At 35.4% G+C, this 135,105-nt stretch overlaps 4 protein-coding genes and 2 long non-coding RNA genes across 9 annotated transcripts in view; 3 read left to right on the forward strand and 3 right to left on the reverse strand.

Moving 5' to 3' along the window:
- The window catches only part of slc12a5a (solute carrier family 12 member 5a), a 165,517-nt gene extending 155,669 nt beyond the window's left edge, over positions 1–9,848 (reverse strand). For 2 of the 3 annotated variants that reach the window (XM_051897686.1, XM_051897685.1), the window contains exon 1: positions 9,461–9,847. In XM_051897686.1, coding sequence (XP_051753646.1) covers positions 9,461–9,581 — 121 coding nt within the window. In that variant the 5' untranslated portion in view covers positions 9,582–9,847. Of the gene's footprint in view, positions 1–9,460 lie in introns of all 3 variants that reach the window. The other variant, XM_051897684.1, reaches the window with a different exon arrangement.
- Positions 9,849–11,257: 1,409 nt separating this feature from the next.
- On the forward strand, positions 11,258–14,252 carry nat8l2 (N-acetyltransferase 8-like 2). The gene is made up of 2 exons (XM_051898159.1): positions 11,258–11,582; positions 13,392–14,252. Coding segments are annotated over exons 1-2 (687 nt in total). The 5' UTR covers positions 11,258–11,581; the 3' UTR covers positions 14,078–14,252.
- Positions 14,253–20,600: 6,348 nt separating this feature from the next.
- Positions 20,601–29,175, reverse strand: LOC127514698 (1,25-dihydroxyvitamin D(3) 24-hydroxylase, mitochondrial). The gene is made up of 12 exons (XM_051897786.1): positions 28,795–29,175; positions 27,990–28,180; positions 27,817–27,910; positions 27,640–27,733; positions 27,454–27,545; positions 27,190–27,301; positions 25,657–25,802; positions 25,215–25,381; positions 23,286–23,364; positions 21,529–21,726; positions 21,301–21,412; positions 20,601–21,175 (listed from the first exon to the last, which is right to left on the reverse strand). Exons 1-11 carry the CDS (start codon positions 29,032–29,034, stop codon positions 21,302–21,304), a joined length of 1,524 nt encoding a protein of 507 aa, XP_051753746.1. The 5' UTR covers positions 29,035–29,175; the 3' UTR covers positions 20,601–21,175; position 21,301.
- Positions 29,176–32,056: 2,881 nt separating this feature from the next.
- On the forward strand, positions 32,057–33,730 carry LOC127514480 (uncharacterized). Its single transcript, XR_007930648.1, has 3 exons — positions 32,057–32,078; positions 32,347–32,485; positions 32,715–33,730. It is a non-coding gene; the product is annotated as an uncharacterized LOC127514480 (long non-coding RNA).
- Positions 33,731–56,294: 22,564 nt separating this feature from the next.
- On the reverse strand, positions 56,295–98,428 carry eya2 (EYA transcriptional coactivator and phosphatase 2). Of its 2 annotated transcripts, none has more exons than XM_051897782.1 (16): positions 98,386–98,428; positions 80,637–80,690; positions 80,487–80,527; positions 78,427–78,551; positions 78,230–78,346; positions 74,535–74,611; positions 72,599–72,779; positions 71,477–71,616; positions 70,673–70,756; positions 67,244–67,333; positions 64,386–64,444; positions 62,470–62,630; positions 61,242–61,356; positions 59,396–59,517; positions 59,212–59,312; positions 56,295–57,303 (listed from the first exon to the last, which is right to left on the reverse strand). In XM_051897782.1, exons 4-16 carry the CDS (start codon positions 78,527–78,529, stop codon positions 57,223–57,225), a joined length of 1,431 nt encoding a protein of 476 aa, XP_051753742.1. In that variant the 5' UTR covers positions 78,530–78,551; positions 80,487–80,527; positions 80,637–80,690; positions 98,386–98,428; the 3' UTR covers positions 56,295–57,222. The 2 variants fall into 2 exon arrangements, with proteins under 2 accessions (XP_051753742.1, XP_051753741.1); XM_051897781.1 differs by lacking the exon at positions 98,386–98,428 and adding an exon at positions 98,106–98,372.
- On the forward strand, positions 74,619–78,342 carry LOC127514694 (uncharacterized). The gene is made up of 3 exons (XR_007930686.1): positions 74,619–74,830; positions 76,798–77,147; positions 78,206–78,342. It is a non-coding gene; the product is annotated as an uncharacterized LOC127514694 (long non-coding RNA).
- Positions 98,429–135,105: the final 36,677 nt, after the last annotated feature.

Here is a 135,105-nt window from a genome sequence, read left to right on the forward strand (position 1 = left end):
TTATTTGTCATAAAAATTGCCTTCATTTTATTTATACAAAATATTATTTATTTATTTATTTATTTTTTAAACATACAGGTACTGAAACAGTCACCAGTATTTTGACAGCTTCAGTCTCACTTTTCTTTAATTGAAAATGATGACTGAGAACCATAACAAACTTCTCTGCAGCACAAGGTAACATTATTACCCTAAAAATCATTAACAAACACACAGGACACAGTGGAGTGTCAGGCAGACATAAGAAAAAATGTATTATCTTTATAACTGGTGTGCAATCTAGTGGTGCAGTAATGTAATTGCATCCTTTTAAATTACACTGCAGATTTATTTATCCTTGAACAGATATTGTGTATGAGGAATATAATTCAGTCAACACTGATATCTAACCATGACCATGAGGAAAGGCCTGTCGAGATGTTGATAAGCAACATTTATCTCAAGAAGACTAGATGAGATTAAAATCAATGTGAAGAAATGCACTCATTTAATAACATTACAGCACAGACGAGTGATCTGACAGCAATATCAATAACTACCAGACGTATAGTGTTCATGTGCAGACGCAAACCCCTGTCTGTGTGTCTCTTCATACGGGAGATCCAAACCAATTCATTGAACTGTTCTTTCAGGAAAAGGGTAATTCAGTTATTATTTGATGACTTGAACGCTAAAACAAAAATGACTGCAGTCAAAAAAAAAAAAAATCTAATCATAAATAATTATAGAACGCAAGACATTATGAGGTTAAGATGTGATTGAAGGAGCAAATATGTTTGATTTATGGGAAGAGAAAATATGTTTACACACACACACACACACACACACACAAACAGGCAATAAATATATCGTAAATATACATTCATATAGTAGTATACATATAAAGGTATATCAGTTTATTTTAGGCTCATTAGGACTGTTTTCACTTCATATTGAACAACTTAAAGCATTAACAGAGAGAAACTGGACCTTTACAAACAGAAGAAGAGAGGGATAGAGGATTGACATTCCACATCAAGTGAATCCTGACCTTCTGTAAATCCCATAGACCCACTGAGCTCGTGATCAACACGTTATTACCTGACGGCGGCTGGTGGGACTGCAACACTGACTGTTTACACAGACAGACAAACAATAGACTAATAGACACGAAAAACCTGCGCCACCAGACCACCATTATGCTAAAATAGCGAGAATGGTTCCACGTCTGTCTCGCCAGCGACGGATTGAATGGAAACATACAGACTGATGTGCCATTATGAAGAAAGGACGGATGCCTCATTGAGAGCTAAACAATCTACATATCCCAATAGGCTAATGGCCTCCACCGTATTTGGACAGCAATTGACTCGGAAGCATTATGCAAATTAAACCAGGCTGAGCGGCCAATGACAACAATGGAGACAAACACAACATCAGCTAAAACAACAGAAGCTGCTCTGGCTGCATTTACTGGAGGATATTTTACGATGATATTGTGTTATAACATGGAAAATGAGAACCAGCGTGATCTGAAAATTGGACAAAACACAGCAAAAATATCATTATTGTCAAATCTGCAGGATGGATCTTCAAAAACTATTCATTTAACTGTTTACAGATGGGAATATTTATTGTGCATAGTAATACTATATGTGGATATGGTAACGACATGTTGTTTTCGTGCATTTTTAGTGCACAAAAACAAGGGTTGCATTGCCAGAGCTTTGGTTCCCATGCACAAGATACAAAGTCCTCCTTTACTTTTGCCAAAACTACAAAAGAAACATAAGCCGGCATGGTACAAAGTGACACACTTTCCCAAACAACTTTTCAAACGCTGTGCGTGGGCTGTTCTTGATGACTGAGTACTCTTTGTCTTTGTGCAAATGATCACTAACTGGAGACGAATTTGTCCATCGTGGTGGGCTTCCAGTAGACGCTCACTGCGGAGCAGCCAAAACTCCCACGCTGCACGTCTGCGATGGATGACACAGCTATTGTGCACCAGTGTAATATGTACTGAGTTATTATTGACATGGTTAAAAGCGGCTTATGGCGCTACTTCTGTCTGGTGTGTAGACTACGCCAAATATAGCAAAAATTGCATGACAAAATACTGTATTTGGCACTTTGGATACTATTCCTGGCTGCTTGATAGAAAATAGTAAGTGTAATTAGTCAGGGAACTCATCCACACAACAGTCATTAATGATTCCTCAAATCATGTGTCCTGTTAAGGAGAGTGTGCTGTTTATTTACTTAGTGTCCAGACTTACGATTTTCACCTGGTGGATGATAAAACAATCCAAAAACAACACCCTGTCAACCATCAAGAACAATCTAGCATCATGTACTGTAGTAACCACACAAAACACCACTCAACAACCAAACCTACAGTCCTTTCTTAGCATTTACAACCATAAAGACAAAAAAAAAAAAAACTAATATTCTTAGTGGGTTACACATCATGAAAATGCAGAAATAAACAAAAGCATGTCATCTTATAAGTATTACACCAAAGAAGAGTCTAACAATCAATTGAACTGTTAGAGTTCTTTGACCGTTAAATGTCAGATGCTTGGCGTGCTTATTTTATTGCCTTTTTTTCCCCATTAGATGTAATCATCATAAATTAGTGTCATTTGAAAGCTTAAGCACTCAAAATTCATCCTGTGTTTTGAAACTGGACATTGCATTACCATTGAAACAGTACCTTTTAGCGGGCTCAATTTTTGTGATATCAACTTCAAATTTGGAACACAACTTGGTTAGGCATATATGGCTTTGATTTTCTAGCAATTTTAGAGTCCAATTTGTTTTGTAAAATATATATTTTGCCAAAAATAAAAAGTATTTAGTTCAGTACATAACTTTTTTACATTTTTTATTTTTTGAAGTGCTTTCACTTTTGCAATAATCTGCTAATTGCCTTTTATAAAAAGATTTCTGAATTGCAAAGCATGAAGTAAAGCCATTTAAGTTCATATCTATGACAGATAAAAAAGAAGGTATTTTCTTTGAAAATGTACATTTGTAAAATATTGCGAGGAATTGTAATAAAATTGGTCCCACTTTAAATTAGGTGGCCTTAACTACTATGTACTTACATCAAAAAATAAGTACAATGCACTTATTGTGTTCATATTTTTTTGCAAAACACTTTTGCTGATATTGAGGTGGGATATGGGTAAGGTTAGGGACAGGTTTGGTGGTATGGATAGGTTTAAAGGGTTAGTTCACCCAAAAATGAAAATTCCGTCATTAATTACTCGCCCTCATGTCGTTTCACACCCGTAAGACCTTCGTTCATCTTCAGAACACAAATTAAGATATTTTTGATAAAATCCATTGGCTCATAGAGGCCTCCATTGTCAGCAATGTCACTGAACCTCTCAAGATCCAGAAAGGTACTAAAGACATTGTTAAAACAGTCGACGTGACTACAGTGGTTCTACAATAATTTTATGAAGCGACGAGAATACTTTTTATGCGCAAAAAAAATAAAAATAACGACTTTGTTCAACAAGTTTTTCTGTTCCGTCTGGGCCTCTGATGTGTGCTCACAAAAGCACCACGACGCAGGTGCAGGAAGATGACGTAGAAGCCGACATTCTGTCATATTTACGAAGACTGTTTCATTAAAAAAAAAAAAAAACCAAGACTGTTTTATAAACAGAGCATGTCTTCCTCTGCACAGTGCCGCGCTTCCGGGTCATATGTCAGAATGCCGGCCTCTACATCATATTCCTGCGCATGTGTCGTGGTGCTTTTGTGAGCGCATGTCAGAGGCCCAGACGGAAGAGAAGAACTTGTTGAACAAAGTCGTTATTTTTAGTTTTTTTGCACACAAAAAGTATTCTCGTCGTTTCATAAAATGATTGTAGAACCACTGTAATTCTAATAAACAATTCCAAAATAAGTGGATAATTGTTTCTTCAAAATGATGACAAAAGGAGCAGCTGGGTAAAATACTGTTATTAAACTTTGCAAGTTTATGCATAACAATTGTGAAAAATTTTAAAAGAAACTTCAACGGCTTTGTTGGGCAGAAAAAACTTGATGAAGAATCCAGAATTCTTTTTTCCATTCTATGTCATTGAATGTATTATTCTAAAAGAACTTATACCGGCAGTTAAAAAGATTTGAGTTCTATTAAGAATAGAGCGCAACAGTTGGGTTCCGTAAGTAAAAGCTCCAGTCATTTTCTCTATTAGGAGACAGATTTTAGCGATAACTTATAAACCTTAAAAAAGATAGACAGAACTACTGTGAGCTACGAGGTTGTTGATTGATGGTATTTGCTTCTGTTGAAGCCGTCAGTCTGCATTATGTCAACTTATTTTTTAAAATAATCGTGTTTAACAGTGGGATTCCTGGTGAAAAACTCATGCTGTACAGAAAATTACACCAATCAGAGAGTCGAAAAAGCAACACGCTGCAAAAGAGCTCTTTAGCTCCTACATTTTCAATGAACAGATTAGAGTGCAACTAGCATTGCACCAGTGACTTCTGCACCACAGGCATCTCCACTGACCTCAGAAAATATAAAAATGTAGTTACTATTGTTTACTTTTGTTCTTATTTGAACTATTCCATGTTAACTGCATGTTATATTCTTGACTATTATTGTAACATATTGGCTGGCCTACCACTAAAAAGAATCTACTACGTGAGAGAGTCACATTGAATCAGATATTTAATAATTTAAACATGAAATCCAGGACGTCTTAATTACCCTATTAGCTTCATACAGCGGTCAGAGTCGGGCTAGATCTTACAGACTGTCTGGAGACCTTCAAGGTCAGGCAAACCTCTTCCTGGGTGGCATCTCACTGTCTCCTCAGATCGATAAAAACAACATCAGCAATAAAATACCAGTGATGCTTCATCCTTGTAAAGGGCTTTCTCACCAAACATCCATGTGATACTCATGTACGTGTATGGACTACAAAAATCTTTGCTATTTTCTTGTTTATGCATGCATACAGACACTTTCACACATATACACCCATGCACTCTTAAAAAACAAGCTCAGAGTGGGAAAATGGCCATTGCCTTTGCATTTCACCCAATTCATGGTTCATTTAGGGCCTCAGGAGGTACTGTAACAGAGCAGCATTATACCATAATTTGACAGTGCGTGCATGTGAGCAGTCGTTGTCATTTTACTATTATCATTTCAACCCCTCACGTTCAGCTCTCCCTTCGCGCACACCAATCACCGCACAAAGAGGCTGCAGTTGTCATGGAAACATTGTGGCGACTTGAACCGGAGACAAGAGCTCCAAGGCTGTACCGTCTCTAGGCGACTACAGGTGTGCATCTCCATTTCTATGGATGGAAACCCCAAAGATGATGGACGTACACCACTTTGAACACAGTTGTGACTTCACTAAAAGGATTCCGCACATGTTTGGTGGTGAAGTCATCAGAAGAGATGTCTCAAGCTTTATTGTGAGCAACCTAGTGTACCTTCTAAGGGAGCATCCTAACTAGACTGTTCCTCATAAGTGACTAAACATTCTTCATTAGCATTCTTTTGGAATGGCCTCTGCATCAAAGGCTATATTTAGTTAGTAATTCTTAACTTACAATTAGGGATGAACCAATATGAAATTTTAGCCGATACCGATAATTCTTTATATTTTAAAGTTGATAACTAATACATAGGCTGATAAATCTAAATAAATATTTCTATATAATTTTTAAGAGCCTGATTACAAAAACAAAAGTCTCACCATTAAAAGCCATGTCCCAAGCACACAATTATAATGTTCTCATTATAATATTGTGTAGCCTATATGACAGACTTGCGCTGTACTTAACTGTATTTTCCTTTTTGAAGTGATTTCAATCATATTTCAAGCAATTCAAAACCATAATGGAGGACAGTGCTCATCTGAAGTGTCTCAGCTGAAGGAAAAAATAATAATATATTTATCGGTCAAATTTTCTTCTCAGGTCAATAACGATAACATTAAAAATGAACATATATTGGCCAATACCAATATGATGACCAATATATCGTGCATCCCTACTTACAATTGTTTTATTATTAATTTGTAATTATTTTAAAAAGAACTTAATAAAAATGCACCTATAACTCAGATATTCAAAGTCTGTAAATGTATTAATAAGAAAGAAAAAAAAAAGTAGGCTGTGTCCGAAATCGCCCCTATACCCTTAAATAGGGCACTATTTGAGGGGACAGCCATTTGTAGTGGTGTCCGAAACTATAGTGGACATTATTGAGTGCACTCTTTCAATCCCACAATGCACTGCAATAATGAGTGTACAACCGATGTACGCTCAAAAGCTAGAGAATACCCATAATGCACTGTGAGAGTCGCATGCTAGACGAATTCCAGAGTCTCTCCAGAAGATGGCGAACGCAGCTGAATCATCCACATCTACAGTGTAATATCATACAGGTATAAATTCCTTTTCAATTGATGACTAAATTGTTTGATTAAGGTTTATACAGTTTCAATGACAGAGTTCAAGATAAATCTTTTCATTACTGGAGCTGCCAGTTTGCTAACTTTTCAAATGATTATTAAACAGCAAGGCACACAAACTATGCAATAGCAGTGATTCGCTCACTAATTTTCATCCACTCCTTCAAGTGAACTACATTAGTGGACTAATGTAGGGAATAGTGAATGAGGGAACAGGAGGCGATTTCGGACACAGCCATAGATCGTTTTAGAATTCGTCCAGAATCTGAACGTGATGTGCCGGGTGAATGATTATGATTTGACTTTTTTAACTTTAGTTAGTGTGTAATGTTGCTGTTTGAGCATAAACAACATCTGCAAAGTTACAACACTCAAACTTCAATGCAAAGGGAGATATTTTCTTTTAAAGAATTCGCTGTTTAAGGACTACAACAAACGGCTGATAGGGACTACAACAAGCTTCTTCCCAGGTTAGTGACATCACTAACTCTAAAATTTACATAAACCCCGCCCCCCGAGAACACACGACAAAGGGGGTGAGGCCATGTTGGGCTGAGAAGAGGAAGAGTTGTTGTAGTAGAGTGTTGTTACCATGCCGTCATTTTATGCCGGACTGCTTCACAAACGAGGGTCAATTCAACGCTGGATTTGCACAAAACATTAACATGACGGCACATGCTAGTGGATGAGTTGAATCAACTCCACATCAACCACATAAATTTATCCACTAACCATTCAGAAACGTCCAGTTTCATTCTAAAAGTTGTAACTTCTTCCTGAGTCTCTCCATCAGTGTCGACTCCGGTTTGAACAATGTAAGGCTGAACACCGTTACTGACAATCCTCATTTTGGCTGCGTGAGATTCTCCAGCTTTGTTGTTGTTGAGCGACCGAAGCGTGAGCTGTTAAAGCTCCGCCCACTTCTGGAAAGGGGGCCGGGAGCAGCAGCTCATTTACATTTAAAGGGACACACACAAAAACTGCGTATTTTTGCTCACACCCAAATAGGGGCAAATTTGACAAGCTATAATCAATGATCTGTGGGGTATTTTGAGCTGAAACTTCACAGACACATTCTGTGGACACCAGAGACTTACTGTATATTACATCTAAGGAAAGGGGCATAATATGTCCCCTTTAAATGCTGTCTAGGTAGGCAGCTCACTAGGTTTTAAAGCAGAGCTTCCCATCGTGCGACTATTCAGAGAAATGTGGGACAAGAAGACAGGCATCCATAACAAAACTTCACTGAACATATGGAGTTTATTCAAATTATGGCACTGCATATTGCTCCAAAGCAGTTTTCCAAAAATAGTAGTGCCTTTTAACCCTTATTTAGCAAGCAAACTTTGGCAAGAAACACCAACACTAGTTCTTCTAGCACACCTAGTATTTAGTGGGTCACTTTCTATTTCTGTCATGTCACATTAAAAATTCCCATCCACAGTGAAATCTCACTGCTTCAAAATCCGCTCCACAAAACTAACATCAAATATGTTCTGGTGCATCGCACTGAGTTTTCACTTTCAGTGTGCATATATACTGCACAGACAATTTACTTGTTGTAATATTAAAGTGATCTGTCCATCAAATGAGATAATTGCTTAACATTGGGGAAAAAAGCAAAACTCGCCACAGAAAACATCAAGAGGCTAATGAATACAGCTGAATAATACCGCCTGACTTGTATTTAATAGACCTCCTGTATGTCATACAGCCTAGTGTGCCTAAAACACATTTCGCCTCATTAAATATTCAAAGGCTTCATCAAGTATAATAGACTGTCAGAAGTACCATTATGTGAAGACAACCGTGCCCACTTAAGGCTAACGGACATGGCAAGACAGGGTAACCATTTCAACAAGCTTCTGAAGTGCAGTGAAAAGCATCTACATGCATCGTCATACTGCATCTTTTCTCTTTTATCACAAGGAGATTTGGCATTGCAGTACTGATGAAGAGATGTGAAACGAGCAGATTCTCTTTCCTGAAGGGTCAAATCTCAAAGTTCACACAATATATGTCAGTTTGAGCTTAGGGAAGGAAAATGTACACTTGCACTAGACATACAAAAAGCTTCAAGTCTGCTGTAGACAAATAAAACCCAATGGTTCAGTGCATTTAATGCCATATATCCTGAAGAACTGCTACAGTACATCAATGGCATATGGAATTAATGCAAATATAATCAATATAGTCTATATATAAGATATAGACTATATTATCATATGAAATACATAATTTATTTAATATATAAAACAATATAGTCTAGTCTATGAGCTACATATGCACTTGAAATAAATAAAAAAAATGCAAGCTATAGACAAACAAAATGGTTTGCAAGACTGATTTTGTATTGGTTTTTTTTTTTTTAAATCTAGCAGCAATTTCATGCAAAATCTGATACTTGGGTATTTGGTCTAAAAACAAAATTTCCTCGATAATGTATGACATATGAATCAGTATGCTTTATATGAAATATTATAATATATATATGTGTGTGTGTGTGTGTGTGTGTGTGTGTCCAAGAGATCATAAGATGTTATATGGATTTGTAACTATGATATTCTATATTCTATTCATATTATCAAATTATATGTTCATATTGTAACCTATATATGAAACAATACATTAATTGCGATATTAAATAATATTAATAAATTTTGATATATATTAGCATGCATTGGACATTATAAAAGCATTAAGTATGATGTTGACAATTAAAACTAAAATGTTTTGTACATTTAATGCCATACCGGACCACTGGGTTACAGATTTTAAAAATCTCTGATGAAAATTTGATAAGTTTATATGGATTGTTCTTAATATTTTAAAAAATATATATCATCTGAACCAATATAATCTAGACTGTAGGCTATTGAAGATCGTCCATCAAATAGTCACAGTCTCATTTGATGGTTGAGGGTGGCGTGTTGAATATTAATTTCCCAGTCTCATATTTCCAGCTGTTGGCTGAGTTTATCCTTCACAGGTGTCAGAACGTCATAAACATCTCTCACCTCTCCCGGAGCCTTCAGCAGCCGCGGCGTCGGACGCGCTCGGTGTCGCCTCGTCGCCCTCGAACAGCTGGTTCACTTCCCCCTGGATGTCACCGGCCGTCACCGTGAACCTCTGGCTCATGCTGTCGCCGGTGGCCTGAAGCGGACTGACGGGGAATGAATGAAGGCGGCTTCGCTCTCTTCACCGGCTCCCGCTGGAGGAATTCGCCGGTGATGCAGATGTGCGCCGGTCCGCAGTGATCAGCCCAGTCTCTGTTAGAGGAGTATGAGGACTAATGTTAACGCAAAAGCATAAACGTGTGTAACGTGTCCGGTTGAGACGTGCGTTTTATTGTTCTTTGTTAAAAGACACTGAATGAGTGAGTCGCGAGCGGATCATCAACCGGTGTCTGGACTAACCGAGCATCCGGGTCCTAAAGCCCGCGACCAATTATCAATCAGAAACATTGATCAAGCCATTGAATGATCGAACAGTGTGTAGCTACACAATATGAGCTGAATTTATCAGTAAAACTAGACTTTCTACACTAACATGCATAGTAGGCTATGATAGGCTATAAACCAGGGGTTTTCAATCTTTTAAATGCATGGACCCCCATCCTACATTTTTAATAGCCTAACTATATATTTTCATGTATAAAGACCCAATTAATAGACCTACTACGAAAAATATTATAAATATGTAAAATATTCTGTTTCGATTACATTAAGCTACATCATTGTGTATTTTTCCTATTCACTGAACTGTTAGATGTACATTAGGCTAGATGTTTTCATTTATTTATTTTATCTAATTATTTTAAACAAATGTAGCCTATTAACTTATGGAGGGCCAAACCTGCAAAAACAATAAATAAATAAATACATAAATAATTATATGAAGAAAAAAATACATAAATATATAGGCCTACATAAATAAATATACAAGGAAATGTGAAAAAATAAAAAATGAGTATTTATACTTTTATTTCCTTATGTATAATTGTATTTTTTTTCCACATTTATTTATGCATTTATTTATTTCCACTTTTATTTATTTCCATATTTATTTATTTTATTTATTTATTTATTTATACTATTGTTTTGTCCTCCATATTAACTTAGCCTATTATTTATTAATTTAATGCAAATTTCATTTATTTACCTTAATCAATTTAAGTTAATAATTTATTTAGTTTTCTCATTTTTATTTATTTAAATTAAGTTTTTTTTTATTTAAATCAAGTATTTAGTTTTGTCAAACATGTATTTTATTTAAATCAAATTTTTAATCAAATGCATTAATTTATTATTTATTTAAATCAAATTTTAATTATTTAGTTTTATCAAATATTTATTTTATTTATCTCAATTTTATTTATTTTAATACATTTATTTTAATCAAATGCATTACTTTATTAGTTATTTATTTAAATAATTTTATTTACTTATTTTAATTAATTTTTTATCAAATTTATTTAGTTCAACCTTATTTTTTGTTTATTTATTTATTTTTACATTTTTTACTCTGCACCAAGAAGCCTAAGTTCAATATTTATATTTATCAGTTCATTTCTACTGAGACACTAAATTGAAAATGCATTGCATTTCTGCAATGTGGTTTTGCTGGGGTCAAACTGAATGAATACCATTGACATCTCTGTGCTTTATGACACCACAGAAGATTAAAGTCTCAGTCTAAGTTTTCATTGGATCATATTAACATATTAAAACAATTAAGGGAAAAAAGAGGCTACTGTCAAAATTATTATTATTATTCAGCAGAACGGGTCAGTAACGCTAGAGGGCGATGACAGCAGAACAGCGCGGCTGACCCTCCTCAGAAGAACAGATGAGAGAAGGATGGAATTTCTGCACTCATATTTATACATATCTTTATCTATGTTCATGACATTTCTATGTATGTTCATGAAACTATAAACTCCAAATGAAAGTAGTAATATCCGATCTAAACCGAGCATGTCTGATACTGAACACGTGTGGTGTGGACGTTGAACTGATAAAACCGCTGATGCATACTTTCGAGTTTGACACGCGTATCATGTGATCGACAGTGCATTACATGTTCTGTCAGACAGGAACCGACCACTGATTGGAAATAAAAGGAAAACCAAATTAAACAGTAAGTAGCGAACAGTTCTGTCTATCCTTGCAGTCTTGCACTGACACCTGCACTAGTGTTGCCAACTTAGGGATTTTGTCAGTTAGTGACTTCACCGCCCCTTTTGAGACTTTTTTCTAAAGTTTAGGGACAAATCTAGCAACTTCTTGGACAAACCTTATCTAGATTCTTATTTTGCCCACTGATCTATATTCATATTTATATAGATCAATGAATTTGCCATTATTATGTCATCTCGTGAAATTTAGCTACCAGTTTTAGCTACTTTCAATTGAAAGCAGTTGGCAACACTGCTGCACTATTATGAAGAAACGTTTTTTAATTGCATTTATGCTTGTAGTGTTACCAAACAGTGAAAATTCTGCTATCATTTACTCACCTGCATGTTATTCTTACGCTGCTCTATAGGGAATATGCATGTAATATCCATTTGTGTGTGTGTGTGTGTGTGTGTGTGTGTGTACATACAGTATAGAAGTTTTTTGAAGGAAAAAAACGTCCTTTGAATTAATCACATTATACTAAGGTCAAATAATTATTTTAAATCTACCTTAAGCCACGTATATCTGTAAAGATTACAGATAATAAGATAAAAAAAAAAAAAAGTTGTCGTTTCAAATTGTGTTGTTATATTCCATATTAAGAATACTGAGAGAAACGCAAGCCTGTTCGCGAAACGCGATATACCAGGACGCACGCGTTCATCATTATACACGGTAACCAATGAGGTAGTTTCTCTCCGCATTTTTGTCCTTATATGGTGTTGCTCGCTCCGCCTGTTTTCATGCGACGTTCCCGCGTGAATCATGATTTGAGTGGACGGAAGCCGATGAGCTCTGGGCTGCGTGATTCTTATTTGGTAGTTATGTGGTTAAATATTGTTGTGTAAAACTTTATAATTAAAGGGATATTCCAACCAAAAATTAAAATTTTATTATCTGTATTCACCTTCATGCCGTCCTGAAGGTATATGACTTTCTTCAGATGAATGATTTTTAGAAAAATAATCAATTTTTGCTAATCCATCTGGACCTCTAATGTTGACGCTTCAAAAACCACGCAACACGATTGCTGGCGTTTACTCATGAACCCGCGTATGACAGTTGCCCAGAAGCAATGGTTTATAGTTTTAAAAATGTTTTGATTTATTAGTATTTTTCTTACATGTGACACCTAATCGTTTTGCTTCAGAAGTCATTGAGGGTGCTTTTACACGATAATGATGTACTAAAAACGCAAAAGTTTTTCCTTTGTGTTTTTCTCATACAGACAACGCCTATAGACTGAACACGTAATACGCATGCGCATGAAGTCGCGTTTTTGTAGTTTACATGGTATTGTTTTCAAAAAACTTGCACTTTGAAACCTGTTTTCAAAAGTTTGCGTTTTCAGGCCCCCAAAACGCTGTTGTCATGTAAATGAATGGCCAAAACGCATAAAAAGTTTTTCTATTTATTTGAAAATGGTGTCGTGTAAACGGCCCCGATTCATCAACTGGGATCGTATGGATTATTGTTTGCGGGTTTGCTGGCAATTGCTGGTGTTTATGTGAACGTGCAAGTTTTTGAAAATTATACTGTTATTGTCTCCATGTACACAACAAAAATAAGAAATTTGTGAAAATGATGATATCATGCGCGTGTAATGCTTTTACAAAGTGACATCGCCATCTACTGGCCTGGCAGCAGAATACAGCATTTTTAGTTGTTTTTGCGGTATTTCATCTATCAGTGCATTTTCAAAATCCTTTTCTGTATTTTAATTATTTCTACTTCTTCCTTTCCATTTCTATTTGAATTGCTCCACCAGTGCAGATTGTGATCCGGCGGTATCAGCCCTCTGACCGGGAGGCTGTCGAAAGAGTTTTCAGAGAAGGAATAGAGGAGCACATCAATCCTGCATTCATGTACGCCATGACCCGACCTCTGCACATCACTGTTAGCCTGTTCATGTACATCGGCGCTTATGTGATGGGTGGACAGTCAGTGGTTCTGGCCCTGATGTCTGGAGGAGCCTGGATAGGCCTTGTGTACTTCTGCTGCCATGAGTTCTATGCCGGCTACGTCCGGGCGAGACTGAACACGGATATGCAAGATATTCCGGGTTACTACCTCAGTAATCCAGACAACTGCTTCTGGGTTGCCGAAGCTGAGATGAACGGCCGGCCTCAGATTTTGGGTATGGTGGCTGTGGAAGGTAAAAATGACCCAGGAAGCGATGGGAAAAAGTATGGCGAGGTTTACCGAATGATTGTTTCGTCCTCCTGTCGCCGTGCTGGTCTTGGTAAACGGTTGGCTAAAACTGCAGAAGACTTCTGTAGGGAACGCGGCTTCTCAAAGATTGAACTTTCGACCTCTTCTACACAGACAGCAGCCGTGGCGCTGTACTTTAAGCTTGGCTTTAAACTCATCCTGGTTCATACGCGCTCTGAGACCCTGCAGTGGATAGTCTGGATGACTAGAGCCACAATTCTGACCATGGAGAAGAACATCTGATCATTAACTTTTCATCTAAACGCTGAAAATTACTTTTGTAGTTCTGATTTATGCATGTTTTTCTTTAATAATCATAGCTGCTTAGTTATATTGCACTTTTTACACAAGTTTAATAGCACTGTTTTATATCACACAAATGTAATTAAAATATGATTAAAGATTTTTCACTTTTGAATTTGATTCCTTATTTATTTCTTGCTTGCAATACATATCTTTGCATTATTACTAATTTCATCATTTCAAATTATTTCTGTGCATCACACGTGTAAATTTCATTACACAGGGACGTCATACATGTGATTTACATTGGAAATAAATGGACATACAAATAAAGTTATCCATTGTAAAATGACACAGTTACAGTTACAGCCAGATTATCCTACCAGGGCTTACTGGGTATGCGCACATCAATATTATTGCATATTATTGTCACGCTGAACAACAATTAATTACTATATTTGCATTATTGTAAGGACAAGTTTATGGTTGGGATAGGTGTAAACGATAATAAACAATCTGAAAGTAGCAAATTTAAAGGGGTTGTTGATTATGATTTCACTTTTTTAACTTTTTTAATGTTGCTGTTTGAGCATAAACAACATCTGAAAAGTTACGACAATCAAAGTTCAATGCAAATGGAGATATTTTCTTTTAAAGAATTCTGTGTTTAAGGACAACAACAAACGGCTGGTAGGGACTACAACAAGCTTCTTCCCGAGTAAGTGACATCACTAACCCTAAAATTTACATAAACCCCGCCCCCGAGAACACGCAACAAAGGGGGTGAGGCCATGTTGGGCTGCTTTAGAGAAGAGGAAGAGTTGTTGTAGTAGAGTGTTGTTACCATGCCGTCATTTTACACCGGACTGCTTCACAAATGAGGGTCAATTCAACGCTGGATTTGCACAAAAGATTAACATGACGACACATGCTAGTCGATGAGTTGAATCAACTCCACAGCAACTACATAAATTTATCCACTAACCATTCAGAAACGTCCAGTTTCATTCTAAAAGTTGTAACTTCTTCCTGAGTCTCTCCATCAGTGTCGACTCCGGTTTGAACAATGTAAGGCTGAACACCGTTACTGACAATCCTCATTTTGGCTGCGTGAGATTCTCCAGCTTTGTTGTTGTTGAGCAACCGAAGCGTGAGCTGTTAAAGCTCCGCCCTCTTCTGGAAAGGGGGCCAGGAGCAGCAGATAATTTGCATTTAAAGGGACACACAAACAGCAAATTTGACAAGCTATAATAAATGATCTGTGGGGTATTTTGAGCTGACACATTCTGGGGACACCAGAGACTTATATTACATCTTGTAAAAGGGGCATTATAGGTACCCTTTAATTTATTTTTATTTTATGGCGAGATTTTGCATCACTTCCGGCCGTAGCTGTATCCCTTCAACGCCTCCCTCAACAATCACCAAGTATTGAAATATCCAGGTAAGAAGACATTTATCAAAACTTCCTGGAGCTCATTCTGAACTTGACTTGTTTTTTAAAATGATTTATAGGGTGATTACAATTAAGTTAACGTGTGCTTTAGCAAAAGTAATGCTACAATAAACACAAACAAGGGGTGGGGAAAGTTTATTCCTGTAGGGCCATTCTCCTGCAGAGTTTAGCTCCAGCCCTGAAAGAAACACTCACCTGCCTGTTACTTTAGTAATCCTGAAGACCTTGATTAGCTTTAGGTGTGTTTAATTAGGGTTGGAGCTAAACTCTCCAGGATCAACGTTCCCCACTCCTGACTTAAAGTGATAAAAAAACAAACAAAACAAATCTCTACTGCTGTACTACTTCTAAACAGACACTAGAGGGAGGCAGCAACCTTAGAATGTTCATTCTTTCTCTATTGGATAAAAGTCCTCAGGTGGATCAGATATTTTCTATCCAAACTGCATGCAAGATCATTTGGTACTTGTGAAAGTTGGCAGTTATGTAATGTATTTACTGGGTTTACTTGTGATTTTGTGAAATATATTACAACTCTCAGTTTTGAATACAATATAAGCAATTTTCTTTTTACTATTTAATATTTTGTTCCTCAGAATATTATAGGTATTTTGTCGCATTTCCACAATGGTGTCCAGACCATGTTGCATCAGAAAAACAAAACTCACAGTAACTTTCGTTTTTTACAGTGTCACAGTGATTATGGTTTAGAAAATCTATCAGGAAGTAAAAGAAAATATTACAGGAAATATACAATAGTTTTGAATTGTCCTTCTACTAGATGTGGTAATTGCTGACTCATAGAGAGATTAAACTTCACATACCTTGGAGTAAGTGAATGACCTTTTAAAGATTACAAAAACGTCCACATTGCTGTTGTACAGTAAAGCAGTGTGAATGATAAGGAGAAAGCTGATAATACATAGATATAAAGCATGGATAGGTTGGTTTGTGTGTAGGGTTTCTACAGGTTAAACCAATTTCATTCAGTCCATCTGTGTGTAAACATTTATGCTTTCCTGGTTCCTTTTATGATAATTTTTAGAATGATTTGTAAAGAAGTCTCTTCTGCTCACCAAGGCTGCATTTATTTGATCATAAATAAAGGAAAAAATGTGAAATTGTGAAATATTATTACAATTTAAAGGCACAAATCAGCAGACCGTGTCATTTCGTCACCTGTGAATGATGTCACCCTCGATTTCCAGTAGAAACCATGGAATCACCAAATACATTTTAATATATTATGTTTTATTAAAACATTTATCAACAGAAAACGAATCTTTGTTGTGTGAATCGCTTATTTTCTTGATTTACCACTGGTACCATGTTTTTACCATGCCTCCAGAGGTGTAAAGTCCAGTTTCAGAAAGTAAAAGTCCTCCTCAGTATTTTGTTCTAATCACCTGGATTTGCTAATTAGCACAGCCAGGAGGTAGAACTAATTAGTGAAATGAGTGAAATGAGTTCATGCATGAGTGGAATAAACATATAACAGGACTTTTACTTTCTGACCTCTGAACTTTACACCTCTGCATACCTCAGAGACAACACTATTTTGTCAAGTGGCTAACATAGCATAATCAGAGAGAGCTTTTTCCATCATACAATAATTTTTTTTATTAATTGCATGTCATTTAGCAACACAAGTCATTCAGTGACATTGTAATATCGATGTAGATTACTGCAAAGTGCAACAAGTCTCTTATAGCAGCCACCGAGCGAACGCACAGAGTAATGTTATAACTTAACTTTTAATAACTCACATGTATTTAGTATGATTGCTTTAACCATGTAAAACAACGCTGCGTTACCCCACATAGCTCTGCTGGACTCCCACAGCCCTCGGCCCGTCTTGCTTCATACCACAGTAACGTTAATAAAACTCATCCATGAATATGATTTCTGCCCGAGTCCGTCGGATTGCTTTCCATCGGCTGTGGAGGTGAAGACGACAACTCCCATGATTCCACACTCATTCACGGCATCATCAAGCTACGCTTTTGTTTTGAACAAGCGACCTCTAGTGGTGAAAATTGCATATTGTGCCTTTAATATAACTGATTTCCTTTTTGAATATGTAAATTATTCCTGTGATCAAAGCATCATTACTCCAGTCTTCAGTGTCACATGATCCTTCAGAAATTCTAATATGTTGATTTGCTGCTCAAGAAACATTTCTGGTCATTATCAATGTTGAAAACTGCTTAAACAACTGCTGAAAACAATGTTGTGCTGCTTCATATTTCTGTAGAAACCGTGATGCATTTTTTCAGGATACTTTGATGAATGGAAAGTTTAAAAGAACTAGAAATAGAATCTTTTGTAATATTATAAATGTCTTTACTGTCACTTTTGATTAATTTAATGTGTTTTTGCATCCCTGTTAAATTAAATATTAGATTAATTTGCTTTAATTTAACAAGAGTTGTATTTTTTTACTGGTTATTTTTGTTGCTTCATAATAAACAACCTTATAGAATGTCTTCTTTCTGTAGAAACCTTTAGTTCTGTATGGACTGTTGCCCATTTCTTAACTCGGGATAAAGGGCTTCCAGCAGGTGAATGGCCCCATTAGTAATTTAGTTTGCAATGTGAGAAACATTAGAATTGTTTTTATTCTCATGTTGTTCATAGTTTAATAAATCAATGTCACTTCATGTGAAATTATGGAGTCTTGATGCTAAACTCAGGATCTTAATAGTCCCGATGTTGAGCTTGTTGTTCTAGTTTGGCTTTGATGAAGTAGGAATCAAGTCTTACGTCAGCTCTGCTATAAGATAAACACATGCCATAATTCAGGAAAACTAATAAGGCAAGAACATGACAATTTAATTACAGGAACGCCATTCCATTACAATTGAAAGTAAAGCAAGCATAAAGATAAAAACATTAATTTTGGATGATTTATTCACTGCTCGACTTAAGTGCTATCAACATGGGTGGCAATCAGATATTTGACTCTATTGCATTGCTCTATTGGCGTAGTGAGTTTGTTTTTGCTCTGAGCCCACACAACATGAGGTGAACGACACTGGCATCAGGCCAAAGCAAAGGGACGTTGAGAAACTGGGGTTAAAGTTACAGTAGCTGCTGTTATATCACTTGGCAGTGTTTTTGTGTGCCTTTCTGTCAAAACATCAGGTTCATAGCTTGTGAAATACCAGAACATGATGACATTGTTGAATCTGTGTCAGTCCAGTGTCAGCTGACAGGCTCAGAGTGGCCAATTAACCCAAACACCCCCATCCACCCCATAAGCCCCCTGAGAACAGGTCGATACTTCATACTGGAGTACGGCCAACAGGGGGGAAAAATAAATAAATAATAAAAAATACTTAAGGGAAAAACAACAATAATAGTAATAATAATAATAATAAAAATAATAAGATATTTTTAATATTACTAATTGTATTAATATTTTTATTTTATATTGTATAATTTATTTTGATTATATTTTACCTTATTATATTTTAAGAATGCTTGACATCAGGAAATAAAAATATGAAAGAAAAATAGACAATTTTCATATATATATATATATATAGTATGTCTATGTGTGTAATATTAAAACAATATATTTCTTTTTATTTTATTTTTAATAGTTATTTTTATCACTTTCTTATATATATATATATATTATTTAATATTATTTTCATTTATATATATATATATATATATATATATACACGTATATATAAAATATAAATATTATATATTTAATATAATATAATTTATATTTATTTAATTAAATATATAAAATATATTTAAAATATATTTTATTTTTATTATATTTTACCTTTCATACTAAAAATGCTTGACATATCAGAAAATTAAAATATATTAAATATATTAAATATTATAAAAATATTATATAAATATTATATTTATTTTCTATAATTATTTTTATCACACACACACACACACACACACACACTTTTATTTTCTGATGTCCAGTAAATCCAAATTTATTTATATAGTGTTTTTCACAAAACAAAGCAGAAAATCATGATGTTAATGTTTATAATATCTTAATATCTTCATGCCTTATAGTTGCATTTATCAGATTGGAGCTGGGTGATAATATATTTCACACACACAGAAAAAAAAGGGTTTAAAATTGTACCTTTAGGGGTACAACAGCTTGTTGCCGGGGCAGTACCCTTAAAAGGACATTTTTGTACATTTTTTACTCCAAAAAGGTACATATTAGTACCTTAGAGAACAAATACATACCTTAAGGTACTCTAGTATGAAGTATCGACCTGTTCTCAGGGGGCTTATGGATGTGGATGGGTCGTATTTGTTCTCTAAGGTACTAATATGTACCTTTTTGGAGTAAAAAATGTAAAAATGTCCTTTTAAGGGTACTGCCCCAGTGACAAGCTGTTGTACACCTAAACCATTTTTTTTCATTTTGTGATGATACAATCAATCACGCAGTTGAGATTTGCTATATAGTATATATTACTTTACGTGAGTGTACTGTATACGTGTGCGGTGTACTTATATATCCAACTTAATATAGAGAACTGGGTGATAATTTTACATTGTATATTACTAATTTAAAATGAATATATTTCCCCCTTTATTTAATCCACTTCAGCCTCTGTTTTTGCAGAGAAATAATTATCATAGTCCTGATATATTGCCCTGATATAAAAGCTTTTTTATATAGATCTGATCAGTGATGGTATCAGATAGTATAACCATGGTACACCATGGTATGGAATGATTTAGGGTGCTTCAAAGTACTTCAAAGAATACACCACAGTGGATGTCCAGAAAAACATACACTGCAAAAAATTATTTTCATGATTTGTTATCATAACATTTTTTTATTTTGTCCAAGCAACTTAGATAATTAATGTAGTTCAGATAACATCATATTTTGAGTTTCTGTTGATTAAACCAATCGCCTTCATTGTATTAACTCACATTTTTAATGTCAATAAACTCAATAATTTCAGTAAACCAACAATTATTTTTTACAGTGTAGTAATACCGTGGTACTTGTCTGTAAGTGAGTGCAAAGTATTTTTAATGTGGAACACACAATGAATTCAGTTTATTTCAGACCACAGCATGACATCTGCACTTTTTATTAACAACAAAAGTGGTTTGCGGTGAACAATATCCAGTGATTTTCTAGATTGTCTTGATTTGCACATTTTTTTCTCACCACTCATACTGACATACATTAAACATAAATATATGTTATTGAGTATATAAATAGAATGTTACATTTATGTTTTATATGTACATTTCTACACAGCATTAAAAAAAGAATTTTACATAATACTGTACATGGAATGATTTCAGTACAAAACAATATTGCATAGAAAATTTACCATCTCTACATAATAATTTTAACATTTTAGTAAAATATATTTACTGTAGTAATATAGTAGGTAGCAGCAATTATGAGAAAACCTTAAATATTTAATTTAGCCTGTCATTTCCATAAAGTAAATAAATAGAATAATCATATTTACTACTGTATGAATACTAATAGTTTGAGGTATTTTTGAAACGTGAGACTGATACATTCTGTATAGGTTAGCAGCAATATAAAGGTCTTGTCATATGTCTGATCCATTGTTATGGAGTCATCCGTTCAGGTTAGTACTGGTACATGGTATCTGCAAATACAAAAAAAAAAAAAAAAAACAGGTTTTAAAATACAAGAGAAGATCCTCTCCATTCTTCAAACCTCTGCTAATATCTTTCTGATCTTTAATTAAAATGTTCGAACTCATTTCAGTACCTCATCGGGGGACAAACGCCACTGGAAGCTCTCGACTGGGAACCAGAGTTCCTGAATGCAGCGCTTCCACTGGCTCATAGTCTGTGGCCACAATCTCATAGTCGCGTAGTATCTGTGATAAAGAGCATACGAAACATTTGAACTAGGTGAAGATAATACATTAATGTATAGTAAGACCAACTAGAAGTACTGGTAATCATTTAATGTACAGCTACACTGAAAACTTACCCAACAAAGACTCAGTTGGATCTGTAACTCAGCGAGACGTCGGCCGATGCACATCCTCTTTCCTATCCCAAAGGGCACATGGGCAAAAGGGTTGATGGAGCTTTTATCTTGAAGCCAGCGTTCTGGTCTGAACTGCTTCCCGTTGTCAAAATACTCCTCGTTCGAACCGATAGCCTGACTGTTGATCATCAGGATGGTCTGAGAACAAAAAGAAATAGGGTTAAATAAATATAATGCACTCAAATTTCATTTCATGAACTGCTAAACATGAATTCAATCATGTGCAATGCATAAAATGTCTATAAAACTTCACATTTAACATGGATAATATGATAAACTAATGAATGGGACACAAGTTACAGCAAAATCTACACTCTAAAATTGATTAAATTTAAACAGTAAAATACCGTTTCCATTAAAACAGTAATACAGTGTAAAAACCAATGTCCTCTAACCAATACGCCCATATAGGTCGTTTGTCACTTCCCTGAAATACTACCCATATAAACGTTTACTAAAGTTGCGCCCCTATCGACAACAGGACACTTTCATTTTAATGGATTGTACCCTTTTTTTCTGCGTCATATTTCGGGTCGCGTATCTCCATTGGTAGAGCATTGCAATATACAGCAAAATGAATTCATGTGATCATGCGATCGTGGGTTCGATCCCAGGGAACGCATGTACTCATAATGTGTATATGCACTATAAATCACGAAGGGTAGGTTTAGGGTTGGGGTAGGTGTAGTCGTTAATAAAAAAATTAGTTTTGCTAAATAGAAATAGGACAAATGGTGGGTAAGGGACCGTGTAAAAAAAGTCCACACATTGCATTTAAATGAACACGCGTTTTGATTGGTAACAACGGTCAACGGTCATTTCATGACGACAGAAGTAACATGACATTGTCATTATTTTTACAGCAGCTAGAGGGCGCATGACTTTAAAACGTATATATTAGTCGTAATAAGGTGCTTGATAAAACAACCTATAGGGTCGTTTTTTGGAGGAGGACAGTCTCGTAAAAACAATGCATTCTGGGTAATTTTATTTGTCGTTAAATGATAAATATTACCCAGAATGCATTTTTAAGGTATATTACTTTTGTATATTACAATGCATTCTGTATATTACAATGCATTCTGGGTAATATTATTTGTCGTTTTCAACAAAGTAGCCTATTTCAAGTTTTTTTTATTGAAACAGTAATATACCGTAAAAACAATGCATTCTGGGTAATTTTATTTGTCGTTCTCGAAAATGACAAATATTACCCAGAATGCATTGTTTTTACAGTATATTACTGTTTCGACGGAAAATGGTATTTTACCATGTAAATTTGTTTAATTTTTTTACAGCTATTTTTTAGAATGGTAAAATACCGTTTTCCATTATAATAAAGCGTAGAAACAATGCATTCTGGGTCATTTTTTTTCATTAAACGACAAATATTACCCAGAATACATTATTTTTACGCTATTACCCATATATATATAAATATATATCAATGATTAACATCAAACTCTATTGCGATCAATTGTCAATTCTTTCGTGCTTTATGAAAGGAGCGTTTTTTGCTGGTAATGTAGAGCTTTCCAAACCAGCCGCTTATGAACTCTTATTTCAGTTAAGATGCTGTTTTAGAAGGTAGCTGCCTGCGAGTTAGATGGTAGACATCAGGACCACTCACTAGGTTTTGGATCAGAGTTCATATAGGGGGCAGTAGTGAGCAGGTCTGCTAATAATAAAATACTCACTCCTTTAGGCAGAGTATATTCGCCCAGCACAGTGTCCTTGTCTAAGGTACGGCTGGTGAACGGCACAGATGGTGAAACTCTGTAGAAATAAAAAACAACAAAGAACTTCTTACTGTTGAGAATTCCAGAGAATTCCATTTTTTGCATGCGTGAGTGTGTAAGCTGAAAGGTATGAGGCACGTTATGGCGCTAATGCAGGTCAAGGCTAGATAATCCCACAAATACACCATCAACATTCTCGGCACATGCTTCAGCATTATCCTTCTTTAATGTCCAAAGACATGTCTTCCTGTAACGCATGACTGACGCCTGGAACATGAAAGTGTGAGGGCATAAACATGACTTCCATGTGCTTTCGGATTCCAGTTGGGACTATTATGTCACCTGACTGGACCAGGCTAATCTGCCAGTCTATTAGAAATGATCATGCATCACCTCATATGAACCTTTTACAGCTGATACTACAAATTTATCAGAAGAGTGCTGGGATTGCTCTTAAAAATAAAGAGGGTTTTTACAGTGATGCCATAGAAGAGCTATATTTTCAGTAAACTGTTCTTAAAAGAATCATTTTTTAGTGTAAAGAACCTTGTAATAAACTAAAGAACATTTTGTGCAATGGAAGGATACCATGAACGTTGAAGGTTCTTCACGGGACCATCAATGCCAATATAGAACTTTTATTTTTAAAGGTGTAAGAAATATTTTGATTCCCCAAAAGAGCTTTTCAGTGAACAGTTCTTAAATGAAGCATTTTGTCTGAGTTTGAAGAACATTTTAATAATCTAAAGAACCCTTTTTCCACTAAAGAACTGTTTGTGCAATGGAAAGATTATACACTCTTTTAAAAAAAGGTTCCAAAAGGGTGTTTTTGCAGTGATGCAATAGATAGAAGAACCATTTTGGGTTCCTCAAAGAACCTTTTAGTGATCAGTTCTTAAAAGAACCATGTTTTCTTAGTGTGAAAAACATTTTAAAAATCTAAAGAACCTTTTTCCAGTATAAAAGCCTTTTGTTTAATGAAAAGTTTCCATGGATGTTAAAGGTTCAATACCAAAAAAGAACCTTAATTTTTAGGGGTGTAAGAACAATTTTGGGTTCCCCAAAGAATTTTTCAGTAAACATTTCCTAAATGAACCATTTTTTCTTAGTTTGAAGAACATTTTAATAATCTAAAGAACCTTTTTCCACAAAAGAACTTCTTGTGCAATGGAAAGATTCCATGAATTTGAATGGTTCTTCATGGAACCATAAAGAACCTTTATTTTTGGGTTCCCTAAAGTGAGCAGTGAGCAGTTCTTAAAATAATCTTTTTTTTTTTTTTTTTTTTAGAGTGAAGAACAATTCAACAATCTACAGAACCCTTTTCCACTATAAAGAACATTTTGTGGAATAGGAAGGATCCAAGGTTCTTGATGGAACCACTGATGCCAATAAAGAACCAGAATTTTAAGGGTGTAAGAACCATTTTGGGTTCCCCAAAGAACTTTCCAGAAACTTTTGTGCAATGGAAAGATTCCACACTCTTTATTTGGCATTGATGGTTGCATCAAGAATCATAAAACGTCCATGGAACCTTTCCATTCCACAAAAGGGTCTTTATAGTGGAAAAGGGTTCTTTCGATTTAAAAAATGGTTCTTTTAAGAACTGTTCACTGAAAGGTTCCTTGGGGAACCAAAAGCGGTTCTTCTATGGCAAGCTTTTGGAATCTATTAAGAGTGCATGAATTTTAAAGGTTCTTCATGGAACCTTTGATGCCAGTACAGAACCTTTATTATTAAGAGTGTAAAGTGGATTATCTTAACCGGTATTAAGGCAAGACCTTTCAAGAAAATCAAAAGGAAGACATGAGGAATGATATACTAACTAAAATCAATTTTAGGAGCAATTTTAAAGTATATTTTGGGGTGAAATGTGCGCATGCTCACCTCATGGACTCCTTCAGACAGGCTTTGAGGTAGGGCATGTTCTTGATGTGCTCGGCACGAGGCGTCTGCCCAGCAGGCACCACGTCTTGGATCTCCTTCAGAAGTTTTCCTTGGGCGCAGGGGTTACGGGAGAGGTTGAAAATAGCCCACAACATGCTATTAGCAGTCTGCAAGAGGAAAACAAGAAGGATTTGCTTGGTCAATCAGGGCCACACTGTACAATGTTCCTCCAGCGGAACAATTAACGGAGCGCTACGCCCGCCTTGCCTCATTCTTCTGACTTATGTGCTTGAGTGAACTAAGCCTGGATAAGAGCAGAACAAAGACGAGTTAAATCAACTGTTTTTTTAGCTCGCTCGCGTGTGACTCGAAAACAAGCTTGCTGAAAAACAAGTTTGTTTGTCTTGGGTTGTGAAAGTGCATCTTTGTTATGAAAGCGTACCGTCTCCACTCCTCCGACCTGAAGTTCTGTTGTGGCGGCGTACAGCTCCTTCTTGGTGAGGTGGCTCTGGTGGTAGATGTCGCAGAGGAAGTCGTCCGCTTTGCCATTTGAGTGCCTCTTCAGATTCTTGTCAATGTAAAGTTTAGCTGTAAAGATGATAGATTGCTTAATTAATTGGTGATATTTCTGATGAAACATTTTTATAAAAGTGTGTGCATTCTTAAATAGTATTTCATGAAAATGTAAGAAAATAAAACATGCTATTTGCTCAATAATATTTACAGTAAATGCATGATTTAACGATGTCCTTTATTGATAGTTATGTTCACTAAAGCTGCATTTTTTATACAGTAAAAATAGAAATATTGTGAAATATTATTACAGAACTTTTTTCTATGTGAATATATAGTAAAATATAATTTATTCCTGTGATCAAAGCTGAATTTTCAGCATCATTACTCCAGTCTTAAGTGTCACATGATCCTTCAGAAATCATTCTAATATGATGATTTGCTGCTCAAAAAAACCCTATTTCAACTTAAAAGCTTAAGTTCAGTTTCAGTCAATTCATCGTAAATTATATTAAACTGTGCAAAAATAAATAAAATCAATTACTTTGTTGAGTTAAAGTAATGTCAAACATTAGTTGCCTTGACTTCCTGATCATATCATTTTTTACAGTGTTCATTTTATTATGAATGTTGAAAACAGTTCTTTGAAATATAAATCTTTTTGTAAAAATCACTTTAATGCATATTTGCTGAATAAATCTGACTTATACTACATAAAACATACACGCATATCCATTTTTAAATAGACTTTTATTGTTATAGTATGTAATTATTTATTATTTCTTCTATATATTCATATTAGTCCATTTTAAATTAACTTATAACAGTGATTTAAACTGTTTTTCTTTCTTTATGCCTATGCAAAGCACTTTGAATCATCATAGTGAAATTGTTAATTTAAATAAACCTTGCATTCATATTTCAGTTGTATTTAATATTCAGAGGAATATGTATGTATACTTAGATTTAAATAACTAATTGTTCATTAAAACTGGTATGAAACTGGTATTAGCATTTTTGTCTTAATGGCAGGCCTACATGTGTCGGACAGCCCTACTTGAACTTGTCCAGCACTTGCTGCTGTTGTTTTGCTGCAGGAAAGACGAAATATTTCTTAATGTGTGACAGGTGTCTGTCAGTGAGCAGCCGCTAATGGAGCAACAGCAGCACAACAAACTGTGAGTAATTCAGCCTCGCGTCAACATTCCTACCCGCCTCTCCCTCCCTCCCTGCTGCTAGTACAAATATTTGGCTGGATTCTCTTGCACTTAGGTCACAGCGTTTACTACCATGGTTTACTCTCTCTCTCTCTTTCTTTCTCTCTCTCTCCTGCTGTGTGCACGGATCTGCTTTGGAGGGTTGAGGCAGAAAGCCGTAAGTTCATGTGTCATCACCTGACTGGAAATGTGCTTTGAACGCCTTTATGGGTCACACGTCATCTGATAAAGGAACTCTTTAGTACCTGTGCTAAAAATACGGTCCCATGCCGCTGTGTGGTCTTTCCATGTTTTCGTATTCAGGTTCCTGTGAAGCTCCACGGGCGTCACCATCATTGTTCCAAAGGTGCTCATCATCTGAAAGTGAGAAAACACCATCTGTTTTTCAACTGCATCTTTGCATTGCTAACGCCTCAAATGCAGCTAAGGAGAAGTAGATAAAGCTTATCAACTTTCGCAGGTTTATCAGAGACCCTCACTGTATTGGGTCAAAGAGATGGTCAATTTACCGTTTTGATCGCGGTGATGAAATCCATGGCCTCCTCGCTGACACGGTCTTGCAAGAGCCCAAAACGTTTGTCATAAAGTACATAGCAAATGGCTATAAGAACAAAAGAGAAAGAAACATTAAATGCATTTCATTAAAGCAATGCAGAATGGTGCAAGTTTGTGGCAAGTGTTGCATGAAAACTCACTTTCAAAGGACCACTTGTTCAGTTCAAAATACAAATCATTCATCTTCCCATTGACATGGGCTCTTCCGATCCTCTTTATCAAATCAGCTGAAACCTTTCCATAAAGACAACAAGCAGTCACTCCTATATTCGTGAATGATACAGTACGTGAACTGATGTTTATGAAGCAGAACTCACTTCATTGATTTTCCTGTCCAGTTTCATGACTTCGGTTGGTTTCATGAGTTTCTGCTGGAAAGCGCTGCGCACCCGCTGCCAGTCCTTCCCCTCCCTGAAAATGCATGAGTTTAAAATACCAGAAATGTCATGGAATAACCAATAAAATCTTGTAACGGGAGCAGAATATTTACAGTATGAGCAGCCCATAAGCCTCGTCCCTCATGTCTCTGTAGGCTTTCCATGGTTTGATCTCCAGTCTCTGAGGGTAGCTGCCCTCTTTCCTGTAAAGAGCCTCCAATAAACACGGAGAACCAATGTGAACTGACTCAAAAGAGCCCAGCTTCATCCGGAAGATCTTCCCAAACTTCTTATGGTAATCGATCTGAGGTTAAAAAGATAAAAGAACAGAGAAGAGAAACTTAAAACAGAGGAAATGTACAGGTACACATGACTTGATATATATATTGGTGCTGTCAAACGATTAATCACTTTTTTTTTGGGTGCAATTAATCGCAATATATATATATATACTTTGGACAGGTTTATTTATATACTGTAGCACGTTTTATATGCAGATGTAGAGATTCAAAGTGCTCTGAATAACCATAAATAAAGACATAAAAATATGAATTAAGTTAAATTAAGTTAAAGTTAATTTATAGTGTATATATAAATAAGAAAAATATAAATGAAAAGCCCACATGAATTTAAATAAAATCTTATTTAAATAATAAAAATAATAATATTAATAATTATTATTACTATTAATAAAGTAAAAGCTTTTTATAGTCATTTCATAAACATTTTGATTCAAATGACTTTAAATAGGCATAAACAGATATATATAAACAAATTTTTTCTTAAATTTGACTAAAAATAATAAAAGAAAATAAATATGGCATTTAAAAACTTTATTTAAAATCATTAAAATAAATAAGTACATAAATGAAAATAAAATAATAGTTTTATAATGCATATTTATAAAGAGGTTCATACCAGCGCCTCGTGTTGTCTTTTTAAACCTCCTTTCCGGAGCACCTCGATGAGGCTGCCGAACAGCGGCCAGTTGGTTGGTCCAGGAATGGAGTCGAGACTGTGCGCGCAGGGCGCGCTCCCGGCAGCATCCTTCGAGTCCAGCACGCACACGGAGGATGTGGGCTTGCAGTGCTGAATCCCTACAGACTTCTTCTTCAGCATCTCCAGAATCTGAGGACCTTTTTGGATATGCGCTCTCATCTTGACGCGTGCGTAAAACAACGTGCGTAAAAGTGTCAGTGGAGTTTCTCTTAAATGCCACTATATATATACTTGCGGCTGTGTTTATCTCGGTCGGACGCGGCGACCAATCAGGAATCGTGTGTGGAAGTCGAGCCCAACATTCATTTATGGATCTACGTTGGTGAGTGCATGACCCCACATAGACCGAGGAAGTGCCCTCAAACGCGCTTAATAAATAAACATAACGGAGGTGAGGCGGTTCGCTTTGAGCTGCCCTTAACTCCTCTCTCTGAGTCAACACTGAGACCACGCGACGCCACTTTGCGCAAATATTTACTCAGTAGCTCCTGTGCGCGCGCTCGTGGCCAAAGGCGATCTGGTTGTTTGTACAGTATGTGCGATGGTGCCTTAGAACATTTCGACGTGGAATTTCATTGATGACATCTCACATTTAATCATCGTTGAGCATCATTATGCATGCGTGCGTTTTGCATTGAGATACGGTTTTAAAGTATTAGCTATATCAGGATAGTTGATAAATAACATGGATGTATGTCCATGAACATCACGATTTTAGATGAACAAGTCGCATTATGTGTATGAGAGGAAGTGCATATTCATATAAATTACACATATTCAACAAGTATTCAATGAATGTGATGTCATGAAGACGGCATGCATAATAATTATAGAATAATAAAACAATAAGAATTATAGCATTTTAACCATTATTAGGACAAATAGCACGTTTTATGCAACTGTAGAGATTCAAAGTGATCTAAATAACCATAAATAATGAAAAAAGTCAAAAAAAAAATCACTCATTTAAAAAGTTTATTTATAGCATAGGCCTATATATAAATAAGAAAAAATATAAATTTAAAGAGCACACAAATTGAAATAAAATCAAGCAATTATATTATTAATGCCATACTATTTTTTATTCTTTTTATCATATTACTTTAATAAACAGATATATAAAATTACCTTTAAAATAAAAATAAAAGTTAACAGGGTTTTTTTAAATGTCAAAAAATAATACAACAAAATAAAAAGGAATAAATAAGTTAAATTAAAATCATTCAAATAAATAAGGACATAAATGAAAATAAAATAATTGTTTTATAATGCATAATAACAGAGGTTCATATATGCATATGTCCATGAACTCCAAGATTTTACATTGAAAAGTAGTAGAGGAAGTGCATATCCATATAAAGTACAAATATTAAGTATTCAATGAATATGTTGTCATGAAGACGGCATGCATAATAATCATAGACAGATAAAAAAGTGAATTATAGCATCTTCCACCACAGGACACAGCTGAAATAAACTGCACTTTAACTATAGCGTATTTGGCTACAAAGTTTGTTTAGCATTGTAGATTCTGTAAGGGTCGTGTAGCCGGGCCATGTTGTTAATGTGTGTATCGTATGACCTGTGAGCATGAGGTTTGAGTATAAAATTAGCCGAGGGAAGCGTGTTGCCCAGTACCCAGTGTACATGATGCAAAAACATCATCTTACATCTGAACTCAAGCCTCTCTGGTAATCCCACGCTCATGATAGTTTAGTATAGTTTTACAAAAGTACAGATATGCGGTACAGTAAACATGTTGACTCATAGCACACACAGATCTTGTTTAAATAACCTTGAACCCTCTGCAGTGCTTGCTGTGCTGCCGTAACATTTAACAAGATCGAGTCCACAAAACACACAGAGAACAGATTCATCAGGATTGTGTTTGGAAGTGCCTTGAGCCGAAGCGGCCATGTCTGTTGGCTAATGATCTCAAAATGGCCAAATGTTGGCTGATATATACACATATACATTTTTATATATATATATATATATAGACAGTGCCCTCCACGATTATTGGCACCCTTAGTAAATATGAGCAAAGGCGGCTATGAAAATAAATCTGCATTGTTTATCCTTTTGATCTTTCATTCAAAAAATTCACAAAATTCTAACCTATCATTGAAGTAAAACAATTGAAAATGGGGGGAAAAGCTCATTATGAAATAAATGTTTTTCTCTAGTTCACGTTGGCCACAATTATTGCAACGTCTTTTTCCCAAGATAACAGCTCTGAGTGTTCTTCTAAAATACCTGATGAGTTTGAAGAACACCTGAGGAGAGATCAGAGACCATTCCTTCATGCAGAATCTCTCCAGATCCTTCAGATTCCAGCTCCATGTTGGTGCTTCTTCTCTTCAGTTCACTCCACTCATTTTCTTTAGGGTTCAGATCAGGGGAATGGGATGGCCATGGCAGAAGCTTCATTTTGTGCTCAATGACACATTTCTGTGTTGGTTTTGATGTTTGTTTTGGATCATTGTCCCAATGGAAGATCCAATCACGGCCCATTATTGGATTTCTAGCAGAAGTGGTCAGGTTTTGATTTTTATCTGTTAGTATTTGATAGAATCCATGATACCATGTATCTGAAGAAGTTGTCCAGGACCTCCAGCAGAAAAATAGGCCCATAACATTAAAGATCTAGCAATATATTTAACAGTGGGCATGGGGTACTTTTGTGTGTGTAAAACATTTTCAGCTGGTTAAACTTAGAAATGTAAGTTCACCTGCTGCCTTAAAAATGTGAGTTAACTCAACTTGAAGATAAGCTTTGTTTCAACTCACAAATAGTCAAGACAATGCATTACTTTAAGTTTAAGTAATGCATTGTCTTGACTATTTGTGAGTTGAAACAAAGCTTATCTTCAAGTTGAGTTAACTCACATTTTTAAGGCAGCAGGTGAACTTACATTTCTAAGTTTAACCAGCTGAAAATGTTTTACAGTGTAACAGATGTTATATCAATTTATTAATTTCACACAAAATCTCTCCCTTTATCAATTATTTTATATTTACATAATTATTTTGTATTCTGGCAATTCTTTTAATATTAATTTCTGTTATTTGAGCTGTTTTCTATTATTGTATTTTCATTTCTTCAGTGTTTGTTGTAATTGTTAAATAATGGTACGTGGCCCCTTTAAGAAATAAGTTCCGGTTGCTTTCCTTCAGTTCGCGATAAGCGCGGCTGGGGAAAGGTGAGTTCTGCTGGAGCTCTCACTAAAAAGCTTAAAATGAGTTAGTTTCTTGTGATTTAATATATATATATATTTTGTGTAACATGAAGTATGTTTGTTTTGAGTGTTTGTTATGAGTGTTAAAGATCCGTGGCTAAAATGATCTGTTTTGACTGGCAGGTCAATGCCAAAACTGTGAAGGCCATGGATTGACTTTTTTTTATTAATTTTCCTTTTTATTTATCCATGTAATAATAATAATAATTAATAATTCCTTACATTTATATAGCGCCTTTCTGGGTACTCAAAGCGCTTTACATACAGAAGGGGGAATCTCCTCAACCACCACCAATGTGCAGCATCCACCTGGATGATACGACGGCAGCCATATTGCGCCAGAACACCCACCACACACCAGCTTACACCAGGTATGTTTTCTATCCATGTTTCTGTTAATATTGTTGTTTTGAGTTCATGTAAAATGTTTTCTATTGAGAAAAGTGTTAAATATTGTTGATCTAATCACATGCAGTTTATTTGAAAATTGTAATATGAAGTCAGTTCGCGGTAAGCGCGGCTGGGGAAAGGTCAATGCCAAAACTGTGAAGGTCACGGATTGACTTTCTTTTTCATTAATTTTCCTTTTTATTCATCCAGAATAAAAAGTGGTCTAAGGAATCTCTGTTGTCCGGTCTCCTTAAATTGCCAACACAACGCAGAGCGAAGGTGCAGACCGGTCACATGTGCACCAAACCCATCTGGTGGGTTTGCTGCCAAAGAGCTCTTTTTTTAGTTTCATCTGACCATAGAACCAGGTCCCTTTTGAATTTCCAGTCGTGTCTGACAACTGAATATGCTGGAGATTGTTTCTGGATGAGAGCAGAGGATTTTTCTTGAAACCCTCCCGAACAACTTGTGGGGATGTAGGTGCTGTTTGATAATTTTTTTTTAGGCTTTCTGAGACTCAAGACTCAACTAATCTCTGCAATTCTCCAGCTGTGATCCTTGGAGAGTCTTTGTCCACTCAAACTCTCCTCCTCACCGCGCATTAGGACGATTTAGACACACGTCCTCTTCCAGACAGATTTGTAACATCTTTAGTTGATTGGAACTTCTTAATTATTGCCTTGATGGTGGAAATGGGGATTTTCAATGTGTTAGCTTTTTTCTTATAGCCATTTTCTATTTTGTGAAGCTCAACAATCTTTTGCTGCACATCAGAACTATATTCTTTGGTTTTTCTCATTGTGTTGAATGATTAAGGGAATTTGGCCTTTGTGTTTACACATATTTGTACTCCTGTGGAACAGGAAGTCATGGCTGGACAATTTCATGCTCCTAGTCACCCTGGTGTGCTAAAAAAAATGTAAATATGAATGGGAATATACTTCAGAGATATTTTACTCATAAGAATTTCTAGGGGTGCTAATAATTGTGGCCAACATGTATTGGAGAAAAACATTTATTTCATAATGTGAGTTTCCCCCCACTTTCAATCATTTTACTTTGATAAAATGTTAGAATTTTGTGAATTTTTTTGAATGAAAGAGCAGAAGGATAAACAATGCAGATTTATTTTCACAGCCGTCTTTGCTCATATTTACTAAAGGTGCCAATAATTGTGGAGGGCACTAATATTATATAATATATATATATATACATACACACACACCGATCGGGCATAACATTATGACCACCTTCCTAATATTGTGTTGGTCCCCTAAGTCCATCAAGGCATGGACTCCACTAGACCCCTGAAGGTGTGCTGTGATATCTAGCACCAAGATGTTAGCAGCAGATCCTTTAAGTCCTGTAAGTTGCGAGGTGGAGCCTCCATGGATTGGACTTGTTTGCTCAGCACATCCCACAGATGCTGGATTGAGATCTGGGGAATTTGGAGGCCTAGTAAACACCTCAAACTCGTTGTTGTGCTCCTTAAACCATTCCTGAACCATTTTTGCTTTGAGGAAGGGCGCATTATCCTGCTGAAAGAGGCCACAGCCACCAGAGAATACCGTTTCCATGAAAGGGAGTACATGGTCTGCAACAATGCTTAGGTAGGTGGTACGTGTCAAAGTAACATCCACATGGATGGCAGGACCCAAGGTTTCCCACCATCACACACTGCCTCCGCAGGCATGCCTTCTTCCCATAGTGCATCCTGGTGCCATGTGTTTCCCATGCAGGTAAGCGATGCACACGCACCCGGCCATCCACGTGATGTAAAAGAAAACATGATTCATCAAGCCACCTTCTTCCATTGCTCCGTGGTCCAGTTCTGATGCTCACGTGCCCATTGTTGGTTCTTTCGGAGGTGGACACACGGGCCAGCCATCAATGAGCCTTGGCCGCCCATGACCCTGTCGCCGGTTCACCACTGTTCCTTCCTTGGAGCACTTTTGATAGATACTGACCACTGCAGACCGGGAACACCCCACAAGAGCTGCAGTTTTGGAGATGCTCTGGCTCAGTCATCTAGCCATCACAATTTGGCCCTTGTCAAACTCACTCAAATCCTTACGCTTGCCCGTTTTTCCTGCTTCTAACACATCAACTTTGAGGACAAAATGTTCACTTCCTGCCTAATATATGCATCCACTAACAGGTGCCGTGATGAAGAGATGACTGATCATCTTTTCATCATGGCAGCAGAATGCGCCCTTTACATAATATATGTATGTATAATTATGTATATATAAATACACACACATGCATGTATATATTTAACAAAAAAAAAAAAAAAAAATATATATATATATATATATTTTTTTTGTTAAATATATACATGCATGTGTGTGTATTTATATATACAAAATTATACATACATATATTATGTAAACAAACTTTTATTTTGGATGTGATTAATTGCAATTAATCATTTGACAGCACTATATATATATATATATATATATATATATATACATTTTTATATTTTTTTTTATATAATTTATATATAATAATATACATTTTTTCCTTCTCAAATCGAAACGTTCCAAACAAAACATGTTTTCATGGGAATAGAGTTTCAATAGATTATCATTTCATAGTTTTTTTTACTGTCCCCAATGTCACTTTCCATTCTATTAGTATTTTGTAAAGCCCCTTTAAATAACAAAGCTAGTTCCATAATGACGTCATCCTTCAGGAAGTGACATCATTTTGGAGGGAAATCAGCAGCACACACTTTAGTGAGTATTAGTGGTGGATTTAATGATTTCTGTGATGATCTGTACCACTCTAGAACATTCCATCCTTTTTGAGAAAATCATTTGAAGTATCATTTGTTTTTTTAAATGTACTGCATAACAGAAATAACTGGAAAGCACTTTTACACATGTGAATTACTTCAGAAATTGTTGGTTAATGGATGAGATGTTTGGACTATAAAAAATGTGAAGCTAGTCAGAGTTTATAGCAGATGATTGGTTCAGTTGTTTTTGAAAACCTTAAAACACATCAGCAATAACATGTTTTGTTAAGTAATATACACAATAAAACTTTACCTCTTGTTAACTTTAATGGACTAAATTGACTAAATGAATGCAATATGACCCGGTCCTCAGGTTATTCCAGAACACATGGGTGGTCGTTTCGTTTTTTGGCAAAAACAAGGTATTAGAGCTATTGAAAGAACCACAGCCATGCAAGGATTTAAAACCCTCAACTTGTTTTTGGTTATTTGGCAGAACTAGGCTGTGAAACATTGGTTTATATAAGACTCTTTCTTTGGTAAATTTTGGTTAAGCTCTTTCATACTTTGGATTTTTTATTGCTCAACACTGTTTTGATGTTCTTCAGAAAGAGTAGATCAAAAGAAATGGGAAAACAAGATAAAACTGCACATGCATATCCATAAAAAAACACGGTGTTTGACCATGCAAAACTCACTGTCATGATGTGAAGGTGTTGTGGGTTGTTTTTAGTGTAAATCAGAGATTTGTTTTTCATCTGTTTTCTTGAAAAACTTTTTAGTACGCTTAGCACAAGTAGTAAAGAATGAGTTATGCTCCAAAGTTTAAAACCTAACCAGCACCACTAATTAAGATGAAATTATATGATTTGTGACCTGTTTTAAACATATTCTATGAACCTAATGTGTGTGTCCCATAAACTCTTTGACCCTTCACACACAAGACAGGCAGAAAACACATGAAGTGAACCAAAACTGATGACTCAAGCTTGCACGACCCCGACTGATAGGGGTCATCGAGTTCAGTGAAAAGCCTGCACATAAACACTTTGCATCTTGACAAAAAAAAGGAAAAACTTGAACTCTTCTCAAATGAGCAAAATGACTTGTATGAAATGATGCAATCACTCATACCTCTATGAATAAAGGGCTTTAGATGATTAACCCCAGCAAATTATGTGTTAACTGCCACAAAGAGAATCTTATCTGATTGTTAAAACATTACTGTGCTTCTGGAATAAGTTCCCAAATTCTCGCACCAGATTTGTAAGCCACATCTGTTTCTTGTGCCGGTTGATGACCTTAGCCGTCCTTTACAGAATTAGGCTGTGCATTCCTCGAGCCATCAAAGTATTGAAAGAGCTACGTGTGTGAATGAGAGTAAAAAATGTCCCTGCTGGCGTCATTCATACCTGAGTAACTAATCTGGTCCAATTTCACCATTTTGCTGTCAATTTACAGTGCATTTACGCCGCTTAGACAGTGATTTACAGATGACATTTGAGAACAGCACAGATACCTCTGCGAACTCACTGACCCTCTCTGAGGTTTTTCTTGCATAAACAACTCGGCGGGCTGGGAAAGGGTTAAGGGTTTCCCTACATTCAGCAGCCACATTTCCTCTGCTTTACACACTCAGGACTTCAAAGACTTTACTGTATGATTTAGGGCCATCATCATTGCAATGCACTAGTGTTGTCACGGTACCAAAATTCCAGTAGTCGGTACCAATGCCATTAAAATTTTACGGTTCTCGGTACCAATTTCGGTACCACAGGAAAATTTGTTGGAACTATTTTACTATTTTATTTAACTAGCCTATTTTTAAAAACATTAAATATGATGGTAATCATACATATAAATATTTGGAGCGTGTGTGTGTGTGTATGTTTGTGTGTGTATACAGGTGCTAGTCATATAATTAGAATATCATCAAAAAGTTGATTTATTTCACTAATTCCATTCAAAAAGTGAAACTTGTATATTATATTCATTCATTACACACAGACTGATATATTTCAAATGTTTATTTCTTTTAATTTTGATGATTATAACTGACAACTAAGGAAAATCCCAAATTCAGTATCTCAGAAAATTAGAATATTGTGAAAAGGTTCAATATTGAAGACACCTGGTGCCACACTCTAATCAGCTATTTAACTCAAAACACCTGCAAAGGCCTTTAAATGGTCTCTCAGTCTAGTTCTGTAGGCTACACAATCATGGGGAAGACTGCTGACTTGACAGTCGTCCAAAAGACGACCATTGACACCTTGCACAAGGAGGGCAAGACACAAAAGGTCATTGCAAAAGAGGCTGGCTGTTCACAGAGCTCTGTGTCCAAGCACATTAATAGAGAGGCGAAGGGAAGGAAAAGATGTGGTAGAAAAAAGTGTACAAGCAATAGGGATAACCGTACCCCGGAGAGGATTGTGAAACAAAACCCATTCAAAAATGTGGGGGAGATTCACAAAGAGTGGACTGCAGCTGGAGTCAGTGCTTCAAGAACCACTACGCACAGACATATGCAAGACATGGGTTTCAGCTGTCGCATTCCTTGTGTCAAGCCACTCTTGAACAACAGACAGCGTCAGAAGCGTCTCGCCTGGGCTAAAGACAAAAAGGACTGGACTGCTGCTGAGTGGTCCAAAGTTATGTTCTCTGATGAAAGTAAATTTTGCATTTCCTTTGGAAATCAGGGTCCCAGAGTCTGGAGGAAGAGAGGAGAGGCACACAATCCACGTTGCTTGAGGTCCAGTGTAAAGTTTCCACAGTCAGTGATGGTTTGGGGTGCCATGTCATCTGCTGGTGTTGGTCCACTGGGTTTTCTGAGGTCCAAGGTCAACACAGCCGTATACCAGGAAGTTTTAGAGCACTTCATGCTTCCTGCTGCTGACCAACTTTATGGAGATGCAGATTTCATTTTCCAACAGGACTTGGCACCTGCACACAGTGCCAAAGCTACCAGTACCTGGTTTAAGGACCATGGTATCCCTGTTCTTAATTGGCCAGCAAACTCGCCTGACCTTAACCCCATAGAAAATCTATGGGGTATTATGAAGAGGAAGATGCGATATGCCAGACCCAACAATGCAGAAGAGCTGAAGGCCACTATCAGAGCAACCTGGGCTCTTATAACACCTGAGCAGTGCCATCAGTCTGATCGACTCCATGCCACGCCAAATTGCTGCAGTAATTCAGGCAAAAAGAGCCCCAACTAAGTATTGAGTGCTGTACATGCTCATCCTTTTCATGTTCATACTTTTCAGTTGGCCAAGATTTCTAAAAATCCTTTCTTTGTATTGGTCTTAAGTAATATTCTACTTTTCTGAGATACTGAATTTGGGATTTTCCTTAGTTGTCAGTTATAATCATCAAAATTAAAAGAAATAAACATTTGAAATATATCAGTCTGTGTGTAATGAATGAATATAATATATAAGTTTCACTTTTTGAATGGAATTAGTGAAATAAATCAACTTTTTGATGATATTCTAATTATATGACCAGCACCTGTATATACCTCAATGAAATAAATTTTGAAATATAAAAAAAATTAAATAAACAATCGCTCAAACATCCATTTTGTAACAGATGTGCGTGTTTATTTTAGCTATTCCGTCAGTGAAACAACACAGTAAATAATGGTAACCTAAATAATAAGAAAGTTAAGTATTATTCTAAAAAAACATTTGTTTTTTATTTCCACACAAAGATGCGTCATATAGCCTACCGCTCTGCGCTTTGAGAGGGATGTGGGACACGAGCAGGAAAGAGACCATTTCTCTTTAAAAATATCTTCGTGTTATCTCCTGATGCTACAAGCAACTGACACGTGTTGTAAAAGGTCTGAAGAACTAGTTTTATCTTCAGACATTCAGGCTATGTTTGATTTTGCGCTGCTAGAGAAAGCAAAACTAAATATGCAGTGTTAATATTGGACAATATTGTTTGGTCTGTGCAGTTGGTAATACATTTAAGTGTGTGATTTTGGGGGACTTTTTTTTTATTTACTTTTGTTGAGTAAAGAATTTTTTTTGTGTGTGTGCTCAGAGTCGCCAATTGATGTCGAATGTAAAGTTGTGTCATTTCACTTGCCGGCCATCTTTGAAACGCCACTCGGTCATGCAAGTGCAGCTCCTATCTCTTTGAATGGGGAAACATCAAATTCTCCAAAGCTGTTCGCCAAGCTTTCAATTAAATTTCATATTTGAAATCATCAATGAAATCTGACAACAACTGTATCATAAATTTTGTTTCTAAATGCTTGACTCATGGCAAAAAACAGCATTTTTCAGGCTGGATCAAGCTAATCCGCATGCGCAGTCCTAAGCGTGCATCTCTATAGGAAGCATGCATCTAACGGCAGCTGCAGTGAGGTGATGACTTTACAATTGGCGATTGGCTCTTATTTAGAAAGCGGGACTGATTCCGCCATATTGCGCAGTGCACTTCCTTCCATTCATAATAATACAAGTGCACCGTCTTTCTATATATAAAGTCTTTGATCCAGATTATTTTCAGACACTGGTCAATTTTTACACTTTGGGCTATTTTGCTTACATACACTCTAAAAAATGCTGGGTTAAAAACAACCCAAGTTGGGTTGAAAATGGAGAAACCCTACGGTTGGGTTAAATGTTTGCCCAGCGTGCTTGGCAGTTTTATTTAACCCAACTATTGTTTAAAAATTACTATATGTCTGGCTTAAAATGAACCCAAAACAGGCTGGAAGTTAAAAATCGGACACATAATTACTAGAGGCAACAATAATAATCAAAAGGTGAACATTTATTAATAAGCAATTTAATGTTTATTGTTTAATTATTATTCATTAAACCTATTAATAAATATTAATTTATTAAAAATATTAATACATGTTAATTTCCAACATATTTTGGGTTCATTTTAATCCAGCAACACAGTAATTTTTAAACAATAGTTGAGTTAAATAAACTACCCAGCATGTTGGGCAAACATTTTACTCAACCGCTGGGTTTGTCCATTTTCCACCCAACTTTTGTCAACGTACACATTCAAGTGTTCATTTTAGTACACATTATCTATTTGTGCCTGTAGATTTCAATTACGATACATATCTATAAAGGCAATTTTCTCAAAATGAATTTTTGAGTCAGACATCTCCTCTTCAGTATCTTTACAGTTTTATTCCTATCTATATTCTGAAGGTTTGTACCGAGGGATTTGCTCATCATTTACCTCATTTACTGTATATAACATTTTATTCCTAAAAACATGGTGAAATGATTTTTTTTTTTTTCAGGCTGTTGACGGTATTTTCTGATTTATGTAGTGATCAAATCCCCTGGGTAAAAACCTTATTTCTAATATGTCAACAAAATTAAATCCAATGTTTTTATCTAACATTCAGATTTATGCAAATTACTGCATATTTAATTAGATAATGAATCATTCGCATATTTAAACAATTGTCTTAATGTACTGCGAGAACTCAACTGGGAAAAGTATGGTGATATCTATCAGTTAAAATTTGGACTCTTGTTTACCTGTAGGGGTTTGCCTTCATATAACTCTGATTGATTGTAAGAGATTGTCACAAAGTCCACACTGAAAATCCATTATCCACTCAGACCCAATCCTCGCCAATACACGTTGGTGCTCTACTTTTGCACAGCCTTGAGAAGAAAGGGTTAAAAATGAGCTGATAGATCAACGGGTGCAATCAATAGCTGTTTCCCCAAATCAGCTCCTCTTATTTGCATATATGACAAGAGTAAACATATGTCTCCACATGCCAGCAGAGAGAGATTATTAACATTTTTGCGCTCATCCTGTGGCCGCATGTACAAAGCATACTTCCACTGGAATGTTCCTGCTTTCAGATGGATGAGTCGAGAGACGATGGCATGAATATGAGCGGCACATCCCAGAGGAACGTGACGCTATGTTTAAGTATTCCTCAGAGAAAATGAGTCAATAGTTGTCATAAGTGTATAGAGCTATATAAGGAATGTGTCGAGCAGCTCAGATCATTGAGGAAGAATGGGATGAGAATTCATCCTGAGATCTCAGACAGAAGTTTGAGATCTAAAACTCTGAAGGAGACACTTGTGAGATCACTGGGGTCATTTTCTCAGGAGAAACATCTGAGATGTGACTGAGATACTTAGTCCAAAGTCTATTTGCTCTCCATGGAATCTCATTGCTTTCTAGGAGAAGCACTTGAGGTATTAAAGGGCTCTCATTTCTGATTTGTCTTTCCCATAATATGTAGTACATGATATTGTTTTTGAAATGAAAACTAGTGGATTATAAATCGGTTAGAATAGATCACCCAAAAAAGTGACAAAGCCAGGATTGCGTTTCTCATACCTTCTGATGTAAAAAGCCTTTTTTAACCATTCAGAATGTGATAAGCAAACTGCCATGAGATGATTTACTTTTGACACTTTCCCATAATTTTATATATAGATGTCCTCTTTAAATGTCATTATGATAATATAAATTCAACATTTCCAAAAAAAAAAAAAAAAAGAATCTTCTATTGCGAATGGTTCATTGACGAATAAGGTTTTTAAAAGTGTCAAAAAATATAACGGAGATTTAATTAATTTTGATGTTTTATTAAGTGTTAACAATGAGATTATGTGGCTTTATTTAATGATCAATTAACACTGCTTTTGTCATTTATTACAAGATGGACAAAATCCATCACCAAAAAAGTATTTCGGTTTAACCAAAATTTCGATTTTACCGAATGACACTTTTGGTTATACCGAATGACGATACTTTCAAACAACGCTACAGTAAAAGGCTGATATCTAGTTAGCTAGCAAAGTGACAACCAAACATTTTATATTTAGTACAAGTTTTTAAAATATTACAACATTTTCCATGTTTTATAGCGGTTGTACCGAATGACCTGATGTTTCGGGACATGCATACAAGCAAGTGAAAACATGAATTTTTTAGTTAGTTTTAGTTAAAAGAGTTAGTTACTTCATGACCGTGTGGTCCTTTGCAGGTATCTGAATGATGTCACATCCTGTCACATGATATTGACCACATGACTTGATCCAAAATGGTCCCTTTATATTGGTTACTCCGAATGACATCAATGAAGTTCATTTTTCCGGAAATTCTTTCTCATAACAAAGCAACGACTTCTACACATAATTTTAATATCATTTTGCACTATGTTGATATATGATGTTATAAAATCATGCCAGAATAAAAAATTTATACATTTATTACATTTTAAGATATTTTAATCACAAATGAAATGGCTGTTTTGGCCTTTGGACGGTTAAACCGAATGACCTTTTTGTCACTTCAAAATCTTTAAAATACCTTTATATGTAGCAAAATATAATTAAAAACTTTTGGATTCGATAAAAGAGATTTAGTTGTACTACCTTACATACTTTGGATGTCATATATTTGTTTTTATTATTATTATTAAGGCCTTTGGACAAAAAAATGACCCGTCTCGTCATTGACCTGAATCCATAATTTAAGGAAAAACGGTTTGGGGATGATTATATTCTTTACTGAAGAAGGTTAGTAATTTTAACAGGAAAAAACTATATAAAATGCTACAGTTATTTGGTCAACCTTACTAAATTGAGTTGCCTTATTATATAAAATAAATTGTTTTATTTTCGAATATATGTTATCATTTTGGAGTTTTAAGGTTTTTTTTCCACAGTGAAGTTCTAGTAACAACTCCTACTACTCTTTTCTTGTCATTAATTTACTCATAGTCCATTTATTAGTGCTGATGTCTCAAGAGGCTGATGATATTGGGGTGACGTGAAGCTTTTCACCTGGTTGCAACAAACCTTTTAAGTTAAGAAAACTCTTAAGTGATCATATATCAGATCAAGTGTTAAAATTGTAGCCCCGCCCCTTTTCAGTGCTTGTGTTCAGTCTTCCATTTTGTATTTCCCCAGCATGAAGGTAAGATCTTACATATTTACGAATGAGCCGCTCGTTTTAAAATCTTCCTGGTCTACAGACATTTTTTATGACATCCGTTTTAAACATCACAATGCTCATGATAACTTTTGTTAATTCTACAATAAGTAAATCCACTTCACCAGCTAATTACCCTTCGACAGCGATGCCATAGACATATACAGACCTGCCGCAAAACGGAAGTTCAACTAAAAGGATTTAAGTTATATTTCTGCTGCCTGTCTGAACAAAGCCCACACAGTCAATGCTCACTCATAATATTAAGAGGATGCAAAGAGCCAGTAAACTGCCTGACTCATAGATGATGAAACCCCTCGTCCTCCATGACCCCGACCAAGCTACTTAAAGCCGCGGGTAAATTTGCTGAAGCTCTTGACCTTAGATACTGTGTCCCACAGGGCGCATAAACCCTATCTAGGGTGCAGAGCCTTTCGGAAACAAGCAGAAATCCAGTTGGCCTTATCTTATCATGTTATGAGTAAGCAAACAGTTGCACAGAAAATGTCAGCCTGCACATTACCCTACACACATCAATCCACCTGAGAACTGAAGCGGTCACTAACTGACCAGTTTGAACTGAAATGAATTGTAAATATCTTGAGGTTCTTTAGTGCACCTTCTTTTCCAGCCGTTAGTTTTGTCTTCCACAGAGATTTTCTGCCATTTGCACATGACGTCTGTGTTGTTTTAGCACTTCACTAAAGGAATTATGCGGATCATATACAAAATTAGTGGTAGCAAATCAAATGGAACAAATAAATACCTCCACATGTTGAGTGGAAAAACTTTCAGACTGGAATCTTGAGGTTGTTTTACACAAGGTTAAAAACATTCCCATAAATCTGGCTGCAATTACCACTGCCATGATGACTAGACCATCCATTTTAAAATGATTCATCCCCAATAAAATTTGTGATGTTTTAATGAGTTTTGTGGCTTCATAAAACATCAAATTCCATCCATCCATTGTTCTGTCTGTCCATCCGTCCATCCATCCATCCATCCATCCATCCATTTTTCTCTGTCCATCCATCCATCCATCCATCCATCCATCCAAAGGGTAACTTGATTGTGATTTAACTACTTGTAATTTCCTCAACACTTTCTACGCAGTTGCTAAGGTGTTTTTTCTAGTTGCTAGGGTATTTTGGTGGTTATTTACTGGCTCAAGTCAATCTATTTCTATCTAGACAGAAAATAGAAGTAAAAATAAACAAAGCTGAATGGCTGTTTACCTACATTACAACTGATAGGTGTTGACAGTGTTACTTGACCCATTCAGCACCCCCAAAAGGGCTATTTGGCATTGTGCCGGGATTGCCAAATCTGTGGTTTTCACATGGAATTGGGCTACTTTTAAACTTTTGCCATGGGTTAATTTTTTCCCCAGGCGTTAAGGGTTTATTCGACTGAAACGGTTGTATTGAGATATTTTAAAAGGATAAAGTCTTCCAAATTTTCAGGAAGAACTCCAGCTACACATTTCCAATGTCAAACTCAGTGCTATTATGAGCTTATCGCCGCTTGTTTTTATGATGGGGGTTGTATAAGTGACAGACCACTGCAACAGCTGACAGTCCTTTGCAGTGATTGCTTAATATTTCTTGATGTTTAGCCAGCATTTAACAACTGGTTGATTCAAATCACTCAGCTCCCACTTAGGTCTTTACTATACATGATTTTCTAAAATATATAGCGAACACCTGTGCATAAACCAGACAGCTGTTTAGAAAAGGTGTTGACACATTAAAGCTCTGAATAATATGATTGGATACAAACTGGACACATCATGTTCTTAATGAGGGAATGGTCTAATGATTTATTGGTTGCCAGGGTATTGCTTTGCAGTTGCTAGGGTGTTCTAAATAGTTTTTAGTGTATTTCATAGTGTTCTGTTGGTTGCTGGTTTGATAAGTGGCGTTTCGATGGGGTAGACAGTTGCTAGGGTGTGCTGAATGGTTTTTAGTTCATTGCTGTGGAATTATGAATGTGTTCTGGCTGTTTTGTTGCATTGGCATGGAATTTATTTGGTTAGGGTTACTAGAGCTTTGATAGCTGGTTGCTTGGGCGTTGCTATGTGGTATACTGTTGCTAAGGTGCACTGAATGATTTTTAGTTCATTGCTATGCATTTGCAAATGTGTTCTGGCTGATTTGTATTGTGTTGGCATGGAATTTTCTCAGTTAGGGTTACTAGAGCTTTGATAGGTGGTTGCTAGGGCGTTGCTGTGTGGTATATATTTGCTAGGGTGTGCTGAATGGTTTTTAGTTCATTGCTATGCATTTGCGAATGTGTTCAGGCTGTTTTATATTGCATTGGCATGGAATTTACTTGGTTAGGATTACTAGAGCTTTGATAGGTGGTTACTAGGGTGTTGCTATGTGGTATATAGTTGCTAGGGTGCACTGATTGGTTTCTAGTTCATTGCTTTGCAATTACGAATGTGTTCTGGCTGTTTTATATTGCATTGGCATGGAATTTACTTGATTAGGGTTACTAGGGCTTTGATAGGTGTTACTATGTTTTGCAGTTGCTAGGATGTGCTGCTTTTTATTGCATTGCTATGCAGTTACTAGTGTGTACTACTTGGTTGCTAGAAAGTTGCTAGAGCATTACTACTGTATGCGATAGATAGGGTCTTCTAGGTGTTTTTTAGTGTGCTGTTAAATGCCTGATAATGATTTTCTTTGTTTCTGCATGCATTGTTGGTAGCTAAGGCTTTGATTGGTGGTTGCTAGGGCTTTGCTATGTGGTATGCATTTGCTAAGGTGTGCTGAATCATTTTTAGTCCATTGCTATGCACTTGCAAATATATTCTGGCGGTTTGTTTTGCATTGGTATGTGCTTTACTAGGTTAGAGTTACTAGAGCTTTGACAGGTGGTTGCTAGGGCATTGTTATGTGGTTGACGGGGTGTGTCACCTTGCATTTATTGCATTGATGTGCACTTATAATGATCTGTTGAGTAGTTTTTAGCTCATTGCTATACAGTTGTATAGTTTCATTTCGTTGCTGTGCAGAGTGTACTGGGTGGTTGCTATAGTCTTCTGGGTGTTTTTTAGTTTCTTGCTAATTTGTTTGCTTTGTTTCTGCATGTACTGGTGATTGCTAGGGCATTGCTAGGTAATTGTTTACTGGCCAAAGTCAAATAAGCCCAAGTCTAGAACCAATCCTACACCTACAGTAAGTATCAGTGGTAGCCATGATGCTTGCCTCACCAAACACCACGGATAAATTCTTGGATCATATTTGGGAACATTGCAAAACAATATTCCACTACTACTATAATCATTTGTCCTTCTTTTGACTTCCAGATGCTTGACGTATTTTATAGGCACGTTGTTTGGCTTTAGCCTCTCCTCATCATGGTCAAGTTTAAAAGCATTGACCGCTCCCTCAAACCGCACCAGACCCGAATGGCTTTGGCACGTTGACTTTTGGGACAAATGTTGTAATGCTTGTTCTTTGAGCGCAAGAGTGAAGTTACAAACACCCGACCACATTTTCCCTGCATGCAGCCTCTGGTGGAAACTATCCAGATTTCATGTCTGTTTCATTCATTGCAGCAGTACAATATCCGCTCTCAATGACCTGCCCGAGCCTGTTTTCTAGAGATGGTTGTTTTGCCCACCGCTGTTTTCTCAAATGACGTCAACTTCCTTGAGTTCCTTGAGTGTAACACTAAATTTACGAGCATGTTGTGCAACCACAAATTCTTCCGCTTGATAAAAGACGATGGGGAAACTATAGCCTGGGGACTGTTTCTGTGCTTCAGTCAAACAACAGATATATTTTAGTGCTGCCAGGGGCACCTTGTTATGATTGCCCTTTGATTTATTTCAACGAGTTCTCGTACAACACGCTCTGTTCTGCATCGTACTCTGAAAAATCAACACAATCCTGTGTTTGTGACTCTTGTGGGACAGCTGCTTTGCATGAAGTTGTAAACAACTATCCAATAATTCCCAGCATGCAACAGAATGGCTTATAATTGTATCTTGTATATTTAAGCCAGATACTTATGGTTAGGGTTTATCATTAAGCCCTAACCTTAAGTATTTCAGTATGTATTTTGTCCAGCATGTTTATGTACATTTTCTAACCTAGTGATTAAAGCCGCACTCTTCTGAGAATCGCAATTTTTGTTTCAAATAGGGACCACGATTCTCCCATGATTCTGAACGGACAACAAAACAAAATATTGTGTAATTTACTAGTGGCTCTGACAAAATGTTAATTGCTGCAGTCCTCAGATTCGGAATTATGCGTTTCCATGTACAGTATCAACACCGAAATTAATCTGCAGCAGTCAGGTAAAAGCTTTCCAAATTGTTTACTTTCATTGTTATTGTATGTTATTTGCTTTGAGACATGAGGTAGTTTAACGCCGTCTTTATCCCGTGACATGATAGATGGGCCTATATACTGTATATGGTGACTGACTCCCTATCCCCTTTTGGCTGTGGAAACCCCTACAAGTTTCAGATTGGAAGGGTTTTTAAGCATAATGATAGGTTTTGAGCATTTCAGGTAGGTTTTAGGTGTGTTTCAGGCATAAGGGTATAGGTTTTAGGTGGTTTTCAGTGCGGTCTGTCAGAAAAGACAAATATAATAAGTAAATGATAAAGAATTGGATGTGAGGGTTAAAGGGTTAGTTCACCCAAAAATGACATTTCTGTCATTAAGTACTCACCCTCATGTCATCCCAAACCCATAAGACCTTCATTCATCTTCAGAACACAAATTAAGATATTTTTGATGAAATCAGAGGGTATCTGATCCACACATAGGCAGCAACGGCATTGCACCTTTTGACGTCCAGAAAGGTATTAAAGACATCGTTAAAACCATCGACGTGACTGCAGTGGTTCAACCTTAATGTTATGAAGCGACAAGAATACTATTTGTGGGCAAAAACAAAACAAAAATAACGACTTTATTCAACAAATTCGTCTGTCCCCTGTCATACTGCTACGCTATTTCCATTGCAGAGCTTCAGTGTTTATGTCCGAACGGCGGCTCAGCATTGGCCGGCTCTGGTCATGTGAGCACCACGACACATTCGTGAGCCCGCGTTCAGATATAAACACTGAAGCTCTGCAATTAAAATATCATAGCAGTATGAATTTGTTGAATAAAGTCATTATTTTTGTTTTGTTTTTGTGCACAAAAAGTATTCTCATCTCTTCATAACATTAAGGTTGAACCACTGCAGTCACGTCGACATTTTTAACGATGTCTTTATTACTTTTCTGGACAAAGGTGCAGTGTCGTTGCTGCCTATGTGTGGATGAGATACCCTTGGATTTCGTCAAAAATATTTTAATTTGTGTTCTGAAGACAAACGAAGGTCTTACAGGTTTGGGATGACATGAGGGTGAGTAATTAATGACAGAAATTTCATTTTTGGGTGAACTTTAAGTCTCCTCAATGTTCAAAGTTAATGAGGATAAGCGCGATTTCCCCCACAAACCACTTCACCAGAAATCTAGCTAATCTCCAGCTAGTGCAGCTAATTTCATTTTTTAAGGTTACAGTGACAGGTAGGTTTAGGGATCAGTGTTTGGTGTAGGCAATATAATACTGTGATTGACATGACCAATTAAAAAAGGCTGCAGGACGGCATGTGCCTGGCTTCTGACGTCACACTTGGATGTGGGCTGGGTTGGATGTCCACCACAGGTTGCAGCAAGACGCTTCTCTGGCTTTGGAGAGCGCTGACAGGTGGGATGTTATGATTTGGAAGCTAGCTTGCTATTGCTAACCTCTCTGAAAATGTCCTATTGCACCTTTAACTGAGCACAAGCTATAGCTCTCAGTGCGTTTCAGCAGCAGATGTGTGAGTGTGTTTACTGTTGTATTTGTGTGTGTGTGTGTGTGTGTTAGGAGGTTAGCGGTCAGCGCTGGTGTTCTCCTGGATGAATGCCAGCGTTTGGGTTCAGGCGAGTGCCTGTGTTCTGTGCGCTGAACTCCAGCAACTACAACCCCACAGTGAATCACCATCAGCCAGGGAATGTGCACCGTGTGACCTCTGCCAGCATCTCACGCATCTGTTCCCTAGTTCACCTGGCCAATAATAAAACAACCTCACAAAAACAAAAGAAGGAAAATTAATTATGTAAATCTTAAAAATTTTTACATGATAGGAAGTATTTATTGCATAAAGAAAAGAAAGTATTGCATTCTGTCATTATTTTTATGACAATATTATTTATTAATATATTTTAATTAACAATGATGCACTTATACAAAAATTAATATAAGAGATATTTTAGCTAGAGATGCACCGATACTAAATTTCTCCACCGATACAGATAGCAGATTATTCAGAGCGATATCTGACGATACCGATAACGGCTGATCAGGGCAAGGGACACAGCCTTTAAATCAGGAGATATCTCTGCTTACAAAGCTGCCCGAGCTAGCCTTAAGAGTGGCATCAGGTCCGCAAAATTAAAGTACAAACAGCGGATTGAAGAGGATTTCAGCAATAATTCTAATCCACGGCGAACGTGGCAAGACGTTCGGTCAATCACTGATTATAATAAGAAGAATGATATACAATATATACCATCTAATAATAATTCCTATCTTGCAGAGGAACTTAACAGCTTCTTTGCTCGGTTTGTAAAGGACAACAACCAATTTCCAGTTCATTTCAAACTGACAGGAAATTCACAGCCCCTTGTTCTTCATACACAGGAGGTACGGCAGGCGCTGAACATCAACAACATCAACATAAGGAAAGCAGCTGGTCCTGATGGTGTGCATGGACGTGTGTTACAGGCCTGCACTTACAAACTGGCAGAGGTGTTTACAAACATTTTCAACCTCTCCCTCTCCTTATGTAAAGTTCCTACGTGCCTAAAAACCACGACCATTGTGCCTGTTCCAAAAAACCCCCAAAAAAACATGTTAACATGTCTCAACGATTATCGACCGATTGCTCTCACTCCTGTCATTGCAAAATGAGCTAGTAATCACTCACATTAAAGACAAATAGATCGACTGAGGATGCCATGCATGCCGCCTTTTCACATCTGGAAAAGTCCAACACTTACGTCAGGATGCTCTTTGTTGATTACAGTTCGGCATTTAACACCATCATACCAAGTCAACTTCAAGTATTAGGACTAACCCCCTCCATATGTAGCTGGTTACTGGATTTTCTTACCAACCACCCTCAGTCAGTGCGGTTGGACAAGCATACATCCTCTACCTTAACTTTGAGTACTGGTGTGCCACAAGGATGTGTGCTGAGCCCCCTTCTTTATGCACTTTTCACCCATGACTGTCAAGCTATCCATGAATCAAACATTGTAGTTAAATTTGCAGCGGATATGACTGTCATTGGGCTTATATCATACAATAATGAGTTCAGAACCTGACAGCTTGGTGTGACATCAACAAACTGGTCTTAAACATAAAAACAAAAAGACCAAAGAAATTATTATGGATTTTAGGACCACTAAAAAGATCACCCACAGTCCTGTGAATATTAAAGATGAGGTTGTAGAGAGAATCCCCAGCCACAAGTTCCTGGGAGTTCCCATTACAGAGGATCTCTCCTGGGGTGATAATACCGCATGTTTAATAGGCAAAGCACAACAACGCCTTTACTTCTTGAGAAAGCTAACCTTCCTCAGAAGCTTCTACAGATGTACCACAGAGAGCATCTTGACTAACTGTATGACAGCCTGGTATGGCAGCTGTACTAAAGCTGCCAAAAAAGCCCTGCAGCAGGTTGTGAAAACAGCACAGGACATTGTTGGCACTGATCTACTATCTCTTGAACATCTTTATAAAACTCGCTGTTTGAAAAGGGCCAATAACATCATTAAGGATATCACTCATCCTTGTCACAATTTGTTTCAGCTCCTCCCATCCGGAAGGCGCTTTCAATCAATCTGTGTACGCACAAACAGTTTTTTCCCCACTCTGTTGAACTCTGATATCTCCCTGACCATGTAAAATAAGTTACTGCTTAATAAGTTCAACAATAATATTTATGCTGCTATACTTGTCTTAACACTGAAGTCTATTTTTATAGCATTATTTATTGTATGATGTCAGTTATTTAACTATTTATTAGTAACTGTTTCATGTTTTGAACTGTTGTATTTCAGTAGATGTTAGTCATTTGTATTGTCTTCTTAATGCACTTTGGGGTTGGCACAAGATAAATTTCGTTGTGTTACACAATGACAATAAAGTACTTGAACTTTAACCGATAGTTTGGGGGTTCTGCCTTTTATACCTCCTTTTAAATAAACGATAATTTCATTATAATTAATAATTATATTTTTAATTATTATATTTTGAAAGAAATGCAAATAAAAACTTTACTCTCTCCATTTCATCAACTTGTTTCAGAGTAACTGGTATCAGTTATAAACAAACACATTACTCAAATTAATGAAATTCTGAAGATTAAATTAATATTTCTTAACTTTCTGAATGTTATTAATTCATATAATTACTATTAATATTGAACATCAAACTGGTTTCTTAGCATTTTCTTTACACAAAGCCCAAATGCAGTGCATTTTCCTGACCCCTTTTGATTGACAGGATATATCAGCCCTGACTATCAAAATAATCAAACTAATCATTGATGCAAAAATGGGAATTATGAAAAAAATACTAAATTGTTATGAAATCAGTTGCTAAAATTAGAGATGCACCGATATATCGGATAATAATGGGTATCGGCCCATAAAAGCAAATTTTCACACTATCGGCTATCGACTGATACGGATTATTGGCCGATATATCTCTAATTTTAGTTACTGATTTCATAACAATTTAGCATTTTTTTTTTTTTCATAATTCCCATTTTTGCATCGATGATTCGAATAGCAAATTCTGACTGTTTGAACAGAAAATACAACCGTAGTCTATAAATACTTAACAATTTAAATCAGCATCTTTCATTGCAGTAATTTGAATGAAAAGGCAAATTGTGACACAAGCTTTGTGAAGGCATCCAAGTTTAGGTTAAGTCCAGCAGTAATCTGTACAGCACTGAGTTCTAGTCATTCTGATTAGGTTATTATGTCCCCAAAAGAGCCTGAAATGAATGTGCGTGTGTGTCAGATGATAAGTGCTATGTCACGGTACATGTCAGTCTCCTGTCCAGCGAGTGCATCAAGGGCACTAGAGAGTGAGTGAACTCGTTGCTGTTACATGTTGATGGCGTGTGGTCGCGTAATCAGCGGCTGCTCAAGGTCACAGTCCCTCGCAGGTTTAACCCCTCAAGGTCTCGTTCGGGCCGGACTCTGGAACATAGTAGACTTTGTAGCCATAAACTTGTTATGCTGAATGCTGGATGACAAATAACTCAAGAGTCAACAGCCGGGGTTGAGTGTGTGTGACTTGTGCGAGCACCTGCTTTTTTGATCTTTGCATGATGTGGTTCATGCCAAAATTGACCCCCCATTATTAGTGGACATTGGGACAAATAAACAGGTTAAAGTCGGTGTGGTTGAAACGCTGTTTTTGGGTTCTTAATGGACATTCAGGCTCTGTGAATAATGCATTTTAATGCATAAAAAAGAGAGAATATTAGTTTAGATAATAAATGTTTTATTAACTCATTCTAAAAGTTTACTTTTATTTATTTATTTATTTATTTATTTGTATTTACAATTGCGTACAATTTTTAAATTATATTATTTTATTACAGTTTTTATATTTGTTATTATATGCTATAAAATTATTCTATAATTATTCATATTATAATAACTACAATTTGCTTTATATTTTCTTTTTAAATATTAATATCAACAATTATTTTATTTTTTATATAATCGATTTAAGTATTATTCTATGTTATATTTTATAATAATTATTATTGAATAATTATTTATTTAGTATTATTATTTATATATTTAATATATTTATATTCAATTATAATTTGGCTGTTAAAAATAATAATTTAGATAAATGTTTTAGTAACTCATTCTAAAAGTTTACTAAAATTTTATTTATTTATTTATTTTATATACATTTACAGTTGCATACAATTTAATTTATATATATATATATATATATATATATATATATATATATATATTTTATATTTGTTATAATTAAAAATTGCTATAAAATGATATTTTCAACAATTATTTATTATATATTTTATATCATACTATCAATTTGAATATTATTCAATATTATTTTTATAATAATAATAATAATAATAGTTTTAATTTATAATATAATTATTTTTATTATAATTATCATTTATATTACAGTTGAATTTAAAAGCATATATGTATTATTAAAATTCAAAATACTATAGAACAATTTAAATTATGTATTCTTATCCAAATCTTTATTCTCAACACTTTTCAGGCAATTTTATGAAAAAAAAAATTTGATTAATCTGTGTATGTTGTTTTAAAAAGGTGGAGAAACCTTTACAAATGTAAATAATCAAATGTTCAAAGTTAATATTGATTTTAGCAAACACGTGTGGTGCTTTAAAATCATTGCCAGATTGATCTAACAGTGGTCTATGAAGTTCATGATCTGAACCCGGTTATGTTCACATTTGTTTATTATAATGACAGCGATGCCAAAACAAATAAACAAGCAAACAAAATGATCATTGAAAAAAAACCCAATGAAATGATGTTAAATGTTGACATGTCTCTGTACAGCACTGACTGAGAAAGGCAGAAGTCTCTCTTCCACAAAGCTCCTCGTCTTCAGATGTTTTTGTTTTGACTTTCAGGTATGTTCTAAGCGGTTTCTATTCTATAGAGCGAGACATTACACAAGCCAGATATTACACAGCAAATGATGGGTTTGAATCATAATAGGATGACCCCGGTGACGGGCTAGAACAGGATAACCTCTCCGCTACACCTTCATCTGAAAAACAAACTTGTGAGGCGAGTCATTGACATTTGCTTTCAGATCAAACTCACTCAAGGGCACAACAGGGTTGTAGGCATTCATCAAACGGCCGCTGAGCGCTGGAGTAACTCATCCAAGCATTCCTTTACGAGCATTAGGTATGATCGGTCAACAGAACCTGATCAAATAAGTGTTGAATACACAACCACTCTGATCTAGGGCAGATTGTATTTAGTGGTTTGTCTCTATATGTGTTGTAATGTGGCACGGACTCAAGGTGCAAAGTTGTGATGACAACAACATGTGCAGACTGTTGGTAAAGTGCTGTCAAGGGGCATTTAAAAAAGTTCTTGTACAAATAAACTAGATAAATTAGTTATTTAAGGTAAGTTGGTGTAATTGAGGTTAGGTTCCAGCAGATGGCAGCAAAGCTTGTATTGTAGCAGTTGATTGCGACACCTGTCCAGTGAGTGTATTTGACAGTGACATACAGGTGTATTATGCAATTAATTATGATCTAAATAAGCAGGTCTGATAGCCATTCTTCAAAATAGTATACAGCCAATATATATTAATGTGGAAAACAAAATCTTTCTATTTCAGATTAATGAATAGAAAGTTCAAAAGAACAGCATTTATCTGAAATAGAAAGATTTTGTAACATTATAAATGTCTTTACTGTCACTTTTAATCAATTTAATGCATCCTTGCTGAATAAAAGTATTCATTTCTTTCCAAAAAAATTCTTACTGACCCCAAACTTTTGATAGTAGTGTATAATGTTAAAAAATCTTTCTATTTCATATAAATTCTGTTCTTTTGAACTTTTTCTATTCATCAAAGAATCTTGAAAAAAAAAAAAAAAAAAAAAATGTTTTCCACATTAATAATCAAAAATGTTTCTTGAGCAGCAAATCAGCATATTAGAATGATTTCTGAAGGATCATGTGACACTGAAGACTGGAGTAATGATGCTGAAAATTCAGATTTGATCACAGAAATAAATGACATTTTACAATATATTCATATAGAAAACAGTTACAATTTTAAATTGCAATAATATTTCATAATATAACTGTTTTACATAATATTACTGGAAATAAAATTAAATAAATGCAGCCTTGGTGAGCACTTCCTTCAAAAACATAAAAAAAATCTTAGCGACCACAAACTTTAGTGTGTGTGTGTGTGTGTGTGGGTCAATGACGTGACGGGTCATTTTTGTCCAAAGGCCTTAATAATAATAAAAAACAAAGATATGACATCCAAAGTATGTAAGGTAGTACAACTAGATCTCTTTTATTGAATCCAAAAGGTTTTAATTATATTTTGCTACATATAAAGGTATTTTAAAGGTTTTGAAGTGTCAAAAGGTCATTCGGTTTAACCGTCCAAAGGCCAATACAGCCATTTCATTTGTGATTAAAATATTTTAAAATGTAATAAATGTATATATTTTTTATTCTGGCATGATTTTATAACATCATATATCAACATAGTGCAAAATGGTATTAAAATTATCTGTAGAAGTCGTTGCTTTGTTATGAGAAAGAATGTCTGGAAAAATTAATTTCATTGACGTCATTTGGAGTAACCAATATAAAGGGACCATTTTGGATCAAGTCATGTGGTCAATATCATGTGACAGGATGTGACATCATTCAGACACCTACAAAGGACCACATGGTCATGAGGCAAAGTAACTAACTCTCTTTTAACTATTTGAAAAATTCATGTTCACTTGCTCATACACGTCCCGAAACATCAGGTCATTCGGTACAACTGCTATAAAACATGGAAAATGCTGTAATATTTTAAAAACTTGTACTAAATATAAAATGTTTTATTGTTCTTTTGCTAGCTAGATATCAGTCTGTTAGCATTTTTTGAAAATATTGTCATTCGGTATAACCAAAAGTGTCATTCATAAAATCAAAATTTTGTTTAAACCAAATGACTTTTTTGGTGACAAATTTTGTCCATCTTGTAAAAAATGACAAAAGCAGTGTTAATTGATTATAAAAACCACACAATCACATTGTTAACACTTAATAAAACTTCAAAATGAATTATATCTCCATTATGTTTTTTTACACTTTTAAAAACTTTATTCATCAATGACCCTTGTGTGTGTGTGTGTGTGTGTGTATATATCATTGATATATATGTCCTTGAAGTAAACTTTCCACACAAGGCAAATGCAGCTTTAAGAAGGAGCCTTGAGAATGAATTAATTTATCTTTATTCTATTATAATAAGCCCAGAAATAATCAACAATAAAACCTTATATACAAATCATAGCGAACAGAACAGGTTGTGTGAAGAGCACATGCAGGTCAGAGGATCACAGGATCAGCGCGGCACATACAGTAATATATCAACGTCAGCAAAGTACAAGAAACATTAAACAAATATACATCCAGTAACAAACCACATGATGCTCCAGAGACAGTTTCTAGTGCGGGAAGAAAAGAAATTAGAAACTCACAGGACACTGAAATTCATAAGTTAATAATGTGATTTCTTTTAGTAACAGTAGCATTATAATGTGCTATAATATTTTCACTAATTTCATGGTTAGTTCACTTTTAAATCGCTTCAGGGTTTTTTTTTGGATTTGCACTACTTTGTACTCGTATAAAAAGTGAGGGGTTAGTTTTTCTGCAGTTTTAGTACAATAGCATGTATCTTAATTCATTTCAATGTAGTTAACATTTATTTAATGATTCATTTTTGCAATATTCAATCAAATCAATGTTCTCTGTTGTATACTACACATTTGAGCAGATGCAGTGTCATCCGAGTGTATATACAGTATATATACTGCAGAACTGGTTTGAGTGGTATGATAATATGTAATTCCAAACACAGACGTTTTAAAATAAATCTTTGCTGGGTCTTGGTTTTCAGTGCAGTGCTGTTGTAAAGAAAAGGAAAGTGAATGAAAGAACTGAGCCTCTCAGGTGGAGAGCAAGAAAGAGACAAAAGTGTTTTTCTTGGATTGATTTGAAGCAAACATTTCCAGTAAGATTGCTGCTCCCTGCTGATTGGTCCTGCAGTTCTTGGCTCGGTCATGTGATTCCTGTCGACCGCACACGTCTGAGGCGCAGCGGGAGACAGACGGGCTGGAGCGCTGATGAGCAGATGCTGCCCTCTAGAGGTAATCCAGCTCAAGTGCATGACTCAACGCCTCCAGATCCGCCCGGCACGTCACTCTCCAGAACGGCATGTTCTTCTGCAGGACATGAGAAAGTAACCAAGTTAAAATTTATACAATACCAACTTGTAAAGCTTGACATATGAAATATCTAATTTTGTAAAATTCAAGTTTTTTGACCTTTTGGAGAAAAAAAAAAAAAAAAAAAAAATCTAAAAAGCGTGTGTTTTTGTTGAGTGTCATATTTGATACATCAGGCTTTTATGACTCATATAGTCTAATATAGTAAGAATTTGGATCTCAAACTCGAGGAGGCCCAAACTGAGCAAATATATGCAATTTGATGCAGATACTAATATTTATATGACCAAAACGTAAGAAATGCTGATGCTTGTGATGTAAATCAATAAGAACTTTATAACAGTATAGCAGATACTTACATATAAAAAAAAACTTATATAAATATCATTCATCACTCTATATCTGGCAATAATGTCTTAAGAATATATTTAAATGCTTTAGTTTTATGATCAAAGCTCTGTAGTTTTAAAAGATATAATGCAATGCAATATAATAATGACTGAGAGATGAACAAATAAACCTTCCTCAAAAGCCAAAAAAATCAAAAAAAAAAAAAAAAAAAGTATGATAATCAAGTAAACCTCAGTTGCTTCAGTCCAGTAAGTGTTCATCTTGAAATATTACTAATATAAAAGTTATTCTTACATTTACTTTATAAAAATCAGCAAAGATTTCACAGAAAAAAGACACGGTATAGACATGTATGAGTACATGAAAAATGACCCATGCACAACTTAGTTTTTGCCACTTAGTATCAAAATTTTGGCATTTGGGCTGTAACGTTTAGCCAACGACCTATGTTTCCAAATTTCCTATGGTGGTTTCATCTTGATTGGACTAACGGTTTCTAAGATATTCGCAAACATTGTTTACAACATTGCACAAACCATAAGGCAAAACCTAGCATGTTAGGTATCGTTGGACTCTGCAAGGATTCAGGAATCTAAGAAAATAAGTCAACCACATCAAAAGTTATGAGCATATGAATATTTGATTTCAACACTAGATGGTGCTGTCTCAACTTCTCAGTCTCCTTCAGGGCATCGTGCTGATGACCCATATGGAGTTTTATAATATGTTCAAAAAATACAACATTTTGCTACAAAATGCAAAATAGCCAACACCCAAAATGGCCGATTTGGTAAAATTGGATATTATTCAAGTCGACATGATGCCCTGAATCTAACAAGACCAGTTTTATAATTTTGGCCAAACCGTTCAGAAGTTATAAGCAAAAATAGCCATTTTTGCATCTCCGGACCAGTTGGTGGCGCTGTGCTGAAACGCAGCATATGGCCTCAGGTCATGCTTGTGATGACATGTACCAAGTTTGTCAGAATGCACTAAAGAGTTGCGGAGATATAGCCTCACGTCCAATTTGGCATACTCTTCAATTTGTGCGTTATTTGAGAATGGTTGGGTTTATCAAAAAGCTTTTGACAACTTTTTTGCCAGCATAGAATGAAGATTATTTGATTTTTTTTTAATGAAAATTGGAGCAACTGTCTAGGAGGAGTTTGAAAAAGTATTTTTTTTGGTGGGAAAATCTGGCGGGAAAATTTTCATTTTTGTTTCTAACCCTTATGGTTCAAAAGTTATTAGCGTAAACATGAGTGAAACTTTGGACAAGTGGTGGCGCTAGAGAGTTTGATCTAGAGACACCAAATTTGCTGTAGTTAATGTTGGAACTGTCTTCTATCAGTGTGCCAAATTTCATAACTTTCCCGCAAGCGGTTCTATGGGCTGCCATAGACTCCCAGAGTGGAAGAAGAAGAATAATAAGAACGGCAACGGATACAATAGGTGCCATCACACCTTCGGTGCTTGGCCCCTAATAATTATATTAAAAATACCATAATGCATGATTACTCATTCAGCATGCATTTTGGAGTCATTCCTGCATACCTTCTTGGCGACCGTCTCCTCCTCGACACCGTCCCCTACGACCACGTACACGGCTCGCCGGCCGAACCTCTGAGTGACGCGCTCAAAGCAGCTTTCTTTACCTGTAACACATACACAACGTTAAAACTTCTGTTTCTAGATCAGGAAAACTGTCAGAAATGCAGCGCTTGAAGAGGCAGCGAACCTGTTTTGGTGGCGCTGTAGATGTTCTCGATGGGGAACGCTCCTCCAAGACCGTAGAGAAGCACTTTGGAGAGAGCTGGAATCAGCTGCGTGGTGGTGACCATCACGTTCACACAGTTTGGTCTGTGAAAGGAAACATATGTAAGTTATCTCATTTGTAAAAAATGATAATAGTGCAGCCACAAATAAAACAAAAATTTGTCTGGAATTCTACTTTGGAATCTCTGCAATTAGGGCCTGTAAAGTATACACATTTAGAGCTTTGATGAAGGGGAAGATTTTTAGTGAATAAAGGCTTAAAATTGGACTTCAGAAGACTTGAAATATAGTGCACTAGTCATATGGACTACTTTTATGATGATTTTTGGTTCTTTTTGGAGCTTGACAGGTTCTGGCCACTACATTGTAAGGTTATGACACCAAAAACTACTAGCCTAACTTTTAAATATTATTAAAGACAAGTAAACTGTCAGTAATAAAATAAGATAATCAAATTATGAACAATAACACAAATAAATACAATAGAACAAACATACAAATGAAATAAACAGTGCTTTTTATGTTTTTCAGGTTGGTCTACCAATAGTTTTCAGGTACAGAAATTGAATAATCAGATGTAAAATAACACTGCATAGTCTTCACTGTATAAAATAAATATAGATTAATCCTTATTCAAGTTATAAAAGTTATTCAGACAAGAGCAGTGAGTGATTTTTCTCTGTCTTTTGTTGTTTGATTCACAATAAAAACAGACAGCAGCAGGAATATTAGGCTGTTGTCACTTTAAGAGCTAATGCACGGATCCAATATACTGTTGCACGTGCGTTTTATTTCTTAACTGTTTACGTTCACTTAAAGGGGTCCTATTATGCTCCTTTTCACAAGATGTAATATAAGCCTCCAGAATGTGTCGGCTCAAAATACCCCACAGATCATTTATTATAGCTTGTCAAATTCGCCCCTATTTGGGTGTGAGCAAAAACATGCCGTTTTTGTGTGTGTCCCTTTAAATGCAAATGAGCTGCTGCTCCCGGCCCCCTTTCCAGAAGAGGGCGGAGCTTTAACAGCTCACGCTTCGGTTGCTCAACAACAACAAAGCTGGAGAATCTCATGCAGCCAAAATGAGGATTGTCAGTAACGGTGTTCAGCCTTACATTGTTCAAACCGGAGTCGATACTGATGGAGAGACTCAGGAAGAAGTAACAACTTTTACAATGAAACTGCAATGTCTTCTTGCACTTGAATATTTAAATTGTACCAGGCTTAAAAACATGTGCAAATGATGAACTTTTGTGATGATGCAGCACATGTGATGACATGTACTAAGTTTGTCAGAATACACTAAAGAGATATAGCATCACGTCCAACTTGGCATGCTCTTCAAATTTGCGTGTTATTTGAGAATGGTTGAAAAAGTGATGATGCAGCACTGGCCCGATCGTGTAAGTGACAGTACAATCTACCGTCCCGAGCGCCGTTCACGCTAGCCATCGGGCAGTCATTCCCTGAGCTTAGACATTCTGCTAAACCTCACTTTTGAGACAGAAAAATCTTGGCAAATCAAGTGCTATTATTAATCATCGTCCGCCAGTGTCATCAATCTTTCATGCTGACAAGGTGCTACGCTTGCCAAGCCTGTTATGTTTGAGTGACACAAAACTGTTGTAACTTTCTATAAAATAAGTCTATTGTTAAAAGAATATTCCAGATTCAGTATTTGTGGCATGCTGTGGAAGATTGATTCCGCTCTTAAACTCTACGGCATGCACACGTCCTGTTTATTTAACCTGGATTATTCCTTTATCAAAGTGCTGTATTGTTTTATATGTATTATTAAGGCTCCTCACCTGGAGTTGATGAGAGCGAGGGCCTTCAGTGCCTGTGTCAGCCACAGATCCGTCAAAACCTCCATTTCCCGCCTCAGCTGAAGCCACTCTTCCCGCTTCGGACTGCCCAACAAACCTACCATTTACAAAAGCAATTTAAGATTCAAGTTAACTGAATGTTGTTTCAGTTGAAAATCAATAAGCCACGTCATCAGTGAATTACAGTGATTTTACAGGGTTGTTTGTCATAAAGCGTAAAATCAGTGTAATGCACGACCTTGAGTGACTCGTTGCTTTTATAAAACAACAACAACAACAGTAATATGATAAAAGACACCAATGTACAATTAAATAATTGGTTGTTTATAAAACTACAGGCATTTTTATGTTCTGGGGTTGATATATTTATTTTTTATTGAAACGAGAAAGACATTTCAACATTTTTTTCGTTATATGAAGGTCAAATTAAAAGTGCATTGAAAACTGTTTACCACGCCTTCATCATTTACTTTTTCTTCTTTTCAAGGAACTGAAAATCCATAGTAAAAATATTATTTTTTTCATTTTTACCTTAATGATAAACCAAATTACAACTGTCACTCATTGTGAATGTTTCTTATTGTATGTATTTAATTTCTAAAATCTCACTAGACCAAAAGAGCCTGTAGCTATAGCTATATACATATATATACATATACATATATACATATATATACATATACATATATACATATATATACATATACATATATACATATATACATATATATACATATACATACATACATATATATACATATACATACATATATATATATAAAAATATTCACACTATATATATTTAAATAATATATATATATATATATAATTAATATTTTAATATTAATATTTAAAGAACTCTCATTATGAATAATATTTGCAATAATAATATCGTCATTATTTCTTATTATTAATGTTGTCAATAATTACTTTTATTATTATTTTGATCATAATTTTCTACCTAGTAACAGTTCTTTAGCCTAACTGTACGATGTTTGCAGTTGATGCAATAATATACTCGTCAACTGACGTGTGGTTACAGGTGTGTGTACTACTTCAGCTATTTTAAAACGGCTTCCAACGTGGTTCAACCAATCAGGTTTCAGAAGCAGAACTGTATGTTTTATAATAGTCATTTCAGACCCTAATTATGCTTGTAGTCACAGCAGTGAAAGCAGGTGTGTTGAATGCTGCAGTGTTCTCTTCTCACCTCCTACATTGTTCTTGTAGGTGTTGTAGATCTCTTTCACTCTCCGGTAGCGGAAGGCGAGTTTCCTCATCCAGTCGACCCCGCCGTGAACACCTGAGCCCAAGCAGAGCGTGCCTCCACCTGCTGGGCTCTGGAAGCCATCTGTGCCAAAGTTATACGTGCTGCAAGTACAGACACACACACGGTCAGCTTTAGATCCGCTCTACACCCACCAAACACTCAACTACATTATTATTTCTACTAACATGCTCCTAAAAGGGTGATTAATATCCGTCGTAAAATGTCTGGAACCAGAGCGAGGGTCTGTCTCGAAACTGATATAAGGAACCATAATGTTTTATAACCAGTATGTCAGCATGCCATTATGTAAAAGTAATTGTTTACCTAAAAATTTGAATTCTGTCATTATTTATTCACCATGTCATTTCACAAAAGGAAATTAAAGAAATATTCCTGCTGCGTTTTCATATAGCATCAGTTCATAGTATGTAAATAAAAAAAAAAAAAAAAAAAAAAAAAAAAAAGATATTTTAAATACAAATCAAATCTGTTTTTATTTTAATTTTTTTGTTTTGTTTTTTGTACTTTTGGAAAAAAATATTCATTCTGCTTTTTCATATAGCATCAGTTCATAGTAAATAAATAAATTAATTAAAAGAATAATAAAAGATATTTTCAGTAAAACTCAACAAGACTTTAAAATAAATTAAAAGATATTTACTAAATCATATAGACTGCTTTTATTGTACTTCTTTTTGGAGTATTTTTGTACTTTTGGAGCTTTTTTAATATTCCTTCTGCTTTTTCATAATTGCATCAGTTCAATATAAATAAATAAAATTAATCAATTAGAAAAAAAATATTTTCAGTAAAAATCAACAAGACTTTAAAATAAGTAAAACATTTACTAAATCATATAGACTGCATTTATTGTACTTTTTTTTTTAGTGTTGTTATATTCATAAAAATATTCATACATGTTTTTTTTTTTAAATATTCATGTAGCATCAGTTCATAGTAAATTAATTAAATAATTAATTTTAAAAAAGCAGTTAATTGATATAAGATATTTTGAGTAAAAATAAAAAAAAGATTTTAAAATAAACTAAAGTAAAAGATATTTTCTAAATCATATATACTGCTTTTATTGTACTTTTTTGAGCATTTTTGGAGCTTTTTTTAATATTTCTTCTGCTTTTTCATATAGCATCAGTTCATAGAAAGTAAATAAATAAAAAATAAAAGATATTTTCAGTAAAAATCAACAAGACATTAACAAAATCATAAAGACTGCTTTTATTGTACCTTTTTGAGTGTTTTTGTTCTTTTGGAGCTTTTTTAAAAATATTTATATATATATATATATATATATTTAAATATTCATATAGCATCAGTTCATAGTAAATAAATACATAGATTGAAAAAAAAAATTCTGTAAATTGAAATAAAATATTTTGAGTAAAAATCAATAAAAGATTTGAAAATAAATTACAATTAAAGATATTTACTAACTAATATAGACTGCTTTTACTGTACTTTTTTTTTTTTTTTTTTTTAATTTTTGTACTTTTGGAGCTTGACAGATGTGGTCACCACATGGTCTCATTTTGTGTTTTTAATGGAAATATGTGTTTGGAACAAGAGGGTTAATAAATAATGACAGAAATTTAATTTTCAAGAGGACTGTTGTTTAATAATTCTGTGGACATGCTGTTAAACGTGTGATTAAAGTCCGTCATAAAGAGTCTGGAAGCAGAGCGAAACTATGATAAAAACCAACAACCTTTAATACTCAACATGTCAGTAGCATGCCATTATGTGAAGAAAAGGATCCTTTTATGGCATATAATATGGATTTTATTAGAAATGCTCATATTGTTGCTCACTTGGCTAGATGAAGGAAAGTCATACGCTACCTCAGGTCCTGCCCATTGTCATCCGAGGCCACATCATCGATGTGAACTTGGTCACATTCCTGGGAAATGAAAGGAAAGCAGATATGCATGAGGTGGATACGTTACAGCCGAGTGATGTACTGTGTATAGACAGGTTCACCCGCCACCGAGCCTCAGGGAACGACGATGAGAGCGAGAGTGAAGTATTAAAAAAGAAGGAACAGGCCACCGCGACCCAAGACGTTCAGGCGCCTTTAACACCGGAGGGTAAAATATAAGAAAGATGGCAGACAGAACCTCGCCATCTAAACCCGATATTGTGTGTTAATTAGCTTTTGTCTTGGCTGAGTTTGTGCGTACGACCGCCAGTATACACTAATTACAATAGTCGATGTATAAGCTGAACATCTGCTCTGTACTTGAAATAATTATCTAGTGTGCTTCTCCATGTTGTTTTAGCAATGCATAACACGTGTAAATTGGATAAAGATTTGGATTCATGTAGTCTTACAAACTGAATTACGCTAATCAATGCAAAACAATTACTCAGACTTTAGCACTGACAAAAGACATTCATGCTCTCCTTTTGTTTTTCATATTTTCGCAGATATGCCTCAACATGTCATGTTTTATATCATGGTGCCGACCTCCCACTGACTTCTATTGTTCTTAAATTACTGTAATTATAACTAGATTTTTTTCAAGTGCTAGGGTGGATTCCTACAGAGCCACGCACATGACATGCAAGAAAAAAAACAGTACATAGTGCGCACAATTTCGTTCCCTGGATTTGCTAATTCGTGCGCACGATTTCTAAATCGAGGGAATGACTTAGTAATTTGTGCACACAATTTAGCCTACTATTTTTTTTTTTCCCTACAGTACATGTCATGTGCAGGGCTCCGTAGATTCCTTCTTTAATGTTCGTTTATTCTTTTATGCATGAAATTTTTTTTCCATCCACATATCTCTGATATTAATAATCACCCATCCCAAATTTTGCTTTTCACCATTGAACTATTTGGAAACACTTTAGTATAGGGAACACATATAAACTATTTACTACAACTTTTCCCTCAATAAACTCAATTTACTGCTTATTAATAGTAAGTTAGTTGTTAAGTTTAGGTATTGGGTAGGATTAAGAATTTAGAATAAGGTCATGCAGAATAAGGCATTAATATGTGCTTAATAAGTACAAATAAACAGCCAATATTCTAGTATTATGCATGCTAATAAGCAACTAGTTAAAAGACCCTAAAATAAAGTGTTACCAACTATTCTGCTACCCAGATACCTTCTCTCTCTAGATTTTTCTGATTAATTAAAGCATTAAATGAGCACATTAGGCCATCAATCACGCCTGTATTTCTAAGCTGTTGACCTCGTGCAGTTATTTTGCCCGCGGCAGCTTTCTGTTCCCCAGCTGACAGATCGATTGAACTGGAGCAGTGTTTGAATGCTGAATGATGCCTTAGACTATTTGAATGCAATTACAGGGAAAACAGAACAAGAGGGAAGGGGCTGTCATTAAAACCTGTGCCCTCCGCCCCAGGGCTGTTGTTCCTCCCTGGGACAAATCTGCTTTTCAGTGGCAGCCACACACCACTAATTAAGCACTCTAATGTTGTCATTTTTTTGCACCACCTCCTCGAAAGCTTTTAAAGCATCTAATCCCTCCTTTCTTCATGCAGAGGGCAAACTGAGGTCCTTTCACACACTGACTCTGCATATATTGAACAAACACTTTAATGCCCTTTAATTCACTTTTCTTGTTTGTTTGTTTTGAAAGTTTACAGTCATAAATATTTCTGACCACCCGTGAATCTGTATTTTGCATTGTAAATACTAGCAAATTATTGCTTTTATTCAGCAACTATGCATTAAATATCAAAATGACAGTGAAGATGTTTATAATGTTAATGTTCTTTTGAACTTTCTGTTAATCAGAGTCCTAAAAATATCTCGCTTTCCACAAAAATATTGTAAAAAGTATTTTAACATTGATAATAATCTGAAATTCTTGAGCAGCAAATCATCATATTAGAATGATCAGCTTTGATCACAGGAATAAATTACAGTTTACTATATATTCACATAGAAAACAGCTATTTTAGATTGTAAAAATATTTCACAATATTACAGTTTTTACTGTACTTTGGATCAAATAAATGCAGCCTTGGTGAGCAGAAGTTTTCTTTCAAAAACATTAAAAAGTCTTACCAAACTCAAACTTTTTAATTTTTAATATATTAGTATTAAATAATATATATAATATATATATATATATATTTTTTTTTTTTTGCATATTTGTGGCAAACAGAGCAGTTTTTGCAGCTGTCAAAAAAAAATGTTCCTCATATTTTTGTCTGTTGCTTAACAAAAGGAATATTCCAAGTATGTGTCACCACATGTAGAAAAAAATATGGTAAAAAATAACTATGGTAAAATGTGTACAAATGAGCAGAGAGTACTGCAGTCTTATTGGCGTCTGAAAGCATTATCTAATCAGCAAAAATATTTAACAAATGAAGTCATGAGGGGTGGGGAATATGTAGAGCTTTGTGATTGACAGCTCTTATTTCTCTTACAGGTGCAGATTCTGACCATCAAGAGAAGTTTATCACGTGGCTTTCTGGAATACTTGATTCTGATTGGTCAATCACAGCGTTCTGCTGCAAATCTTTTTTTTTATTTTTTTTTTTATGAACCAACTGTGAACTTTTGTGCTAGTTTCATGTCTAATACCACTCTGTGCTCTCTTTCTGCTTACATTATAAAATAATTTACCTGTATTTTTATAAGTGACACCATTTTTGCAACACAATGGCATTAAAAATCCCAAGTGATTTCGTTGTTGGTTCTGATGTTTTGCTCACCTCCAGGTCGTTGAAAAACAGACGCGAGTCAGCCAAGTTGAAGATCATCTCCTCCATCCACAAGCCCAGAGAAACAGCCTTGCCAGAGTCCTGCAAACATAAAGAGCACATCAAAGTAGTTTTCATACCTGAACTTTGCGCAGGAGTGACAGGTAATGATTATATTATCTCACTCTGAGTAGAAGCGTGCGGTACAACAGGTTTTTGTCTGACAAGAATGCTGATCACTCAGCACAGTCATTGTGGTTTTAATCAGAAGCATGTCAAACTACAGCTTTTTCTCTCTTGTTCTCTCTTCATTCTGTAGGTGAAGCCCCATGCTAACATAAGCTAAGTCATTGTGCGCACTAGCTAACAGGCCGCTTAACACCTACATTTGGCAGTTGATCAAGCTTCAGGTGTCAGCCAGAGGTTAGTGTCAGATTAACTGCGAAACGTCTCTTCATCTACGCCTAATCATTGTTAGCGAATGCCTTAGCCAGAGGAGCTGGGAGTTTGTCCTGCTTTAATTAAGATAATAACCCATAATCTACCGCCATGAATGGACGACTTTATTACAGGTGGCAGTCAAACGCAGAATAATAGATTTACCACTTTAGAATTACAAATGAACATTTCAGAGTGGATTTTAGGACAGACAGTAAAAAGTTCAAAGATGTATGGTAAAACAAAAACATACTTTTTTTCTTGCCAAAATGTTGTAACTTTTTGTTTCAACAGTAGAAACTTATTGTAAATATACCGTGGATTGAAAATAGCATGGTTGAAAGAAATCTTATTTTTAAAATTAAAATCTTTCAAAAATGTACTTCAGAGGAAAGCTCATGTGTAAATGCGCCATCAAAACAATGGGAAAATATAAAAGAAATGTAAAATAGTATATGCAATATAATAAATATAACATTTATTTTGTAATGTATACTATATATGTATATCTATATATGATTCATTCTACATTTTATTTTTTATTTTGACCTATATATTTTGTATGGAGTAGGTTGAGTCTTGCTGCGGGCCAATCACAGCTCAAACAGGCTGTTTACAGTGATGGGCTTATGGCTTTGACATGAAGTACGTATAAAAAAAGCGTGTTAAATATCCTGTTACTTAAAGATGCGAAATCTGAGCCAACGCAATCGCGGCTCTTTGTCTGAGCGTAAGCAGCTTTGTCATGACACACATCAAACTTGTTCCTATTTAACTCCAGCCCAATTTCAGTTTAATATGGATGTTTTCTTTGATTTTCTATCTCCAGTGGATTCCTGCCGGAGTAAAAAGCTATTTTGGAGTCTTTTTCCTGGATCTGAAATTAGACGCATTAGTCACGGCAACATTTCTGCAGTCCTCAAAAAGAAAGTCCAAAGAGCTGCGCGCTCGAGACGGCCAGGCATTTCTCAGAGTCTCTTATGTGTCACGTCAAATCCGCAAGGGATCGTGGGAATTCAAAATAGATTGCGGGCCAAGAAAAAGAAACATGACCATTGTTTCCTCATCAGCTGCCTGGAGATTGCGTAGAAGTTCATGTGGCGTCAATCAAATCAGAGCGGCCAAATAACAAGCCTGCTTGACTGGAGCTTCATTATATCTTTCACTGTTCATTTCATTCTTCCGCATTTAGTTTCTGCCGGCGACGTTACTCTAAAACAGCTGTGGAACCATATTTATTCATTGGGAAAAATAGATCAAAAACATAAATGCAGTTCTTTTGAACTTTTTATTCATCAAAAAATACTGAAAAAAATGTATTATGGATTCCACAAAAATATTTGAAAACAGTTATTTTAAATTGTAACATATATATATATATATATATATATATATGTATGTACACACACACTACCGGTCAAAAGTCTGGAAACATTACTATTTTTAATGTTTTTGAACGAAGTCTCTTATGCTCATTAAGGCTGCATTTATTTCATGATAAATACAGAAAAAACAATAATATTGTGAAATATTATTACAATTTAAAATTATGGTTTTCTATATTAATATACTTTAAAATATAATTTATTTCTGTGATGCAAAGCTGAATTTTCAGCATCAGTACTCCAGTCTTCAGTGTCACATGATCCTTCAGAAATCATTCTGATATGATGATTTGATACTCAGTTATTATCAATGTTGGAAACAGTTGTGTTGCTTAATATTTTTTTGGAACCTGTGATACTTTTTTTCAGGATTCATTGATGAATAAAAGGTTAAAAAGAACAGCATTTATTCAAAATATAAATCTTTTCTAACAATATATATATTTTAAATTGTAATAATATTTCACAATATTATTGTTTTTTCTGTATTTATTATGAAATAAATGCAGCCTTAATGAGCATAAGAGACTTCGTTCAAAAACATTAAAAATAGTAATGTTTCCAAACTTTTGACTGGTAGTGTGTGTGTGTATATATATATATATATATATATATATATATATATATAAAACAGTACTTTTGATCAAATAAATGCAGTCTTGGTATAAGTATATTATATGCATTCTGGATTAATAAAATGTAGTCATCGTTCCATTATTATTTTATATATACAAAATTTTGGGGGATTGAATTTACAGTTTAAAAAACTATATTGTGATTTATGCCATTATTGCTATAGGAAATTACACATACCACTTTAAAAGATACAAATACAAAATAATAGTATAATAATAATAATAATAATAATAATAATTAATAATAATCTCTTAAAAAACATAGTATTGTCTTCAAAAGCAATATACTGTATGTGTATATATATATGTATATATATATATATATTTACAGTTTTTTTGGTCAAATAAATGCAATCTCTCTATATATAAAGATGCTTATATAAAAGCATTTATTTGACAAAAATATTGTAAAAATTAAATATTTTGTAATATTATTACAACTAAATAACAGTTTTTAAATATTTTTGTGGAATCAGTAATACAGTTTTTCAGGATTCTTTATAGTCAAACCAGAATGTATTCAGACACCTTGAACATTTCATTCATTAATACAGTTTATTCACTATAGTTTAAAAAAATGGTAATAAAATATGACAAGATCTCAGAGTTAAACTGTGTCAGAAAAAATTATTCTTTATTATGTCAGATAACACTTAAGCAAAACATGGTCATACCCAATTTTTGTGTATAATATGTCACAGTTCACTTTATTTTGCTATCCTCACTTACATAAATGAACTATAGTGTCCTGCACCCACTAGTAAAAATATATCAAAAATATCAAAAATGTCTGAATAATTTTTGGTTTGACTGTATATATATAGTTGTATATCTCATATCAAACTTACCACTTTAAAAGTTACAAATACAAAATAATAATAATAATAATAATAATAATAATATAAATCTCTTAAAGAACGTAATATCGTCTTCTAAAGCAAAACTAAAGCAGTGTCAAGTGAAGTGGAGGAACTGGTTTGTACCTTGCCGAAGCGTGTGGAAAATGTCCCCGTGAGGAGTGAGTGGAAAATGATGATGGTCTCATCCAGGTCCCAAATAAACACTCTCTGTACACACACACACACACACACACACACACACACACACACACACACACACACACACACACACACACACACACACATGATGAGCATGAGTACAAATATAATCTGCTTACTAGTCAAGAAAAGTATTTACTCCAAAACACTGCATAATATCTCAATGTTGTGTTTATGATAAAAATATGCTGATAACTGTAGTTCAGCCACATTTCACAGCTTAAGGGCAGACCGGCAAACGCTCTATATCTCATATCACACTACACACTACAGCTTCTCTTGTCTCGTAATCAAATACTTATATTGATATTTTAATATACAATATATTCCAACAGCAACAGAGCTTTTTGTAAAGCATAGAAAACACAAATTTGTCATTTTATTTCATTCTGCTGTTGTTCAAAGCATGTATGACTACGTCTTATTTAACAGAATGACTTTTTAAACTTTTATTGTGCTTTTTGTCATCATCAGTTTTCATTGTATGAAAGACATTCATCCGGAAGAAAGTCATACAGGTTTCGAACGTGTTAAAATGATGATAAAACATTTATTTTAGGTGAACTATCCCTTTAAGTTCATTGTCCATTCCAGTTTTAAATTAGGTTGCTGCCAGACATCATTGCACAACTGGACTGTTGGATGTGAAAGTTATCCCTACGGTGTGCAGCGCAGGAATGTTAATGAAAGACGTTGTGAAAGGGACACCGTGATCGCCAGCATCTGTACCTCAATGTCAGAGTCCAGAGGGGGTACGGGGTCATTGGCCCGCTTCCTGCCTCTCAGCTTCCCATCCGAGCTGCGTCTCGCCGGAGCGCCTTCCTGCTCCTTTCCTGGGGTTGGAGGACTCGTGGGAGCGTGGTACTCTGCTGTTGGACACACACACACACACACACACACACACACACACACACACACACACACACACACAAACACATGTGATGACATGTCATATACACAGAGACATACAACCAAATATCTGAATACCAAAGCAAATAGTCTTTAAAGTTTTCAGTTAGCATTATTGTATTAAATACTAAAATACATAACACATAATAATGTCAAACACAAACTTTTAAAAATAATACAGCATATTTTGTAGTATGTATTTAACATATTAAAACATATTTTGCTTTATATTCAAATTACATATATAGAGAGACAAAGCAACTTTTCATTTTTGCAAGTCAGCACTATTTTTAATATATATATATATATATATATATATATATTTCATACAAGTATTTTTAATAATATTTTCATTAGTATTCCCTATATATTGAGCTTTGCCTTATACTCGCATTATTACATATATAGGGAGACATAATAGTCAAAAATCTGGATATTAAAGCAACTTGAAAAGTTTTTTTTTAAGTTTTAACAGCTTTTACAAGTTGGCAGTATTTTTATATATATTTCATAAAACCTTTTTAGAATATTTCTAATATTATTTTAAGAAGTATTCCCTATATATTGATCTTTATTCTCAGGTTACATAAATAGAGAGACATATAGTAAAAAATCTGCATAACACTTTAGTTTAGGGTCCAGTTCTCACTATTAACTAGTTTCTTATTAGCATGCATATTACTAGAATGTATTTCTGTTTATTAGTATTTATAAAGCACATATTAATGCCTAATTCTGCATGACCATATTCTACATTCTTAATCCTAAACTTAACAACTACCTATTAATAAGCAGTAATTAGGAGTTTATTGAGGCAAAAGTCGTAGTTAATAGTGAGAACTGGACCCTAAACTAAAGTGTTTTTATAGTATTTTCATAAATATCCCCTATATTTACTATAGTATGTTAATCAGTCTCATCATTTCTCACCATAGAGCTCACCTGTGTGGGATTCTGGGCTGTGATTGGTCGATACAGCAGGATGATCTGTGTGCTGATAGGGTATCGCCGAGGTGATGGCGGAGGGTGTGATATTGCTGGTGGTGATGTACGGGCTGTTGTAGTGTGTGTTGTAGTATGGCGAATATTGACTTTGGCTGTAGCTAGAATATGTTGAGAAATCCTGATGGAGATAAGGACATGAGTGAATAATCGCAGACTATATACTACTTTTATTTCTCATTTTCTTAATTTAAGTCCATTACTGGACCATCTAAACCCTATTGTTGGTTCACTGATGGTTGTCTGATTACCAAATTCATATACCATCGCTACATTTTTTTGTAACACTTTACAAAAAGGTCCCATTAGTTAACATTAGATAATGCATTAACTAACAATTAGCAATACATTTGTTACAGTATTTATTAATCTTTGTAAATGTTAGTTAATAAAATACAACTCTTCTTTCTTAGTTCATGATAGCTGAGGTTTATTAATTAATATTAACTAATGTTAAAATTAACAGTAAGTATGATTTATAAATTCTTCCAAAGTTCTTTTCATTGTTAGTTCATGTTAACTAATGTTGACAAATAGAATCTTATTGTAAAACGTTATCAATTTTTTTTTTTTAAATCAAGATACATTGAAGCAAAAAACAAACAAACAAAAAGATCAAAATTAAGTGAGTAAACAAGGAAAATCTGCAAATGCGGTAAGAAGAATTAACTTAATTCAAAGGAGAAACAAGATTATTTTTCTGACCCAATTGGCAGATATTTTATTCTTGTTTTAAGCAAAAACTCTTAATTTTGATAAGAAAACGAGACATCTTAAAGGGTTAGTTCACTTCAGAATTAAAATTTCCTGATAATTCACTCACCCCCATGTCATCCAAGATGTTAATTTCTTTTCGACTGAAGAAAGAAAGACATAAAGGTTTTTGAGGAAAACATTCCAGGATTTTTCTCCATATAGTGGACTTCACTGGGGTTCAACGTGTTGAAGGTCCAAATGTCAGTTTCAGTGCAGCTTCAAAGAGCTCTACACGATCCCAGACGAGGAATAAGGGTCTTATCTAGAGAAATGATCGGTCATTTTCTAAAAAAATAAAAAATGATATACTTTTAACCACGTGACATAGGCAGAAGTACCGCAGTAGGGCAAAAAACTCCATTTTATTTTCTTCTACAACTTCAAAATCCTCTGAAATCATTGTTTTATCTTTTTTTTGTGTAAAGGGCGTTTGACTTAGTCTTTGCACGTTCGCTTTGTAGACACTGGATCTGTACTTCCGCCCACGTCACATGTGACCTTTCCAACGTGATTATGTAATGTGTGGCGCATCGCAGAGCAGTGCAAGATGAGCATTTGTGGTTAAAAAGTATATCATTTTAATTTTTTTTAGAAAATGGCCGATGGTTTTCTCTAGATAAGACCCTTATTCCTCATCTGGGATCGTGTAGAGCTCTTTGAAGCTGCACTGAAACTGACATTTGGACCTTCAACCCGTTGGTAACTGCTGAAGTCCACTATATGGAGAAAAGTCCTGGAATGTTTACTTAAAAAAAACCTTCATTACTTTTCAACTGAAGAAAAAAAAGACATAAACATCTTGGATGACATGGGGTGAGTAAATTTTAATTCTGAAGTAAACTAATCTTTTAAGTCACTTCTCAAGTAAATGTTTATTGAATTAAGAATGTTTAGATGTTTTTACTGGAAAACAAGACAAAAACACAGAGGAAGAACATCCTTTTTTGAAGTCATGGCTTAAATGAATCTATAATGTACTTTTGTAATTATGATATACTGTAGCCATGTCATTTTTTGGCGAAGGGTACACAGTATATCCATCCAGGTCGTCTAGTCTCAAGGGTGGTTGTAGTACATCAGTGAAGGTGCTGCGTGATGCATTTTTCCTAATTTGACCTACCTGCTGTGTAGGACTGAATGGCGTTGAGCCTGTGATGCTGTTTGCACCCTGGAAAATTCCAGAAGAAATGCTGCCGCCTGGAAAAGAAGCACAAAGCTAGTTTAAGAGTGTACTTCGAGCTGACTGTGGTAAAGACTGGCCCTGACACTCCAGAGCTCGCGGTCCAACACAAACACAGCGCAGGAAACACGACAGGCAGCGGCCGAGGAACGGCTTGTGGACGGCTGGTGAAATATAGACACGTTTAAAGAGCTCAGAGAAAGTTTGCTTGATTTATGACTACGAAAACAGTTCAGGTGAGAAAGGGCAGCGTGGAGCCGAGAGCAAATCCGCTATCGGACTTGTCTTTCTCCAGACCCGTCTAGTTCCCTTTAGTCTGTCTCTTTCCCTTCATATCCGCGCTCGGTCTCTTTCTGAAACCTGCCCTAGATAAATGACTCTGTCAAAACAGCACGAAATCTCGAAGGAAGCAAACGAAAAGTCTTCAAAGGAGGAGGGAGAAGTGGGCGAACGCCGCGGCCGTGTTTCTGATTTTCTCCACAGCGGTGAAACGCGAGGACCTTTGGCACCCAGAGAAGGGTTATTTATTTCATGCTACAGCGGGTCTCCTGTTGGAATTCGCCTATAAATCAAACGAGACCGGCGAGATGTAGCGCGAGACGTAGTAACCGCGTTTTCCCAGACCCATTAGAAATCCATCCATTTCACAAGCGGACAATTTTACAGTAAATGATGTCTCGGGGTGCTTATGAATTACAGTAAATCACTTTAATACGTAATAGATTATATTATCTGCTAGAGCATTAATAACTCATTGATTATGCTAATTAGACAGACAGGAAGTAGATGTCACTGTGCATTAGGACTCTGTGTGTCTCAATGTCTCTGGAATATTTCAAACACACACACTACTTTACAAAAGTTTGGGATCAGTGAGATTTGTTAATGTTTTTGAAAGAAGTCTCTTATTCTCACCAAGGCTGCATTTATTTGATCAAAAATACAGTAAAAATTGTGAAATATTTTTATAATTTAAAACAGCTGTTTTCTATGTGGATATATAGTAAAATGTAATTTATTTCTGTGATCAAAGTTGAATTTTCAGCATCATTACTCCAGTTTTCAGTGTCACATGATCCTTCAGAAATCATTCTAATATGATGATTTGCTGCTCAAGAAACATTTCTGATAATTATCAATGTCGAAAACAGTTGTGCTGTTTCATATTTTTTGTGGAAAAATCTTTGATGAATAGAAAGCTTGATTAATGCTATTTATTTGAAATATACATCTTTTTTAAACACTATAAATGTCTTTACTGTCATTTTTGATCAGTTTAATGTGCCCTTGCTGAATAAAATATCAATTTCTTTCAATACATCTTTTTTTATCCCAAACCTTTGAACGGTAGTAGAGAAAATTCTGTATTCATTTACTCACCTTCATGCCGTCCCAAACGAATATGATTTATACTTTCTATCGTGCAACACAAAAATATATTTTTAGAGACTTTTTAATGAATAATGATTTAAATTCAGTCTCATCCTCACACCAGTGTTATTTTAGTATTATTTATATACTATCATAGTTTTTATTCATATTTTGAATTGGCCTTTATGTCATTTTGTTATGTGCATTTGTCATTTTATGTCAAATTTAGTTTATTTAGGTTTTTTTTTCAGTTTCAATTTGTTTATTTCAGTTTTAGTTCAATTTTTTAATTTATTTCTGGTTAGTGATTTTAGTGCTTTAACTTAAACGTATTTCAATTAGTTTCAAAGGCAACATTTGTAATTTTTGTTAAGTTTAGGTTTTTTATCTAATATTTGTATTTTATTTAATCTTTATTTCAATTAACAAAAATGTCTTTTAATAGTTTTAGTAAATGATAATATCTCTGCCTCACACAAAGCTGTCATATGGTTTTAGAAAACTTTTGGTTACACTTTATTTTGATGGTCCACTTCAGACATTCGATTAACTATAAGAAACTTTGCAACTAAATGTTTACTAACTCTCATCAGAGTATTAGTAGACTGTTAGGGTTGGTAGAATAAGTTGACATGTAGTTGCAAAGTTACTTACAGTCAGTAGAATGTCTAAAGTGGACAATCAAAATAAAGTGTTACCAAACTTTATATACTACATTTATGTTGCTCTTTTGTCCTTTTAGTTTGTTGACAGCCTGCAGCCACTATATGATTTCACTGCATGAAAAAACACCTCCAATTTTCTTCAAAGCATTTCCTTTTGTGTTCCACAGAAGAAAAAACGTCATGCCGGTTTGGAGCAACATGCGGGTTAGTAAATGATGATGACACGTAAACGATTCTATTCCTTTAAACCTGAAAACGTGCCTAGTGCCACTTCACCTTTGACCTTGACCGAGAACGGTCAATTTCACACTGTGGTGGCAAAATCAGGACTGCGGGCAGAAGAGGGGTGACTGACTGCGATCCGATGCTCAGATCCTGTCTGACACTCACTCCCACGCAAACACGCTCCTCCAATGGCCAGCGTGTTGTGGAGGGGAGCGGAGAAAGGTTCTGACCTCCTGAGAGAACCAGAGAGACGCCTGACGCCAGACCCCAGACCGCGGATAATGGGGAACAGGTGTGTGTGTGTGTGTGTGTGTGTGTGTGTGTGAGGGGGGATCGACTGTAGACGGCACCTGAAAAATCTGTGTGTTTGTGGGGATTTCTAATTATCCACTAAACATAGATGTACAAAAACATGTGTATTTGTTTATAGCTAGAGCTGTAGGCGATATCAACAAAACATATTATAATATTCTGGTTGATAATATTTATTAAATGACTTTTGGGATATTCTGTCAATCATGTTTGTAAAATGATGCTAAACTGTATAATCGACTGTTCGGCGAGCAGTTTCTGTGCTAGTTAGTCTCATACTCTTTTTCTTCATAGTCACTGAAATATTTTTACAATTTAAATGAACTAATTTCTATTTGAATATATTGTAAAATGTAATTTATTCCTGTGATCAAAGCTGAATTTTCAGCATCACTACTCGTCATAGTCCTGATCTCCATGTCTGGGTTATTTTCTGTGATAATGACAAGCTGTCTGTTAATTATTTCTTAAATCTAATGACATACACAATGGTTCAAAAGTTTGGGGTCAGGATTATTATTATAATTTTTTCTAAAGAATTTAATACTTTTATTCAGGACACATTAATTTGATCAAAAGTGATACTAAAGACATTTATAATTTAAATTTATTATAAATTTATAAAGATTTCTATTTCAAATAAATGTTGTTTAGAAATCTATCACAGTTTCCACAGAAATGTGACTGTTTTCATCATTGATAAAAATCAGAAATGTTTCTTGAGCAGCAAATCATCATATTAGAATGATTTCTGAAGGATCATGTGACACTGAAGACTGCTGAAAATTCAGCTTTGATCACAGAAATAAATTACATTTTATAATATATTCAAATAGAAATTAGTTAATTTAAATTTTAAAAAAGATTTCAATATTTTTACTGTATTTTTGATCAAATAAATGCAGCCTTGGTGAGCAGAAGAGACTTATTTCAAAAATCTTACCAACCTCAAATTTTGGAACTGTAGTGTACACATTTTTGGAAAAATCATTCAAAAACTAGATAATAAACCAATCCAAGTTCTGAAATACCATATAGATAAGATGCGGCTGTGACACTGACCGTGTGTGGGGTAGCTGTATAGTGCCTGACCGGGTGGCGTCCCGCCGAAGTTCGACGTGTATCCCAGCAGACTGCTCTGACCTGGCGAATGACTCAAACCGTCTTCTGTTTTAATGTCTGATCATGTGAGAGAAAGAGATACGCTCAGTAGTCAAATCAGCTGTGATATTTAGGGTGCTTGTGAAGTGAGCACTCACTGTAGGACGTCATGCTGTAGCCCTGTGTGTGATGTGTGTACGGTGTGTAAGGGCCTGTCGGCTGTAACGCCGGGCTGTACTGCGTCTGTCCGTAAGCAGCCATGACTGTTCTGAGGACAGCTGGTCTGTGAAAACAAAGAGAAACCCAATCTTTACAATAAATAGACAATATTATTTAGCAATTATTTTAATATCATTGAGACACTATTATAGTTTTTATTTTTGTTGTTGTGGTTTTGTGATTATTATTTTTTTATTCCAGTTTTAGTTATATAAGTTATATAAGCTTAATAAGCTTATATTTTATTTTTTAGAAAACATTTATTTTTTATGGTTTCAGTTAACTATAATAACCCTGTCTCAAACTCTATTACAAAAATTACTAAAAGACAATAATTGTTCATGTATTTGTTAAGGAATCGGAATCATCAATGAAATGGAATCTGTGAACACATGACTCTCTAAATGAATCATATGAGCTGATTTGAAGCTGATTCATGATCAATTCATCAAAAAGAACTGCTTCATGAGAGTCATTTGTTTATGAATCAGACTATACCGGTTGTGATGTCTGTTGAAATCCATCTCAAAATTTTATCAATTCTTCAAAAGCACTAAACAAATCATTAATGGAATCGTTAAAGAATCTAAATCATTAAGTAGAATCCAATTCAAGAGCAACTGACTCGTATCGTATGAGCAGGTTATTTTTAATGAATCAGACGTATTGGTCTCAAACTCATGAGTTATAAATTCATTAAAAAGTACTAAAAGAATCATTAATGGAATCCAATCTGTGAACGCATGACTGTTATGCAAACAAATGAATCATATGAGCCAATTTGAGGCTGATTCATGATCAATTAATCAAAAAGAACCACTTCATGAGAGTCATTTGTTTATGAATCAAACTACACTGGTTGTGCGGTCTGTTCAAATCCGTCTCAAAAGTTTGCTATCAATTCTTCAAAAGTACTAAACAATTCATTAATGCAATCGTTAAAGAATCTAAATCATTAAGTGGAATCCACTTCAGGAGAATTGACTCATATGAGCAGGTTATTTTTAATGAATCAGATGTATGAATTGGTCTCAAACTCAGTTATCAATTCATTAAAAAGTACTAAAAGAATCAATAATGGAATCCAATCTGTGAATGCATGGCTCTTATGCAAACAAATGAATCATATGAGCCGATTTGAGGCTGATTCATGATCAATTAATAAAAAAAGAACCGCTTCGAGAGTCATTTGTTTATGAATCGGACTACACTGGTTGTGCGGTCTGTTCAAATCCGTCTCAAAAGTTTGCTATCAATTCTTCAAAAGTACTAAACAAATCATTAATTCAATCGTTAAAGAATCTGAATCATTAAGTGGAATCCAATTCAAGAGAACTGAATCGTATGAGCAGGTTATTTTTAATGAATCAGACGTATGAATTGGTCTCAAACTCATGAGTTATTAATTCAATAAAAAGTACTAAAAGAATCATAAATCGAATCATTAGGGAATCCAAACCATTAAATGAATCCAATTCAGGAACGAATGACTCTTATACGCTGGTTCTTTTTAATGAATTGAACAAACGAATCAGTCTCAAACTCAGTTATTTTTCCCTCATTGTGGAACTGGAATCATTAAGTGGATTTAGAAATAAACAAACGTTAAATTTCCTACAATTCTCGATTCTCATCTCTAATTGTACTGTTTAAGACAAGGGTTTTATGTACGTCTGTCTACATCGATAAACTAAAATTCACTAGCAAAATTCTCCACATATCAAAAGTAAAACTATATTTCATTTGGCACCTTGAAGTGAATGTTTTGCAATGGATTTGTACAGACATTTGTTCTTCTCATGAAAAAAAAAACGCAAATGGGGTTAGACAAATTCAAGTTTAAAACTGTTATTTTATACAGTTTTGCTTCTAGAGTAAATGCATCTTGAGGATGATGATGACTTTTTATTGGATAAAACAAGAAAACTTATTATTTTTGCAGTGTATAAGTGAAGCCCAGTGTCTTTACTAGAACAGCAGTGTACGTAATATCACTCACATGGCCTGAAATTGTTGCCCGATGTGAAGATCGAGTGGCTCCTGCATGTGAACAAAAGAAACATATTAAACATTTTATATCCGAGTCAGCATGAACGCACTAGAGGAAGTTCATTAAATCCAAACTGTAAAGTGTGAAGTTCATCCAGACCTGTCTCTGTCTGTCGTTGTACTTCCGCCTGCACACGTTCAGCTGTCAGCTCTCCTGAAAAATGACAGACCTGTTTGTTAGGAATACGTGACCTAAAAAGCACATCGGGCTTCGGTCCAACAGCACGCATCTCGAAAGTAAAATATGAAGAAGTACCCAGAACATAAAAACGCACAAAGCGCAATTCATGTCTAATCGTGCCTTACATGGGGGAAAAAAAAGGTATACGGACAGTATTTCTCAATGACGAGGCACCTGCGGTTTCCAAAAACACACATAATTAGAATTGTGAGATACAGACAACAGTGAAACGCTTGTTTGTTTAAACCGGCTCGGTAGGACTGTGTTCCTGGAACAGAACAATGCCTAACCTGCTTTTTGAACCTGGCATAATTTGGCATAGTAAACCGCAGGCAGCAGTTCAGGACGGGGGGAAAGCGGTGGTTGTTCTTGCACCTGAAATGTAAGAAATGCAACTGTCCCTGTTCTGAGCTGGTGGTGTCAAGGTGCGGTAAACGCATGTGGGTAGTTTGCATGAATACAAATGAGAGAAGATACGGGTGAAACACCACCAATAACCTTGTTTGTTGACCTTTTTTTTGCAAACCCAGATGAATTTTATTGCGCAGAGGTTCATTTAAGTTTCAACTGTGTCATCTAAAGTCACCTTTAGTCATACAGCACTTTCCAAGTGGAAAAAAAAATACTAAGATAGCATGAAATAAATACATTTCAAATATAAGTATACTACTAATGCATTTACATATTTAAGTATATAATAAAAATACCGTGCAATTAGTATACTAAACTGGTATACTTAAAGTATACCAAAATTGGAAAATTGCTAAATTGGAACATCTTGGCCAGGTCACTTCTGTAAAAGAGATTTTTAATCTCAGAAAGTTTTATCTGGTTAAATAAAGGGTTAAGAAAGAAAAGAAAAGAAAGAACAACTAATTTTGTACATAATGTGCTTTAATTGTGCAGAAGTATTGCTGAGATCTAACTAAAGATATACTGAAGTATTGTTGATGGTGCTAAAGTGGAACTATTGCAAGAATACTTTTAAATATTTTGCATTTAAAGACTGATATTATTTAAATATCATACAATCCTTATCAATATTGACATTAAAACACATTTTAGGCTTAATATTAGGAAATGTGCACACAAGTAGTACTTCAAATAAAGCTTAATTATAATTTTTATACCAGTAAGTCTCACAAGATATGTCAGAGTAAATACGTTAATATATTTGATCTAAGTATGAAATAAATGTATTTTAAATATATTACTTTTTACTAGGGTTTATACACAAAAAAATGCTGGGTTAAAAATGGACAAACCCAGTGATTGGGTTGTTTTGACCCAGTGGTTGGGTTAAATGTTTGTCCAACGTGCTCTGCAGTTTTATTTAACTCAACTATAGTTTAAAAATGACTATATGTCTGGCTTAAAATGAACCCAAAATAGGTTGGAAATTAAAAATCAACACATAATTACTAGAGGCAGAAATAATAATCAAAAGGTGAATATTTAAGCAATTTAATAAATGTTTATTGTTTAATTATTAATCATTAAACTTATTAATAAATGTTCATTTCCAACATATTTTGGGTTCATTTTAAGCAAGCAATACAGTCATTTTTGAACAATAGTTGAGTTAAATAAAACTACCCAGCAGGTTGGGCAAACATTTAACCCAACTGCTGGGTTAAAACAACCCAATTGCCTGGTTTGTCCATTTTCAACCCAATTTGGGTTGTTTTTAATTCAGTTCATTCGTTGATTCAGTTCAGTTCAATAACTGAAACAAGTTCAGCTATAAGCAGCTCTAAAGAAGACAATAGTGTCATTATTCAGCTCAGTTTAGTTTAGTGTAGTCTTTATCTCAGACACAAACAGACAGAGCTATAAAATCATTGTGGATTGTAGCTCAGATCATTTCTTGAGGAATGTTTGAGTTTGCACTGAGACTTTTGATTGCGATATGACTCCAACTTCCCATTGGAAACGTGTCAAGACAGAAAACCGTGCTTGTATTTGAGTAAAGTCTGTATTTGTTCTCTTGCTGCTATCTAGATCTTATTTGCTTAATGTTTGAGAAAAATACTGCACTATTAGAATAAATATGTCATGACGCCAAGACCCGGTCCACATCTTAGTCTTAGACATGCGCTTGCCGTAAGGTCGCTTCTGATAAAATAGAAGCACAAAGATGTCGTCTTCCTCTAAACTTCTCCCTCAGGGCTCCTCCATCTGTCGGCCGCTGATGTGAGCAGCTGCTGTCAGGAGCAAAGATGGAAAGGAAGGGGAGCAAAAAGGTGAAATGAGACCTAAAACGAGAGCTTTCATACAGTCACGCAAGAGTGGGCATGTACATGTGTGATTTACATCACAGATCGCGACATGTCAGATCTTTTTTAATTAATCTGACAGTTCAGACAGCAGCGAGGTGAGCGGTGTTTTGGCGGCTGCGGTCGGGGCGGCACCCAGAAAATGTTTAAAACAAACAAAGACAATGTCTCGCTACAGCTCACTCTGTTTTCTCAGTAAACAGTTGCGACACTACTGTACGCCGTATTTAAGATTGAAGAAAACATATCATGTGACTGTTATAACGACAGCTAAGCTGCAATAATTCCATCACTTGACGTGTTAAAGGTGAAACTTTTTCCAAAGAAATGGTTGGCATGAATGATCATGTGATGGTATTTGAATGTTTTTTAATGGATGCTAATGAGCCAATCTAAAAAAGCAGATATAACACCAATATATGCATACCACAAATGAGATGCATGCAAACTTGGTGAATGGCCATGGTTATCAGCCTGATCAATCCAAAATGTTCAAATATTAAGCAATTGTGTTTTTCCACAAATGCATCATAAACCAAACAGTTTCCACCAACAGTATAAAGTCTAAGACCACTATTGAATCGGCCGGGAAGACAATAAAAATTGAAAGATTTAAAGTGCACGTTTAATGTTTTTAAAGCTATTAGCAGGGCATTGTCCATTTTATACCAATGGTTTTCTGTTTTTATATTCTATGTTTAGATAAGATTTCACTGTAGGTTCTCACATATATAGTGATTATATGGAAGCATGAACAAGATTTGAGAGCTAATCGTACTTGGAAAATAGTGCACAAGTCATATTGACAGCTTTTGAGATTTTTTTTATGATTGTTTTTTTTTTTTGTTGTTCTTTTTTTTTTACTACAATTGTAATTTGTACAGAAGACAGCAGCCTAAACCTTGTTATGTAAAACTAAAACTAATGAAAATTGTTTTCATTAATTGAAATGATATTAGATGAAAAAATTTCAACAACAACAAAAAAGAAACTTAAAAATAAGAAATTTCACCTTGACAACTAACAAAAATATAATAAGTCAAAGTACTAAAACTGGAATAAAAATAAAGTTACACACACACACACACACACACACACACACACACACATATATATATTTGAGATATATCGGCCAATAATCAGTATAAAAACAGCTGATAGTCAGGGCCGATATATCCTGTCAATCAAAAGAGGTCAGGAAAATGCAATGAATTTGTACTTTGTGTAAAGAAAATGTAATGATATGAATTAATAACATTCAGAAAGTTAAGAAATATTAATTAAATCTTCATAATTTAGTTAATGTGTGTTAATATTAATTTGAGTAATGTGTTTTTGTTTATAACTGATACCAATTACTCTGAAAATTACTTCTACAATTACTTCTTTCTAAATATAATAATTAAAAATATAATGATTAATTATATAATGATAAATTCATTAATTATATACAATTTAAAAGAGGATATAAAAGGCAGAACCCCCAAACTATCGTTATCAATATCGGCAGATATCACTCTGAATAATTGGCTATCGTTATCGGTGGAGAAATTTCATATCGGTGCATCTCTAATATATGTATCATAAAAAAAATGACAAAAGCACAACAAATTACTAAAACTTGAAAACTGAAAATTTAAAAATAAAAGATAATTCAAAATACTACTTAATATTATAATAGTATATAAATACTAAAATAGTGCAAATATTATGGTAAATAACTAATTTTGTGTCTCACGAAAACAACATGATTTTCCAACAACAACATGAGGGTAAGTAGATGATTTCTCTTTCTGAGAGCAGCCTTTGAGATCCCTTTAATTTGATATAAACATGCTCTCACACATTTCTGCTTGTTTTCAGAAAACAGAAAGAGCTGTTTGGAGGTCAGAGATGCAGCGATTCACACTGATGGTTTTATCACACCTGCTGACGCACCACTCCTAACAAAATGTTTCCCAAGAAAACAAACGTGGCTAGAGAGAGAGAGAGACGGCTGACACGGGCCGCCTAGTGGAATCCTGACTTCCTCCCAGAGTTCCTGTGATGCGCAGTGTGTTTCCTGGTATGAGCTTGTCCCGGAGTGAGAGGGCATGGGAAAGAACGCTCTACCCCCTTTCACAGTGGTAAGCTGAGCTAAAACAAACCCCGGACGGGGCACGGCCGGTCCACAGCGCTTCACCTGGCCTCGCCGCTGTTCTGCTAGCGTTGGCGTCTTTCACGGCTATCGTATTCCACACAACGCCTTACATCATACATCACCATGCGCTGTCACGTGTATATCGCTTTTTACCCAGCATGAACGTGGTAAACCAGTTTACCCAGCACTAAACCAGTTGAGGAACACAAGATGAAGCTCTCAACGGTGGCTGCCCACTTTTTCAGCGGCCTTAGTTCCGGAAGTATTTTTCCCAAGTCTTTGTGAAAGAGTTATAAGCCATGAACCAAGCCAACCAAGTGAAACACAGAAAAGTATTAAATTCATACAAAAAGACAAAGGTACTAGACTCTGTAAGTCCTTAACAACTTTAATGAGGGAAAGAACTACAATCCCATGAAGCATTGCAAATGACAATCTAATTAAAAATGAGGGGGGAAAATAAAACTATTGCATATAAATAAAGGAGATATATATATATATATATATATATGAGAGAGAGAGAGAGAGAGAGAGGGAGAGAGAGAGAGATATTATATATTAACATTGAAATAAAGATTGAAAAATAAATATAATTCTAATAAATTTTAGAAGAAGCTTAAATGAAAATGAGAAATGTTGCCTTGGCAAATTTAATAAAATAATTTTAAGTTGAAGCACTAAAATGAAAAGCTAAGAATGAAATAAAAATAAAGATAAATAAATATTTTTTTAAAAAAACTACTAAGAATAACAAAAGCACAATTACTAAAACTTATACTGAAAATATAAAAATAAAAGCAATTCAAAATATTAATAAATACTATAATAGAATACAAATAATACTAAAATAATACTGGTGTCAACATAATGCTAAATTGCTTTGTGTCTCAGAAAAAAACAACACGATTGTAAAAAATATTTTCATTATTTGTTATCACAACATTTTTTCTTTTGTCAAATCAACTTAAATAATTAATGTCGTTCAGATAACATAATAATTTGAGTTTCTGTTGATTGAACCAATCACCTTCATTGTATTAACTCAAATTCTCTGCGATTCTCTGATTGGTGGAGATTTCTCTGTTGAATCATGGGTAATGTAGTTATCCACCAGGAATCTTGCTGTTAAACACTATTATTTTAGAAATAAGTTGAAATAGGGGCTGATGACTAACAAAAGCATTTATATCTGTTTCTATCGGAAGGTTTTAGCATGGATAATGGATACGACAATGTTAATATATTTGGTCTTGGCGGAACAGATCTTCTACGCTGCTACTGCTGAGCAAGTACAGGAACTTGCTACTGCAATACATACGCTGATTCGCTGCTGTGAGTATGTAAGACATACTGCTGCTGCACAAATGGCATATATCAATTACCCATAGCAGATCTATACAGGTGGAGCTAGGGAAGATTTTAGATTTTAGACGAACTCTGAAAGCACGCTGCAAACTGCTATAGTGAATGGTAACCAGCCATTTAAATGTTGAGCAGCAATCTCATTGGCTGCAGATGCGACATGAACCAATCAGCTTGTGTCAAGTATTTAACGCCGTAAATATCATCAGCTTGCATTAAGGACCCATCAGCCTGTGCCATCTAGAGTTTCATGACAGAACTAGACATATATCAGCGATTAACAGCCTCGTAGCTCATAGTAGGTCTGTCTTTAAAGGTTAAAATCAATTTCCCTGTTGAGAAAATGAATGGAGTTTTTACTTCCAGAACCCGACTGTTGCTATATACCCTGCATGTCCTGACAGGAGCATTATGACCGGGTTAAGAGAGCAGGTTGGCTGTCTTTGAAACAAATCATGAGCCGTAGCTTTGCCATATGGCTGTCTGATCTATAGCGAGCTCTCCAACCTGAACGGTCATCTAAACCATTCAATCAAAGCCACCAAACTGCTCTCTGGCCGCTAGCTGAGGGCTATATCCCATATGGCGTTGTACGCCGGACGCGGGTGACCGCTGCACCGCCTGAAGGGAAACCGCGAGACTCTGTGACCTCGCTACAACAATGCAGCACTTCTGCAGCCCTCGTATTTCCACCGTGACTCCAGACAGACCGTGAGCAGCCATCTGCCCTTTAATTTCCTCTAAACTCACACGGGGGTTTCTCTGAGGGATCAATGGGGCAGGTATTCGAGCTACAAAAATGAGAACTGGTTGAATATGGACCCTTTTCACCTTTATAGGGTTCTCAGAAGCCGTCATAGTTGGGTAAACTTCTATAGTGGTGACTGGAAAGTACAATAGATATCATTTTTGCATTCCCATTTGCTCCAGTAGCAAAAGAAAAAATCCATGATAGTGTTTCTGACTTTACAAAAGAGAGAAAGATAGTAAATTTGCCATCACGTCCTTAGCCCTTGTATTAGAAACACACGAACAGCAACGTTAGTTGTCTGTAATTTAATATTATTTTATTGTTTATTTAACAGGGACAATACAGAATAACGTTACTGCACAGTATTGAGCAGCAGATGCTCTATATATACAGTATGCTTTGCAGGAATTGTCCTTATATAAATGTACATTAAATGAAAATAGAAATTATTTTCAGTTAGATTTACAATGTCATGAACTGTGGAAACACGCTATCACAGTATATGAAAAGGGTTCATTGTTTAGTTTCAATGTTTCATTGCACAGCAAGCCATTTCATTTAAGACAATCTTCCACATTTTTTTGTTGAAAGATTTAAGTAATCTGTAATTTTTGCCATTCTTTCTTGTGTCCCAGTTTACTATGAAGTCGCAATTCTGACTTTTTTTCTTGCAATTGCGAGATTTTATCATGCAATTCTTTATATAATTCTTAATACTTTATAACTCACAATTCTGACTTTTTTTCTCAGAATTGCAAGATATAAACTTGCAATTGCGTCTTATAAAGTCAGAAATTATATCGCAATTCTGATTTTATATTATGCAATTCTGACTTTATAACTCAATTCTGAATTTATATCTCGCAATTCTGACTTTATAACTCAATTCTGACTTTATAACACGCAATTCTGACTTTATATCTCACAATTCTGACTTTATAACTCAATTCTGAATTTATATCTCGCAATTCTGACTTTATAACTCAATTCTGACTTTATAACACGCAATTCTGACTTTATATCTCACAATTCTGACTTTATAACTCAATTCTGATTTTATATCACACAATTCTGACTTTATATCTCACAATTCTGACTTTATAACTCGCAATTCTGACTTTATCTTGCAATTCTGACTTCATAACTCGCAATTCTGAGAAAAAAAAAGTCAGAATTGTGAGATGTGTAATTGCGAGAAAAAAAGTCGCAATTACCTCTTTAATTTTTTATTTCATGGCGGACACAAGCTTCCATACTTTTCTGCTGAGTGGCAAAGAGTTTACTTGCGAATATTTTGCAGATCAAAAAGTTTTAATCTCAGTGTCTGAGCTCAACAGTTGCTGATAAATGCCTTGATAACACAAAGTGCTGTAAATGCAGTGGAAACAGACCAACATCTTACATTCATCAGCAACTACTGAACTCTTGTGTTTTTGCAGATCCTTGCAATGCAACAACTGAAATCAGCTTATTCGCAGGGAATACTCTAGAAGATGTAATGGTCGTTGAGATCTCATTGTAGTTCAATGATGCATTTGACATTAGGTAAATATGCTTATCCAAGCATCAAACTAACTTTAGCTTGCTCGTACTGTATTGTCTTGAACCCGAGGGCTCTTGCTGTGCACATTTTGGGAGTATTTCAATTGATGCACTCACTGGTGTTTTTCATCTGAAACGCACACACAAACCGAGCAGCCCGTCTACGGCCACTTGCCTTTGGGGCTCAAGCCTGTCTGCAGCCTTTGAACTCAGACTCTCGTAAATAAAGCCGGCCGGCCACACGCGTCTGCTCTTTAGCTCGCTAATGGAGCGATGGGGGGGATATAACAGCCTAGTAATGGTCTCTTGAGATGCGGCGGCGCTTACATCACTGTCCAGGGATTTCATCAATGCTGGAGTGCAGCAGAGCATGGGAACCCTGATAAGTGTTGCACGGACACAATGAAGACATATGCGCAATGATGTAATGTGCGATATAGAGGTGAGCAGCCAAATTCATGATAATGAATCACGATAGATATAGTTATTTTTGCCGGGAATTAAAAATTTGTTACATAACCATGCGATAAGCCCATATTTTTGGAAAATCTAGTGTATTAAAAACTTTATAAATAAAAGGCACTTTGATTATTTTCTCTTTTTATTTGGAATTTGATGGACGCAAACCAAAAGATAAGATTATTCTGAACAAATGAAGTCAGTGCAAAAACAGCTTCATGTTATGTAACACAAAATGTGACTCTAAAAACAGTCAAACTAATATTATAAAGCATTTTTTCCCCGGTTTACTCCTAAATATATCTACCACTGTATAGCAATATCTAACCATCACTCTATGTTCAAACTGAAACATTTGCAAATCATTTCATTCTTTGTTCAAAAACATTTTTTCCTCATTGAGTGGGAAAAGTTGCATGCTTGCTTATTTTTTTGCATACTTTCCAAGTTCCTCGTTCATGACAATACTTGTTGTCCAGAAAATACAGCAAAGAAAAGTGTAAAATAGATTAGCATGCACAAAATACAGTGTGGAAAGTCCATATTTACAGATTTTTTATCGTTGTTGTACAATTCTGCATTCAAACTGAATCATTTTCTAAACATTTTATTCTTTTTCTCTTGGCTTCAGCCAGAAACATGACAATGCTTGTTGTCCAGAAAATACCACAAAGAAAAGTGTAAAATGGATTAGCGTTCGGAATGGCCTTCTCTCTGAGTAACACCAAGCTATCAGTTTCCCATTCTGCAGATAGACTTTTAATTTATTGGCTTCTGTTATTAAAAAGCCCGGCCCGAGCTCGGCCGCATGTTCCTGGCCACCATGTTTGTGTGTAACACTAACCGCCTGCCATGGTGGGCTCTGCTTTCCACATGACAGCCTCCAAGAGGAGAAAGCCACCTTTCATGCCAGCTTGTATGGAAGGATCGCCTCTCCCACCCAAAAACCCCCGACTTATGTGTAATCGACCCCCTTCGTTCAGACATTCGCCCCATCGGTTCGCAATTTCTCATCCTACCCATCCCCCCCATCTCTACTGCCGCCACCCTCCAGGTCTGCTGGACCCTTCACCCCTGGAGCGCTGCCCCGAGACGTGGGTCATGGATGGGGACAGCTGGTGGACCTCCCAGAATCCGTCTTATGAGGGACCCGGTCAGACGGCACTCTGTTCCCAGGTAACACATCTGGCCGGTTGTAGTGTGGAGGCTCAGACTGCATTAAAACGGCTGCGTGTTTTCAGTGCATGCAAATCACATGCAACGAAAGAACACCACAATTATTCTTGGATAACATTTCACTGACTACACTTGTGAAAAAGAAGTGTGCTTAATTGTATTCAATGTGCACTTGTAGTTTACTTTAAATGTTAAAAGTATACATTTAAAAAAAAAAAAAACTACTCGTAGATAATATTAATAAAAAAATAAAAGGTGTGTACTTAAAGAGAGTACACTTTGTAATTATGTCATTAAAGTTGTAAATCATATTTTAATAATCTTTTGTCATGCTTTAATGAAGTACACATATTTTGATGTTAATTAACATACTAAAGCACATGTAAAGTACTTGATTATAATTTTAATTGTAGTGTTTACAATTAATAACATTTAAAGTTGAAACATTTTAAATGTACTAAATTGCAACTTCGTCATTCATCATCATACAAATATATTTAAATACATGACATGCAATGTCTCAGTAGAAATGCTATATTTCAGTTTACCAAAAATGCTTGTCAGTACATTTAGTAGTATACTTTAAGTATATTAAAAATTACATTAGAAGTAATTATGAAATTCCATATAAAGATGCACTCTTAAGTTCAACTAATTGCATTTAATAGAAATTTAAACTGTAATGCATTTTCATTTAAAAATAACATTCATTTAAGTATCCGAAAACATTACATTCAGTTTGCTCTTAAGTATATATATATATATATATATATATATATATATATATATATATATTAAAGTATACTAAAGTGTAATTCTTTTTCACAAGGGTATAATTCTATTTCAGGCTTGAACATATGCTTTTTATTCAGTGTCAAAGCGTCTATATATATATATATATATATATATATATATATATATAAAAAATGACCCGTCACGTTATTGACCCATATATATATATATATATATATATATATATATATATATATATGCGTCAATGACGTGACAGGTCTTTTTTTTTTTTTTGTCCAAAGGCCTTAATAATAATAAAAAACAAATATATGACATCCAAAGTATGTAAAGTAGTACAACTAAATCTTTTTTTTCTTGAATCCAAAAGGTTTTAATTATATTTTGCTACATATAAAGGTATTTTAAAGATTTTGAAGAGTCAAAAGGTCATTCGGTTTAACCGTCCGAAGGCCAATACAGCCATTTCATTTGTGATTAAAATATCTTAAAATGTAATAAATGTATATATTTTTTATTCTGGCATGATTTTATAACATCATATATCAACATAGTGCAAAATGGTATTAAAATTATGTGTAGAAGTCGTTGCTTTGTTATGAGAAAGAATGTCCGGAAAAATGAATTTCATTGATGTCATTTGGAGTAACCAATATAAAGGGACCATTTTGGATCAAGTCATGCGGTCAATATCATGTGACAGGATGTGACATCATTCAGACACCTGCAAAGAACCACATGGTCATGAAGTAAATTAACTAACTCTCTTTTAACTATTTGAATAATTCATGTTTTCACTTGCTCATACGCATGTCTCGAAACATCAGGTAATTTGGTACAACCGCTATAAAACATGGAAAATGTTGTAATATTTTAAAAACTTGTACTAAATATATAATGTTTGATTGTCCTTTAGCTAGATATCAGCCTGTTAGCATTGTTTGAAAATATCGTCATTTGGTATAACCAAAAGTGTCATTCGGTAAAACCAAAATTTTGTATATATATGATGGATACTAGCCCAAGTCTCTATGATTTTCAGAGGTAAGTTTTATCATCCAATCATCAGTTTGAATGCTTAGAAAAGTACCAACACACCTCAAGTACATATAATGTAAGCTACAGGATGAGTTATTACAAAATGTTATACTTTGGTTTAGGGCTTTGTTCATATCACTAACCCTAAGTATATGCTATTCAATGGAGCTTAAGTTGTATTTATCCAAGAATATTCCTTTGAAACAGCTTCTTGTTTGACTTGGATTTAAAAACCTGAGCATTCTCATGACTTGCAAAACAGCCTGGCACCATCTACATAATGTATGCGCAACCCAGGAAGACTAAGTAGTTTATTCAGTTAGTAGTCTTGAACTTTTAACCTTGAGACACGGTAAGCTGCAAATGCTAACATCCACAGCTTACATTGTTGTGGACACTCGGTGAATGATATATGACTTCATCAAAGAAACCTGTTGAAAAATTTCCTGCTTATTTGCCCCGAGGCCGGTTAGCAAGTGTAAACGCGCCTGACATGCAGAGAGGAGGAACGTTTCAGCTTATTCAAGAGACCTAATTTGTTTAGATTGTATACGGTCCAAGTTTTTCAGTCGCCACTGTTGGAAATTGATTATGAGAGAGAAAATCTCTAAATCATTCACATGTTGATTGATGTGGTGTTACTCACTGGTGAGACTGTGGTGTTGAGTTTTGTTGTTCTAGACTGTCAACTGCTTGAGCTGTTAACGCAATTAGTGTCGTAAAAAAATTCCAATATAAGCATTATTTATATTAGGGCTGAAAGGTATAACAGTATTTGTGTGGTGTGATGGTAGAAACGTCCAAGTTCTGCATGGGTGCCATCAGCCAGTCGGCACTGTAATGACATTACTTTCATATCAGCCTTCATTTGTTGAATGAATAATGATATTTTTTTGGTTTGCATCCATCCAGTTCCAAATGAAGCACCTTTAAAGTATTTAATTCACTGCATCACAGCAGCTGGAACACCCACACACACACACATACACACACACACACACCCACACGTTTGTTTTTGTGAATTGTGGGGACATTCCACGGGCGTAATGGTTTTTATACTGTACAAACCGTATTTTCTATCGCCCTACACTACCCCTACCCCTAAACCTACCCATCACAGGAAACTGGCACATTTTTACTTTCTCAAAAAAACTTATTCTGTATGATTTATAAGCCTTTTGAAAAACGGGGACATGGGGTAATGTCCTCATAAGTCACCCTCTCCTTGTAATACCCATGTCATTATACAAATTTGTGTCCTGATATGTCACAAAAACACGTGCACACACACAGCACTTTGCTTTATGACTTCATGACAGTGATGTGATGCTCATGTCTGCCTGCAAGTGTGTGTGTGTGTGTGTGTGTCTGTCTGTCTGTGTGTCTCTAAGATATAAGATAAGGACTAAAGGTTGGCAATAGCTGAAGAACCAGCTGCTGTTTGGTGAAAGAATGAGACTATAGGGAAAAGGAGGGGTTTGGATGACTGTGTGTGTGTGTTAGATTGAAAGGGAACTGCAAACTATGTGTTGCTTCCTACTCACATTAACATACAACATCTCTCCATACACACAATATTTTGTCATTTCAAGCATCACTATTTCCGTTGCTTAGAATTTTGGTTAATGATATGAATAAACTAAATAATGTAGAAAAATCCCGAGTCATGTCTACAAACCAGAATATCAGAGAATTTTCACTTGGAGCAGTAAGCGTCCACCTAGAAACCATCCGGATCACCATAGCATCATGACAGTGGGTTTTGCACAGGCTGCTCACATTTACTTCAGAAAGTACAAAAATCGAGTTTGTATCTTCATGTTTCCTGCACCTTTTGACTTGTTGTTCATTATTACTAGACAACATATTTAAAAACAAACCATAATAATTTATAGTGATTTCTGAACATTCCAAACATTTAAATGAATCTGTAGAACAACTGTAAAATGCTCTGATATTTTAAGGTTCTCCATCATTGTGTGAACGATGTTCTGTACAGCCACATATGATGAAGAGTGATTAAACCTTCAGGAGTAACACAAATCACCCTAACCATTCGACATTTGACCACAACAGCTTCTTAGTTTTGGTTATAATCAAAGACGGTTAGTGCTACAGCGTCGTCTGATCAAAGCGAGGGTTTATGTGAAGTTCAGCTCACTGTCGTTGGGCCTCTGACCGTAACTCTTCTGCTAAAGAGTTCTTGTATACGCTTGACTAGAGTTTAAGCAACAATAGTAGTAATGCTTGTTGCTATTAGTATTAAAGGATTAGTTCACTTCAGAATTAAAATTTCCTGATAATTTACTCACCCCCATGTCATCCAAGATGTATATGTCTTTCTTTCTTCAGTCGAAAAGAAATTAAGGTTTTTGAGGAAAACATTCCAGGATTTTTCTCCATATAGTGGACTTCACTGGGGTTCAACGGGTTGAAGGTCCAAATGTCAGTTTCAGTGCAGCTTCAAAGAGCTCTACATGATCCCAGACGAGGAATAAGGGTCTTATCTAGTGAAACCATCGGCCATTTTCTAAAAAAAAAAAATATATATATATATATATACTTTTTAACCACAAATGCTCGTCTTGCACTGCTCTGAGATGCGCCACGCATTACGTAATCACGTTGAAAAGGTCACGTGTGACGTAGCCGGAAGTACCGAGCAAGTGTTTACAAAGCGAACGTGCAAAGACTAAGTCAAACGACCTTTACAAAAAAAGAGTAAAACAACGATGTCTGGCAATTTTGAAGTTGGAGGAGAAAATGAGATGGAGTTTTTTTTCCCTACTGCGGTACTTCTGCCTACGTCATGCGTGACCTTTCCAACATGATTATGTAATCACAGAGCTAGTGCAAGACAAGCATTTGTGGTTAAAAAGTATATCATTTTTTTTATTTTTTTTTAGAAAATGTCCGATCGTTTCTCTAGATAAGACCCTTATTCCTCGTCTGGGATCGTGTAGAGCCCTTTGAAGCTGCACTGAAACTGACATTTGGACCTTCAACCCAGTGAACCCCAGTGAAGTCCACTATATGGAGAAAAATCCTGGAATGTTTTCCTCAAAAACCTTCATTTCTTTTCGACTGAAGAAAGAAAGACATAAACATCTTGGATGACATGGGATGAGTGAATTATCAGGAAATTTTTATTCTGAAGTGAACTAATCCTTTAAGATTGTTGTATGATTAAAATTCATGTCTGTTTAATCCTGCTTCTTTTCCTATATTTGCATTATAGGTTTTGCTCTTCGTCTCTTTATCCTGAGGAGTGAAAATTTCCTGTAGCCTGAACCAAGAGCCACAGTCACGACCGTCTGATGATGTGGCAAACTGTGACAACGCTACCGGCCATATTCAGTTGCGCAAGACTCACGAGACTTCGGGAACACCTCTGTGGGCGCTAGCTAAATATTTTGCTCATTACGAGCGAGGTTATCTTCCATCTGGAAGCAAAGGATCGGTTGACAATTCAAAGCAGAAGCAGAGTTCAAGGCCTCCAGCCTCACCCTAAAACCGAGGGGTTAACGCCGGCCGGCCCATAATGAAACGAGCGCCGATAAACTCAGGAAGAGCCGTGCTTCCTATGAAAATATTTATCATTCCATAAAACCTTTGGCTACAGAGGACTTTAGGAATTAATTTGTGTTTTCTTAGGAGGGGGTGCTCAGGATGGGGAACTCGGGCCTCGCTTTCGACCAGGAATTGTACAGCTTATTCACAATTTATTAGAGTTAGTAATCAGAACCATGACGGGAAGAGAGGAAGAACGAGCTCAGAATGAGACCTGATGTTTTTATACACAGAAAACGAAAACTTGCCCCACTGCACATGACCTTTAATGCGTGTCTTTTCCAACAATATTGGCGTGGAAAAAAGAACTGGTGCTTTTTTTCAAACAATCTGTGATCATTTTCATTCGATTTAATTAATAATAATATCTGCATGTGCTGCTTGTTTCATGTCTTTCACTGCATGCGTGCACGTACTCAAAATCCACATCGTGATACTGACTCCATTTTTGAAGCATTGATTGAAAAGGGGTTCATTTTCACTCAGTCCATTTTTGGATCGGTTTGAATTTGGATCTTTTAGAGAGGAATCAAGTGTGAACAGATTAGAGGCAGCAGGAGACCAAATTGAATATGAGTAATTTAATAATGCGATGCCATTTTGTTCTTTTAGTTTCGATGTCTGAGAAACAGCAGTGTGAGATGGGGAATGTTCATTATATTCACAATATGTGAAGTTAGCAAGGACAAAAATAGTTACATTGCATGCCTGTGCATACTGTATGTTATATAATGAGAATTATTTGGTTTATCACTATAATACGACTGAGTTGCCGTGCATGAGTCAATATTTCTTGGATTTGTTTGTGGTTTTGCAAAGTCATGACGGTGGTACAATCCAAAGTTTAGGATCAGTATTACATCTGCAACAAATGAAGCTGATTTTGGATCTAAGAGTCCAATCCAGGATCACTTTAACTTTAGCGCTGAAGACCTGGATGGATAATAATTTGGAATTGTGCAACCGTGACCTGTGTGAATGTATTGAGCTCGGGGACGATGAATGCTTCTCTTTAGCAAGGAACCCTAAAATTACCTTATTAACTTCCCGACTTTAAACATCACCTCAGCGATTTCAGAGTTTCAGACAGCCAAACACTGCTCACATGAACAGACACATATGCACAAAGACTACTAAAATATGAGTAAAAACAATTACCAAAAGTTATTGCACAGATGTGGGTAAATTAAATGAAGAATGTTTAGATATGAAAAATCTAAGTATTTTGTTTAAGAGCCTTCTACACTATTAAGAAATGTTTCTTTGGTCTTTAATAATAGAGAGGGCCTTTTCAGTACTGCATTATAAATGGCAGGTAGTTAACTCAAGCAATATTTCACAGCATTTTAACCCAAGAGAATAAGTTAAAATCATGTTTAGCTTCCCAAGATATAAACAAAAATATGAACAACATTCATTGCACATTTATGTTTTGCCTTAGTAGCAGATACCAGTATAAGTCAGTTTTTGATAGGGATATTTTATGCCTGCTTCATAGGATAGGGATGTCAATTTTTAACAACGTGTTTCTGTTAATGTGTTGTTGTTCATTTGTGTCTCAATATAAAAACAGAGGTGCTTTTTAAGGTTCTTTAATGATACAAATTACAAATAGAACTGATTTTGAAGCACTACTACTTACAAACTAATCTTTAATTGTTTTCAAATTATAGTACTTTTTAAAATTAGTGTTCTGTTTGTAAAATGTGTCTAAAATATGAATGGCAAATTGAGATTATTATTCTGTATTTAGATGCTTTCAAAACAAGTTCTGAACCTAATGACCATTTAAGAGCCTTCTCTTGATTTTTAAGTGTGTGGGACACTTTCAATGTGTTCATCTCAGCTCAAATCAAACAAGCATCATCTAAACATTTTAATTTTGTTAGTGAAAAATAAAAATAAGAATTTGAGATTTGTTTGACCTAAGAAAAACAGAAAACACACTAAATCTAGCCCTGTGTTATTTTGTCTGCACTCTTTTAAAAAATATAGTTGCTCTATGGTTTTAAATAGGCTAAGTTTGTGCTGTTTCATTATAGTTCTTCAATGTTTTGGTTTCGTTTAAAGCACAAAAAACATTAAAAAGGTTCTCCATAGATCTAAGACTGTAACGTTTTTTTGTTTTTTTTATCCGAGTATGATCAGATATCTGGATCTTTATGTTAACAAACGCGTCCTCGCGCGATCCTGCTTTTTTTTTTTTTTTCGTTTTTAATAAGAGATTTTCCGATAACCGTAGGCTATTACACAGACAGGAAATATAAGCGGTTTGTTATGGTCAAAAATACAACACAGTATCAGTGAATAAATGATGCACTCACCATATCTGAAGCAAAGCGAATGAAAAATCAGCTGTAAGTTCAGCAAAGTTTCCTCTCCATCCTGCGTGACGCGTGTTTATCAAAGCGCCGACAGACGGATATAATGACGCATCCCGCCGCTGCTTGTTACATTCGAATTTTTAAATGTTTAATGATCCGGTTGCGCGCGCGGTGAAGATCGCAGTGTGTTCGAGAGCTCTGCAGTGTGTGTCTCGCTCCCTGCGTGTGTGGCGCACTCGAGTGCGCACTAATGTGAAGAAACGTTCAATAAATGAGCGACCTGAAGTTCCTCCTCCTCCTGCTCATGTCCTCAACACGCGCGTGTAGCTCCACCACAATGAGACCATCCTGCTCTGTGTGTGTGTGTGTGTGTGTGTGTGCGCGCGCTAATTTTTTTTTTTTTTTTTAAATGCACCTCACAAATATAGTGAAACGTGGAAAACAGACATAAAATAACGTTTTGAATCACTTTCTAATGTTTTATAATTCAGCCATATATTTTATTGTTTAAATGTTTTTAAAAATGCAAAAAGTGAATCAGAATCCTCATCCAATGGTAAACAGCTTAATTAACACACTTAACGTCTTGTGTGGGAGCTAGGTTGAAATGTAGGGGAAAGAAAATATCATTAACTCTGTATAAAACCAATAGAAGTCAATGGAAGGTCCATGTGAAGGAGAGACATTTATTCATGTTCCAAAGAAAGTTAAAGATGATCACATTTAAAAATTGATCATTTTGTCCTTCATTATGATGGCAGTGTTCATGGTGCATTTCAGCAAATGTATATTTGCACAAATTAGTGATGTTAAAAACGTAACCTGGAGTCAAATACAATGCATGATTCTGAAATAATAAAAATAACTGGATAAATATGCAGATTTCTGTTCCTCTTTTGTTGAGTTCCCTTTCACAGCGAGCAGTAAAGCGAGTTTCCCTATAGGTTGTTTCAATTCAACAGCAGTGAAAAGAGAAGGATAAATACCCAGGTATATGACAGTTTACATTTACATTGCATTTTGATTTGCATTGGAGGGGAAGTGGTGTTTCTTTAAATCATTTCATTCTCAAGTGTTTATAAGTATGTACTTAAATGTAAATATAACTTAAGTGTGCAGTAAAAAAATTCTCTTTATATTGTCACACAATTAAGTGTAAGCACAATTATATTGACTGTTTAGGAAATAGATGTCCTGTCTCTTTAAGAAAGTTGATCTTGTGTTCTTTGTTTCAGTTAGATAAACATTATGGGAACGAACTAAATATTCAAGACAGGTCGTACAAGTTATGTTAATGACATTTCCTTTTTTTTTTTTTTTTTTTTTCTTTTTGGATTGTATAATTTACCACTACATACCAGATTTGTGAAGTGAGTTTGAACAAGTTTACAAGGCTTGTAAAAAATCTGATATGAGATTTGTGTGTGAGCGTCTCAAACACTGATTCTGAAAATGCCTTAAAGCTGTATTGTTATGTGTCAAATATAAATGATCCCAAAACACAAAATGGAGGACTGGGGCTAGATGTCACATTTGTCAGCGACTACAGGGACCTTGAATCAAACATCTAATTAGGCATCAAATCAGTAGCTTTATATGTTGAGGTCAACTAGCTTGTAAATCATATTTTTATAATATAGCTTTTTGCAGTTAAGACTTTAAGGTTTGTGCTGAGTTTCAAAAATAAACTGGTATATAAAGCGTGACAACTAGCCCCGGTGTAATGTAATCAAAGACAGAAATCACCTTTAATATCACATTGTTGTGGAAGTCGCTGTAGCAACACCCTATATCTGCGGGTCAAATCAAGTTCACACTATTAATGTTAAAAGAAACATTACAACAGTGACCATCATCTGGTTACAATAAGAAGTGATTCAGATATGTGTGTGTGTGTGTGTGTGTGTGTGTGTGTGTGTGTGTGTGATATGCTAGTGGAGTTGATTTATTTCCAGAGATGGCAACAGTCTGGCTGCCAAGACAGAAAGGTAGAAAGAGTCTGAATAAAGGCGAGCGAGAGCGCGGATGAGGAAAAATCCGGTAACCTTACCTATGACTGTAGTTAAGTAAGGCAACCCAGACACAAATTTGTCTGCCCGTGATTCATTTTTGCGATGAGGGTGGCCGATCTCTGTGCTTTCTGTGGAATGTGCAGCTAAAGAAGAAAATAAAAGCAGCCATTGTCTTTATCTTTATTTCTCTCTTGGCGTTTTGTTGAGCCGGTCAAACACGCTGCGAACAGCAAGAGATCAGGGAGAGTTTCCTCCCAATTCACCAGTTCACTTCTGCCTGCCATCCCTCATGAGCAAAGAACTAGAACCCATTTCCAAAACATCATGTAAATATTCCCCATAAGAGATGAAGTTCGTTTCTATTTAAGTCTGCATTCAGCTGATGCCAACACTAATATTAAAACCTCGAAGCAGTGGTGAATATATTTAGGTGAAAAGCTGAGCATCACATTTATTATTGTGCATACTCCGATGAAACCTCAAAGACTAAGTAGTAAACTTTAGGGATGCACAATATATATCATTATCGGCCGATATTTATGTTCTTTTTTAATGTTATTGTTATCGGCCCAATAAGAAAATTTGGCCAATATATTAAAGCCAATACTTCAGATGCGCACTGTCCACCATTATGGCTTTAAATTGCATGAAATATGATTGAAATCACTTCAAAAAGAAAAATACAGTTAAGTGCAACATGTGCAGCGCAAGTCTGTCATATAAGCTACATAATATTATAATGAGAACATTATAATTGTGTGCCTGGGACATGGCTTTTAATGGTGAGACTTTTGTTTATGTAATCAGACTCTCAAAAATAATATAAAAATTTTGATTTAGATTTATCGGCCAATATATCGGTTATCGGCTTCCAAATATAAAGAATTATCGGTTATCGGTATCGAACAAAATTTTCATATCAGTGCATCCCTAAACACTTTTTTTGTTATACTGGGTGAAACTCTTCACATCCTGATAGCCAGTTTTGGGGAAAGTTACTTTTAAAAGTAATGTGTTACAATATTGCACTACTCCCTAAAAAAGGAACTTTGCATTACTTTTTATGGAAAGTAATGCATTACATTACTTTTGCATTACTTTTTTCTCATCTGGGCTTGGCTTACTTGTGTTTTTTCATAACAAAAGTTCTATTTCTGGCAAATGTTAAGGCCCTTTCAGACCAAAAGTTAAATGAATAAGTCTCATGCTGAGGGAAATGCAAATTCACGCCTGTACAGTAGAGGGCGCAGCTCAAACAAACCTTTCGGCTGTGCTGTCATTCTGAAATTCAGAAGAATAGGATGCAGGAGAAGAAATTTTCAAAACTGCAGCTTTTTCTATGTGGATTGGTCATTCGTCCACACGTAAACGCAGTATCCGGTCACTGAAACTCAACATTTTTGAAAGCTCCTGCCAGGGTGAAGATTTTTAGAAACAGTGTTGTCGTGTAGATGGTGAAACCAGAGATTTTGGCTTGTGACGTCGGAACCGGAACCGGAACCAGAACCGGTAATTATCTTTTTTCCAGGCTTCTGATTGGCCGGTTAGGGTTATATCGCCACCTGTTGGTTTGGCATGCTCTTGACATGCTCTTTTCATGTGGATGCGTTTTTTTTGTTTTTGTTTTTTTTTAACGAAGGAAGAAAAACTCTGTTTATAAAAATACCCATGACGTGTGGACTAGGCCTTACTTTAGCAATAAAAACAAAACAAACAAAAAAATGCTTATTTTTGCTTATTCGTATGGTTGAATTGGAGTCAGCAGCAAAGACATTGCTTACTAAAGTGAGATTAAATACATAAAGTATATTTGTGTTATTTAACATTTAATTATTGCAGGTTTGCGTAATATTCTGAGTGTGCATTTCACAGTCTTTAGTAAATGCCTGCTCACATTTAGTCTAGAACTACAATAACCATCACACAACACCTCTACACTTACTCACGATTCATGGCGACAGGAGAGCTGTCAGTCAATACATGGGAAAACAGAGTAACTTGCGTTACTTATTCGAAAAAGTAACAAGATATTCATCCAATATTCAGATTTTTGTTCTAGAAATGTATGCAAATGAGTGCATTTTTAATTAGATAACACCTCATTTGCATATTTAAACATAACATTTCAGAAAAATTGTAATACAAAAAATGTTTGCAATTTTTAATATAATCAATCAGCTGGGAAAGTATGGTGAGATCTATTAGTTAATTTTTTTTATTATATTCACCTGGGGTGTCTTGCCTTAAAATACAGTTAAAGGTATATTTCATGTATAAAAATTAATAGCTAAATAGTGACATAGTAGTATATTTAAAGTATAATGTTAAGTTTACTTAAAGAAAACTTGCAAGTATATTTGCAGTATAAAACTACTAAACTAGTAGTTTACTGAGAGTATATTAAAAGTGTACTTTAATAAACTCAAAAAAAGTGCTACAAGTATTAAACTAGTAAACTATCAGTATACCTATACTATAAGTTCACTTCTAGTATAGTTGCAGTACAAACTAAAAACATAGATGTAAACTAGTTGTACAAAATAGTACACTTACAAGTATACTTTAAAGTGTACTTGAAGTATACTTCTTTTTCATAAGGATAGTGATGCTTTGCAGACTCTGCTCTGGCTGTGCGCGTTCATGTGTTTTGAAGGAGGCGTGGCTTTGGAGACGCTCTGAAGGGAGGGTGGGATCTAATGCTTTCAAAGCTAGCTTGCTATTTCTAGCCTCTCTGAAATCACCTACCCTACCTTTAATGCACTTGAGTCTCGGTGCGGCACTAATAAACACAGTAGAGCCCTTCACAGCAGGCCATTCTTCTGAACTAATAAACTCTCTCTGTCTGTCTGTGGTGGTTGTGTGAGTAGTTAGTGCAGTGTGTGTTAGTCCTCTAACCCCTCACACACAGTTTGCTCCTCTCTCAGCGCGCCCCACTAGTGCCCCTTTTGTCAGTGGAATGTGGAAATCATTTCCCCCTTAATTTTATAATGGAGGTGGGGGGGAGGCCTCCCTTTGGTTCAATTTTCACCAACACCATAAAAAACAGCGGTCGTAAGAACAGTGCGGACATCTGTTTTTTCCATTGCCAGGACTTTAATGATCAGGTAATAAAAGTTTCATTTGACAGAAATTACAACAGATGTTTCAGCCGATAAAGTTCAGATAGAAGCGATCTCTCTGGAGACCCTGCTGACCCGACAGACCATACCGCCACAACAAAACCCCTTAAAATCACTGCCTATGCAGTCAGATCCAGTTTACTTCCACTGCCATGTCTACACACTAAAATAGACTAGGTTTTCTCCTTTTTTTTTTTTTTGCAGCTTCTTGACTTTTGAATTGTCTGCAGGTCAGGATTTGTGTATTTCTAAACCCTGGATTAATGTTCTTATTTGCATATAATATTAACAATATTGAATACACAAACCTTGTTTGACCATTTTTACTATTTCCTTCACATGCATGCTAAAATAATCAAGTTTCTGTGACTGTACAAAGTGCATGAATGTTTAATGAGGTTAGCATTGTTTAGTTTATGAGTGGTTTTCTCTTCCTAAACAACTTGCTATAACATTCTAGCATCATTTAGCAATGCAATTTGGGTTTTCACTGCTGATTCTCTGAAGAAGCTTGAAAAATATGCGGCCTCCAAATGTGTCCTTTGTTTCCCATGTAATGAAGGATAACAGATGGATCCTTCATGGCCCTGCCTACCCCAGAATTCATTGAGGGCCGATGACGACAGGATTTTTGAGAGAAACTGCCGAATTACACTTTTAAACGTAAGTATTGGGTTTAAACTTACTCAAATATCTAATGATACAAATGTAAAAAAAACAAAAAACTTTAAAAATTGGTTCAAGTGTTGGCATATCTTACTAAGAAGCGATTATATGTAGTTTATACTCTTTATTATATGCAGAAATGGACAATTGCGAACATGTTTAGACAGATTGTGAACCCTGTTTTGTGTGTGTCCCTTTAAATGCAAATGAGCTGCTGCTCCCAGCCGCTTTCCAACAGAGGGCGGAGCTTTAACAGCTCGCGCTTCGGTTGCTCAACAACAACAAAGCTGGAGAATCTCATGCAGCCAAAATGAGGATTGTCAGTAACGGTGTTCAGCCTTACATTGTTCAAACCGGAGTCGACACTGATGGAGAGACTCAGGAAGAAGTTACAACTTTTAGAATGTTTCTGAATGGTTAGTGGATAAATTTATGTAGCTGCTGTGGAGTTGATTCAACTCATCGACTAGCATGTGCCGTCATGTTAATCTTTTGTGCAAATCCAGCGTTGAATTGACCCTCGTTTGTGAAGCAGTCCGGTGTAAAATGACGGCATGATAACAACACTCTACAACAACTCTTTCTCTTCTCTAAAGCAGCCCAACATGGCCTCACCCCCTTTGTTGTGTGTTCTTGGGGGCGGGGTTTATGTAAATTTTGCAGTTTGTGATGTCACTAACCCAGGAAGAAGCTCGTTGTAGTCCCTACCAGTCGTTTTGTACTCCTTAAAAAGTGATTTCTGAAAAATAAAATATCTCTCTTTGCATTGAACTTTGAGCGTCGTAACTTTGCAGATGTTGTTTATGCTTAAACAGCAACATTACACACTAACTAAAGTTAAAAAAGTTAAAAAAGTGAAATCATAATCAACCACCCCTTTAAAATAATCTGATAATGGGCTTAAGAAATGTATTTTTCTCAGAAATCTGAGTGAAAGGTGTGTACAAATCTATGTTCTGGTATGTAGGCTTAAAAACAAATGAAAACACGTTTCCAAGTATGTTCTGTCATATATACACTGATTCAAGAGTGCCTTGCAGGAAGGTATTTGATACAAACACAGCGCTATTATCCCATGAACTCGTATTCAGTCTTGTCTTGTCGACTGATGTGAAAATGCCATTCTGGAATCAGTGAAACATCACAAAAACAAAGACATCCACAACAGATATTGAATAGACACTAATGACGCAGACAAGAAGAACTGATGAAAATTAAAACCTTAATCAGTGTCAGAAGTCATTCTTTACTTTTGTTGTGCGTCACATTCATATTCATTGGCATTTTGGGCACGATAGGCTTTACACTGCCAAAATATTAGTAACATTGCATATATTTTTCAGTAGTTTTAGGGCTTTCCCCACCCCTAAATATAGAGATTTTAGGTCAAAACTTGCATTAATTAATAAAAGTATGCAACTGTCACTATTTCTTTGACATTTCCACCATTTTTAATCATCTTTTAATGTAATCTCTCTCAGTAGTTTGTTTGATAATAGCATGCACAATAATATAGTTTTAGAGAGAGTACACCTTCATTACACGGGCATGACAACTTTCTAGAAATATTTTGTGTTAGCTATATATTTATAAACATATATGACCAATTCAATATTTTGTTCTGTTATTTCAGTCTGAAGATATTTCAAAGAATTGATATTCTGAACTGAGATTTTCATGGTTTTCTTGGAGATAGCGTTTGATTGACACCTGTTCTGGCCTGTTGAAATTAACAGCCCCCAGATGATTTATAATAAACCCGGGCCACGAGCAGTCTGAACGCTTTACGACAGATCAGGACTGTGTGAAAGTGCGAGTGTGTGTCTTTCACAGCGCGTCTCATCTCTTTTCCCCAGCCCAGCCCCAGAGGTGAGACAGATACGTTCACACATTTCATTTTGTGGTTCCCACGGCAGTCAAAAATGCACCTGACCCCGAGGCTCTTGTACTGGGGGATTTTTTTTTATATCCTGCTCTTAAAGGAGCAGCCATGACTAATGCATGTTTTACTGTCTCCATTATGCTGCTGGATATTATGAAGTTTCATGCAACGTGACTGGATGTGTGTGTGGATTCAGCAAAACACATCCTCTGTCATGTTTGTCTATGTTTGATATCTATGTACGTCTATGAATGTATGTGTTTTAAAGGGGTCCTTGATTATGATTTCACTTTTTTAATTTTAGTGTGTAATGTTGCTGTTTGAGCATAAACAACATCTGCAAAGTTACAACGCTCAAAGTTCAATGCAAAGAGAGATATTTTCTTTGACAGAAATCGCTTTTTAAGGACTACAACAAACGGCTACAATGAGCTTCTTCCCTGGTTAGTGACATCACAAACCCTAAAAGTCACATAAACCTGCCCCCGAGAACACACAACAAAGGGGGTGAGGCCATATTGGGCTGCTTTAGAGAAGAGGAAGAGTTGTTGTAGTAGAGTGTTGTTGTCATGCCGTCATTTTACACCGGACTGCTTCACAAACGAGGATCAATTCAACGCTGGATTTGCACAAAAGATTAACACGATGGCACATGCTAGTGGATGAGTTGAATCAACTCCACAGCAACTACATAAATTTATCCACTACCCATTCAGAAACGTCTAAAAGTCTCTCCATCAGTGTCGACTCCGATTTGAACAATGTAAGGCTGAACACCGTTACTGACAATCCTCATTTTGGCTGCGTGAGATTCTCCAGCTTTGTTGTTGTTGAGCGACCGAAGCGCAAGCTGTTAAAGCTCCGCCCTCTTCTGGAAAGGGGGCGGGAGCAGCAGCTCATTTGCATTTAAAGGGACACACACAAAAATGGTGTGTTTTTGCTCACACCCAAATAGGGGCAAATTTGACAAGCTATAATAAATGATCTGTGGGGTATTTTGAGCTGAAACTTCACAGACACATTCTGGAGACACCAGAGACTTATATTACATCTTATGAAAAGGGGCATAATAGGTCCCCTTTAATACAAGTTTTTGTTTGTTTTAGGTATAGTTCACTCAAAAATCTCACAGCGTATGTCAGCGTATCATGAAGTGCTTCTGTATAACTTCTCCTTTTGCGTCCCACGAAGAACACAGACCCAGCTAACAGGGAATGAACTTCTTTACTTAAAATGTTAACATAATACATTGTTCATTATAGTTATAGTTGACGTCCGTCTAACATGTTTCATAATGTTCAGAGAACATTCAAAAGCTATGAACAAGCATTCTTCAGTTACGTTAATAGAACATTTGTTCAGGGTAATCTGGACTTTATTCTTAAAACGTTAGCACGAAAATGAAGGTATAAAAAAGGAACGTTTTATTTCGGAAATATTTTAGTTGGACATTCGTCTAAAGTTTTTTAAATGTTACTGCTTGTTTCAGAATATTCAGAGAACATTCAAAAGTAACGTTCCCATAATGTTTACAAAATGATCAAATGGATTCGTTCCATTAAGGTTCAGAGAACATGAATGAACCTTTTCATAATTTAACGGGAACGTTAGCAAAATGTTCTGAGAACATATTTTTGTCAGTTGGGGAAACCCGAACAACAAGAGGGTGTATAAGCTCAATGATGATGGTATTTTCATTTTGCTTGTTCTCGTGTGTGTGTGTGTGTGTGTGTGTGTATGCGTCTATGTATCTGTATCCTCCCCTCGGGCATAGGCGACTGTTAGGAAATGAATAGAGGCTGTTCTCAATAGCTTTGTGTTTCTGTTTGTTTGTGCCCTCTGTAAGCTGGGTGTAGGTAGGAGGGTCTCTGAGAAAGATGGCGTTTCGCATGGCCACAGGCGCTGAAGCATTGTTAACCAAACAATACAGCAGGTCCTGCATGGCATTAGCACGTCTCTGTTTAAGAGCTGCCAAACAACAGTTGCCTTCCCAACAGCAGCGCAGGCCTGCAACTGAAACTTGTGGGTAAACCTTGATTTAAGAGCTCGCAATCCATTCGCAGGAAATCTGTTATACAATACGTCGAAAAATAGGAGTGAAAGCAGCAAACATGTAATGCTACTCCATTTTTATATTGGATAAATGTTATGATAAATGATTAAGTGCGTGCGTATTTACGTTGATCATTTTGATCATATTTAAATATTTAAAAAAATTGTATTTCATTTTTATATTATTTGTAATATCTTTATTTTATAAACATTGTAGTTTTTAATATTTTTATATTGTAATAATTTCAGTTACTCTCCAAATTAATGTAGAAACAACTTCAAGATAGTATATTATTTAATGACATCTTTTTATGAATGAAGGCCAGGTATTGGTATACAGGTACTGATGTCTCTATGAAATAGATAAAAAAAAAAAAAAAAAAAAAAAAAAAAACATTAATTATAGACATTCAACATTACAGTATAACTGAAATCTATCAATTTCAACATTTATTATAGGCTTTAAAACTTTTAATTTAAGTGAACTTAAAACAATCTTCACATAAACCCATTATAATAAATGTCATATTTACCTGTCTAACAGGTAGGAAATATACAGAAATTGAATAAAGTTATCAAACACTTTACAGCCTTCACTGAATAAATGATAAATTAAATATAGATTAATCCTTATTAAAGCTACAATTTTCTCTGTTACGTTCTTTAACATTAATGACAGACATCACAGTTTATTAGGCTGCTGGCACGCGTTTTTCTGTGCACGAGTGCATTCACAGTATGGAAGGCCGAAAGGTTAAAAAACACATGAATTTTAACACATTAACAACGTGTAAAATATGCGTATTTTACACATTGTTAACGTGTTAAAATTCACGTTTTTGAACCTTTTGGCCTTCCATATTACAGACAGCACATTCTCGTTTGACTAGATATCTAAAGAGATCTCTTTATTCTTTCATACAGACTCTCATATTCTCAGAACTGAATGCTCAGTTTTGCGTTTTGGATCAGTTCTAATGCGCATTAGGAAGCCTTTCAGTGGAGAGACTTAAAAAGGTAAAGAAACACTATCCTAACTGAATAGAAACCAAATAGAAGAAATGGTGGAGAACGAACTTTGGACTCAAACTGAGTTTCAGTGTGGCCAAATTTTTCACTCAAATGTCAAAATCCTTTCAGCCTCCATCAATACTAAAATGACAAACGTGATCTCTGGCACACCGTCCTTATGGTGTATCAATAACCTGACTGCACTAATAGAAAGACCTGGACACTTAAAACCTTTTAACTAGTCCTGTAATTAACTTAGCCTAATCAGAGTGGCATGAATTATTGATATTTTATTGGATTCCTATCAGCTTTGAGGAATTATTAATAATAGATTACCCATCTGGTGGCTGGAAACGGATGTAAACCTGGACTCCCATTTGTTAACAACCTCTCAATCCTTCAATAGTCAAATATCAAATCTTAAAAGAGGGAGAAGGAAAAAATCCTTTGTTTTCAATATCAATAGCTGTGCATCCGATAAAACCATATTTTGGTGCTAATTCATCTGTCTCCATAGCTCTTTATATATATATTATAAATAAATATAATTTGGTAGAAACTCAAAAGTTTATACTTTTGGAGCAGCCATTTGTGTTTGTGGAGAATTGAACCAGTAACACTTTACAATAAGGTTCATTAGTTAAAAATTAGTTAATGTATTAACTAACATGAACTAACAATGAGAAATACATTTGTTACTGTATTTACTAATCTTCGTTAATGTTAGTTAAAGAAAATACAGCTGTTCATTGTTTATTCATGTTAGTTCACAGTGCATTAACTAATGTTTTCAAGATTTTAATAATGTATTAGTAAATGTTGAAATTAACATTAACAAAGATGAATAAATGCTGTATAAGTGCAGTTCATTATTAGTTCATGTTTACTAATGTAGTTAACTAATGCTAACTAATGAACCTTATTGTAAAGTGTTACCATTGAACCCATGACACTGATGTTGCTAATATTGTGCTCTACCAGTTGAGCTATGGTGAGTAAATGTGAAATGTTTAAGTCTGGCTATGAATGTTAACATTACCCTCTTTCTTTATAAATGAAAATGAGATGTTTGGCTGCTCTTAGATGAAACCTTCCACTGCATGAGTCTTGATGGCATTTATGAAACCTGCGGTGAACCAAAGAACAAAGGACAAATCTTAAAATAAGATAAGTTGACTTTAAAGAAATCATAAATTGCGTTGGAGTTGTGTCAGTCATGGCAGTCTTGTTCTAATTACATGTGGTTTGACAGGCGTTCCAGGATCTTCATAGACGGAATGGTGGACACACACACACACGCGCACACACACACACACACAGCACAGCACATAAACTCACAAAGCGTGACCGCAGCTCCACTGGAGACACATGCCCTGTTAAAGCTCAAAGGACAAACACTGTTTGAACATGGAGGTCAGAAACTACATGGGTTTATTTGTGGTAATGAATGTCTGACTGTACATTTTGTACATATTTGGACTATTTTACACAATAGTTGCATTTGCTATATATGTTTATGCATGTTAATATGGTGTTGCTATCTGACCACTCACTTTTCATCAGTACTGGTTCCGGAAGCATTTTTTCCCCATTCATTTTGTCCATAGAAATTACAAAAAAATCTGAGAAAAAAAAAAAAATGCAAAACAGCCAACTTTAATTTGAATCAAGAAGTAAATGAAAAAAAGACATAGATACAATAATTTATTTACAGCTATTCATCACATCACGCATTTTAAATGTTCACAATGTGTTGTTTTAAAGCAGCTTTTTCTGTAAAAAAAATTAAGGTTCATTGCAAAATATTTATTAAAATATGTATATGTAAGTAGTTTGAGAGTGTAAGACTCAATTATGTCATGTGCAATGCTTCATGGGAGTTTCTTTATATGGCAGAAATGCTATTTTGAAGTTGGTGATTAAATAGTTTTCAACTATTTAAGTTGAAATACACTGACTTGTATATATCATCATGGTCTGGCTTGAAACATTTATGTTTTATTACTAAATATCAGTTCTTTGTGGAGAAAATGAATGTGAATTTATTTCAGGAACCCTGTTGTGCTCTAAATACAGACAGAAGAATTTATCATTCAGACGGCAGGTGAAAGTGACGAGAAAGAAAGTACCTGATGCAGGTTCTCATGGTGTCGAGGCATTGATGAGCCTCAGTGGGAGGAGTTTTCACATAGGTTTGAGTGACAAGGGAAGGCCAGAGAGACAGACAGAGTTTTGGAAATCTTCACCCTAGAGCCAGTTGGCGAACAGGAGAGGAAATGCACAGAATGTGTTTTTTTTTTGTTCTCACACCTTCGTATTCTCTCGTCACCCGGGGCGTTGAGAAGCGCCGAACACCCCCGCTCACCTGCCCTGCCCTCCCTTGTGTGTGAGAACAAAAATAGTCTAAGGTCTCTGTCTTTCCTCCCTTCCTAAAGTTTCTTTCACGCTCGCGCCAAAACCACCTGAGGCGCGCTTCTTTACAAGACACTGTCAGAATGAACTTACTCCCCGGCCTCTCTCCAACCCACTTTTGAGATCAGTATTAATGCTTTAAGCAAATGACCTCCGCATGGCCTTTCACCCCAACCGACCCAACCGAGTTCTGACATATTCACTAGTATGGACCACATTAGACCTGTTCCAAAACCTACAAGCTGCCTATAGACAGTATAAGGCATCTTAGGCACTTTCCAACATGAAGGCACTCCCACAAAGGCACATTGCATGTTTTTGTTATATTAACTATTTCATTTTATTATTTGTATTGATAACTATTTATATATTTTTTTATTTCAGCTTTAATTCAATTAACAGAAATGATTTTTAATCGTTTTAGTTGACAATAACAACACTGTGTTGTAATGCTTATCTTAGCATCTACTGGAATAAATTAAGAGTTGCATATTCATAAACAAACTCTTTATTTAAAAATCACTAAAAAGTTAACTTAAATAAATGCATGGTTGCAAGTTAAAAGTTCTAATTTTATTGTATTAATTAAACCTTTTAAGTTGCAAACATTATTTTGTTGAGTTCTGTTGACATAATAATGTTGATCATTACATCAACTTGATATCATTTGTAATTTAAACTCAAATTCCTGCGTTAATTGGCTTTTTTTTTTAATTAAGTTGTAGTAACTTAATGAAACTGTTAGTGTTTAATGCTTTTATGTTTGACATTTAAAAGAGTTTCTGTAATGATGAAGTTTGTGTTGAAGAGTAGAAACATGAAGGTAAACACTACATTGACTCTATAAGCAATGACTACGCTAATCCCGGTGACAAGTAATATCTTACTTGTTCGTTAAATATACATAAGTTGTGTTAGCATGTGTTATGATAGCTGTTGATTTGAACTGAAATAGATAAGATTAATTGTTCCAGGGCTACAACTCTGGTAGTTGGAGCGACTTAATTTTTTTGAGTAATCAACTTAAAAAAATGTGTTTATGCTATCAAGTTTCTCTAACTCAATGTAGCTTGTTGCTGGAGCATAAATTCATTCAAAGTTGTCATAACTCAAAAAAAATTGATACAAACTGTTAATTTTTTTGTTGAGCCAACACATTATTTTTTATAGTGTACACAAAAAGAAACAAGACGTTTTGGTGTTCATCCAAACACCATCTTCAATTGTAAAAACACAGGAAGTAACTCTGACAAATAAGTCACATGATCCGCACACATGTGCAGTAGAAGTCACATGACTACCAAGTTGTCCACATAGTATGCTTGATGAGATGCATACATACAGCAGCTGCCTATAGAAGAATAAAAAATAATTTTCTTAACTAGTATCAATCTTGTTATATTTCAGTTTTGCTTCTCAAGTAAACATTCTGTTTCAAGGATGTTTGTGGTGGAAAACAAGACAAAAATACTGATTAAGTTGTCTCATTGTCTCTCATGTCTGACTGACGTTACCACAGCAGACGCTCGACTATCAGCGCGTTTTCATTTTGATGAGCTCACAAAGGGAGTGTCCTTCCTTTCTGGCTTCACATGACACAGTGAATTTAATTTCCTCAATAAAGGCACCGTATTTTCATATTTTGCTTCAGACATAACAATAAGTCGTTACTGTATGAGTTCAATCAAGTCCAAACCATCAAAACAACTTTTAATTGTTTGCCAGACGAAGCGGCTGGTGGACGCAGTCTGAACGACCTCTCGACCGCAACTCACAGTTATTAAAGCTAAAAGAGATTTGCTTGGTTTTTCAGAGCGTTTGTAGGGTTTGATGGACTCAGCAAAGAAAGCAAGCAGTGTTTTTTTTTCCTCCTCCAAAATGAACATAAAGCAGCGAGCAAAAACGTCAGACGGTGCAGTGATGATGTGGATTTTAAAGAGAGAATGAAAGACAGAAAAACAGAGGAGGTGTAAGGGTGGAGTGTTATGATCTCAGTGGAGATGTTTATTCACCTACAACCCCTGTGCAGAGATGGAGAAAGACGTGAATTCTGGGTGGTTATTGAACAAAACGTTGGTTTTTGACTTTCTTCTTTTTGGACGCATGCATATATAATTTAACAGCTCTCCCAGCTAACAGGGAATGTTCTTAGAAATTTCCTAACATTTTTCCATGTAAATTGAACGTTTGTTTAGAGTTATCATAGTCTTTACACCGTGTCCTAACCAGACGCGATGCGATAAGATTCCAGCGACGAGCAATTTGACTGTCCACACTAGACATGACGCGACAATGAGAAGCGATAAAATCAATCAAAAACCACAGCCAATCAGAAGAGAGTGTGGGCGGGCTTTCTCGGCTAAAGCACAGCAGACACAATGAAATGGGCAAGTACATAGTAAAATTCATAAATATTACATCATTTAAACATTATTTAAAGTACATTCGGAGTGACTGAACCAATCTTTGTCATAGAATGCACTTGTTTGTTTGCATTGAGTTGACATTTTGAACGTTCTTGTGCCCATTTATTTATTTTCAAGATCTGAGGTGAACTAGCCAGTGTTGTTTTCATTACAGCTAAAAAGCTGGGAACACAGAATGATATTCAAACTCACATTAGACGCTTTTAACATTAAATAAAGCACATAAATAGTACCTGATATTATCATTGCGATACTTTGTGTTACTGTTCTAGCCGCGACGTCGTGGAGAAATAGAAACCGTTTCTAAAGCTGGGTGCACACTGTGCGATTTATAATAGTCCTTTACGATGGTTGCTTGTCAGACTGTACGAACATGATCCTCATGTCACACTGTGGGATCTCAGCTGTCCTATACTGTATGTCAGACTGTACGACAGTCAAGACGTGTTAAAAACGCGGGACTGAAATGGTGGTTAACAAAGAAATCTCTAGCGTTATTTTTGATCACATCTTATCTTGAAAAATGAAGACAATTTGACGTTTGTCGTAGAAGTCACACTGCAGGACTGTGCGCCAAATCTTCTGACACTGCCAGAATTTCGTCTGAGGTAAAATTTAAACGCAACAGTCTTTAAACGGCTGTCGGTGAACATGTCAAACTAGCGATCGAAGACTACAGATTTTTGCCTAGGATTATAGGAATCTTTTAGCATTCTCAAAATTTGTCTCAGACGACCAAATTGTGGCCAAAATCGCACCCGCCTTAAAATACAATCGTTGCGTATCGCCGTCACGGCTGGTTAGGACACGGTGTTAGTCTACAATGTTCTCAAAACGTTAGTACAAAAACGTTATTTATACATCGTTCATGGAATGTTTTTACCCAACACGTTTTAGTTGGACGTTCGTCTAACATTTTTAAATGTTACAAGTTGTTTCAGAAAGTTCTGAGAACATTCAAAAGTAACATTCCCATAAAATGGAATGTTGCCTTTATATTTGCAACCAACACGTTTATTAAAACATTTAACAGGGTCATGAATTGAGAAATCATCTTTTCCTTGAGCTTTTGATATATAAGTGGTATCATCATACTATAAGAATATCCTGTAAGTTTCAGAACTGAAAACTTCCTTGTAAGTCCAATAAAAGCTTTTATTGACACCAGGCCCAGTGAACGACTGATCCTGGAATGTGTCATAGATAGGTGAAACGCCGCCTCCTCAGAAGAAATCAACGCCTACTTCATCATTGCAACATTAGCCCCGCCCACTGGTGTGTTAGTGAGATGAGGAGGAGAGAAGAGCGATACAGGACTAAAATAACATTACCTTTCAAAGGATCCAAATGCTAGGAATATGGTTATTTATTTTCACCAATGTGAATGTCTCAGTTGAGCTTTATTTATTTGTATTCGGTACATTTCACTGTGGATTCTTCGGTAAATCAATCGCATTTTGGCACAGGCTTTGCAAACAGACTTTTACAATATGGACAGTAATGCAACAACATGTAAGTAACTGTGTTAATTCTAATGCCTGATCTGATATGTAATGATTCATGTACAGTCAGATGTTCTTTGTCTATGTGTCAGTAAATCAAACCAGTGACTAAAGGCTCAACTTCACGTTGTTTCTCTTAGTAGGTGACTTAAACGGTGATTAAATTATATATAGAAAGTGATCAAAGAATGCTCCCTTTACAATCGCTGGAGCTGTCAATCAAACAGTGACTGAGTTCTGGACTCGTGCCAAAACTCCCGTTTTATTCAACGAATCTCTTAGTCACATCTCGTTTGCACTGTTAGATATGATGAAAGCATTTGTTAGTGTGCAGAAATTGAGTTGCAATGACGAGATCACTGCTTTCATGCGCTCAACAACATGCCTGTGATCAGCTACAGTGTTCATCACTGCAACTCACAGCAGACACGCCCCTTAAAACAGAGCGCTCAAACAAGAGAGCTAAAATTAGGGTAGGAAAAATGCCTTTTATTTCTTAATTTTGACATTTTTTGATGTAAAAAGCATACTAACATTATAATTGCACCTCAGGAAACATTATAAAACAATAAAACAAGTTCATGACCCCTTTAAAAAGCTAGACTTTTTAAACTGTCAGAGAACATTTAGAAATTATGTTTTTATAACTTATTGTGAACGTTAGCAAAACTTTCTTAGAACCTAATTTTTGTTAGCTGGCTTTTTATGGAATACTTCATTATTTCACTCTTCACTTTTCATGTCTATGCCCTCAAAAAGCATCTTTTTTTGGTTGTGGCTGATGTTAACTAGTTCTGCTATTCTCCTTCTCGGGTGACTATTATTATGTCCAGAAGAAAACTTTGGGGAATTTCCCCATTGTTGTGCTGTCATACACAGAATACAGGCTGTATCCAAACACACAAAAGATGTTTTACGACACGAGTGACTGGGAAAATACCCACAGGAAAGAAAAATCACGAACAGGATTTTTAGATCTGGATCGAATGAGATCTTTAATATGGCAGTCAGTTGTCTCATCTAGATAGCAATAAGATTAAATGGAGAACAAATGGAGACTTTTTTTTAGATGTTACAGGACCTCAGTAATCTCACGCATGTCTTTTCAGCGTTTCAGAAGAGATCTCAAACTGTGCTCAGATTGGCAATATCTACAATCAAAGACGGAGATCAAAATAGGATCTGAGCAGCTCTCCACATTTATTTTATAGCTATAGTCTTACTGTATGTCAGCTATTGATTCATTTGGGTCTGTCATATTTAGAAGAAACACCTGAGATAATGTTGATATTTAAGTGAAACATAATTGAGCTATGAAAAACCAATAAGCACCTCTTCTCCTCCAGATTTCCTCTTATCTCATCTGAGAAACAGGAGAGAAATCATAATCTCACTCATATCTCGCTTTTCATCCTCAATAACTCATAATTGTGGCTCGTCATGAGAAATATCAGAGCTTGCAGTTTCGTGAAGAAGAGCTCAGTCTGATTCAGGTTTGTTATATTCCGTTACAGTGTTTTCAACGTGTAAATGTTCTTGTCAATCACAGCACTTGTAAGTCACCTGAAACGTTCATTTCTACATGTTACTGTCAAAACTACTTATTGTCAGACAAGACCAACAGCAAAATCAGAATTCTTATCTGTGTCTTGTTTCTCAGTAACAATATTTAAACATCCTTAAAACAAGATCAATTTACTTCAGATGTAAAACCGCATGAGATATATAACATTCAGAGACTGTTTACTGAGAACACAATTTAAAGGGCCAGCTCACTCAAAAATAACAATTCTGTCATCATTTATTCACCCTCATTGTTCTAAACCTGTGTGACTTTCTGGAAAATCAGAGAGCTCCAATGTTGTTTCAGTGTATAGGCAAAAACACTTGAAAAACTCGAAAGAGGAAAGAATTATTATTTTTATCTATCCCTACACGTTCATTTTGTATTTTTCCGCTGGTGGATATTTGACTTGTTAAGATAAATTTAATTCAGGTTTAGGTTTAACAAGGTTTGTGTTTCGCTAACAAAAAATACCACAGTGATACCATGGTTTTTGGAGGTGTACCATGGTAATTCCAAATAATTTTTTAGACATGGTAATACCATGTATTTTTTTAAGTACATTTGAGTGTCATGTGGTATATGAATATGGTAATTATATATATAAGTATTAGTACTAGTAGTATAAGCTTTAGTAGTAAAAACTTATTTTAATACTATTTTACTTTAATACTATATATATATATATATATATATATATATATATTTATACTAGAAACTTATTTTAATACTATTTTATTGTTATTTGTTGTAGGCTTATTGTATTAATATGTCTTATAATGCTTTGGCAGAATTGTATGTAAACAATTATGTCAAAAAAAAAAAAGTAATTAAAATGGGTAATCAATGTCATGATTTATCAAAGTATTATCATGTGCGTGCATGTACCATGAACCTAATCCTATTTTGTAAATTTACCTGAAAATAAGTGCTTATATCAAATACAATTTTGCTCTTCATTCAATCTGATCTTGTTTTAAGGATATTAATTCATTATTACAGGAAAGACCACCTGTCACACCAAAGATCAGGCTGTAATTGTGGTTCTAATGATCCCACTCTACTTCCTGTTGAAAAGTGAAAAACTAATAAACAGAAAAGGCAAACACAAGCGTGCTAAAAGGCGTCACTTCCACAAACACAAGAACGAAGACTGACGGGATGAGGAAGAGACCAGAGGGGACGGTGAAGAAAAATATCAGAACGGTACTTGGCAAAGAAGCTCTTAAGTAAAGCAAACACGGTCCGTCTGAGCAGAACCATCTGTGGAGAGCGAGCGCTGGCATCTGGGAGGAGAATAAAACGCTGCTAATAGAAATAATAACCGGCAGGGTCTTCCATAAAGTCCTCCAGTCTTGTGGGAGTCTGCCAGACGGCCCATGTCACCACCCTGACACAGGGGTTGATGGGATGAACGTATCCCGGTTCTGCCAAACGCACGGCTCGGGGTGAAGTTGCCATGTTGTTTTTGGCGCCTTGCCCACTGAAGTCAGCGGCTCAACGCTTCACAATCTGGGCACTGGATTCCCGCATGACACGGAAAAGCTCCATCGCTCCATCGCGGTGAGCACCAGACCACGGCTGCTTTCTGGTTCTTGCTTTAGGGCTGATATTTTCTCGTTTATCCTCGAAACCACCCGACGACTCTCCTCCACTGCTCACCTCAAACTATTCTCTCTCTCATATGTACAAACACACAGGTAAAAATTCACTGCAGTTGAGTCTCTTATAAAAGTTTACCATGGTAATCCATGATAACATGAGCTGTGGAATATTACTATGGATCTAGAAGCTTTACAGCTTTTAATAGCGGATGCCATTGAAAACAGTGCCTCGCTTTCAGACCTGTAATGGTCCTGCTCTGAATAAGGTCTATTTTTGTTCAATAATGTAGTTAAAGGGATAGTTCACCCAAAAATGAAAATTATCCTATGATTTAACTGACCCTCAAGCCATCCTAGGTGTATATGAGTATCTTCTTTCAGCCAAACACAATCAGAGTTATATTAAAAATATCCTGGCTCTTTCAGTCTTTATAATGGGAGTGATCGGAGGATGAGATTTTGAAGCCCAAAAAGTGCATCCATCGATCATAAAATGTACTCCACGCGGCTCCGGGTGCATTTGTGTAAGACAAATATCCTTATTTAAAACTTTATAAAGTAAAATAACAAGCTTCCAGCGCGACAGCCATACGTACGTCCAAAAAGCGTTAACTTCCGCGACGTAGTACGCAATGCCATGACGTATGTTTTATGATTGATGGATGCACTTTTTGGCCTTCAGGATGAGTAAATTATGGAGTAATTTTCATTTTTGGGTGAACTATCCCTTTAATGTTAACAAATGGAAGCTTATTGCAAAGAAATACGTTTTCTTATAATGATTATAATGTATAATTCTTAAAAATTATAATATATTGGCAGAAATTAGCCTCATCTTTGTATTTTAAAAGACGCTTTGTATTGATGTTTTTTTTAGGACATGTACTATGGGTTTTCAGCAATATGTTGGAGTACTATGGTATATGAATTTCAATACTATGGTAAAGTACCATGGTATGAGCGACTTCTGATACAATTCTACCACCACAATACTTTTTTCTGTAACAACAAAGCACCAAAAAGTACTACCATGTTTTTTGGACATTTACCATGGTATTACCATGGAATTCCTGGAATTATAAATATGAAAACATGGAATTTCAATACTATGGTATATCTTAAAGTACCATAGTGTTATCATCTGATACCATCCAAATACCATGGTATTATGATGGTCCATGATTGTGGTAATAGCATGGTACTTTTTGTTATGGTCAGTGTTGGGTAAGTTACATGTAAAATAGTAATTAATTACAACTAATTACATCTTCAATGGTGTAATTAGATTACTATGTCTAAAAAGCATTGCATTACTTATTAATTACTTTCTAAATCCCATATCAACCTCAACCAGTTGAACAATACAAGGACAGACACGAAAATGCTCTTTTAATTTTTTCAAATAAATAATATAAAATTGCATAAATTGTTCTTAAACTGACTGAAGTATTTAAAGGCAGAAGGTTACATTATAAACATGCATTTTAACATTTAATCCACTATTGTTTTATATTGTTCAATTTAATGCAATTACATCAGAAGTAACTCTGTTAAATTACAGAAAAATTAAGAGTAATCCCCTACTTATTTTTTCAAAGGACAAGTAATTAAATTACAGTAATTAATTACATAGTAATGCATTACACCAACATGGATATAAATAGATCTTACAGTGCAGTCAATTGTCAATTGACTCATATAAACCTCTGAAGCCAAATCATCACTGATCCTTCATCCAAGACACGGGAAGGAGGTTAATTGACACTTTCTTCATATATTGACCCTCTAGAGGGGAGGAGAAAAGAAAAACATGTTGTTGTTGGTGAACATTGCTAATGGTGAATGAGTAACAGTGTAGTGATATAGAGATAAAGTCGAGTGTTTCAGAAGGATTTGCTGATCAATCCTTCAAGGTGTCTGTCTGCCACGATGTGCCGAACGCCAGAGGCTACACACTTATCTGACGAATAAGGATGGACAGAACAGAGTCAAAACAGAAGGAGAGAGACATCGAACTCATAAATCAGTGTCATCACAATAATCTGGCTATAATAAAGTGCCTGCGCCCTCCTCCCAATAAACGGTCTCAACAGGAAAAGAGAAAGGAAGACAACACAACGACTACAAGATAAGAGAGAAGTGTGAGAACATGGAAAGAAGACAGACATGAGCTTTAAAGAAACACCTGATAATGTGAGTCATGATGCTGATCAGAAAAAAAATGATTTTCCATTGCAATAATAATCATTTTTGCAGCTATTTCTATTCAATTACAGTTCATACTGAGAACAAAACAACATTATATAGGTATAGTCTATATATCTCGTGCATTATATTCCAAGTCTTCTGATTTTTTTTATGTGTGAGCAGATTGAATTTTCAATCATTATTGAAGTTATATGGACTACATTTATGGATAAGAAGAGGGTTCTTTGCTTTGCTTTTAAGAATCATTGAAGAACTTTTATTTTTAAGAGCAAGTCGATTTTTTTTTCAAACGTCACGTTTACTCAGGTCATATATGATTTGGTGTATAATGAAAGCAACGGGCAACCAGCCTTCAGGTTAAAATGATGATGGTGTAATGGATCCACCTCATTCTGCTCTGCTTATAATAAATGTTTCTCTGGGGACGGAAATAATGTCCTCAGACACTCCAGATTTGTGTTCGCTCCCAAAGCTCACAGCTCTGTTTGCTCTCAAGGATTGTTTTAAAGTTTTAAGTAGGGAACAGATTTGTAAACACTTCCTTAGGAAGAGATGGTGTTGCTGGTTAACACCCATTTACAGCCCCGAGGTAACTAGAGGCACAGGGTACATAATGTATATTTATACAACAACAGGTTTGCTTGAGGTTACAGCACTGAGGTTACAGCAACAGAATTCCTGCACCTCTTTCCAAACAGTGCAAACACCTTTATGATGAATCTAACCAAATATATATGATTGTATAAGTCTTGAAAAAATAAAACCAGAAAGAAAATAAATATATTACCTTGTAATAGGAAGCATAATACCCAAAACAAATCATGTATGTATTGTCCATTAACACATATTGTGATAAATCTCTCTCAATGCACATCATCATGTGTGGCATGCAGTGTTGGGCAAAGTTACTTTTAAAAGTAATGCGTTACAATATTGCGTTACTCCCTAAAAAAGTAACTAATTGTGTTACTTAGTTACTTTTTATAGAAAGTAATGTATTACAATATTGCGTTACTCCCTAAAAAATAACTAATTGTGTTACTTAGTTACTTTTTATGGAAAGTAATGTGTTACAATATTGCGTTACTCCCTAAAAAGTAACAAATTGTGCTACTCAGTTACTTTTATAGAAAGTAATGCGTTACACTATTGTGTTTCTCCCTAAAAAATAACTAATTGTGTTACTTAGTTACTTTTTATAGAAAGTAATGCATTACAATATTGTGTTACTCCCTAAAAAAAATAACTAATTGTGTTACTTAGTTACTTTTTATAGAAAGTAATGCATTACAATATTGCGTTACTCCCTAAAAAGTAACGAATTGTGTTACTTAGTTACTTTCTATGGAAAGTAGTGCATTACAATATTGCTTTACTCCCTAAAAAGTAACTAATTGTGCTACTCAGTTACTTTTATAGAAAGTAATGCATCACAATATTGCGTTACTCTCTAAAAAATAACATATTGTGTTACTTAGTTACTTTTTATAGAAAGTAATGCATTACAATATTGCGTTACTCCCTAAAAAAGAACTAATTGTGTTACTTAATCACTTTCTATGGAAAGTAGTGCATTACAATATTGCGTTACTCCCTAAAAAATAACAAATTGTGTTACTTAGTTACTTTTTATGGAAAGTAATGCATTACAATATTGCGTTACTCCTTAAAAAGTAACTAATTGTGCTACTTAGTTACTTTTATAGAAAGTAATGCGTTACAATATTGCGCTACTCCCTAAAAAATAACTAATTGTTATACTTAGTTACTTTTTACGTAACTCAGGTTACTTGTAATGCGTTACCCCCAACACGGGTGGCATGTGCCATGTGTGCCCATAATAAGGCCCGTAAATGCCTTGATTTTAAAACCCAGAGCAGTGGGTCATGATGTAAGTGTTTCTAATGCTGCTGAAGTGCCTCACTCGGCTGGAAACACATCCATGTGGAGTTGATTAAACTTGTGCTCCTCTTTGCCCTCAACTGGGCTTGAGTATGATTCAGGCTCTGAAATTCACCTTGATCCACACACACACACACACACATACTCTCGCGCGGCCCCTGCCCCGGGGCTGTGTGATTGACAGGTTGAGGTTGTGTGGTGGGATTAAGCTGAGCCAGGGGTGGGCGGGTCAAGGAGGGGGAGGTGGGATTAGGAGCGGTGAGCTTCATTAACCCGATTGTTTACTCAAGCAGATCCCAAGCAATGAGAGCTTTTCCTTCCCACAAGATTCCCCTTCAAACCCCTGCCATTGTGGCCATCCGGGACTCATCTGTGGTCCCGCGCACAGTGGTCTGGATGAGTATTTAATACAGGGAGCAATGCAATATTATTTATTCATTAGATTTCATGTCAATGTGATACTGCATATGCTATAGCTTTAATAAAGTGTGAATTCAACTGCTGGTATACTTTTTTTTCACAACAGTCACACCCTATAAGCTTAAAAATGATACTTAAAAATGATTTATAACTATGATTTATGACTAATATCATGACAGTTTCATAATGTTGTCTAGTTTAGCATCATAAATCTAACATTCACATGAATGTATAGACTTTGACATTTAGATGAAAGTTCAAACTTTGCCCCATTTACCTGAACTCACCATATTAATATACAATGATATAATAATAATAATAATGTTTATTTATTTATAGGTTTTTACAAGGTAACTCAAAGTATACCATACATTGCCATCTTTGTAGAGTCCAAAACCATGGTATTTCAGAAATTATGGTAATATCATGGCATTTTTATTATTGAATTATTTTGAATTTTGTTTATGCTAACAGATTATTCTCAGTGAATTCAGATTAATTCAATATGAAAAAATGCTGGGTTAAAACAACCCAAGTTGGGTTAAAAATGGACAAACCCAGCGATTGGGTTGTTTTAACCCAGTGGTTGGGTTAAATGTTTCCCTAAGCTGCTGGGTAGTTTTATTTAACTCAACTATTGTTTAAAAATGACTATATGGCTGACCTAAAATGAACCCAAAATAGGTTGGGAATTAAAAATCAGACACATAATTACTAGTGGCAACAAAAGGTGAACATTTATTGATAAGCAATTTAATAAATGTTTATTGTTTAATTATTCATTAAACTATACATGTTCATTTATTAAACATGTTAATTTCCAGCATACTTTGAGTTCATTTTAAGCAACAATACAGTAATTTTTAAACAATAATTGAGCTAAATAAAACTACCCAGTAGGTTGGGCAAACATTTAACCCAACCGCTGGGTTAAAACAACCCAATTGCTGGATTTGTCCATGTTCAACCCAACTTGGGTTGTTTTTACCCCATCATTTGTTAGAGTGTAACTTATGTATTATTTTAAAGTATGTAATTTCCGCTGTAAATAAAAAAGCTATACAAATGAGTTGTAGGATACAGGCTGGTTTGAATGAACAGCATAAACCGCAAACAAACGATTCTCTGACAAAGATAAACAGTGCTAAAAAATCATGTACGTATAAGCAAACAGCAAGCAAAAGTGTATAAGTGTTAAAAGGTCCTAAAAGTGCAGCTTTATTAACCCAACAAAACATCAGAACCTATCCGCACCTCCTCAAAGACATCCCCGGCCTCTTTATATGTCAGTGAAAGGGGTAAGGAGAGATGGAGAAAGCCATAAATCGAGCCCCATCAACCCGTCTCAGACTTCAAATGCTCTGATTCACTCTCTAAGCGGGTCCGGCGCAGAGCCCTAAAAACAACACTGGGAGCTATTTACACTCCATCATACAGAGAGAGAGAGAGACAGTGCGCTTGTGTGTTTACTCTCTTCCTAAATAGGCTTTATCTGAGAGCGGGGAAGCTTCCAAAGGTGCTGCTATCACCTCTCAAGTGGCTCTTTTGTTTAGGCACTGCAGGGCTGTTGTTTTCATATTGCAGTGAAGTGGAAAAGTAAATTAGTCTTCCCTCCTGGCTGAAGGAGCGGTGTGAATGGTGTGTGTCGACAGGCAGGGTGTTGGACGGCTTTGGGTGGGCTAATGGGCGATTTGCTGTCTCTTTGGCAGGAGCTGATGCATACTGTCAGCCCTTATTGAGACATGCTCAGCTTCAAAGAGCTGCATGGCACTGATGCATGGAGGCACTAAATGTTTAATGCGCCTTCATCCGGGTGCTAGTATGTGTTTGTATGCACTGTATTGGAGGATATATTTGAAATGTATCAGTTTGAGCAACTTTGTATATGCATGCATGTGTAATTGCATGCTTAAATGTTTGCATATACATGCATATGTAATTGCGTGCATAAATCTTTGTGCATGCATAAAGCAACACACATCTCGTTTCACACTCTCACTATGTGACAAGTTTTAAAGATCTCATCTAATTCTCGATCCCGTCAGATTCCCGTCCTCTCGGAATGTGGAATTCCAGACAGGAAAGAGGGATGGTGGAAGAGAAAAAAACAGTTCAGGGACATCTGGTGCTGATTTGGCCGGGGTGCTGCGGACACGGCCGGCCTGGCGTGTTTTGACTGGAATACCAGGGAGAAGTTGCCGTTGTTTGTTTTTGAATAAGTGAGGTCATTAATCGATGGATGTGAGGGAAGGAGCCACGGTGCCAACTGACAGAACGTAGCAGCTCAAACTTGGGTTGAAACAAGCGGAGGGTGGAGTGCAAACAGCGGGGTACCCTTATCCCCCCCTTCAGATGAAAAATAAAACCCCTGGAGCTCGGCTAGTGAACGCACATCACCACGAGGATGATGGTCTGCTGGCAAATGCTCTTCATGCAACACTGAGAACAGGCTCGCTGCCATGATGAAGCTCACAGACATTTAAAGGGAATGTGAAAGCAAAATCATGTACTTTCTATAAAATGCACATAATTGTAAAGAATAAAGGAAATCGAAAATCTTTCAAATGGAGATGAACTTTCTCCACCTAAATTGATTAATATAATAAGGAAGCAATAATATCATAGTTTGTGATCCTGATGGATAAATTCAATCTCCTTGCTTATTGTTACGATTGGAAATGTATCACATTCTGGAAACATTTAATTGTGTTGCAGACACTATTTTGTGCTAATTCTGTAACATATTTAAGTAGTAAATAATCATTTCTACTTAAATATTTAATTTATTCTAAAAGCTTAATAAATATAAAATAAATTATTATGAATAAAAAATAAAATAAAATTAGATATAGTGTTACAGAAACATTTAATTGTGTTGCGAATGCTGCTTTATGTTAATTCTGTGGAATATTTAAAGAATAATTTGATAAAAATTCTCCTTTGTTAAGATTCATGGGTTCTGGAGGGAAATAAACTAATAGTGTTGTTTGTTTGCACATGCTGTCTATGTTGTTTTAGCACCCGACTGACTAAAGGAATAATGCAAATCAGATAACAGCGCAAACACACCCACAAAATTAGTGCTGAATGCAATTAACATGACACAGTTTCCCCTCTTGCAGGCTGGTTTGGAGAGGAGCATGTCGAGATCCAGACATTTTAATGGTCTGAAATGCTGAAAATGCGCTTGACTACTTGGTGTAATGCTGTTCTGTATTATTTGATCTATACCAGCACAGATATTACTTGGTTTAGATTTGTCTGTGGGTGATTAGTGAATAAAATGCATGTTTTTTGCACATGAATAGCATATGCTGTGAAGTTTCCATTTAATTTGATATCACTTCAAGTTGCATCTTCATCTCAGAAGCTTCGTAATCAGTATATAAACTCATTTGTCCTTGTTTGGTATAATTGTCTTGCCCCACTGGCAAACTTTACTAAATGTTGTTAGATTTTTCTGAAAAATTAGATTTATCTTATGTCATTTTGCTTTTGCGTTTGTCTTTTTTTTTTTGTTTTGTGACACAGTAGCCAAAAACATCAGGCTTTTGTGCTATAATAAGCCTCATTTACATAGAAAGGAGACAGTTTTTGTATGTTGTACTCCTCATTTGCAAGTAGCATTGGATAAAAATATCTGCCTCACAAGTAATGTGAAGAATCATAATTTATTGTCATTAAGGATATTAAGTAGCACAGATAATTTTGGCCGATACCGATAATTCTTTATATTTGAAAGCCGATAACTGATATATTTGCCGATAAATCTAAATCCAATTTTTTTTTTTTTAATAAATTTTGAGAGCCTGATTACAAAAACAAAAGTCTCACCATTAAAAGCCATGTCCCAAGCACACAATTATAATTTTCTCATTATAATATTATGTAGCCTATATGACAGATTGGCACTGTATTTTCCTTTTTGAAGTGATTTCAATCATATTTAAAGCAATTTAAAAGCATCATAGTGAACAGTGTGCATCTGAAGTGTCTCAGCTGAAGGAAATAATCCATTATTTATCGGCTTTAATATGTCGGCCAAATTTTCTTATCTGGTTGATAACGATAACATTAAAAATGAACATATATCAACCGATACCGATATGGTGGCCGATATATCGTGCATCCCCAATATGAAGACATAAATACTCACAGTGCAGTGCTATACCATCACAGAATGCATTTTGTTTAGTTTGTCTTTAGTGAATAAAATGCATGTTTTTGCACAAAGTTTTGCGAGTTTGATTACATACAGATTTTGAACTCACTACAAGCTGCATCTTCCTCTCAGAAGCTTTCCTGTTTCTGACATCACGGCGCTCTGAAAACATGGCACAGCAGCGATGCCCCGAGAGCCTGAATATAAACCACAAACCTGAGACGACTGCCAAAGCAAATGAACTGCAAAGCCTGTTTGGAGAGAGAGACGGATGGCAAATACACTCACCGAAATGAAGGCCATCAAACCTTTCAAAATAATAATTTTGCACGCTGTCTAGCTCCGCAAACCTCTTCATTGTTCCACCATGACATCTTCTGGAGAGTGTAGACGTGATGGTGGGTATGAAACCCCATATGTTGGCGTCCCTCCATCGGGGCACACGGAGAGAGTTGAGGGTAATTGGTAAAGACAGATGTTTGATTTAGTGAGGTGTCGGGCTGTGCTGCGCGCTCGCTCGCTCGCTGCAGTAACGTGTTTGCTTGCTATGTGTTTCTTGTGTTTGGCTGTAGTTTGTGGTTACTGTGTGTTCGAGTAAACGGAGAATGTGTGCTGGCGGAGAGGAAGAGGCAAAGAACATGAAGAACTACTGTAGATTTTTACATTTTCTGAAGAGTGTTTGCCCATGCAGAAATTGACACTACGATGCTAGGGTGGTTCCTTACTGGCCTTCAGCTCCATGTATTCAGGTTCTTCCTTTAATGTCTAAAATATAAAGGTTCTTTATTGTTTCCATGAAGAACCTTTAAGATCTATGGAGCCTTTCCATTGCACAAAGGGTGGAAAAAGTTTCTTAAGATTGTTAAAATGTTCTTCACACTAAGAAAAAAGTGTCTCTTTTAAGAACTGTTCAATTAAAGGGTTAGTTCACCCAAAAATGAAAATTCTGTCATTAATTACTCACCCTCATGCCGTTCCACACCCGTAAGACCTTCGTTCATCTTCGCAACACAAATTGAGATATTTTTGTTTTAATCCGATGGCTCAGTGAGGCCTGCATAGCCAGCAATGACATTTCCTCTCTCAAGATCCATTAATGTACTAAAACCATATTTAAATCAGTTCATGTGAGTACAGTGGTTCAATATTAATATTATAAAGCGACGAGAATATTTTTGGTGCACCAAAAAAACAAAATAACGACTTATATAGTGATGGCCGATTTCAAAACACTGCTTCATTAAGCTTCGGAGCGTTATAAATCTTATAATGTCGAATCATGATTCGGATCGCGTGTCAAACCGCCAAACTGCTGAAATCACGTGACTTTAGCGCTCTGAACCGCTGATTCGACACGCTGATTCATAACACTCCGAAGCTTCATGAAGCAGTGTTTTGAAATCGGCCATCACTATATAAGTCGTTATTTTGTTTTTTGGCGCACCAAAAATATTCTCGTCGCTTTATAATATTAATATTGAACCACTGTACTCACATGAACTGATTTAAATATGTTTTTAGTACATTAATGGATCTTGAGAGAGGAAATGTCATTGCTGGCTATGGAGGCCTCACTGAGCCATCGGATTTCAATAAAAATATCTGAATTTGCGTTCCGAAGATTAACGAAGGTCTTACGGGTGTGGAACGCCATGAGGGTAAGTAATAAATGACATTATTTTCATTTTTGGGTGAACTAACCCTTTAAAGGTTCTTTGGGGAACCAAAAATGTGGAACAACGCTGTGAAACCCCCTTTTGAAACCTTTATTTTAAGAGTATTTTTTTTCTCCCATGTTTTATCCACCATGTCCAAGCATAACTTTAATTAATTGTTTAAAAGACTATTAATATCTAGTATCAATTTAACTGCACTGACACCAAAAATGCTGGGTTAAAAACAACCCAAGTTGTGTTGAAAATGGATAAACCTAGCGATTGGGTTGTTTTAACTCAACTATTGTTCAAAAATGACTGGCTTAAAATGAACCCAAAATAGGTGAGGGTAATTGGTAAAGACGGATGTTTGACTTAGTGAGCTGTCGGGCTGGGTTAAAACAACCCATTCGCTGGGTTTGTCCATTTTTAACCCAACTTGTGTTGTTTTTATCCCAGCATTTTTTAGAGTGTATCGGATGAGAACAAAATTTGAACTGAATTTAGCTGAATAATAAAAATATTTTCTTCTTAAAGAGCTGCTTTACAGCTGAAATTGAATTTATTTTATAATTGATGAAATTTATAACATTAACCCAGCTAATAGGGTGTGTTCTCAGAACTTTTGAATGTTCTGGCAAAGGTACTTACTCTCAAAGTTATAAAAACGTCTTTCAATAACATTAATAGAATGTTCCTTTAAAGTTATCTGGTCTTTGATAATGTTTTGGATGTTCGTCTAACATATTCAGAACATTCAGAGAACATTCAAAAGTAACATTCCCATAATGTTTGCAAAATGATCAAATGGAATACGACCAAGAAAAAATGTTTTAAAAACATCTTTAAAAAGAACATTTGGTAACAACATTCATAACATTAACCAAACATTCTAAGAACATATTTTTGTTTACTTGAAGCAATCTATATTGCATAAAGCGCTATATTAACAAACGTGACTTGATTTAATTACCAAGCTACATGATTTGAGGCATCATTCATGTCCGAAGTTTAATGTTAGACTAGTGCAGGTGGATAACAACCAAACCAGCAAGGAAACAGTACTAGAAATATTGTTATATATATATATATATGGGGGGGAAAAAAAATCTTGGCTTCTTGCAGGTTTGGCTGATGAATGAGGAGCTCCATGGAAGATCCAGCTGGAGAGGTGAGCGACTGAAAAGGCAGACGCCTCTAAAGGCTTTTTAGCACACGGGGAGGACGGGAGCACAGATAATTCCCCTTCATCATCTCACAGTCTGCCAGAGGATCTTCTGCTGGAGTTCAGCTCATCTGCGGAGCTTTAGGTCATGCGCTTCATCACAGGCGGCTTCTGCAGCATCAGTTTCACACTGTGCTCAGACCTTAAGATCATCCTGCACGATTAGGACAAAAAATGCCATTGTTATTTTGAAAGTTCAAATTTGCATGTGTGGATCAGACTCACTCATTATGACTGGTTGCTGCTATTGGCTAGTGTACAACAGACACGTCTGTGATTGGTTATGATGCTCTATCGCTGCAAACAACAACAACAAAAACACTGGATCCCAGTGCAATGCTGTACTCAACACTCTCACAGTTTTTAATCTTGGCAGTTGTGATCATTGTCCTTATTATTTATTGGATTAATTGTGCAGCACAGCCTGATTGACTCAATAAAGTGTGATATTTTTCTTCGTACTTCACTGAGGAAGAGTGTCAGACATGGAAACGCAAGATCTTCAGAGCTCTGCATGGTGTGTGTGTGAGAGAAAGAGAGAGAGTGAATAATGAGGTGTGTGCTAGCATGACGTTCATGATTTGCAGATCACTTCACACATACGGACCATTAAAGTTCTGAAATATCTCAGTATGTTGGACTGCTTGACTGGCAGGACTAACTGCTGTTAAGCCTTTAGTAACAGCAGACAATTTATATCACTTTCTGACAACCCAACAGTCGTTGGGAATATTTATTTTATTTTATTTTATTTTATTTTAGGCTGATTTTATTTTATTTTATTTTATTTTATTTATTTATTTTTTCATTTTTTTATTTTAGGCTGGCTTTATTTTATTTTATTTTATTTTATTTTATTTTATTTTATTTTATTTTATTTTATTTTATTTATTTTATTTTATTTTATTTTATTTTATTTTATGCTGACTTTATTAGTGATATTTTCTTCACGAGTGTATGCAGGGAGGTCCTGAAATTGAATTTTCTGCCATTTTATTATTATTTTGAAATATGTCTGGGTTAACACCCGATGCAGTAATATGTTTAATTTTATTCTAAACCTCATTAGTTTATTCAATTTGATTTTGTTTTATTTTATTGTAATGCCATACTGACTTTCTGTGATGAATTCACATTTTAATAGGTAATATTTTGTTGTTCAAGAGTGAATCCTGGGAGGTCCTGAAATTGAATTTGCTGCCATCCATTTTTTCCCCCTTATTTTTGTTGAAGTGTGTCAGAGTTAACACCCAGTGCAGTAATATGTTTATTTTCTTACTAAACCTCATTAATTTGAATTTGATGCTGTTCCTGTGTAACAAGACAACCTTAAATAAATAAATAAATAAATATTTGTATTTAAATAAATGAAAAAAAAAAAAAAATTAATGACTTAATTCACTCTTAAAAATAGTTTTCTGCTTGGTTTATCTGTATGTCGCAGACTGCTGCTCTGACATCATGAAAGCTCCTTCATCCCGTCTCCATCAGTTCTCCTTATCTCCTCTTCTCTAGCCCTCCGCGGTGCGAGTGTGCACAGGTCTGACCCCGAGCGATCCCTCCTCGCCTCATCAAGCTCTCACTCATCTCGGGAAGCAACCGCCCTCTGGCCAGCGCAGGTGAACTGCTTAAATCAGCTTTAACAGACTGATGACTAACCAGCCAAGATGAATGGTGTGGGAAAGTGAGAGGACGTGACATTTATAGGCTCAAAGGCCCGAGCGCTTGAGAACGAAAACAGAAAGCGGAGGAGGGGAAGCCTGCTGAAGAAATATGAAAAACCTGAGCGGAGCAGTAAAATGTGACGTGTACTGAGGCTCGAACTGTTGTCCACCTTGTGGCTGTACTGAAAAGATGGAATTACTTTGATGGCTTAATTCAACTTTGTCTCAAAAGTTATAATACATAAGTCATAAAATTCATTTGGAGAAATAAAAACTTGAGTCATAGTGAGTCATAGTAAGAGTATAGAGCTGTAAAATGAATGTGGAGAGCAGCTCGGATCATTTCATCTTGGAAGAATTTGATGAGAAATATGTTCATAATTGAGATCTCTGACTTTTGATTGCAGACTTTAATATCTTGGCAAATCTGAGAATAGTTTGAGTCATTGTCTCTTCTGCAATTTTCACGAGGAGGATTAAATATAATTTATCAGATAAATATCACACCATATAAATATATATATATATATATATATTATATATATATTATATTTTCCCCAAATTTTTCCCAGATGTCTAGATCTTTATTTTATTTTATTTTATTTTATTTTAGGCTGACTTTATTTTATTTTATTTTATTTTATTTTATTTTATTTTATTTTATTTTATTTTATTTTATTTTTGAATTGAATTTAATTGAATTGAATTGAAATATGCTTACAATATAATTTTGGTACCACTTGGTAAAACTTTACAATAAGGGATTTTTCCCAAATGTCTAAATCTTTATTTTATTTTATTTTATTTTATTTTATTTTATTTTATTTTATTTTATTTTATTTTATTTTATTTTATTTTATTTTATGGCAACTGAAATATGCTTAAAACATCTTTTTACAATAAGGTTAATTAGTTAAACATTTGTTAATGTATCAACTAACATCAACTAACCACGAGCAAAACGTTTGTTAATGTATTTGTTAATCTTTGTTAATGTTAGTTAATAAAACTACAGCAGTTCATTGTTTGTTCATGTTAGTTCACAGTGCATTAACTAATGTTAACAAATACAACTCTTGATTTTAATAATGTATTAGAAAATATTGAAATTAACATTAAGAAAGATTAATAAATGTTGTAGAAGTGCTGTTCATTATTATATGTTAACTAATGAACCCTATTGTAAAGTGTTACCAGTATTTCTTTTTTACAGAAAAAGTGTCATAGCATATTGGGATTGAACAGGAAGTGCATGGACAAAGATTAATTTTGTATTTCCTCAGAAAATGCATTAAGTATTTTATAAAAAGGCTGTTGACAGTATAAGCATCATGTTATTGTACTTCTGTCTCTTTCTCTCTCAGCTCCAGACCGCCTGCTACTGATGATCTTCCTCATGTGAGCTACTCTCAATTCTGCAAATTTATTGACAGCCTTTAAAAATATTTACCCGTACACTTCCTCTTCCCAATGGGCGCCTGGCCCATAATCCTCCTGCCCCTTTATTAGATCATTTGTCAAACCCTAGAGCTCTTTACTTGTCTTCTCTTTCTCTCTGGCCCCTCCTTCCCGTTCCTCTCCTCTCCTTTAGAGAGTTGTTGTGTAACGGCCATTGGTGGTTTAACTCCTTGTCTACCTCTCCTTTTAAAAGAAAAATTTACAGCTGATTAGTCTGTGCTGTAAAGACAGAGCCGGTCCTGAGAGGAACGCACCGACACATTTCTGCAGGACTAGACCCTCTGTGTTATGAGAAACACATGGAAAGAAAGACAGAAAGATTGCTGCAAACATTATGAATATTGCAGAAAACCTGATACTCTGTTTCAAAACTATAGTGAGCTGCCTACCTAGACGACATCATGCTCTTAATGCAGAAACATTTGTACTTCTGCCTTATAATTTGGCCAAAAACAAAACAAAAAAAATTAGGGCTTTGTCTGTGGTGGAATCAAGTTTTTAAAGTTGTTTGTATGTCTATGTGATGTTTTTAATATGCTTTAAGACAAACCATGTTCAAGTTCATCAGTCAACACCATTGCTGAGTATTTGCTCTTTAAAACTGCAGTGATTTCAAGACGCAGTTTGAAATCGCCGGTGTTTCTGATGTCACAAACTACCTTGTAACCAATCACGTCAACGTGTGGGCGGGGCTTTAGCATATCATTAACTATGACTGTTCTGAAGCAGGAGAGTCTCAAGAGAAGGTTACCTTGGTATATTTTTCTGTCGATATGAAAAATTGGATAGATTTAGCAATATAGCGGGTGTATGATGTATATTAAGATGTTATGATGAATATACCTTGTTTCAAAGCATTTCTAAGGATACTGATTTTTAGAAGACAGCTGTCTGACTTGTGAATGGGAACATGGTTTGTGTAACATTAGCAACATATTATTAGCTGTTTGATAATGTAGTCAAGCAAAAGGCTAATCATATTAATTACTGTTATGTGTCTGAGGTTGTAAAGAGTGATACCATTGTGCAGCGTTTACCTCAGTAAACGTAAGAACGAGTGGATCTCTGAGCTTGTGCGAGTGAGTGGAGGCGGGGCTAATTAGCATATTCATAGATCCAGGTATACTAAATGAAGCTAGGGTGTACATCCAAGTTATTTTAAGGCATGAAGACATTTTTTTTTTTACAGGAAAAAACATTTAAATATTAATTTTGGTGATGAAATCATTCAAAGATGAGTTAAGGGATAAAATTATTGACTACAGGGGGACTTTAACATAAACAAACAAACAAACAAACAAACAGTAAATTAATTCATGAAAATAAAGAAAAATAAAACATAAATCAATATTTTATGAGTATATGAACATAAATAAATAAAGACAAATCATAAAACAAAATATTAATCAGTATTTTTGATACTTTTTAATAATTTTCAAGTTTATTAATCAGTATATAAACTTGTTTTTCCATTTGAAATTTCATGAAATTTTTGGCATATAGTTCACTACATTTTGTTTAATTTCTCTGAAAATGAGATTTAATATCTTGTTTGCTTTTGCATTTGTCTTATTTTTATTAAAACATACAGAACCCCTAAAGGGATGTGGTGAAGGAAAAAAAATATGAGATGGGAGGAAAAATTATATGTCAATGCTTTTGCATTCTCTTGCAAATTTTTTGCGTTCCCCCGAGAAACTTTTGCGAGCAAACACGAAATTTCTCGGGGGAACACAAAACTTTTGCAAATGAGCGCAAAAGCATAGAGATATATTTTTTCCCCATCTCATATTTTTTCAATCACCATGTCCCTTTAGGGGCTCCCTAAAAAAACACTAAGAAAATGCTTTTTTTTTTTTTTTTGCAGCTCATGGCACAAGATGTGATGCAGTGGCTAAAAACAATGGTTTACAGACGTGCATGCAAACTAACAATCAAAAACTAGCTCAGATGAACACGTGAATGTGTATTTAAGCACCTATTAGGACAGTATACTATGTTCTGAAACAGAACGATGGTTTCATTTGTTCAACACACCATAATAAACACAGCAAAG

This window comes from Ctenopharyngodon idella, chromosome 6 (assembly GCF_019924925.1).
Source record: "Ctenopharyngodon idella isolate HZGC_01 chromosome 6, HZGC01, whole genome shotgun sequence".
NCBI lineage: Eukaryota > Metazoa > Chordata > Actinopteri > Cypriniformes > Xenocyprididae > Ctenopharyngodon > Ctenopharyngodon idella.

Excerpts from the sequence above, each read along its gene's own strand:
- LOC127514698 (XM_051897786.1), bottom strand. The coding sequence starts at position 29,034 with ATGAGAGCGCATATCCAAAAAGGTCCTCAGATTCTGGAGATGCTGAAG. Across the intron at positions 27,911-27,989 it reads GCTTATGGGCTGCTCATACT|GGAGGGGAAGGACTGGCAGC; the intron begins GTAAATATTCTG and ends ATGCATTTTCAG. Across the intron at positions 23,365-25,214 it reads TGTCTGAAGGAGTCCATGAG|AGTTTCACCATCTGTGCCGT; the intron begins GTGAGCATGCGC and ends TTATTTCTACAG.
- eya2 (XM_051897782.1), bottom strand. The coding sequence starts at position 78,529 with ATGGCTGCTTACGGACAGACGCAGTACAGCCCGGCGTTACAGCCGACA. Across the intron at positions 78,347-78,426 it reads CTACAGCATGACGTCCTACA|ACATTAAAACAGAAGACGGT; the intron begins GTGAGTGCTCAC and ends TCACATGATCAG. Across the intron at positions 67,334-70,672 it reads TTTCCACACGCTTCGGCAAG|GACTCTGGCAAGGCTGTTTC; the intron begins GTACAAACCAGT and ends TTATGTTTGCAG.